Below are 130134 nucleotides of genomic sequence, written 5' to 3'. Positions count from 1 at the left end.
AACAGCAACAGTTCTTTTGAAATATATCATTCTCAACACTTGATATTGTTAGACTTTAAAATTTTTGCCAATTAATATGTGGAAAATAGTATCTTATTTTGGTCTTGATTTGAATTTCCCTGATCATTAATGATATTTAACAGCTTTTCACATGCTAATTGGTCATATGTGTTTTGTCTTCTGTGAAATGTATGTTCTTGCCTGTCTTAGTCCTTTTGGGCTGCTATAACAGATACCATGGACTGGGTGGCTTATAAACAACAGAAATTTATTTCTCACTGATCTGGAGGCAGGAAGTCCAAGATCAAAGCACTGGCCAATTTGGTGTCTGGTGAGAACCCACTTCCACATTCATACATGATCATCTTCTTGTTGTGTCCTCGCATGGGAGCCCTCTGGGGTATCTTTTATAAAGGCACTAACCTCATTTATGAGGGCTCCACCCTCATGACCTAATCACCTCCTAAAAGCTCCACCTCCCAATACCGTCACTTTGAGGGTTAGGATTTCAACATATGGATTTTGGGGGGACACAAACGTTCAGTCCATAACAATGCCTTTTGCCCATTTTTCTATTTGATTGCTTGTGCTTTTCTTATTTATTTGTAGGAGTTCTTTATATATTCTAGTTGTGTGGATTGAAAATATCTTCTCCTAGTTTGTAATTTGGAAGGAGGACTATATCTGGGTTTGATGGTCTATTCTAGGACCATATAGTTGTCCTAATTACTATAGCTTCATAATTAGTTCTGAGATCTGGGGGACCAGGTCTGTTCTACTGTAGAAGTATTCTGGCTATTTTTGGTCCTTTCCCTTTAAAGCTATAAAGCTGTCGTTCTCTTCTGGAAGAGATTTTATCACCCCCACCCCCACCCCTGCCACCGCATTGGCAATGTCTGTAGTCATTTTTTTTTTTTTGCGGTACGCGGGCCTCTCACTGTTGTGGCCTCTCCCATTGCGGAGCACAGGCTCCGGATGCACAGGCTCAGCGGCCATGGCTCATGGACCTAGCTGCTCCATGGCATGTGGGATCTTCCCGGACCGGGGCACGAATCCGTGTCCCCTGCATCGGCAGGTGGACTCTCAACCACTGCACCACCAGGGAAGCCCGTGTAGTCATTTTTGATTGTCACAACTTGCAATGCGGTAGGGGGTAGGTTTCTACTAGTATATAGTAAGTAGAGGCCAGGGATACTACAAAACATCCTGCAATGCACACAGGACAACTTCCCAGGACAAAAGTTATTCAGCCCCAAATGTCAACACTGTCAAGAGTGAGAAAGCTTGATAGAAAGTTTATAATCAGCTTATGGGAATTCTTGAAAAAAACCCATTGGAATTTTGACTGGAATTGCACTGAATCTACAGATTAATCTGGGGAAAACTGATTGACTATATGAATCATTTCTAATGTTGTTGTTGTTGTTTTAAGAACCAAGTTTCAGCTTTGCTAGTCTATTCTTTGTTTTTCATTTCATTGATATTCTCACTTGTTTTTTATTTTTTCTTTCCTTCTACTTTCCTTGGGTTTATTCTTTCTTTTCTTTTTAACTTCTTAAGTTGGACAGTTAACTAATTAAGTCTTTCTTATTTTCTACTCTAGGCATCTAGGGCTATAAAAGTTAAGTTATAAAGCATAATAATAAAATTAATATCTTAGAAACAACAAACTTTTGTTTTCTGACTCTGGACACTTCCCTATCATGTTTTGACACTTCTCTTTTTGCTACCCACTCATATCTTTAGGACTGTTAGTTCTTCATGGGTGGGTAGTCTTTTTTCTGGGGCTTTCTTATCTGCTGCTGTTGCTATTAAAATACTGTGGCTTTGTTTTATCTGGGTCTCATTATCGGTTAATATGAGTCAACAAGTGTATATTTTGTGGTAGGAGTCATAGGCTCCAAAAATTAGAAAATCTTATTTTTATCCTCGAGCTAGTCATTTTATTTAGAAAGCCAAGACATAAAAAAATAGATAAAACATAACAAAACCAAAAAAGTACCATATAGAATTCTGATTATATAACATAGAAATTGGCAAAGTAGCCAAAACTTTATATCAGTGCTTCCTGTTTTAGCTCATGGAATACAGAACAAGCTCTTTAGCTGTGTTTCTAAACTGCATAGACTGTTAAATTTACTTTTTTAAAATTAATTAATTGATTAGTTTTTTGGGGGCTGCGTTAGGTCTTCGTTGCTGCACGTGGTCTTTCTCTAGTTGTGGCTAGCAGGGGCTTCTCATTACGGTAGCTTCTCTTGTTGCGGAGCAAGGGCTCTAGAGCACATGGGCTTGAGTAGTTGTGCCGCATGGGCTTAGTTGCTCCGCGGTATGTGGGATCTTCCTGGACCAGGGATCGAACCCTTGTCCCCTGTATTGGCAGGTGGATTCTTAACCACTGCATCACCAGGGAAGTCCCTATATTTACTTTTTTTTTTTTTTTTTGCGGTACGCGGGGCTCTCACTGCTGTGGTCCCTCCCGCTGTGGAGCACAGGCTCCGGACGCCAGCAGCCATGGCTCACGGGCCCAGCCGCTCCTGCGGCACGTGGGATCTTCCCGCACCGGGGCACGAACCCGGGTCCCCTGCATCAGCAGGCGGACTCTCAACCACCGCGCCACCAGGGAAGCCCCTATATTTACTTTTAATGTCATTTCATTTTTCATCTATTTAAAAATCCAATACCCAATTTTAAGACCGGAAGTAGTTTTGAGATCTAATAATTTATAGCAGTGGTTCTTAACCTGGGCTGCCCATCAGAATCCTGGGGAGTTCTGAAAAAATATCAGTGCCCAATTCCAGAGTAATAAGAATTACTTAGAGTGCTTATTAAACACACAGATTCCCAAGCACCTGTTCTGAAGAGTCAAATTTAGTATATCTAGAGCAAGGCCCTGGACCCTGAATGATTCATGAGTGCACTAGGTGATTCTCATGACCAAGCCAGGTCTGGGAAACACTGATTTAGAACAATGCTCCTCAAACTATGTACACAAATCGCCTGGGCGACTTGTTAAAAATGAAGATTCTTGGGACTTCCCTGGTGGTCCAGTGGTTGACTCTGCACCCCCAGGACTTCCCTGGTGGAGCAGTAGTTAAGAATCTGCCTGCCAATGCAGGGGACAAGGGTTCGATCCCTGGTCCAGGAAGATCCCACATGCTGCGGAGCAACTAAGCAAGTGCGCAACAACTACGGAGCCTGAGCTCTAGAGCCCTCGAGCCACAACTACTGAAGCCCGCGTGCCTAGAGCCTGTGCTCGGCAACAAAAGAAGCCACCACAATGAGAAGCCCACGCAGCACAACGAAGAGTAGCCCCCGCTCACCACAACTAGAGAAAGCCTGCACGCAGCAATGAAGACCCAACGCAACCAAAAATAAATAAATTAATTAAAAAAAATGGAGATTCTGATTCAGTGCATTTGGTGTGGGGCATGGATTCTGTCTGCAACAAGTTCTCAGAATTCCCTGGCTGTCCAGTGGTTAAGACTCCACGCTTCCATTGCAGGGGGCGCTGGTTTGATCCCTGGTTGAGGAACTAAGATCCCACATGCTGCTCGGTGCAGCCAAAAAATTAAAAAAAAGAAAAAGACAAACAAGCTCTCACATGCTGAAGCTGCTGGCCCACCTTTTGAGTCATAAGGATTTAGAACAACTCAGTTCAATAGAATTTTCTTTGAGATGGAAATGTTCTGCACTATCCAGTATGACATCCGCTAGCCACATGTAGTTATACAGCACTTGAAAGGAGGCTAGTGTGACTGAGGGACTGAATTTTTAATTTTATTTCATTTTAATTAGTTTAATTCAAAATAGCTACACGTGATTTGAAAAAGGATACATGTATATGTATAACTGAATCACTTTGCAGTGCACCTGAAACTAACACAACATTGTTAATCGACTATGTTCCAATATAAATTAAAAATTTTTTAAAATAGCTACATGTGGCTAGTGACTACCATATTGGAAACCAGATTTAGAACAAACGTCCTTCAGGATAACTTGCAGAAAGAACTCTAGAATCATTTCAGGTTAGTAAGTTATACTGGTGTGTCAAACCTTTGATTTAGAAATCAGCGTTCTCATGTGGTCAAAACTGTGGGTGTATATTATTTTTGGAAGCCTCAGTAGAATCATGTTCTCTTTAAGTATGCTTTCTAGGAAATTATTATTTATGTCATCCTCTGCAGTTTGGCTACTAAAGTTGGTTTCTCATTTACAAAGTTTCCCAAAGTCACTAATATTTGAGAAAGGGAATTAGGATAACTCATTTATTGAAATATTTGTTGTTGAAAAATATCCCCTTAAAATAATCCTGAATGTCCAATTCAGAAATAGTAAAACATATTTGGGACTGTTGACAACTCTATTTACCAAGGATTTAAAATACTTAAGGTTGTTCACACCAAAAAACATTTGCAGTCATTTCCTTAGAGAGACGGCCAAAAAGCTGGCCCATCCTGCACTGCCAAAATGTTTTATGAAAGTTTTGAGCTTGCCTGTTATTTGTGGAAACTTGCTAGCAAATGGGTAGACGACAAGGACCTGATTGTTCATGATACTAAACCTTTAACGTGTTGTGTCGTGCTTTGGAAGTTCATGGACTTAGGCTTGGTATTTTTTTCCCCCTTTCCTAGCCGACACTATATAATAAAAAAGGTTTGCACACTGTGGGTTTACACAAAGCAACCCACAAAACCACAACTTTCCATCTTCTTTTCTCAAGCACCTGGGTTGAGGTCCCCAGCACTAGAGGGGAGAAGAGAAGCCATTGAGAGTGCTATGCTGTTAGAGGTCTGCAGGACCCTGGGCTTTAAACCGTGTGGTTGACTGGCTCCCTCCCTCCAGATGCCTAGAGGCATGGTTTGGAAAGAGAACTTGCTGGGAATGTGTGAAGGAGAGTTTGGTGGAAATTTCCAAAAGCTAGGAGCTAAGGAACTTCTTTAAGAAAAGGAGGAAAATATTCTCTGAGTGAATTTCATGTTGGCTTGTCTGATTTCACTGTGTCCTATATTCAAAGTTTACAGGATTTTGTATGAAGGGTTATTTTTATTCATTTACATAAACACAGGTAAGAGTCCATTTGCTTAACAAGTGAATAAATACCTGTTGGTGCCTATAATTGGTATGTTAACTTCACTGATAGCTCTTAACGTTAAGATCCTTCTTTACTTGTCTGCAGATTGTATGCATCTAGCACGTGATCTGCATGTAGTAGGCTCAGTAAATACTTCCTTCCTGAATGAGGACTGAATGTCCCCAGGGTATCGTGCAGATGGATTACAATGCCAGATACTGGCTTTAGACCAGCCCGAGAGGGGCTTATGGCCGGCTGGTGGGGTTGTTTTCCATTCACTTTGAGTCTGGTGCACTTTAAATCAGTCCCAGTCCCAGAAAGGAGCAGAGCCAAATTTAACCCACGTCCCCTGACTCCCCATGCTTTCTCTAATACCCTCATGATAGACCCTGTTTGGAAATCATGTACCTTTGGAATAGAGATACTGCTATAAAACCTGTCTAGAATGTTTGAATTGTGGTTATGTCTTTCTGAATTCAAGCCTTTGAATGCCCAAGTGTCCATAGTATTGCTTTTTATTCTTTCCATCAGTTTGCTCATTAACTCAACATTGCTGTTGCTATTGTTCTCCATTTTTAAAAATCCTTCCTAAATCTTGATGAGAGATCGTGTGGATTCCAAAACATTCTTTTTTTTTTTTTTTTTGCGGTATGTGGGCCTCTCACTGTTGTGGCCTCTCCCGTTGCGGAGCACAGGCTCCGGACGCGCAGGCTCAGCGGCCATGGCTCCCGGGCCCAGCCGCTCCGTGGCATGTGGGATCTTCCCGGACCGGGGCACGAACCCGTGTCCCCTGCATCGGCAGGCGGACTCTCAACCACTGCGCCACCAGGAAAGCCCCCCAAAGCATTCTTAACTTACCCTGTTATTTCAAAGGAATAAATTTATATATTCTTAAAGGGTAAGCCTTTGTTTTTGAGTTTCTGTAATGTGTTTTGGGAAGCTAGGATTTTTCTTTTTTTTTTAGTAAGTTTATTTATTTATTTATTTTTGGCTGCATTGGGTCTTCACTGCTGCGTGCAGGCTTTCCCTAGTTGTGGCGAGCAGGGGCCACTCTTCGTTGCAGTGCGTGGGCCTCTCATTGCGGTGGCTTCTCTTGTTGCGGAGCACGGGCTCTAGGAGCACTGGCTTCAGTAGTTGTGGCGCGCGGGCTTAGTTGCTCCGCGGCATGTGGAATCCTCCCGGACCAGGGCTCGAACCCGTGTCCCCTGCATTGGCAGGCGGATTCTCAACCACTGCGCCATCAGGGAGGTACCCAGAATTTTTCAACTATCAAATTGCAAGGGGAAAAAAAATAGAGAGATGGAAAAGCGACCTGTAGATGAAAAGGGACTCCAAAGTCTTACCATCCAAACTTGTGGATCTTACTTGCATCCTTTTTTTTTTTTTTTTCTAAAGCTGTGGAAGAAGTATGATACTTTATGGGATAGTTGGAAATTTGAACAGGGAGTGGATATTTGATGATATTAAGAAACTATTTCTAATTGCTTAGCTCATTGTGTTATTGTGGTAGACAGGATAATGCCTTTCTCCAAAGATGTCCACATCCTAATCCCTGGAGCCTGTGAATGTGTGGCAAAAGGGACTTTGCAGATGTGGTTAAGTTAATGATCTTGTATGGGGAAATTATTTTGGATTATCCGGTGTGCCCAGTGTAATCACAGGGTCCTTATGAAGGAAAGAGGCAGGGCAGGAGAGTCAGAGTCAGAGGAGATGTGACAATGGAAGCAAAGGTCAGAGTGAGAGAGATTTGAAGATGTTGTACTGCTGGCTTTGAAGATGGAGGAAGCAGCTGTAAACCGAAGAATGCAGGTGGTGTCTAGAAGCTGGAAAAGGCAAGGAAACTGATAGTCCTATAGGGCTTCCAAAAGAAACACAGCCCTGCTTACTCATTTTGGACTTAGACCTCCGGAACTGTAAGATAACAAACTTCTGTTGTTTTAAGTTGCTAAGTTTGTGGTAATTTGTTATAGCTGCAATAGAATACTGATGCAGTTATGTTATACAAAGAGTCATCTTTTAGAGATATATAATGAAATGTTTACAAAATAAATATGATGTCTAGAATTTGTTTCAAAATAATAGAGGATGGGGGAGATCGGAGAGGGGTGTGGATGAGGTAGGATTGGCCATAATCATTGGGGCTGAGTGATGGGTGCATAGGGTCCATTACACTATTCTACTTTTGTGTATTTTAAAAATTAAACACATTCACACACACAAGAAAAAAAGTAGTTAAGTGTAAGTGTTATGACCTAAAAGACTTCCAAAGACCTAGGCTGGTGTAATCCAAGCTGGACTTACCTAGGGATGGTAACATAGCCAGAGTAAAAGTATTATCAGGATGGGAAGTCAAAGGGGCCATTCAAGCTGGTGCTGGGACAGGAGGCTGGCCCAGAAAAACAGGGGCTGGAAGGGAAAGAATGGTGGGAGGCCCCAGGGAAGTGGAAGAGTTAAATCCCCAGACATCCATATGCACAAAGGAACAGAAATGCAATTAATTGAACCAGTCAAGGAACAAAGAACATTCCATGCTTCACAGGGCAAAAAATGATACGTGCTATCTCTTAGGCTTCCAGTCACCTTGGCCTTTGAAGGTAGGCAGGTGACCACTTCTATTCACCACGTTCCTGCTTCTCTTGAACCCAGACTCTCCTAATTATACTCTTCCCTTTGTCAGATGCCATTGCCTGCTTTTCCACTATTGCTCATGTTAGTTTGCCTTTCTACTTTTTCAATCAAACTCTCTTGGTAGTTGGCTTTATTTTTTGCTTGTTTGTTTTTGGCCAGGAAGAAGTAAATAGCAAACGAAACCCAGCTGCCCAAATCTATGGACTACATGGAATCCAAAGGGCCTCTTAAGTGTTTGTCTTCCCAACCACTGTGTTGGTTTACAAATCTGTATTTAGACCAGAGGACCCAAAATGGAAGAAGCGTCAATAGTTTACCTACAGAGTACCCATTGCAGGTATGAAGTGAAATCTGCCCTTGACTTTGAATAAGGCAAAGCTTTCACTATCAAGATAACTAAAGTTTAACATAATTGGAGGCCAAACTACTGCCTTAATTAAAGAGAATTCATCATAAGAAGGAGAAGGAGAAAATAATTGGAAGACAAATTACAATAGCTTTAATAAAAAAGAACAGCTTGTGGGAAAGAGGGGGACAGCGAAGTTGTCTGCAACGCTTGCTAAGAATGAGGGTGATGTTTCAACAATACAGATGAATCTTGGGGACAAAACGTTAAGTCAAGAAACTGATCTATAATGATAGTGTGGTGTAACTGAGCAGGCCTTCCTGGGACAGGCCTTCCCCCATATCCTCTGCTTTAGCTCCTCTCTGAAGTACCTAGATAATAGTAGTTGATGCAAATTTCCTGAGTTGTTTTGCAGATGTGAAGACCTCCCCCGCCCCCATCAAATGGAAGAACTACTTGTTGACCATGGGCACAGAGCCCCAGGCCTCCTAGAGCCTAAGGACTGATAATGTGAACCCCTGTGACAAGACCCTGCTGCCTCACCATCAGCCAATCAGGGAATTGTGCACAAGCTGATCACGTACCCTGTGACCCCCGCCCCACCCTCTTCTGGCCTTGAAAAATGCTTTGCCGAAACCCTACGGGGAGCTCGAGGCTTTTCAGGGCATGAGCCACCTTGTCTCCTTGCATTGCCTGGCAATAAACCTTTCTCTTTCTCTGCTCCAAACTCTGATGTTTCAGTTTGTTTGCCCTCACTGTGCGTCGGGCACACGAACTTGCCTTAACAATGGAAGTCAGAATAACGGTTACTTGGAGGCAAGGAAGGGGATATTCTTGACTGGAAGGAGTCATAAGATTTTATGGCATGCTGGAAATCCCTATACCTTGATGTCAGTGTGAGTACATCGGTGCATACACATGTAAAAATTAATCAAGTTGTACATTTATGATATGTGTACTTTATTGAATGTAGCTTAAAGCTCAATTGAAAAAAAGCCAAGAAGGAGAGCACACTTGTTGAAGTGGCCTTGTAAGGTAGTCAGTCTGGCTTGCTGGCCGCCTGCTGTGTTGCTCTGGTCCTCATCCTCCTCCCTGTGACCGTAAAAGCCTAATTGCTCTGACAGTTCCCAGCCTCTGTCCACTCCAGCCCATGCTCTCCGGGGCTGCTGCTGGATGGCCAGTGACGTCCTGCCAGCGCATGCCCATCTCGGCTGCTCTCACAGAGGTCAGGCTTCCATTAGGAGAGGGGAGCAGAGCCCTCAGCACTGTGGCAACAGCTAGAGGGGTTGCAGGGATCTGCAACTCTCTTTCGACAACTACCCTGCTTAATAACCTTCAATAGCTCCCCATCCACCCACTGAATAAGGTTCAAACACCTTAGCATGGCACTCAAAGTCATCTCTAAATTGACCCCTTCTTATTTTGTTCAGCCCAATGAACCTTTTGAACCTTTCCCTCTTCAAAGACCATGCAGTGACTTTTCATTACTTTGCACATATGTTGTTCCCTATGATCTTGTTTGCCTGTTTGGCAAACTCTGTATTCTTCCCCTCTAAGTTCAAATGTCATTTCTTTTACCCTCTTAAGAAATAGGGGGAACACATGGAGTACTATTTGGCAATAAAAAGGAATGAAGTATTGATGTGCAGTAGATGAATCTCAAAATAATTTTACTCAGCGAAAGAAGTTAGAATCATATAGTATGTGCTTTTTTTGTCTATGCAAAATTGTTGAAAATTAACTTATAATGATAGAAAGCAGATAAATGGCTACAGGAACAACTTGTTAGTGGTAAAGGGAGGGAATGGCAATGGTGGATGGTAAGAGAGGCAGAAGAAAGGGATTACCAAAAGAAGGGAGGGGTGACAGATGTGTTATCTTGATTGTGGCAATGTTTTCATAGTAGCAAACATACCAAAACTTATCAAATTGTATCCTTTATATATGTGCAGTTTGTATGTTAATTGTACCTCAACAAAACTTGAAACAATAATAACTGCTTAACTATTAAAAAAAAAAAAAAGAAATAGGGGGGACTTTCCTGGTGGTTCAGTGGTAAAGAATCTGCCTTCCAATGCAGGGGAAGCGGGTTCGATCCTTGGTCGGAGAACTAAGATCCCACATGTTGCGGGGCAACTAAGCCCGCGCACCACAACTGGAGAGAAGCTTGTGCGTCGCAACTATAGAAGCCCGAATGCCACAACAAAAGATCCTGCATGCCGCAATTAAGACCTGACGCAGCCAAAAAAAAAAGAAATAGGCATATGGGGAACTAGTAATTGTGGAATGTTTATTATCAATAAACAGACAGCATTTAGGTGCTTTCCACACATTATCTTCTTTAACCTTCACTCTAAGACAATATCTCCAAGTTGTTTTATCCACAGTATTATAGTGACTTGTTTACAATATAACAGGCTGTAAAATCCTTAGGTGCTATAGACACAGTGCCTCGGGTTCATAAGTTCTCAAAAGGCTTACAGAAATATCTGAAACCCCTACCCTGTCCTCTCAATTGCTCTGCTCGAAATATGAGAATAAAACCATTTCAATAATGGTCCAAGCGGGAACAGAAGGTACAGTCATATATGATTTTGAAGAGCATTGAATGAATTATTTAAAGAAGTGTGGGTAGGTTTAGGGGAACTAACAAGGGATGCTGAGGTTGCCCAGGGATTAGTAAAAACTGGAAGCTGGAAGCTGTACCTGCTCCTCCCCTTCCTGAGGACCCAGTGAGAACCAGCCCTGAAAGGGGAGCCACTGCCACTACCAGACTGCGGTCCCAGGCAGGAAGGGAGTGGGGAAGAACTCCTCCCCGCCTCCGCCACCCGCTTCAGTCACACTTGCCATTGGCCAGACCAGCTGACAAAAGAGCTAGCACTACTGAAGTAACTCCCCAGGGACAAAGAAGGGTGAAAATGCATGGGGGGGTGATGGCTTAAATGGAGAATAACCAGCACAAAAAGTGTAAAATCAGAACGAATAAATGTTTTAATTAAATGTCCAAAGGACATTATGTCAGTTGGTCAGCTGCAATTCCATTCATCTAGTTATACAGGATTATATGGTACATCAAAAAATGTTCTTTTGAAGACGTTGAAACAACCCCCCCGCCCCCCCACCACTTTTTCTGGACTCTGGGTGTAAACTGGAGTGTTCAGTTTGTCATATTCATTTTGGTATCCCCACCTCCATAAAACAAGCACTCAATAAATGTTTGTTTTTGAATGAAGGACAGAGTGAATGTAATAATGGCCAAGTGTAGTGTATAATGTTTATTGAGGTTATGCCACTTTTCACAACATATAAAATATTTGACATGGCCAAAGTCAGCTTAGATCTCATACGTTTTGTTGGTAAAAGATGAATTTATGTTTTTTTAAAAAGTGTGCAGATCCATTAAGGGAAGACCATGTGGTTTTCTGATAGATTTGAGTAGCACTTTCTCATCTGTGGAGTGTGGCAGATAAGTGAGGCATGGAAAGACTCTAAAGAAATCTAGTTAGTGGATGATAGACTAGGAACTCAAGACAAGGGCTCAGACCTCCTGATGCGATTCTGTCCTTTGACAAGACATAGCCTTTCTGTTAGACTGGCTTCTCTCTCTTCATGTCACAGACTTCACCTCTTGATATTTTTCCAAGGAAGTTACTATTTTGAAGTTAGAAAAAGAGGTTTATTTTAACCACCAATAACAATTCTAAAAACAATTTATATCTTACTGATATGTGCTCTTAAATTTATTTATTTATTCATTTATTTATTTATGGCTGTGTTGGGTCTTCGTTGGTGCACGTGGGCTTTCTCTAGTTGCAGCAAGCGGGGGCTACTCTTTGTTGTGGTGTGCGAGCTTCTCATTGTGGTGGTTTCTGGTTTTCTTTTTTGAATTTTTGAATTTTTATTTCTTATACAGCAGGTTCTTATTAGTTATCCATTTTATACATATAGTGTATATATGTCAATCCCAATCTCACAGTTCATCGCACCACCCTCCCTCCCCCCGATGCCGGGCCACTTTCTCCCCTTGGTGTCCATACGTTTGTTCTCTACATCTGTGTCTCTATTTCTGCCCTACAATCTGGTTCATTTGTACCATTTTTCTAGGTTCCACATATATGCGTTAATATACGATACTTGTTTTTCTCTTTCTGACTTACTTCACTCTGTATGACAGTCTCTAGATCCATCCACGTCTCTACAAATGGCCCAATCTCGTTCCTTTTTATGGCTGAGTAATATTCCATTGTATATATGTACCACATCTTCTTATCCATTCGTCTGTTGATGGGCATTTAGGTTGCTTCCGTGACCTGGCTATTATAAATAGTGCTGTAATGGACATTGGGGTGCATGTGTCTTTTTGAATTACGGTTTTCTCTGGGTATATGCCCAGTAGTGGGATTGCTGGGTCATATGGTAATTCTATTTTTAGTTTTTTACGGAACCTCCATACTGTTCTCCATAGTGGCTGTATCAATTTACATTCTAACCAACAGTGCAATAGGGTTCCCTATTCTCTACACCCTCTCCAGCATTTGTTGTTTGTAGATTTTCTGATGATGCCCATTCTAACTGGTGTGAGGTGCGGTGGCTTCTCTTGTTACAGAGCACGGCCTCTAGGTGCACGGGCTTCAGTAGTTGCAGCACGCAGGCTCAGTAGTTGTGGCACGCAGGGTCAGTAGTTGCGGCATGTAAGCTCTAGATCACAGGCTCAGTAGTTGTGGCTCACAGGCTTAGTTGCTCCACAGCATGTGGGATCTTCCCGGACCAGGGCTTGAACCCGTGTCCCCTGCATTGGCAGGCGGATTCCCAACCACTGTGCCACCAGGGAAGCCCAGTCTCCTGATTTTCATGTTATCTAGGCAAAATTAATTAAACATCATAATAGTAGGAATTCATTCATCCATTCATCTATTCACTCATTAAACTTGGTATTTACCAAGTTCCTACTGTGTGCAAGATGCTTCCATGTAATGTAAAAGAAACAGTGATGTTTCAAACTATGCTAACATCATTAAAAAGCAGTCTTGAGTTTATTTTGGCAAAGGGGGAAAAAGCAAGGTATAAGTAAATAAAAGAATTTTTATTGAATGTTTATATACATAATCTATGACGAAAGCATATGATTAATGACAAAGATGGAAGGGATAGTTAGGAGAGTTTCAAGTATATGTTCAGAAGCTGATTCTGCCACTTATTTGCTGTGTGATATTCAATTTCCTCGTCTGTAAAATGGGAATAAGGGTACCTACCTCATAAGAACTCTGTGAAAGAACATTATGAATATTGAAAATTATGTAACTAAAGAGGCTAGCATGATTCTCAGCACATGGTAGGTGCTCAATCAATGGTAGCTCTTATCATTATCAATAACTCATATTTAATATAACAAGGAGACACTTCTATAAATGCTTAGGTGAACAGAGTCATTGAGAAGATGTTCTAATATAGATAATGTGAATTACATTTTTAGAATAAGGGCTTCAGTAATTTCATGGGAAATATGGGAAAGAAATATGGGAAGTAGACAAGGCATCCCTGAGACAGGCAATTTACAATCAGAGTAGTATTTCTACAACTTAAGAAAAGGTCCGTACATGTGAAAGAGGCATAAATGATAACTCAAATCTTTCATAGAATGTAGAGATGACTTTCAAATATTTCCATTGCAACCAGATTAGAAAGACAATGGCCAGTAATGAAAAATTTGACCCCCCCTCCCCCACTGTAGCCCATACTAAGGGCTTGCTAAGATTAAACTTAAACCTGTTTAATTTCTTTCTGTTAAAGGTACCTTTCTGGCTCTTAAAAACATTTTCGAACCTTCATCTTAGACCATTTCAACATTCCCTCCTATGTGATATATGTTATACAACTGATGGACCAAATCTCTCTTTAATATTTGCACATCAATGGGCTAGTTTTTCTATTGTTGCCTTCAAGTTTTCTTGAATTTTGCATTAACATTTACTTATTCTTTTTTTTTTTTAACATCTTTATTGGGGTATAATTGCTTTACAATGGTGTGTTAGTTTCTGCTTTATAACAAAGTGAATCAGTTATACATATACATATGTTCCCATATCTCTTCCCTCTTGCGTCTCTCTCCCTCCCACCCTCTCTATCCCACCCCTCCAGGCGGTCACAAAGCACCAAGCCGATATCCCTGTGCCATGCGGCTGCTTCCCACTAGCTATCTACCTTACGTTTGTTAGTGTGTATATGTCCATGACTCTCTTTCGCCCTGTCACAGCTCACCCTTCCCCCTCCCCATATCCTCAAGTCCGTTCTCCAGTAGGTCTGTGTCTTTATTCCTGTCTTACCCCTGGGGTCTTCATGACATTTTTTTTTCTTCTTAAATTCCATATATATGTGTTAGCATACGGTATTTGTCTTTTTCTTTCTGACTTACTTCACTCTGTATGACAGACTCTAGGTCTATCCACCTCATTACAAATAGCTCAATTTCGTTTCTTTTTATGGCCGAGTAATATTCCATTGTATATATGTGCCACATCTTCTTTATCCATTCATCCGATGATGGGCGCTTAGGTTGTTTCCATCTCCGGGCTATTGTAAATAGAGCTGCAATGAACATTTTGGTACGTGACTCTTTTTGAATTATGGTTTTCTCAGGGTATATGCCCAGTAGTGGGATTGCTGGGTCATATGGTAATTCTATTTGTAGTTTTTTAAGGAACCTCCATACTGTTCTCCATAGTGGCTGAACCAATTCACATTCCCATCAGCAGTGCAAGAGTGTCCCCTTTTCTCCACACCCTCTCCAGCATTTATTGTTTCTAGATTTTTTGATGATGGCCATTCTGACTGGTGTGAGATGATATCTCATTGTAGTTTTGATTTGCATTTCTCTAATGATTAATGATGTTAAGCATTCTTTCATGTGTTTGTTGGCATTCTGTATATCTTCTTTGGAGAAATGTCTATTTAGGTCTTCTGCCCATTTTGGGATTGGATTGTTTGTTTTTTTGTTATTGAGCTGCATGAGCTGCTTGTAAAATCTGGAGATTAATCCTTTGTCAGTTGCTTCATTTGCAAATATTTTCTCCCATTCTGAGGGTTGTCTTTTGGTCTTGTTTATGGTTTCCTTTGCTGTGCAAAAGCTTTGAAGTTTCATTAGGTCCCATTTGTTTATTTTTGTTTTTATTTCCATTACTCTAGGAGGTGGGTCAGAAAGGATCTTGCTGTGATTTATGTCATAGAGTGTTCTGCCTATGTTTTCCTCTAAGAGTTTGATAGTTTCTGGACTTACATTTAGGTCTTTAATCCATTTTGAGCTTATTTTTGTGTATGGTGTTAGGGAGTGATCTAATCTCATACTTTTACATGTATCTGTCCAGTTTTCCCAGCACCACTTATTGAAGAGGCTGTCCTTTCTCCACTGTACATTCCTGCCACCTTTATCAAAGATAAGGTGATCATATGTGCGTGGGTTTATCTCTGGGCTTTCTATCCTGTTCCATTGATCTATCTTTCTGTTTTTGTGCCAGTACCATACTGTCTTGATTACTGTAGCTTTGTAGTATAGTCTGAAGTCAGGGAGCCTGATTCCTCCAGCTCCGTTTTTCGTTCTCAAGATTGCTTTGGCTATTCGGGGTCTTTTGTGTTTCCATACAAATTGTGAAATTTTTTGTTCTAGTTCTGTGAAAAATGCCAGTGGTAGTTTGATAGGGATTGCATTGAATCTATAGATTGCTTTGGGTAGTATAGCCATTTTCACAATGTTGATTCTTCCAATCCAAGAACATGGTATATCTCTCCATCTATTTGTATCATCTTTAATTTCTTTCATCAGTGTCTTATAATTTTCTGCATAGAGGTCTTTTGTCTCCTTAGGTAAGTTTATTCCTAGATATTTTATTATTTTTGTTGCAATGGTAAATGGGAGTGTTTTCTTGATTTCCTACTTATTCATTTTTAAAGGATGCAAGAACAACTAGAGCAATTTGATCTTGTGCCATTCGCCAGGGTTCAGATACAATAGAAAATACTTTAATTTGGCCCTTGTTTAGCATTGCAAAAGTTGTGCCGTATGAAAATAATTTTATTCTGCATTGTAGAAAATGGCTATATTCCGCGGTTATTTTTTTAAATTTTAGGTTCCGATTTCCGAGTTATGATTTAAAAAATACTCATGTCCTATATACTAAGTTAAGCAGATCACGGATGCAAAACCTCCATCCGACTTTTGAAAAGAGTTGTAGAGAGAGAGAAGGCCTGCCAATGGTTTACTTTTGGCTAACACAGCATGTTGTATTATTTTTCAAACAAAAGTTTTAAATCTGCCTATACCCAACCTAACAATGAAGAATGGGATGTTTTTCTCTGGATTTCTGTTTGCCACATTTTGTGCGGAGAGATTTCTTTTGGAGCTATTTTTACGCCCTTCCCCTCCCCCCTGGTGCGACCTCCACCTGCGCAACCGCTCGGTCCGGGGCGAGGGGGATAGGGCAGAGGAGACCCCAAAATGCACTCTCGAAGACGCTCCCGAGCACCCTGAAACCTGTGAGCAAATTATTTTACTCTCCAGGTTAATCTAGTTCCCGTTATCTCAAACCAGGGTTTAGAGGAACAACTAAATCCGGAATGTGGAGCTGGAGGGGAATGCGTGGCAAAAACCCACGGGAAAAAGAGAAAAGCTGTTTCAAGAACTATGCTGCAACCCGCGAAGGAATGGCTTTTCTCAAGCTGCTCTAACGAGCTGCTTTTTCCTTGCTCATCGAACTTGCTTGAGTTCTTAGGGAAGCGCCTGCCTTTTCGGTGCGTGGCGAGGGTGGGCGGTGGCCGAGAGTCGAAGTCGATGGCCAAGGGGAGCGAGTTCCCCTTGGATGAAACTTGACGCGGACCCTGGGTTCCCAACTGGGGGCCCACCACGGTCTTGGGTGCATGGGCTGCGACTGGCTTTTTTTTTTTTTTTTTTTTTTTTTGGCGGGAGGGCAGATTGGGGCGGGGGGAGGATGAGGGAGAACTGCCTAGGGCTTTCCCCGAGCCGCAGAGTCTCATCGCTCGCCACCGCCCGTGCGGGCTTCCGGCTGAGCCGCGGGCTCGAGCCCCGCAAGCGGCCGAGGTCAGAGGGCAAGCTTGCGGCAACCCCAGGGCACGCGGGCAGCGGGGCGGGGGGCGGGGCAGCGGTGGCGGTTGCGGGGCATGCGCGGCTCCGCGCGCGGCTTCTCAAACATGGCGGCGGTGGCGTGAAGACCTGTACCGGCTCGCTGGACCAGTGTGACAGAATTTCCCTCTTTTCGCCGACGAGACTCGAGGTGCGTGGCGACTCCAGGCCCCGTGAGTACCGGAGAGGCGCAGCTGTGGCGTCTGGGCTCTGGCCGTTGTCCGCGGGCGGGTGGGAGTCCTCGGCGGCGCGTCTCCCGCGCGGAACGCCCCCTCACCGCCCCGCGGGGTCCGGCCCGAGCTCGGCCCCGCACTACGGTCACCCACTCTCGGTGGCCTCACCCTCGAGGCCAGAGCTCCCCTGCCCCTCGGCGGCCTCACCCCCAAGGCCGGGGCTCCCCTGCCCCATGTAGCGCTCTCCGCGACGCCCCTCACTCACCCGGGGCCCGGTCGCCGGACACCGGCCCATCCCGCCCGCGGCGTTCGGGTGCCGGACCTCTCTTCCCCAGTCGTCCCCTTACCCGAATCTCGGACAGCACTCTCCAGAGCATCCTCCGGCCGTGGATGGGGCCGGGCTGGGGTCCCGGGACAGCGCGGGTGGGCGGCGGGGCTGAGGAGTAGGGATGACTGCGTGGTCTGGGCTGAAACTCGCCCGGGAACCTTCCGGGGACTTGTGAGATAACTTTTGGAGTTTGGAGGTAAAACGTCAGTGCGGAAGGATGCGCCTGTGGCCAAGCGCGGGCTCGGGTCCCGGTGCCAGGTGTCCGTTGGACTCGCGGCCCGGGACTCCAGGCGGTTGGGTGGGGGGCAGCGCCGGTGGCTCGCCCTCGGGGGAGAAGCGGGGCGGGAAGGCGTGGCCTGCCCTGGGGGTGGGGTGCGAGTGGCAGTGGGGGCCGGAGAGCCGGGCACCAGCTCTCCCCAGGAGCTGAGAGGCGGCCGCCGTGCACTCGCGGCATGAGTGGGTCAAAGGACCACTGTTGCCTTCACTTTGAGATACCGTTCTCGGTTTTTCCACCAGGATATTGGTTGTGCTACACCCTAGTGTGAATCGCCAGGGGAAGAGCGAGTAGACGAATTTAATAGATTTTGCGTCTTGAGGTTATACGTTGCTTTGAGGGCTGAGCTGAAAATTCGCGCCGCCTTCCCCTCGCCCCCCCCCCCCACAAATGTTAGGGCAGCACAGGTATTTAGTTACAGGTTCCCGTTTAAGGTCTTGATTTTTTTTAAAAAAAGGTTTTAATACGTTTGTCGTTCATTATAAAGTGTGATTACAATTTGGTGTTAGCCTCTTCTTTGAAGAATTAGAAGATTAACATTTATGACGTACCTATAAGGTGATTTTAGGACAGACATCTCTAAAAGTGAATGGGTCGGTTTGGAGGGGAAAACTGAGGCAGGGAAAGTGAATACTTCCTTCTGATCATATGATTTGCGAAATTATTGGAGATGGTTTTCTTCCCGAAAACAACTGCAGATGCTGCTGCATTTTTAATGCTCCCAGAGCTATTCATATTTCTAGTTTGGGGAAAGAGTATTATAAGATGTATAACATTTATGGAGTACAACTTCATATGACAAGCAGTTGTATTATAACAATAGTTAATAGACTCATACTTAATTTTTCTCAATTAACACTGCTTGGAAATGTTCTTCCGTAATGACAGTTCTGCCTTTCTTGCCATTCTTTTTTTAAATTACGCGTTAAATAATGTATTTCCAAGGATGAACGTTCTTTCACTATGTTTGTGGTTTTGTATATTTAATAGCAGGAATGTGAAAATAGCTTTTGGAATTGAGTCCACTTGGGATTTTGAGAAAAGTTTGAGTTCTCACCTGATGCCTTGTATTTGTTTGGCTATGTCTTTGTCCATATTCTTCAAAACAGTCGGATAGAATTTTTTATTTTTAATTTATTTTATTTATATATTTTTGGCCGCGTTGGGTCTTCGTTGCTGCGCACAGGCTTTCTCTATTTGCAGCGAGCGGGGGCTACTCTTCGTTGAGGTGCGCGGGCTTCTCATTGCGGTGGCTTCTCGTTGTGGAGCACGGGCTCTAGGCGCGTTGGCTTCAGGAGTTGTGGCTCGTGGGCTTCAGTAGTTGTGGCTCGCCGGCTCTAGAGCGCAGGCTCAGTAGTTGAGGCACATGGGCTTAGTTGCTCCACGGCATGCGGGATCTTCCCGGCCCAGGACTCGAACCTGTGTCCCTTGCATTGGCAGGCAGATTCTTAACCACTGCACCACCAGGGAAGCCCCGGGAAGCCCCTGGAGTCAGTCTTCAAGAGGTGGTGTTTCTCATGAGGCAGTTGGTCAGTCTTTTTGATTTATGCTTCAGGCAACACATTTTTATTAACTATCTGTGCTGCCTGTAGTATGGGGTTCAGTTCAACCTACTGCTATGTGTGCTGGTTTCTGGGGTGTTTAAGGCTTCCCATTAGTAGTTTATTCCTGAAAATTTCAAGGTTATAGTTAAGAAAATCAATACGAATGTAGAACAAGTAGTCCTCTTATTTCAATGGCAAATTCAGGGAGTCAGTGTTTTGGTCATAATTCTCTAAACAAAATTTGAGTGGAACTGTGAATTATTTCTGACTTACGTGATATTAACTTTGTGCCTTTTTTGTTATGATTATGTTGATATAAAGATATATTTTTATGAGAGATTGTTTTCTCGGTCAAACAGGTAACATACTGGTTAGGCTTGAGAGAGAAAATGAATTACTGGTATAAATTGAAATCAGTATGGGCTCTGGATAGTGAGTTTTTAATGCTAAGTAACTTTACTTCTATGACCAAGAAGTTTAGGCTGTAACAAGATATGAACTGATAATTTAGAGCACTTTCTGTTTTCAGAACGTTTCAGAAATCTCTCTGAGCTAAAAAATAACAAGGGTTATGATGGTCAGCTTTAAGCCAGATGTGACTCTCATTTTCTTTTGGGTTTGTTCCTTTTTAGCTGCCTGCCTGTTCCTCCCAGATGCTTCCTATCGCCCCTCTTCCTGCCCCTGTTCCCTTTGCTGTTGGTGTCTGTTTCCGCATCAGTGAAATGGTCAGGGTAATCCTGCACTCTCTCACTGAGAAATAATTGATGATAGTAAAGTGCCTTGAGAAGGCTGAGTAAATGCCAAATTTTTTGAATGAAAATGATGTAGCCCCTTTTTCCACTTAAGGAAGATCCAAATCCCAATTTTAGTTTGAGCTCTTGCAGGGTGGGGAGAGAGGGAGGGAGGAGGAAAACTTCACTTGAATATTTTACTGCCCCTCTTTTTGGGTTAATAGAAATGACTGTTGGAACTTTGGTAACTGGAACACTGGAGGATGCAAAGGATCCTCTGCTATTTGAGTTATTAGTCACCTCTAGTTTTTTTTTTTTTTTTTTTGCCAGGTTACTCTGCTGCTTTTTTTCCCTTTAGGCCAGGGCAATTTTCATTCCAGTTGTGAATGGAAATCTGAGGTCATGTTCTCTATTAGGTCACCTCCCTGGGAGTCTCATTGTCTCCTCCTAGTAATATTCCTGGTTTTTAGGATGTATAAGATATGAACAAAGTGAACTCTGCTAGCCATCAACGTTAGAGCCATGAGGCTATGGTATGAATATTGGTCTGCCATTGCCAGATATTTTGTACTTTGGAGTGAGCAAATCAAGTGCCCCTAAGAATTTAAGGAACATTATTAGTGTCTGAAAATTACTATCTAATATCTTAGAATTTGAAGTGATTGATGATTTCAGGAACCAAAGATGTGGAAATTTTGAAAATGGCAAATGTTGGTCATTTTGAAAGGAAAAGTTTACCCTTCCTTGGCTTGGAGTCTTTTTGTTTTTGGCTGTGTTGGGTCTTAGTTGCTGCGCGCGGGCTTTTTCTAGTTGCTGAGGGCTTCTCATTGCGGTGGCTTCTCTTGTTGTGGAGCATGCGCTGTAGGGTGCGCGGGCTCCAGTAGTTGTGGTGCGTGGGCTCAGTAGTTGTGGCTCATGGGCTTGGTTGCTCCGCGGCATGTGGGATCTTCCCGGACCAGGGCTCGAACCCGTGTCCCCTGCATTGGCAGGCAGATTCTTAACCACTGCGCCACCAGGTAAGTCCCATCTTGGAGTCTTAATCTTTATAATCCTTTCGTCTTGGGGAAATAAATAAGAGAAACCACTGCTCTTAGATTAAAATAGGTTGGTATAATTTAGTGATAAGTTTTCCAGGCTCTAACTAATTTGAGTTTTGGTTACTCTAAGAGTAGAAATGACTTTACTGTAGCGATAACGTCTCATTTTTTAAAAGATAGCAGAGGTGACCATTCTTTTTTTTTTTTTTTGCGGTACACGGGTCTCTCACTGCTGTGGCCTCTCCTGTTGCGGAGCACAGGCTCCGGACGCGCAGGCTCAGCGGCCATGGCTCACGGGCGTAGCTGCTCCGCGGCATGTGGGATCTTCCCGGACCGGGGCATGAACCCGTGTCCCCTGCATCGGCAGGCGGACTCTCAACCACTGCGCCACCAGGGAAGCACGCGGTGACCATTCTTAAAGCATGATAACTTTAGAAAATTTCAGAAACCATCTAAGATTTGAAATATGCATATGTTGTTTGGTTTTCACGAGTAAGGCGTTTTTGCTTATTTTGTCTTTACGTTGTCTAATAAGTAAACCTTGGCTACCTTAGAAATAATAATATTTGTGATTTTTATGCTAAATGATTTCTACTAAACATATATTCCTAAACCTTTCTCTTACTTTCATTTTTTAGGCATGTGATGGAAAGGTTTTAGCTTAAGAAATGAGAATATCTTACTGTGTTAACAGTAAAAGATTTGAGGCTCCTGTAAGCAGTTTATATGATGGTGCTGTTCAAGTGAATTTCATACTCGTCTGACATAGATAAGGTGAATTCATTATTTAACCAAGGAGTTAAAAAAAAAAAGATAAGCTTTGTATGAGTAATGAGCTGGGAAACATTTGAAGGTAGAGAGCATTTGACTACCTACTACTTGTGACCTGTGTTTATGGCTGTGGCTCTGCCCCTTCCTAAGTTTATAGGAGCAAATTATTTTAAGAGCGGAAAGAGAGTACCCACCTTTTGTGGTAACATGCCATTGTAAACTTCTGGAGGGACAGATATATTGCAATTTTAGGGCATATCTTGAGGATGCTTGCTTTTCTCAGGGGAAAGGTGGTGGAACTCTCTTTGCTTTTTAGGTTTAGAATACATATTTGATTTTTCTTGACCTCTGTTTCTCATAAGGATTAACTGGTGTTGAATTCCAGACAAACAGCTCCGTTTGCTTGGTATGTACCTTGTAACCTTGACATAGTCTTTTAAGCAAATGTATTGACAAACTTCTTTTAGTTTTAAATTAAGCAGTGAATTAATCACATGCTTATTTTCTGCAGTTCTCTTGCCTCTCTGAATACAGTTGTAAACTTGTGCCCTTTGCTGTGAAACTGCCTTTTTTTTTTCTTTTAAAAGATGTTAAGTATTATTTGGAGTGTTTTCCAGTATACTTTAAAGTTATTTGGAAAGTAGTGTTCATTATTCTCTTTATTTTTTATTAATTTGGTATAGTTTCATAAATCTGTTCAAATGAACTACATTGTCTTTGATGGTTACTAAAAGAATTAAACTATAGTACTCAATAATTTAAATACCTTTGTATATTGCTTGACTTGAGATTAGAAACTCTGATTTGAGATTTTTTTGTGCTGAGGTTTTGAGAGGTTGTAGAAATGTTTAAATGGGTAATTTACTGACACCTGCCTCATGTTTTAAGCATTGTCAGGGATGTTTAGTTTTCTGGTCACTTCAGATTGTGGTTTATTGCATGCTTTTCTGTAATCTGTTGTCTAGCAGGGATTGTTGTTGTCATCATTTCCATTATTTCTTGTAGGGCCAGTGTTAGAAACTATAAATCTAGACTGCTGTGTTAATAGGAGCAGGCTGTAACCTGACCCAGTTCTTTTGTCAAAATGTCGCACCCGAGAGCTGCCTGTGGTAAATTGACATGCCCTGCTATTAACTTCAGTCCTTTGCAAATGTCGGTGGGCAACAGGTCTTTGGGCAATTAGCCTGTGGCCGTGCTTTAAAACCTTAGGAATTTACAATTATAAACTGGGATTTTGGCAACCCTTGACTTTTTTCATTTATCTGTTTTCTGAATGACTCACTTCTTAACTAAATGCATAGCATTCACATATATTGTTTTAAAATTGTAAGGGATTAATTATTTAACTTGGAGACTATAATTTATTTATTTGGCTGCTTTGGGTCTTCATTGCTGTGCGCAGGGTTTCTCTGGTTGCGGCGAGCGGGGGCTACTCTTTGTTGAGGTGAGCGGGCTTCTTATTGCAGTGGCTTCTTGTTGCAGAGCACGGGCTATAGGCGCGTGGGCTTCAGTAGTTGTGGCACGCGGGCTCAGTAGTTGTGGCATGCGGACTCTAGAGTGCAGGCTCAGTAGTTGTGGTGCATGGGCTTAGTTGCTCCGCGGCATGTGGGATCTTTCTGGGCCAGGGCTCGAACCCGTGTCCCCTGCATTGGCAGGCGGATTCTTAACCACTGAGCCACCAGGGGAGCCCTGGAGACTATAATTTGTTAGATAAATTAAAATGTTTTTAAAATAGTTGTTTTCTTCTTGGGTTTGCTTTAACACAGAAAAAGATTAATTTCTAAGTCGTTGGGGGTAGACTTTACTAAAGCATAAGTAAAGTTGCTCCTCCAGAAGGCTTGATTTGATACATCCTCACTACTAAAAATGTTCATTCTTTTAAAAAAATATTTATATTTATTTATTTGGCTGCACTGGGTCTTAGTTGCGGTGTGCAGGATCTTTTAGTTGCAGCATGTAGGATCTAGTTCCCTGACCAGGGATTGAACCTCGGTCTCCTGCATTAGGAGCGCAGAGTCTTAACCACTGGACCACCAGGGAAGTCCCTAAAAATGTTTATTCTTAATATTGACTACTCACAGTTGAGAGATGGGATCTTATTTTTAAAAGTAATTACAACATTAGAATTTAGATTTTTTTCTGATTATATTTATAAATATATCAGAAAATGGGGAAATTTGAATACTAAGTAAATAGAGTAGATGCTTGTGAAATCTTAAAATGATGAATCATGTCCAATTCAACAAGTTATGTATAGCTGTGCAATGGATATCCTACAGTTGTCCCTCTGTATCTGTGGGGTATTGGTTCCAGGACCCCCTCGGATACCAAAACCTGTGGGTGCTCAAGTCCCTTATATAAAATGGCTTAGCACAATCGGCCCTCTGTATCCGTGGGTTCTACATCCCTGGATACTGAGAGCCAACTGTATACACTTCTGTAAACCTGTTAAGATAATCATCTTACCAGGATCAAATTTTTAGTTAGAAGAGCCAGCTTCTCTTTGTCAAAGGAAAACATATAGCTATAATATATTTCAATTAAGTCAAGTGCTTTTGCATTTATGTATAAATGTGAAGTACTTCTTGAAATGAAAGTAATAAACTATTTTCAAGTCAAAATGAAAAACTTAGCGGTGTTATTTTATGCAGTTAATTTAGACTTCTCTATCATTTTCTTGCATATTGACTGAGCAATAAAGAAGAACTTTTTTGTTTGTTTTTCAAATTTGAAAACAGTGTCTTTATAACAAGATAGACTAAAAAAGAAAAAAAGGTCTACCTGTGCTACTTCATCAATAGTTTGTGGTGAATCGTGTGTGTATAACTTCAGTCACTTCTTTCAACCTTTTCTTTAAAACTACCAGCAGACATATATGTAAACTTCTTTTAGCCTTGAAACTTCTTATACTATTGATTATGCTCAAGGGGATATAATGAAATATTTTTGCAGTTAAATTATTTTGTGTGTAGGGACTGTGTCTTTTCCTTTTTTTGTGAATATTGGTTTAAAACGCATATTTTAGTTCAAACTGCTATGTAGTTGCAATTTATAAACTGAATTCTGGTACAGCATAGTATATCTAGTTCTTCTCCCTGGAAAAATGCCTGTAATAATAACACATTTGTACTGGGGCCTGTCTTTTTGAGACTTCAAACATCCTAGAAATCAAATTCAGAGTAAGAAAAATGAAGGTGTATTAGATGTTGGGAAGGAGGGAGATGTGGGGACTGGGGGACTATCTCATATCTCACAGAACTTTCTCCTTGGCCCACCGATCTAGATTTGTGGGTAAACTAAGACAGCAGAGTAGACATTGCAGAAAAGAATGGAGAACAATGACAGCCAAAGGAAAACCTCACCAAAATTATTAAAAAAACCCACAATGTTCTGGGACTATATGGTTTAGGTATAAGTATACTGTAGCACAACAGATTTACTCATTTTGCAAACATTTTTGGGGCCCTGCTATGTGATAGACATGGTGGATAGACACTGCAGAATACGAAGGTGAACCAGACATGATACTGCCCCCAAAAGCTTATCTAGTAGGGGAGATAAGGCATGCACACAAACACAACAGAAGCAATTTTAGCATAATGGCTTAGCATTCATGGACCTAGGTTTAAATCTAGCTGGGTAATAATTGTACAGGTCTTTGAGCTTCAACATCTTTAACTTTCAAATGGCCATTAATAACAGTATTAACCCTACAGGCTTGTAATAGGCTTTAGATAAGAAAAATGACTATAAAGGCCCTAGTTGGGTACCAGACATTTAGCAAGAGGTCAGTAATTGACAGCTCTTAGTATTTATTATTACCACTGCCAGCACCACCATCAGTAGACCCCAGGGACCATAATCTTTATTTTCTCCTGCCTTCAAGGATCCATTCTGTGCAGGGTGCATGGTGTGTATGTCTCCTTACTTCTCCCTTTCAAAGCGTGAACAGTGTATTGTATCCCTGTCTTTTGGTGTCTGACATACTTAGGTTTGAATCATTTTTCTTTCACTGCCAGCTTTCTGAGCTTCTAGAATCAACAGAACTTGGTAACTGATAAGATATTGGGCAAAGGAGGAGGGGACTCAAAGATGACTTCTTTTTTTTTTTTTTTTTTTTTTTTTTTTTTTCTCGCGGTACACGGGCCTCTCACTGTTGCGGAGCACAGGCTCCGGACGCGCAGGCTCAGCCGCTCCGCGGTATGTGGGATCTTCCCAGACCGGGGCACGAACCCGTGTCCCCAGCATCGGCAGGCAGACTCTCAACCACTGTGCCACCAGGGAAGCCCAAAGATGACTTCTAATTCAGAAAAATTGGGAGTTTGTGATGTCTAGAATAGGAAGCAGAGGAAGAGGAGCTCATTTTGGAGGACAAAAGAGTTTGGTTTTTTTGTTTTTCTGTTTTCTGGCCGTGCTACTCGGCTTGTGGGATCTTAGTTCCCCAACCAGGGATTGAATCCAGGCCCCCTGCGGTGGAAGCGTGGAGTCCTAACCACTGGACCACCACGTAATTCCCGAGTTTGATTTTTAAAAGTATGTAATATTTGAGGAGTTGTGAGGCATTCAGACTGATGTTCATTTGGCTAGAGTAGAAATTTTGGAGAGAGATTGGGACTAGAGGTGCTGATATAGCAGTTATGCACATAGGGATGTTGCATGAACCGTGGAATAGAATGACATTCTAGACTCTAAAAATTTGTAGAATATAGAGGAAGAGACTGAGTGACTACAGAAGATCAATGGCTGGGACAGAAGGAGGAAGTAGACACAAAGAGATAGAGGTAGGACCACCAGGTCCTACCTACATATGAGGCTCAGAGAGGAGCAGTGTCTAAGATGAGAGTTGACGGATCTATCACAGAGAGTTCCTGAAATGTCAAGGGGAAGTAGGACTGAAACACTGTAACTGGGTTTGTTGTCTGGGGGGTAATTGGGGCCTTGGAAAGCAGTTATAGAAGTGGGGAGGTAGAGGCCAGAGTGCAGGAAGTGAGGTAGCCCAGCAACTCTTTGTGTTACGGGTGTTATCATTATATTTATTACCAAAAACCCTGGTTATCAGGAAACGGTTAGTCCGGTAAATGTATAATATAGTTGAGAATTTTTCTACACCGATAAAAAATTCAGTGTTGTCTCAATTTAAGGTCACTTTACTCTTTCAAAAAATGTGGATTTTAATGTCTGTCAAATGGCAGGTTGAGTGAACAAGTGAATAATGAATGCTTAAATTTGGACTTTATTCTCACCTATGGGACTTCTGTCTGGCACATATGGCAGCAAACCTTGCTGTTGGTGAGGGAACAAATTTATTTTTTTTAGTTTAGCATCTGTATTTTGTTTATTTTTATATTCTCTCAGGTTGAGATTCTGTAATTCCATCCATTTTATAACATCTGACTAATGGCCTAAAGTCGAAAAGGGCCCTGGGAAATTTCTTGCTAGTTCCTATCCTTGTCAAAATGTTGCCCCTTATTGACTCTTCAGGTAGTGGTCTCTAATTAGAGACTCAAGGTGTATTAATTACCTCATCTTCAAAACAAAACACAATGGAAAGGCAAAAAGAAAAAAAAAGCAAACAAATAATGGAAGAGCCCTGTAATCTTAGAATTATGGACCCATTAACTTGCTAAATAGTCCTTTAAAACTGTCTTTCTCAAAAAAAAAATTGTAGAATTTTCTCCAGAATCAGATAAGAGCAATAGGAGTTTTAGGTTTAATAATTTCACTTTAATCAGTGTTTTACATTGTTTAATCATACTGAGAAAATGCAAGACTTTCAAAGCATTTGTTGATCTATTATCAGCCCTTAATTCTGTTATAAGATACAATCTGCAAAACAAATGGTTTTGTAAAAGACCCCAGTGTATCTATCCTTGTTCAAAGTCTGCTGGATACAACTACTAGGTTTAGTGTAACTGTGGTCTTGTGGTAAAGGAAATAAATGTCAATGTCAGACGCTATAACCTACTACATTTTTGGGCTTATACTTGAATTTTTGGATTTATTTTTAAAAATATTTTTGAGCACAGTGGATGTGCCAAGAGCTGTTACGTGATTCAAACACACAGTACCAGGTAATCTTTATTATTATTATTTTAAAATATTTATTTATTTATTTGGCTGCATCAGGTCTTCGTTCAGGCGTGTGGGATCTTCGTTGTGGTGTGCCGGGATCTAGTTTCCTGATCTAACCCGGGCTGCCTGCGTTGGGAGCGTGGAGTTTTAACTGCTGGACCACCAGGGAAGTCCCTGGATTTTTTTTTTTTTTTTTAATGCAGTGAAGTTGCTCCTTATATACATTTAGTGAAACAACTTCTCTTAGTGCTGGCAAAAATAAAACAAAGCTTTTAATTTTTCTCTCCCATGTAACATGGAGAACTACTTTGGGGGTCTTATTTGAGTTTTTCTTGAAGTGCTGAGGCAGTTCAAAGTATATTGAGAGCAAAGCTAAGCTTTTCTGTAGTTTCTTCTGCAGACCACCATTGTGGAAATGAGGTACGTCTTTATTTCTAAAAGAAGGTCAGGCTCCTAATATTTTCCAGAAAGGTGATAGCTGTGCTGTCTGTGTATGTGGTATGTAAGTCTTAACTCCACAGTATATCTTTATTTGACGCATTCTGAGGATTCAACTATGAATTGATGCTATCCAGGGTTTACCAACAGATCATGGTGTAGGCCCTTAACTCCTATAATCTCTGTCCTTCTACTGCGACTGAAGGACATAGGTGAATTACATTGTAATGCTGGGGCATTATAACAGGGACAATGCAACTTTTATTTTTTCTCAAATTATAGTCAAAGATACTTCCTATTAAATTAGCCAGTATTCCTTTACATCAGAATCTGTACAAATTTCTCCTAGTATTCAGTCCTAAGAAAATGTCTATCTTTCCCATTCAATTTGTATGTGCTTTTTTTTGGCTGCATTGGGTCTTCATTGCTGCGCGTGGGCTTTCTCTAGTTGCGGCGAGCAGAGGCTACTCTTCGTTGCGGTGTGCGGGCTTCTCATTGCGGTGGCTTCTCTTGTTGTGGATTGCGGGCTCTAGGCACGTGGGCTTCAGTAGTTGTGGCTCGTGGGCGTAGTTGCTCTGTGGCATGTGGGATCTCCCCGGACCAGGGCTCGAACCCGTGTCCCCTGCATTAGCAGGCGGATTCTCAACCACTGTACCACCAGGGAAGCCCACAAAGGCCATTTTAGTTCACAAAGAACCTAAAGCTATTTACAATACTCACCAACCCTAAAGGAAATAATATATTCATGAATAATTATACCTCAGAGTCATCCAACATGGAGTGACATCAAGTTTTTTTTGGCTTTAGCTAGAATATATAGGCTTTCTGATAATGCTGGTTGGGAGATGGTGGCTGCTTTCTTTAGTAATTATATGTCTGGGCATTTTATATATATATATATATATATATATATATATATATTTACTGCTTAATTTAAGAGTGCCTTAAAGTTAGCATTTGTTTCTTTAAACAACACCTTTTTAGTTTATACTTTGGAAGAGAATAAGTAATGCTCAGGAATCAAAGTAGGAATGTAGTTCCACTTTACAATGTAATTAATGTTGTGTTAATGCTAAAACTCACTCACCTTGGGGTGTTGGGATGGGATAGAAAACAGTCTTTGAGCTTCCAGTTGTTCAGGGTACTATGCTAGATGCTGTACCTATACTATCTCGTTTAATTTCATGACTACATTTAATTTCATGACCACACTATGAAGTGTAGATGGTATTAGCCTTAATTTACACATGGGAAAACCCAAGACTCAGGGAGATGAAGTAATTTGTAATGGCTTTAAGCACTAGAAATAATATTTCTGTGTAATTGTTATGGCTGCCAGTAACCATCACAGTGACCATATAATTTGTTTAAACTTATGTGATAAGCCAGGATTGCATATACAGAGCTTCTTAATAATATAACAACATTTAGGGATTATTTTTTAAAAACTGTCAGGGTACATTCCCCCCACAAATGAAAATAACTTTCTCGGATTATTTAATATATACCATTGTAAAGAATTCAAATCATACATAAAAATATAAGGAAGAAAATAAAGGTCACCTGAAATCTCACCACCCTGTAATGCAGAAAAGGAGGATCACCAAAATATTTTTGCATTACTTTATGCAAGCTTGTGCAAAATTTTATACAAATAGAATTATATCACACAAAATATATTTATAATGCCCTCTCCCACACACACCCCATCATCTTTACCCTCCCAGGTAAGCCTTATTAACAGCCTAGTGTGTGTCCTATGTTTCTCTCCATGCTTAAATAATCTTTTACTCATATGATCCTACAGAGACCTATATATACATTTAGAGTGAGATTTTAGTTACTAACAGAACCTTTGAGTACTTTTTTTAAGTGCAAGGCTTTGTGCTAGCTGTGGGAGAGCTACAAGGAAGAGTAATTCTCAGTCACTTTACAGTCTGTGAGGAGAGGTGAGCAGGTAAACAACTCGTATTATATAAGACTTGCTTCCATATCTGCTCCACAGCCTGGGAGCCCTGCCGGGGAGCTCCCAGAGGGCAGAGGCCTTGTCTTGTTGATTGTTATGGGCATAAACCCTTGACACATGGGATTATGCCCACATGTCTGTAAATAAATGTCTGTAATTAAAAGTCATGTGTTCAAGTAAAACAAAAAAGATTATTCTCTTTGCAGGTTTAAATGGATTAGCTTTTGTAGTTTTGAGAGCCCAGTAGAGAGACAGTTGGTATATTTACTTTGTTCCTTTGGAATGGAACTACCCATTTTCCCATCAGAGAGTTTGATTGGGCATTTTTCTAACAAGGAGGATGCTGTAATATTTTGCTGTACAGTTTTGTCTGTATAGTGCATGACACTTCGAAGTTTAAGATAGTTTAAGTAGTGATACTTTTTAAGACAGAACTCTATTTGCTCAAAAGTAAGTTTAAGCATTCACTTTGGTTGTACATTTGGTACATAAATTGAATGAGAATTTACACATTTGCATAGGCCAAATATAGAACTTGGATAGTAGGAATATTGGAGAGAGTAGGAAATAAAATAAGTCTCCAGTGAAGTTTATGAATTTCAAAATATTTGAAAAGAAATAGTTTTATTAAAGGTTGGTGAATATTCACTCAGGTGTTCAGTTTGAATCTACCTGTGCGTAGTGCTGTTCTAGGTGGTGTGGAATATATATAAAGGAAATAAAACAGGGCAGGATCATATTCTCTTAAAGGGAAAACTATTTCATTTTACATTGGAATGATTGGTGCGGTGGAACATGGAAGCTACATGGCTCAAGAGGGAAGACAGTAAAGGCTGTTTATAGTGAAGGAGAGTGTTTAGGGCAAATGATTTTGACTTTATCGTGACCCTGCAAGAACCCTTAAATTACCACAGTGGACACAAGCTCACTTTTGATGATGTCTTCCTAAAAACTCACTGCACTGTAACACCATAATGACTGAAAGGGAAGGCTTATTGAATCACTGACTCATTTCCTAAAGAGTTTGGGTTCTTTTTTTATGTTGAAGTCTTTTTTTTGACATGACTTCGGACTTCATAAGAGTCTATGTCTGCTCAGTGGTGCTGAATGACTATAATAATTGAAGAGGAAACGTTTCCAAACTCTGAAAGAGTTGATTTTATCTAATATGGCTAATCTCAAACTAAAGGGGTCTGGAATTCTTTCTGTTTTTATCTAGGGATAAGTAGAATATTTTATTCTTTGGTCTGTGGTTCTACCTCTAAAGGAAGTGCTTTGGATTCCAAAACACTGGTTTTGAAGTTAAGAATATTTGCTTTGCATTTAACTCTAAGAAGGTTCTATTTTAATAGGAATACTTATTTTACATTGCCATCAACCATGAATGAGAGTTCCAGTTCCTCATCTTCACCAACATTTGGTAGTGTTAGTCTTTTTAATTTTAGCCATTTATGTGGTGGTATATCATTGTGGCTTTAATTTGTGCTTCCCAGAATACTAACGATGTTGAACATCTTTTCACATGCTAGTTGGCCGTTTATGTATCTTTTTTATCGAAGTGATTGTCCAAATCTTTTGCCAATTATGTTTTTATTGGGCTCTGTTTGCCTTTTTAAAATTGAGTTGTCAGAGTAGTTTGTATATTCTGGGTACAGATCTCTTATCAGATATGTGTTTTGCAGATATTTTCTCCAATCCTGTAGCTTATCCTTTTATTTTCTTAACAGTGTCATTTGAAGAGCAGTTGTTAGTTCTGAAGTCCAATTTATCAATTTTTTGTTTTATGTGTTGTGCTTTTTTGTGTCATATCTAAGAAATCATTGCCTAACTCAAAGTCACAAGATCTCTATGTTTTCCTCTAGAAATTTTATAGTTTTAGGCTTTACATTTACATTTATGATCTATCTCAAGGTAGCAGTTTTTGTCTGTTGTGAGGTAAGTGTTTTTTTTTTTTTTTAAATTGAAGTATAGTTGATTTACAATGCTGTGCCAATCTCTGCTGTACAGCAAAGTAACTCAGTTATACACATACAGACATTCTTTTTTTAATATTCTTTTCCATTATGGTTTTTTTAAAAGATTTTTTTGATGTGGACCATTTTTGTTTGTTTATTTAAATTTGGCTGCGTCAGGTCTTAGTTGCGGTGCTCAGGCTTCTCTAGTTGCGGCGTGTGGGCTTAAGTTGCCCCACGGCATGTGGATCTTAGTTCCCCAACCAGGGATCAAACCCTCTTCCCCTGCATTGGAAGGCGGATTCTTAACCACTGGACCACGAGGGAAGTCCGTCCATTATGGTTTACCACAGGATATTGAATATAGTTCCTGTGCTATACAGTAGGACCCTGTTGTTTATCCATCCTATATAAGTAGTTTACATCTGCTCATCCCACACTCCCAGTGCGGCATTTTTTTTCTTTATTGTTTTGGCTGCATCGGGTCTTAGATGTGGCATGTGGGATCTTCGTTGAGGCATGCGGGGTCTTTTGTTGTGGCATGTAGGCACTTTGTTGCAGTGCGTGGACTTCTCTCTGGTTGTGGCGTGCAGGTTTTCTCTCTCTAGTTGTGGCGCGTGGGCTCTGTAGTTTGTGGCATGCAGGCTCACTCGTTGAGGTGGGCGAGCTCAGTAGTTATGGCCACGGGCTTAGTTGCCCCACGGCATGTGGGATCTTAGTTCCCCGACCAGGGATCGAACCCACGTTCCTTGCATTGGAAGGCGGATTCTTTACCACTAGACCACCAGGGAAGTCCCCAGCATTTGTTATTTGAAGACTTTTTAATGATGGCCATTCTTTTTTTTCCCCACCCAGCTTTATTGAGGTATAATTGACTAATAAAATTGTAGTATATTTAAAGTACACAAAGTAATAATTTGATATTCATATATAGTGTGAAAGGATTTCCACAATCAAGTTAATTAACATCTCCATCACCTCACATATTTCCTTTTTTTTTTTTTTTTTTTAAGATTTCACATGTAAATAATACCATGTAGTATTTGTCTTTGGCTCATTTCATTTAGTATAATGCTCTCCAGGTTCATCTGTATTGTCACAAATGGCAAGGTTTCCTTCTTTTATAAGGTTAAATAATATTCCATTGGACATATACACACCACATTTTCTTTATCTGTTTATCTGTCGATGGACACTTAAGTGTTTCGATACCCTCACTATTGCAGATAATGCTGCAGTGAACATGGGAGTACAGTTATTTCCTTGAGATGATTTCATTTCCAGTGATGGCCATTCTGACGGGTGTGAGGTGGTACCTCATTGTAGGTTTTTTTTTTTTTTTTTGTATGTAGATACGTTCTAGCACCATTTGTTGAAAAAATAAGCAAAAAACCAAAACCATCCTTTGTCCACTGAATTACCTTGGCGCTTTGTTGAAAATCTATTGACCGTATATAGGTGGACCTTTCAGGACTCTCTGTTCTGTTCCATTGACCTGTATGTCTGCTCTGATGCCAATACTACTCCATCTTGATTAAACAGTACCTTTGGATAAACAGAAAATTTAATCATGGTTAAATCCAGTTCCTCTTGTGATTAGTGCATTTTTATCCCTATCCAAGAAATCTTCCAACTTGTGAACATGATACATGGATTTCTTTATTTAGGTCTTCAGGAAAAGTGTATAAAAAAGAATGTGTATAGAGTCACTTTGCTGTAGAGCAGAAACTAACACAACATTGTAAATCAACTTCAATTTAAAAAAAGATAAAAAAGATTTGGTTTTAATTATTTCTAAACATATATTTTCACCTTCTAGGATTTACAAAATCACTTACTCAACTAATGGGAGGAATTGATACCAGTTGAGATTCAGAACTCAGTTATGAGTTAGAGATTTTAGAGAAGGACATGGGAACCTGGGTATATCTTCTATGTGTGACCCATCCCTGAGTTTTTTTGAACTGAATCCCTTTGTGTAGTAATGGGACTTAACTTTAATGTAATTCACAGCTTTTTACTTTCTGACTAGAGTTGGTTAAGTGCCTTTGTTCCCTACCTGGATTACAGCTCGTCTCCCTTTACTTTCTGCTTCGATTCAGCACTCTCTATATATTTCACTTTTTCTTTTGCTGCTAGGCTATAGTTCTTAATTGACAGCATCTTCCCAGTGGTATCAAGTAGCCAATCCATTTAATTATTTCAGTCTGACTTTCAGAGAAGTCTGGGAAAGAAAGGTAATGCTTTGCAAGTCATCTGTGTATGGGTGGCTCCTGAGAGACTATAGAGGGAGATGAGAGCCCAGAAGGTACCTGAGCAACTCCAGCATTTCATAATCAAGTAGAGGAGGCAGGCTCTTCTTTAGTGTCCACTCATTTTGTACCTTCAGCCTGAAATTCCTCTCTCATTCTTCTCTGTTCATTGAAATGCTCACCTTTAAAGTACCAGTTTACCTACCATTTCCTCTGAGAAGGCTTCTTATATATTCCCAGTTCACAGTACCTCCTAACTTCCCAAAGAGCCTGTATTTTATCCTGCTTTGTTAGATAATTATTTATTTATCTGATCTGATAATTAAATCTGATCTTTTTTTCTATGAGTTTGTTTCTTTGTTTTTAAAGTGTAATTGACCTACAACACTATGTTAGTTCCTGTTACACAACATAGTGATTTCATATTTCTGTACATTTCAAAATGATTACCACGATAAGTCTAGTTACAATTATGATCTGTTACCATACAAAGATATTACATAATTATTGACTGTATTCCGCACACTGTACATTTCATACCTCTGACTCATTTTTTGCAGCTGAGTTTGAGCCTCTTAATCTCCCTCACCTTTCTTTCTTCCTCCCAACCCCTTCCCCTGTGGCAACCCCTTGTTTGTTTTCTGTATCTATGACTGTTTTTGTTTTGTTATGTTTGTTCATTTGTTTTGTTTTTTTAGATTCCACGTATAAGAAATCATACAGTATTTGTCTTTGTCTGACTTACTTCACTTAGCATACTACCCTCTAGGTCCATCCATGTTGTTTGCAAATGGCAGGATTTTATTTTATTTTTTATGGCTGAGTAATACTTCATTGTGTATATATATCACATCTTCTTTATCTATTCATCTGTTTATGGACGCTTGGGTTGCTTCCATATCTTGGCTGTTGTAAATAATGCTGCAGTGAACGTAGGGGTGCATATATATTTTTGATTAGTGTTTTTGTTTTCTTTAGATAAATACCCAGGAGTGGGGTTGCTGGATCGTACAGTAGTTATATTTTTAATTTTTTGAGGAGTTTCCATACTGTTTTCCATAGTGGCTGCACCAATTTGCATTCTCAACAACAGTGCACGAGGGCTCCCTTTTTTCCACACCCTCACCAACACTTGTTATTTGTTGTCTTTTTTTTTTTTTTTTTTTGCGGTATGTGGGCCTCTCACTGTTGTGGCCTCTCCTGTTGCGGAACACAGGCTCCAGACACGCAGGCTCAGCAGCCATGGCTCACGGGCCCAACCGCTCCGCGGCATGTGGGATCTTCCCGGATTGGGGCACGAACCCGTGTCTCCTGCATCGGCAGGCGGACTCTCAACCACTGCGCCACCAGGGAAGCCCTATTTGTTGTCTTTTGATAATAGCCATTCTGACAGGTGTGAGGTGGTATGTCATTGAAGTTTTGATTTGCATTTCCCTGATGACTAGTGTTGTTGAACATCTTTTCATGTGCCTATTGGCCATTTGTATATCTTCTTTGGAAAAGTGTCTGTTCACATTCTCTGCCCATTTTTAAATCGGGTTGTTTGTTTTTTTGATCTTGAGTTGTATGAGATATTTGTATATTTTGGATATCAACCCCTTATTGGATATATTATTTGCAAATATCTTTCACCATTCAGTAGGTCGCTATTTCATTTTGTTGATAGTTTCCTTCACTGTGCAAAAGCTTTTTAGTTTGATGTAGTCCCATTATAGCTGATTTGTAATAATACCACCATTCAGAAATGTATTACGTTAAAAGGAGGTAGTAATTGATTTTTCACCTTGTAGGAAAGAACACCAGAGAGGGATACCATGGGGCGAACAGTGAATGAAGGTAAGATTTACTTGTCTAAAGATGATAAATATTTTCATTTATTCATTGGGAATGAGTATCTTTTGGTAGATTGAATGTATGGGGGAAAAAAAGCCTTTTTAAAAGTAAAGCTATAGAAGACGTTAGGTGGTTAGAATTGGAATTTTAGAACTGAATAGCTATTAAAGGTAATCTTGTCTTCCCTTCTTAGTTTTATAAATGAGAAAGCTGACACTGAGGGAGTTTAAGTGAACAGGTCATATAACAATCTGTGACAGCCAAGATCACAGTCCAGATTTTCTTACTCTAATATGGGTGATTTAAAAAATGCTTCATCCTGTCCTGCTCTAGTGAGAAGTTTGCTCACTGTCCCATGAATATGCCACACTCATTTGCACTCTCTGTTTTGAGTTGTGTTTTCTTTCCTGTTAATACATTCTTCATACCTTTGTTGTTCTAAATCCTGTTCTTCCTTCAAGACCCAGTTTAAGTCTTCTGTCTCTCATGACTTTTTCTCTGGCTGCATGCTGAATGTTGTGCTCTGCTATTTCCATTTTTGTCAAGTGTATTAGTTTAGTATAGTCTCTGTACCTAGATTCTTAGCTTCCCTAGAGCAGGAACCAGGCCTTTATAATTTCACTTTCTTTCCTATTAGAAAATCTTACTGTAGAACTATTTAGTAAATATAAATGTGTACTGTCTTCATACTAGCCAAATTATTTAAATAGAGAGCAGCCCATACATCCCAGTCGAGTGTTCACGTATCTTGAAGAGTCACTCAGTCATAACCAGAAAGTAGATCTGTTACCTTAAATGGTACACCTGGCATCATTCATACATTCTTTTTTAAGAAGCTTGTCACTTGACAATTCAAGCATCAGTAAGGGTAAAACAGCAATAGATGGAAACACATGAAGTGTGGTTAAATTCGTTAGTTCATAATGATACTAAAAAACAAAACAAAATTTATTTGTCATCTGTGGAGAATGGTAGGGATACGACTCTTTTTTTTTTTTAATTTTTAAAATTTTTTGGCTGCACGGCATGTGGGATCTTAGTTCGCCAACCAGGATCGAATCCATGCCCCCTATATTGGAAGCACAGAGTCTTAACCACTGGACCGCCAGGGAAGTCCCACGGATACAATTCATTATCTTGAAAACTAGAAAATAAAGGAAAAGAACAAAGTGTTGATTGTGACTTCCCTTTGTGAGCTCTACCTCAAGGTAACTGAATGGTTGAAGAGGGGAGGTTTCTCTCTATAGAAGTTTTCTGGCTAATAAAGACAGGACGATAATTAGAATACCTCCATTTTGCAGCCACTAATGAACTAATGGATCTAGGCAATAATCATCCATGGCAGCTCATATCACAAAAAGAGAGAGAACTAGGTATATTAGGAACCCCCTGTGAGAAGTACCTATGAAGTCATCTTCTCTCTTCCTCCCAAAGAAGCCAAACCTGAATCTGGTTAAGCTCTTCTGGCTCGAAATAGCAATACGAATTTAGAGAAAATATAAGGACCAGAAGAACCCAGCATTATGAGGAAGTAGTCAGCAAACTCCAGGCTGGAAAAATCTGAACTGGTATCGGCAAAAAATTGCTAGGGGAAGGGGGAAAGAAGGAGGAGGAGGAGGAGTCTATAGATCAAAAGAGATTTAAGAAATGTATCTGCCATTGCTCTGTATGGACTTTATTTGGGTCCTGATTGAAACAGACACATTTAAAATATTTAGGACAATGGGGAAAATGAGAATACTGACTGCTTATTTGATAATATTAAAGAATTTTGGTTAATTTTTCAGCATAATAATAGTATTATGATTAATTTTTAAATGAGTCATTTAAGAAATATATACTGTAATAAATGTGGATGAAATACATCTTAGACTTGAAGTCCCAAGGTCCAGTACTGTTTGAGTTCCTCAGCCTAGCACAGAGAAAAACTTTGCCTAGTCCATTGAATTACATTGTATTTTAGCTTCCCTTTTTTTTTTTTTTGCGGTACCCGGGCCTCTCACTGTTGTGGCCTCTCCCGTTGCGGAGCACAGGCTCCGGACATGCAGGCTCAGCGGCCATGGCTCATGGGCCCAGCCGCTCCGCGGCATGTGGGATCCTCCCGGACCAGGGCACAAACCCGTGTCCCCTGCATCAGCAGGCGGACTCTCAGCCACTGCGCCACCAGGGAAGCCCCCCTTTTGTTTTAAATTCTCAAAAGCATGCGCTTTATTTCTGAGGCACATTAATCTGAACATTGTAAGGATCAGCTCAGCTCATTTTGGTTCGTTTGTTCATTCATTTAACAAATGCTCAAGGGTGTTCTGTATGCCAGGTCCTTTTCTAGGCACTGAGGATACAGCAGTGAACAAAGGAGACAAAGTAAAATTTAAAAATTCCTGATCTTTTGGAGCTTACATTTGAGTGAAGTGAGACATACAGTCAACAAATAAGCAAATTATAAGGTACATTATGGGCTTCCCTGGTGGCTCAGTGGTTGGGAGTCCGCCTGCCAATGCAGGGGACACGGGTTCGAGCCCAGCTCTGGGAAGATCTCACATGCCGCGGAGCGACAACGCCCGTGTGCCACAGCTGCTGAGCCTGTGCTCTAGAGCCCTCCAGCCACAACTGCTGAGCGCACGTGCCACAACTACTGAGGCCCACACGCCTAGGGCCCATGCTCCGCAGCAGGGGAGGCCCGCGCACTGCAACGAGGAGTGGCCGCCGCTCGCCGCAACTGGAGAGAAGCCTGCACGCAGCAACAAAAGACCCAACTCAGCCAAAAATAAAAATAAATAGATAGATAAATAAATAAATAAAAATTTAAAAAAGGTACATTATATATTGGAAAGTGAAGTCCTATGCAGAAAATGAGGATATTAATTATAAAATTAAAACTGACTTCTATTAGAAAATAGTTTAGTTTATGGTTTTTATAAGTACTCTTTCAAACTGTTTCTCTGGCCTTCTGTTATTTCTCACTATTTTCTTTCTTTTTTTTTAAGAGTCAATGGATGCAAAGAAGGAGAATCAAGAGAAAGCTCCTCAGTCAGGCACATCTTCTGTGCAAGATGGTAGGTTTTAAATTAGTTGAGTACAACATATTTTTCTTCCTCACTCAGTGTTGATATAAACTCTTTTCTTACTGCTTTTGGTATAATCTCTGTTTAGTAAGCTCCTGTAAATATAAAATCTAAGCAATAGGAAAGGTCAAAAAGATAGTGTTTAATTTTGGAAATTTTACTTTGGTTTCACGTAGAGAGGGATTAAGTTAAAAGATAACCCTGTATTTCAGTGCAAATGTTGCCAAATTAAAGATATATAGTTATTAATTACCATGAATTACCAATTTAAAATAATTTGATTATTAATAAAAACTCTTCTAACACTAGAGTCAATGTGAAAGTCCTTTTTTGATGGTCAAAAGACAGTCCAGTGGATTAAAGCTTAGGCATTGAGGGGGTCTGACAGACCTGTTCTAGAATCTTGGCCTCATTCTTTACTGGCCTTGTGACCTTGGGCAAATTACTCAACATTCTTAGTCTCCTTTTTCTCCTGTGTAGCACAGGGATAATACTACTTATATCGTGGAACTATTAGAATTAAAGAAAATGAGTGTAAAGCACCTAATATAATGCCTAGGCTTATAGTAAATGTTCAGTAAATGTTAACTTTATTTATGAAGTCTGAGTTATTAATTCATGTTTTAAGTTTTTTTATTGTGAACAGCATGTATATAGTACTACATCAGAGACTCAGGAGATAGAATCTGACTCATTGCACCTGCTCTTAAGGAAAATGAGAAAATAAGTCATACATAGACAAAAGGCTGAATTTAAAAAATACTACAGCAAACTTACTGTGTTTACCAGAGATTTCCAGGCAGACCCCTTGCCCCTTGTTTTTCTGTTGTACCTGCCCTGCCAGCCCTACTCTTGGAGTAAGTAGTTCACCCATGACTTTCTGTTCCTACAGGAAGATTGCCTATAGAGGTAATCCCCATGGAGTCATTCTTTCTCACTGTAGCTGTGTCCTCAGTGTTTCCTTAGCTCTCTTTCTCATTGGCCTTGTTTTGTTCCTCAGGTCTTCCTTCCAACCCCCAAAACCCTCCAAAGGAAATGGAGGCCATGAGGTTAGAATGTTCTTCCTTATCCCTACAAATTCCTTTCCATTTTTTTTTTTTTTTTTTTTTTTTTTTTTTTTTTGGGGTACGCGGGCCTCTCACTGTTGTGGCCTCTCCCGTTGCGGAGCACAGGCTCCGGACGCGCAGGCTCAGCGGCCATGGCTCACGGGCCCAGCCGCTCCGCGTCATGTGGGATCTTCCCGGACCGGGGCACGAACCCGCGTCCCCTGCATCGGCAGGCGGACTCTCAACCACTGCGCCACCAGGGAAGCCCTCCATTTTTTTAATATAACAGTTTTATTGAGATATAATTCGTATATCATACAATCCACCCATTTCAAATATACAATTCAGTCCTTCTCAGTAGTACATTCCCAGAGTTGTGTAACCATCACCGTAATCAATTTTAGAACATTTTCATCACCCTAAAAAGAAATCCTGTACCCAATTAACAGCCACTCCCCCATTTCCTCCCAGTGCCTCTCCCTAGGCAACCACTTATCTATTTTCTGTCTCTATAGATTTTCCTATTCTGGAAATTGCATGAAAATAAATTTGAAAAAATATATTCTTAAAGGTTGAAACTAGTTAACTTTTCAAAATTCTCAAACTCTCTGAGAAATTCTGATTAAAAATGATATTACTTAATCAAATTGACAGACATCTGCAGATATTTCTCAGGGCTCTCGCTCTAACATCTTATTTTAGAAATCAGTGAGTGACTGCTGGAAGGTAAGCTCCAAGAGAGCCAGGATTTTTGTCTGTTTTATTAACTGCTGCATCTGCAGTACCTAGTACAGTGCCTGACACATACTGGTGACCTTCTATGGGAATCCATTGATGAATAAGACAGACATGATTCTTGCTGTCTTTGAGCTTAAGTAGACATTAAACAAATGCCCAGTTACAGTTGTGATAAATGCTATGAGGTATTGGGTGCTGATCATTCAGCTGAGAAGCTTCAAGCTCTAGATATTTTGCCCATTTTCTTTACATAGCCTCTGAACCCAAACCCGGCACTGGTAGAAGACATTATGATTCTGATTTACTCCGTAGAAGACTGGGGGGCCTCATAGATTATGTTCAGTTTGCTGAAAGGTGTTTGGGTTAATGTATGGACTAGAATAGAGTACAAATCAAACAAGAAGGACCATAAACATGTGCAGGTGACAGATCACAAAGTTATGTATGTACATCTGTCTCATGAACAGGCCTATGAGTTCCCAGGGCTCCTTTCTGAGAAAGGGTAAATCCCCCCCCCCCCCAAATCTGTCAGTGAGGATAAGATGCAGAGGCAGACGGGAACTTCATGCTTGTCTGTGACTTTGACTGTTTTGGCTCCTGGTCAGCAATTCCAGCTGTGATATTGTAGATGTTTCAAATCTAAATTAGTAAAGCCTTTTGCTATGTGTGTTTCCCCCATGTTATTGGCAGACTCTCATCATATGGGCAACCAAGCTGAACGGTCCTGTGGACTAAAAATTTTTGCCTTATGAATAAAGAAAAAAATTAAGGCTCCAAAGGTTAAATTAACTAGCAGTGCAATAGAAAATAATTGTATTATGGAGCACTGGTATAAAGGATTTGCTAGTTCAAATTATAGCCCATTAAGACACAAATAGTAATAGAATATTTTAAAAATTGTGTTGGATAAAGTATTTTCCAATGTCATTGAAAATTTTACAAATGTAACTGGTTTGTGGAAGAGTCTTAATTAAGTTCTTTGAGGTATAATTGTGAAATGGTTTTGATTTCTCAGTCATTATTTTCAACTTATACTCCTTTCTTCCTGGTATGGTGGCTCCTTAATGACATCCTAGTCAGATTTTTTCCCCCATTCATGTTTTGTTTTGTTCTTCTTTTGTAATGCTCTCCAAGGTCATATGGTGGTAGAGCTTCAGTTAGAACCTTGGGTCTCTTGATTGTCAGGTTAGTGCTTAGGAGGTCACTGAAATAACCTGGTCAGTTAAATTTTGGAACCACAGATCTCAGTTTTCACTTTTAATAAAACTATCCAGTATTCTTAAGTTTAGGCACAACTGTGACATTTAGTTTTAGAATAATAACATAAACCATTTATTGAGTTACTTGCATGTGTACTACTTTACTTAGTTCTCAAAATACCTTATACCATATGTATTACTTTCCTCATTTTATAGATGAAGGAACTGAGGCTGAGAAAGTGAAATGACTTGCTCAGGGTCACATAGCTAGTAAGAGGCAGAGTCTGACTGAAAGGCGGCAGGTTCAGCTCCAGAGCTTGTGTTCTTGACATTCTGCTGCATACCTTTCAGCACTGTGGTAGTGCTTGCTTTACATTATCTGGAAGAAGAATTAAACCCAGTAGTTTTTTTTTTAGTGGAAAAATCTCTAAAAGGGTATACAGTGTTACATATGACATGCTTAATACCATATATAATATGTGTACATACACATATAAATGCATACTTTCAGGTAACAGTGGTATTCTGAAGCTGGCTCACATCAGCTTGGGAGAGCCAGTGGTACACATTTCTTCCCAACTTTGTGGTTGGTGACTTTACCTTGGCACCTTGCAATCAATCAGCCATGGTGGTAGTATTTACACCACAGAAATCTGCAAACACTACCAGTCAGGCTTTTTGTTTGTTTGTATTTTATGGAAAGTTGGCTGTTAAGCATTTATTAGCAGTGTGTAAGTGGAACTGTTATATCCTTTGAAGGATATATAAGAGGCTAGTAACACAGATTCCCCTAGGAGGGAACTGTCAAACCCAATATTTTTATAGTGAGGAAATTAGACAAGAGTATAGAAAAAACCTCATGGTTGATGAGAATTAAACTTTGTATGAATTAATAGTACCTTTAATACTGCTATCAAGTCTTTCAGTGTCTTGGCAGTGTGACTGGCACAGTGAATTGAAGTGTCCAGGCAAAGTATACTGCTTTCTGACCTTCTCTTCTAGCATTATAATATATCATGAAGACTGAGTGAGAGAAAGGACAGCAAGAGTTTGTAGAAAATATAGATAATTACAGCAATGCATATCAGTCATTGCACTGACGACTGGTTTCTGCTTTGTTCTGCTACCATATTCTTAACACCCTGGATGGGGATCTAATAGTCAGTTGAGAAACAATGCTGGTTCTCTGAGTTTTTCTTTCCATAAAGTATTGCTTTATTTCTGCTATACCACACATCTAAACACCTTTAGATCCCTGTGAAAAACAAAGAAGCGCCTTCACAGTAATGGGATGAAATGGTAAAAACACGTCTTGAGTAAATTTATATTTGAGACATGAGTAGAATTTGCTATTACTCTATAAAAAGTCCTTTAGTTATTTCTAGAGTTCACATTTTCGGAATCACTGTGCTGCAGTCTTCATTTCATTAAGATGATCTGGATTGTAATTTATATCAGAGCTGTTATTAGGAAGTTGTCTTATTTTTTATTTCCATGCCGGTAGTCAAATGTAGATCAGGAAATTTGGTTCTTTAAGAAGTATTTCTTGGAAGAGATATGGAACTAAAACCCATTTATTCCTGAAAGTTAGTATACATATTATATGTATTAATGGGAATTCCCTGCTGGTCCAGTGGTTAAGACTTGGCACGTTCACTGCTGTGGGCCCAGGTTCGATTCCTGGTCGGGGAACTAAGATCCCACAAGCTGCATGGCATGGCCAAAAAAAGGAAACAACAGAACTATTTTTGCGTGTTTTTTTCCAGATGATTTTAACTGGGAAAATTACTTGAAAGAGACTGGATCTTTAAGTGCTCCTTCAGAGTGTTTCAGACAGGTATGCCAAAATTCTGTAGATGTCATGTTGTATATATTGATGTAAACTATTAACTTGTTGAAGGGTGCCTGTGTGATTGTTAGGTTCTAGTAGTGTGAGGAGATAGTGGGATTGTGGTAGTGCTGCTTAAGAACCAGATGGTCTCTTTGCATCCATTCATTAAGAATTTACTTTATGTCAGATCTGGAGAGAAAGACAGACATGTAAATAATTAATTATGAAAAGTGTGATAACTATACTGGGAGGGCTTACAGAAGAGGTGGCTATCTGAGGTGATTGGGATGAGGGGAGGGATATTCCAGGCAGAGAGAACATCCAAAGGAAAGGCACGTGGGTGTAAAAGAACCTGAGTGTTAAGGGATGGTATGGAGTGGCTGAAGCACAAAGTGGGTAGCAGTGATAGTATGGGAATGAGATTAAGGTGCGGTGGCTTTTAACCTGTACTGAGGATTTGGACTTTATGTTAGGCGGTGGTGAGCTGCCGTTTGGCTTATTTTAAGGGGGATGGCCTAATCATATTCTTATTTTAGAAAGCCACTCAGGATGCATTTTTGAGGCTGTATTTGGGTTGCCTGGAAGTGGGCAGATTAGCAAGACCAGCAGTGGGCAGCCAAGTCAGGCTGCATGTCAAGCCAAGGAGAGGGTTTGGAGATCTTTTTCTTAACCCTTATAGCTCTTACTTTGTTCACCAACTGCTGTGACTGTTACTTAAAACGTACTTAAAAATCAAACTGACCATTTGATTTTCTTATAGTTGATGCGTTTTAACAAAATTTTATTTATATGTGTGTATATATATAGTCCCAGATTCCACCAGCTAATGACTTCAAAGTTGGTATGAAATTGGAAGCCCATGACCCTCGCAATATGATTTCAATATGTATCGCCACAGTCGTTGGAATTACTGGTGCCAGGCTACGTTTAAGACTGGATGGTAGTGACAACAGAAATGATTTTTGGCGGCTTGTTGATTCTCCGGACATACAGCCTGTTGGGACATGTGAAAAGGAGGGGGACTTACTTCGGCCTCCACTGGGTAAGGATAAACAGTTCTTAAAATAACATATTTTTCTTAATGTAATATTCAATAGAAGCAATTTTAACTGGCCTTTTAAAAATCTCTTCTTCTGGGCATTCTTACAAATAGATAGTCAGGTGGTTACTGTGGAGAATGTATGAGAAAGTAACTCAGTACCATATGTTACAGAGTTTCACCTAAGTACATATTTGGCATTTGTGTGCTAAAGGTTCCCCACTCCAGAGCAAGACTCATTCTGCCTTAAAACTTGAAATGTCAGAAGCAGCTCTACTGGATTACACATGCAGATTCAGAAACCCTTCTGGGGGAGAAGTTTGTAGCATTTGATATGAGTCTCTTCCTCCCTCAATATTGTCTAATGAGCCATTCATCATTTTTGGTATGGGGATGAGCACAGCAGAAGGGTATGATTTTACATCGGGACTCCAGTTTCAGACTTGGAAATTTCATTACACCTATGTGGGAAGAAGTCATGGTGAGAGGGGTAGGAGTCAGTACCTATAGATCTTTGAAAAGGAGGAGATGGATGGAACTCTTCAGCAAAGATTTTTAATACAAAGCTCTCAATTTTGACCAGGTTTTTAAAAGGTAAGAAGTGTGTGACACTAATTTTGTGCAAAATTTTTCTCTTTTAATAAGAGTACCATGGTATTCTGTAGAATATAAGGGTTTAGTTTATTACTTCTACATTGTGAGTGAATGGTGGGTATTGGCTTTTGTTTCTTTACAATGCTAAAAATGAAAATTCTCTATTATAAAGCACAGTGAGAGAATGGATTTTTTTTGTCTCCTACTAGTGAAAAATTCCCTGAGAACCAAAAATGTAAGATAATAATAACTACACTTTTAGCAATATCTTTTTATACTGTCCTTGCTGTAATTGTTACTTATTCCTAATTTGGTTTAAAATATTTGAAAAAACTAATCAGAGATGTGTTATTCCAAGAAGATGGTTTAGGGTATATGTGTTTTATGCTTTTCCCCTTTTCTTTCTTCATATCATTCACACTTTTCGTTGTTTATAGTATTTCTTAAATCATACAGAATTCTGTAAGAGACATAATATAAACCTGAGACTTAGTTCTTCCCTGTTTGGATTTTATTTCTCTGTTTACAATATGATACTATGTGTTTGTATTTTGTTTTAAGGAAACATACCTATTGTGATTGTCAGCATTTCAAACACATAACCAAGTTTATAATCATTCTTTTTTCAAATTACTTTTAGAGTTTATTAATTAAAAATATGAAATAAATAGCAGTACATGCTGATGAGTGTGTTTTTTGACAGCACATAATAAAAAAATACAGTTTTTGCCAATTTGCTCATCAGGCGCTTTTGAATAGTTTCCATTTTAATATAACACAACTTATTTCATTTTCCTTTTTAAAAGGTTTATTTATTTAAACCTTAAAGGTTATTATTTAAAAGTGTTTTTTTTGTGTTTTTTTTGGCTGCGTTGGGTCTTTGTTGCTGCTCACAGGCTTTCTCTAGTTGTGGCGAGTGGGGGCTACTCTTCGTTGTGGTGCATGGGCTTCTCATTGCAGTGGCGTCTCTTGTTGTGGAGCATGGGCCCTAGGCACCCAGGCTTCAGTAGTTGCAGCACACAGGCTCAGTAGTTGTGGCACACAGGCCCTAGAGTGCGTGGGCTCAGTAGTTGTGGTGCATGGGCTCTAGGGCACGCGGGCTTCCGTAGTTGTGGCGTGTGGGCTCAGTAGTTGTGGCACACAGGCTTAGTTGCTCTGTGACATGTGGAATCTTCCTGGACCAGGGATCGAACCCATGTCCTCTGCATTGGCAGGTGCATTCTTCACCACTGCGCCACCAGGGAAGTCCCTAAAAGGTGTTTTTTAAAGTTTCAACATACATGGAGAAAAGTGTACAGCTTATAAATGAACACACTTGTATAACCAACACCCAAATCAAGAAATAGAACATTGTCAGCACCCTAGAAGCCCCATTCCTGCTGATCCCCAGTCATATCCTCCTCCTTCCCAAAGGTAACTACTGTCCAGACTTCCTAATATCATGGATTAGTTTTATCTATGTTTGAATTTTTAATGTGCACTTTGATCTTTTTTGACCTTTTAATCTATGTTTGACTTTAGGCAATTAAAGAACTAAAAAAAATGCTAAATTAAAAAAGAAAATCGTGGTACATCATGTAATAGGATAAGATGGGGGTTAAGAGAAAGGCATAAGGACCAGAGGATGATTCTTATGTACTATTCTAACCACAGTGTGGAGAATCCATGCTGTGGATAACTATTTATTAGATATCACTAATAATACTGATTTATTTTAAGAGAGTGTGTAACAACCCTCCCCCATTTTTCCCTAGCAACAATTATTTTCCTAGTCAGATTAAGGGTGTTTTGGTACATGATTATTATAGGATGACTTTCTGTCTGAACTTCCTTGCGTATTTTATCCTATTGATGGACCCATTGCCAATGTGATTCATGTGCCTCCCTATCTTAATGCATGTATTCATCAGGGATGCATGCCAAGTTCTCACCAATTCTGGCATCAAGGGAGGCAAGTGTTGCATGTAACAGATTGCCCCCAGAAAATACTAAAACTAGCAGACCGCTGCTCCCCGCTGCACATGCCAGATGCTGTGATATTCACCATTAATTGATGAGATCTCTAGAGAAGACACCTGTTGAGTCTATTTTGATAGTATCTGATAAAAGTTCTAAGATAAGATCATTTAGTGTGAGCAAAGTTTACTAAAGTGAGAGCTGTCTTTTTTCCCAATATAATGTATGAAAAATTTCAAACCTACAAAAAAGGTGAAAGAATTTTGCAGTGAACCCCCACATACCCACTACCTAGGTTCTACCAGTTATCATTTTACTATACTTGCTTTATCACTTATCTGTCCATCTGTCCTCCTGTCGATTCATCAGTCCATCATATTTTTAAATGCACTTCAGGGTAAGTTATTGACATCAGTGCATTTCTCCTAAATACGTTCACATGCATATCATTAACTAGAGTTCACTGTTTATTTACGTGTTTTTTCCTTTTGAGGCGAAATTTACATATGGTGAAATGCACCATCATAAGTGTACATTTGCTGAGTTTGACAGAAAACTGTCTTTCGGAAAGGAAATAAGGCAGGGGCTCTGAGGAAAAAGAGGGACTGGAAGTCTTTTTTTTTTTTTTTTTAAACATCTTTATTGGGGTTTAATTGCTTTACAATGGTGTGTTAGTTTCTGCTTTATAACAAAGTGAATCAGCTATACATATACAGGGACTGGAAGTCTTTTGCGGCCTTTTTACCCTGCGTGTGTGATTGTTGGTGGGGAATGGAAGCTCTCCTGGGCTCTGGCTTGGATTTCTCCTAGTATTATGGCCCATTCCCAACATATATGTGTATGTTGGTGAACCCTAGCTAGTGGCTTCTTTAAGATGAGAATTTCTACCCCCACTGTAGCATTCTTGTTTAATAGTACAGTGGATACAGTAGCACTGATTGGAGGGTACACCAGCTCCTCTTGCCCATTTTGAGTTCGTCAATAAGAAAGTCATTCTCTGGAGGAGAATGGTAAATGAAACATTTTTTTAAATACCACCTTGCTGTAATATCACAGGGAGGCTTTTTAAAATTGATTTCTGCTTTATTTTATAAAATAGGGTACCAGATGAACACATCATCTTGGCCAATGTTCCTCTTGCGAACACTGAGTGGATCTGAAATGGCACCTGCAACATTCTTTAAGAAGGTGAGAAAGAGTTATGAAAAGCTTCCATCAACTGGGCTGTGGTTTTATTGTTTCAGTGGGTGCTTAAATGCTTTGTCTTCTCTGATATGGAAAGCAAAAATGGTTTTAAAATTACTTGATTGGCAAGTGTATTAGTCTGCTCGGGCTGCTGTAGCAAAGTACCACAGACTGGGTGGCTTAAATAACTGAAATTCACTTTTTTACATTTCTGGAGGCAAGAAGTCCAAGATCGAAGTGTCATCAGGGTTGGTTTCTGGTGAGGCCTCTCTTCTCAGCTTATAGTCTTTTCGCTCTGTCTTCACACGGCCTCTTCTCTGTGCGTGCGTGGAAGAGAGGGATCTCTGGTTTCCCTTTCTCTAGAAAAGACACTAGTCCTATGGGCTTAGGGCCCCACTGTTAGGACCTCACTTAACCTTTATTACCTCCTTAAATGTCCTGTTTCTAAATATAGTCACATTGGGAGTTAGGGCTTCAAATTATGAATTTGGGGAAGATGTAACTCAGTCCATAACAGTGGCTTGAACAGAAATTTATTTTCTCACAGCTCTGGAGGCTAGAAGTTGAGATCAAGGTGTCAGCAGGCTTGGTTTCTTTTGAGGCCCCTCTCCTTGTTTTATAGATAGTCGTCTTCTCCTCTTTGGGAGGAAAAGATACATGAGCTACGTATCTGCATCCTAACTTCCTCCTCTTATGAGGACATTGGTCATATTGGATTAGGCCCTACCATAATGGCCTTATTTTAACTTAATTATCTCTTTAAAGACCCTATCTCCAAATGCAATCACATTCTGAGGTACTGGGGTTAGGACTTAAACATATGAATTTTGGTTGGGTGGGGGGTGAGACACAGAAACACAATTCAGCCCGTAACAGCAAGTCATAAAAAAGGCTCAGTTTTAATCATCCAGTAGTCAAAATGAATTAGTACCTTCCTTCTTGACCTCAGATACAAAAAGGGGTACTCTACCGGAAGCAAATGTTCGTTATTATTTTTTATGTACCTTCAGAAGTGAAGCTTCGCCTCAGTTTGCTATGTTAGTGGTGTCTTTGATATTGGAGAAAATGATGGGACAAAACAACCACTTGAAAGTTACTTGGAGAGATTTGGTTGCAGAAGTAAAAGAATGTTATAAACAGTCATCAGAAAGAATTTGTTACAAGGAAATACTTGTTATATAACAAAGAGGGAAAATTCCAAAAATAGTTTATGCTCTTGAGAAAATGTTGAAAGAGTACACTGTGTTAAGAAACAATGAATGAAAGCCAAGTTTTAGTTAAATTACGGGTCAAAATATTTCTTTCTCACTGTCTGTCCTCATTGTTCTCTCAGTCACTTAAATTTTATTACAACCATTCATATCAGGAATGGTAAACATTGATTGTACGTTTTAAAAACTTTTCAAGAAGATTAAAGATATAAAGATGTGCAGTGTCAATTGACATGATTCCTGCATTGCAAAGAAAAAATCTTGGAGTATAGCTTTGAGCAGCGTGAATGCTGTAAGTGGGCTTGCCCTACCAGCAAGGGGCACAGGTGAATGCAATCCCTTTGGGCATTGTGTAAAGCATACAATGAGGATAGCTAACAACAAAAGAGGTGTTTAGTAGTAGTCTTTATTAAATACTTACTAGCTTAGGCTGTGGCTTTAGAAAAGCCACTGGATCTATTTTACTTATTAAGTTGCTTTATCAGCTAGTCACATGCCGCATGTCACATTATGTTTTTCATTTTTAATATTATAAAAGTAATTTACCTTTGTGTGTGGGGAAAAATCAAACTATATACTTAACTAAAGTGAAAAATGAGTGTCCATTTATCCCGTCCATTCCTCCATTCTACTGTTCTCTCCAAAATGTTCTTCTTGACCTTTATCTGTGCATTCACAAACATATATGGGCTTTTATTTCTTAAACATAAATTGGAATATATTTTGTGATTTAGTTTTTCCCCTAAAATATGGATTTTTTTGAAATTTCCGTTTCGTTTCATATATATTTTAGGTTGTATTGTACTCTTCTGTGATATGGATTACCGTAAGTGATTTAACCTCTCCCTAAGGATTGATGTTTAGATTGTCTCCATATTCTTGTTTAAGTCATCTACAGTGGACATTCTTATAGAATGTTCTATAGTTCATATAGAACTTTTTATATAAGTGTGAATGCCTACATTCTTAGAAGTAGAATTCCTGGTTCAAAGGGAATGTATGCTTTAAGTGTTGAAATATACTGTTAAATTGCACCTTAAAAGGGTGTTCCAAACTATGCTCCAGTATTAGTGTATAGATATATTCATATTCCCACACCTTTACTAGCAATGAATGTTATCTATCTTTTAAAATTTTGTAAATCTTTTTTTGGAGGTGGGAATGGTAATGGTATCCCATTGTAATTTGCCTTGGGAATGGTAATGGTATCCCATTGTAATTTGCCTTGGGAATGGTAATGGTATCCCATTGTAATTTGCCTTGAAGTGATTACCAGTGAAATTGAACTTTTAAAATGTGTTTAATGGCCTTTTATTTTTCTGTGAATCGCCTGATTATAGCCTTTGCCTTTTTTCTACTGGATTTCTTTTCTTACTCTTACTGATTTGTGGGGTGCTCTTTTCAGCCAAGCTTGGAACTTGGCCAGGAGCCATCTTAAATCCTCACTCCTCCTTGACCCTGGCCTCTGGATAGCCAATTAATTAGGAAGGCCCACCTACTTAGCTTGCTAATTATTTCTTTGTTGTGTCTCTTCTTTCTAACCTTAATACCACTGCCCCTTGTGCAGGCTTTCCTCTTGCCTAGACTGTTCAACTAGCCTTATAACTGCCTATAATTGTCACCCTTAAACACAACTGCTAGAAATATCTGATACAGAAGCCATATCACATCATTCCATACTTAAAACTCCTTTGAAGTTCCCATTTGCATTCAGGATGAAGTATAAGTTTGTTAATATGGCCTTTAAGGTGCTCTGTGATCTCTCTGGTTTACAGTTGCCACTTCTTGCTTTGGATTTTATGTTCTGAATTGCTTATAATAGCCTGTCCATACAATATTCCTTTTTTTAGGCTGATTATCTCTGGTTAATTCCTATTTTTATTTTAAGATTCATTTCAGGCATTAAATCCTCCAGGATACCTTCCATATTTTTGCCTCTGTATTCTTATACTTCTGTAGCGCCTTGTGCATATGTCAGTCTTTTTTTAAAATAAATTTATTTATTTATTTATTTTTGGCTGTGTTGGGTCTTCATTGCTGCATGCGGGCCTTTCTCTAGTTGCGTCGAGCAGAGGCTACTCTTCATTGCGGTGCGCGGGCTTCTCATGGCGGTGGCTTCTCTTGTTGTGGAGCACGGGCTCTAGGCGCGCGGGCTTCAGTAGTTGTGGCTCGCGGGCTCTAGAGTGCAGGCTCAGTAGTTGTGGCGCATGGGCTTAGTTGCTCCACGGAATGTGGAGTCTTCCCGGACCAGGGCTTGAACCTGTGTCCCCTGCACTGGCAGGCGGATTCTTAACCACTGCACCACCAGGAAAGTCCCCCATATGTCAGTCTTTGTGGTTATTGGATTATATTATTATTTTCACAGTCTCTTGGTTCCTAGACTGTGAGTTCGTTTATAAAAGTTAACATGGCTTTGTATTTGCAGTGCCTATCATACGTCCTGGTACGTACTTGTTTGTTCGATGAATGAAGAAAGGATGGGGGAGTACAGGAAGATGAATACATAGAGAGGGAGAAGTTAGGTTTAGTTTTTGACATGTTGAAGTGCCTCTGGGAAGTTTGAGGAGGAATGTCTACCACCAGACATTAGACATAAAGTATTTAGAACCTAGAAATAAGGTTTGGCTTGGGTACGTGGATTTGGGAGTTTTCAGCTTAAATGGTAGGGGTGGAAGCCTTGAGCATGAATGAGCTAGTCCAAAGAGAATATATAGAAGGAGAAGAGAAGAGTGTCAAGTTTAGAACCTTGAGAAATACCCACTCACCTTCATGATGTATAAGTACCCATATCAGGTACTTAGTAGAGGTCAGTTAAAAGGAAAGCTGATTCTTGACTATTTGGTAGATAGGAAGTTCATCAGTTACATTAGCAAGAACTGAAGACCAGCTGAAAAGTGTCCCCAGATAGACTTAAATTTGTAATTATGGGGGCAGAATATTGATAGAGTTCATTCCTGATGGCCTCGATTTACTGTGAAATAGGATACTGACAAAGGCTGGAGGGAAGGATTCATACATTGATTGAAAGTCTACTATATTCCAACACCAAGGCAGAGAGCTTACTCTGTGGTTTAGGAGAAAGTCAGTTAACAAATAAATTGATGAATGTATAGTGAGGAAACATTATTGGTCTTAAGGCAAATGATAAAAGTTTGGAATAGGTGCCATGTGGGATGGGAGAGGGATCGACCTAGGGACATATGACAGTATTTTGGAGGGTTCACCTGAGGATGAGGACTAAATATGTGTAGCACTACATGTAATAAGCATGTGGGACTTTTCTCCAGCAGTGCTTGGAAACTGAGAATAAATAGTAAAGTGGATGGTGATATTGAACTAAGGTTTGGAGGTAACAGAACAAGGACAAGGGGATAAGTTGGTTTGGGGTGCTGAGAAGAAAGTGGTGATATGATGCACTGTAACCTGGATGTGAACGGGTGTGATAGAATGTTAGAGTGTTTGGTCCTCTTCTCTTCTTTTTTTTTTTTAAATTTATTTATTTATTTATTTGGCTGTGCCGGGTCCTAGCTGCAGCACGTGGGACCTTTGTTGCTGTGTGCAGGATCTTCATTACGGCATGCGGACTCTTAGTTGCGGCATGCATATGGGATCTAGCTCCCTGACCGGAGATCGAACCTGGGCCCCCTACATTGGGAGCGTGGAGTCTCAACCCCTGGACACCACCAAGGAAGTCCCCTCTTCTCTTCTTTATACAGTGGTTCTCAACAGGGGACGTTTTGGGTTATCACAACTGTGTGTGTATGTGGGTGCTACTTATACCTAGTGAGTAAAGATCAGGGATGCTACTAAACATCCTACACTGCACAGAACAGCCCCTACAACAGAATGTTCTGGTCCCAAATGACAGTAGTGTCATGTTCGAGAAACTCTGATCTGTATTAATTCCTTGGTGATCTCATCTAATTCCTGGCTTTAAATACAGTTTGTATGCAGGTGACTTTCAAATTTATATTTCCGCTCCATATGTTTTGCTCCCAACTCAGACTTGTATATGCAGCCTACCTACTCAGTATCCCTACTTGGATGTCTAACAGACATGTCAAACTGCTCCACCTGCGGCCTTTCCCATTTCAGGGAGTAGCAACTATCCTTCCATTTGCTCCTGCCAAAAACCTTGGTGATTATTTCTGTCACATACTACATCCAGTCCATATGGAAACCCTATTTGCTCTACCTTCAAAATATATTTGAAATTCAACCAGTTCTTGCCATCTCCGTTGCTATCAGGCTGGAACAAGCTGCCTTTAGCTCTTACTTGGATTACTGTGGTAACCTCTTCATAGATCTCTTTATTTATAACCTTACAGTCTGTAGTCAACACAGCAAGCAGAGTATTCCGTTTAAAACATAAGTGAGGGGCTTCCCTGGTGGCGCAGTGGTTGAGAGTCCGCCTGCCGATGCAGGGGACACGGGTTCATGCCCCGGTCCGGGAAGATCCCACATGCCGCGGAGCGGCTGGCCCCGTGAGCCATGGCCGCTGAGCCTGCGCGTCTGGAGCCTGTGCTCCACAGCGGGAGAGGCCACAACAGTGAGAGGCACGCGTACTGCAAAAAAAAAAAAAAAGTGAGATTATATCACTTATCTGCTCAAAACCACCCAGGGGGCTCCCTGTTTTACTCAGAGTAAAAGCCAGAGTTCTTACAGTGGCCTCCACAGCTCTACATGATACGACCCCTCACTCTCTCTCTGACCTCGTTTCCTACTGCCCTCCCACTTGCATACTGCATTTTAGCCACACTCTGCTTCCTTGTTCTTCGAATATTTCAGACACATCTCCTGTTTTAGGGCCTTGGCTCTGCTTAGAACACTCTTCCTCTAGATAACTGCATGGTTAATAATCACCTCCTTCAGGCTTCTGTTCACATGTCACCTTCCAGATGAGGCTTGTCCTGATTACCTTGTTTACAGTTGCACAACCCCTCCCCTACATTGCTCTCTGGATCTCCCTTTACTCTGCTCTTCTCTCTGTCTCTGTCTCTGTCTCTTTGTCTCTCTCTCTCTCTGTTTTTGCAAAGCACTTATCGTATATAACATAGAATATATTTTACTTATTATGTCCTCATCTTTCTCTTTACTAGCATGTGAGCACTGCAAGGTGAGATTTTTATTTTGCTAGCTAATACATATCAAGAACCTTCAGTAGTGTCTGGCATTTAGTAGGCACTCAGTAAATATTTGTAAATGAATAAATGAAGGTTAAAGGACTACAATTCTTGATGAGGTCAAAGAAGTAATTGATTAAAAGTAAGGAAGTAGAAATTAAGGATAGGAGTTTGTGATCACAGGTAGACTCTAGGAATGTAGCTGTAAACAAAGCTATAAAGAACTCCAGGCTTTATGGAGCTTACCTTCTAGCTTGATAAATTTATAGTAAGCCATAATAAATACATGTGTATTATGTTTGATAGTTGTATATGCTAAGGAGAAGGGAGGGTGACATTTTAGATAGGTTGGCCAGGAAGGTCTTGCTGAGAAGTTGCCATTTGAGTGAAGATGTGGAGAAAGGGAGAGAATGAACCTTGAGACTACAAGGGTAAAAATATTCCAGGCAGAAGGGTAATGTAGGTAATGCTGAGACTGGCTTCAGTCACAGGGATATGTGAAAAAGTAGCCTGTAAGGAGAACCATATTGTAGGTAAGCAAGGAGGGAGGTTAAAAGGCCATTCTTTGCTAGCCACCTTCTAGAACAGAATCATTTTCTTACAGTAAAAGAGAATGATCCCTTGTTTATTTTAGCTATTGCTTTTGCAAATTATATCTTTGTGTTTAGGAAGTCATTCAAGAATGGATGATGACAAACTATATATATCTTAATTAATTAATTAATTAATTTTGGGGGCTGCATTGGGTCTTTGTTGCTGCGTGGGCTTTCTTTAGTTGCGGCGAGTGGGGCTACTCTTTGTTGTGGTGCACGGGCTTCTCACTGCGGTGGCTTCTCTTGTTGCAGAGCACGGGCTCTAGGCGTGTGGGCTCTAGAGCGCAGGCTCAGTAGTTGTGGCTCACCAGCTTGGTTGCTCCGCGGCATGTGGGATCTTCCCGGACCAGGGCTCGGACCTGTGTCCCCTGCATTGGCAGGTGGATTCTTAACCACTGCACCACCAGGGAAGCCCACGAACTATATTCTTTAAAAACATATTTTGGGGCTCGAGCCCTGGTCCAGGAAGATCCAGCATGCCGCTGAGCAACTAAGCCTGTGAGCCACAACTACTGAGCCTGCGTACCTAGAGCCCATGCTCTGCAACAAGAGAAGCCACCGGAATGAGAAGCCCGCGCACCACAACGAAGAGTAGCCCCTGCCCGCCACAACTAGAGAAAAACCGCGCACAGCAACGAAGACCCAATGCAGCTAAAAATAAATAAATAAGTAAATAAATTTATTTAAAAAAAACAACACATTTTAAAGCAACTTTGTATCATTACCTTTTGTGGACAGCAGAGGGAACCATTTTGCCAGTTACCTAAATCTGGAAGGAGGTTGTTTTGAGATAAAGTCCTTTCATTTACTGTGTTATTAAAACAGTAGTTCCTTTGATTTTTTTAAAATAAAAATTTGTTTTCTCCTAGAGCTTTATTAATATTTATTTGTATGGCTGTACTTATGTAAGAAAATTTGATAGAATTTTCATGAAATTTAGAAGAATTAATAAACAGCATGAAAATCTTTAGAGAATAAATTGCATTTTGTCTGTAATCATTTTCTGGTTTTTGTTACTTGCCAGCCAATAGTGACATTGATAACATACTGTCATATTGGGATTTCTTTTTAGGTTATACATTTGAATTTTAAAATTAGTTCTGTTTCTCTTGTCATGACTGTCTTAAATCTGTTTTGTAGCAGGAAATGTATATTGCCATTTGATCTAGTTTACTTTGCTATGGAAAGACTTATTCTGTTGAATGACAGTGTAAGGCCCTGTGATCCTTATATGTGTCTTGAATGTTTTTTGCATTCTGTGAATGTCTAGCACAAATATATCAACCTCCATGGTTATACTTTATAAAATCTGCCCCCCCTTCTTTCCATGTGTAATAACTGATAACGGACCTTTGGCCCTTTCATGAAGTGTCAGTATGTGACTCTGCTTCTTACTTACCAACTGTTTATCAAATACTTTGATCCTTGATCAATCTAACTTTTGCCCTGCTGACTTTCCGGGTGGGTTTTTTTTTTTGCGGTACGTGGGCCTCTCACTGTTGTGGCCTCTCCCGTTGCGGAGCACAGGCCCCAGACGCGCAGGCTCAACGGCCATGGCTCCCGGGCCCAGCCGCTCCGCGGCAGGTGGGATCTTCCCGGACTGGGGCACGAACCCGTGTGCCCTGCATCGTCAGGGGGACTCTCAACCACTGCGCCACCAGGGAAGCCCTTCAGGGTGGTTTTAAGAATCATATTAAGAATATGTAATTAAAAGGACTTTGAAGGCTAAGAATTAAGGAATTTTCAGATTGCAAGGCTAAAGGAAACAGAGAAAGCATGGGATGTTGAGATGAGTTTAAAGGAGGCTTCTGTTTTTTTTAACATCTTCATTGGAGTATAATTGCTTTACAATAAAGGAGGCATTTTTAAAAGGAACCAATCTACCAGATAGGTTTTTAAAATTATGTCTTGGTGAAAGAGTTAGTTGAGAGCTCATTTACTGTTCTCCAGGTGATTCCTTGGTTCATTCATTTAAAAAATGCTTACTGTTGGGTACTGTGCTGGAAATAACAATATGTAAAAGATGTGGTACTTGGTTTTAAGAATCCCTTTGTCTCATAGAGGAGTGAGCACATTTTATTTTTTAAGTTTTTGGCCACACCCCACGGCATGTGGTATCTTAGCTCCCCAACCAGGGATTGAACCCACACCTCCTGCATTGGAAGGCAGAGTCTCAACCGCTGGACCGCTGGGGAAGTCCCAGAGGAGTGAACACATTTTAACAATAGTTTCACAGTTGAAGGCAAGAGCACCTCTTTGGTGGGCCTTGGAGTGGGCAGGCATTGGTCAGGGAAAGCTTAAAGAGATCAGGAGAATTGGGCTTCGAAGTGTGGATGAGTTGGAGTTGGCCCAGCAGATGATGGGGTGTAGGGTGTTTCACAAAGTTGGCTATTTAAGTTTAAAATCTAGCTCTGATACTTATGGTATAGTCTTAGGCCACTGTGCATCAGTTTTATCTGTAAAATGGGTATAATAATTGCACTGACTTCATAGGATTGTTGTGAGAATTAAATGAATATGTGGAAAATATTTAAACTGTGCCTGGCATATACTAAACAATTGAAGGTTACCTTTTTTATATATATATAATAAGCACTCCTTAAGGTTAACTTATTTATTTATTTATTTATGGCTGCGTTGGGTCTTCGTTGCTGGGCGTAAGCTTTCTCTAGTTGCGGTGAGCAGGGGCTACTCTTTGTTGCGGTGCACAGGCTTCTCACTGCGGTGGCTTCTCTTGTTGTGGCTCTCGGGCTCTAGAGTGCGGGCTTCAGTAGTTGTGGCACGTGGGCTTAGTTGCTCCGTGGCATGTGGGATCTTCCCGGACCAGGGCTCGAACCCATGTCCCCTGCATTGGCAGGCGGATTCTTAACCACTGCGCCACCAGGGAAGTCCCCTGAAGGTTTAACTTTCAATATCGTTATTCTAAAGATCTAGGGGGTGGAATTGGCAGGTTGTGGTCTTTGATTGTGTTAGGGGGAAAGGATGCATCTAGGGTAGTCGTTCTCAGCCTTGGATCTGGGCAATTAAAACATGCCCTGGGCCCCACCTAGACTGATTTAATCAGTAGCGCTGGCAGTGTGGCTCCAGGTGATTCTAATGTTCAGTCAGGCTGAGAACCGCAGGTCTAGGACCATTTCCACGTTTCTGGCTTGGGTGATTGGATTGCTGATGGTGCCATTTACTAGGATAAAAAGCAAATTGAAAAAAAAAAAAGATGCTGCTTTTAACATAGCACTTGGTCTTTCTAAGAATCCTGTTAGCATTTGCATGCTTTTCTGTAACTAAGGAATACTTTTATTTAACATTTATTTGTTTATTTGGCTGCTGTCAGGTCTTAGTTGTGTCACGTGGGATCTTTCATTGCGGCATGCGGGCTCTTCCTTGTGGCGTGTGGGCTTGTCTCTAATTGTGGCACGTGGACTGTAGAGCAGGGCAAGCCCCGCGGCATGTGGGGTCTTAGTGCCCTGACCAGGGATCGAACCCGTGTCCCTTGCATTGGAAGGTGGATTCTTAACCACTGGACCACCAGGGAAGTTCTTAAGGAATACTTTTAAATATTTGTTTCTGGATTGCTTATCATAAATGACCCCAGACTTGTGTGACTTTCATGTTCTTGTATCTGCATTTTATACTTTGAGGTTTTATTTGGATATTACCTGCTGCTGTTCCTTCTCTTTGGACTTACTATCTTTCAAAATACCCTATAATTTTTATATTTTTAGGTTTGTTTGACTCTCTTTTAAAATTTCTTGTTATTGCTTCCTCCCCTTCATCCTATCTGGCTCCCCTACCCCTGCTACCACCACTACTAGAATATAAGCTCCACCAGAACAGGGATCTTGATATTTTTGTTCACTTACGAATGCTAAATCCCTGGTACATAGTATATAATACATACTTCTTGAGTGAATGAATGAATTACTATCAGGCTGGTTTTGTTTTCTTCTAGGTTCTTGGCTCTGCTCCAGAGTAAGTGAGATATTGTAGAGCAGAGTTTCAGAGGAATCTGTGAGAACTGTTTCTTCCTGTATTTAATTGATAAACATGAAGCTTAATTTTTGGTTGCTGAAGGTTGTAAGAATACAGTTGAGCAAATGCTTCTTAATACATTTTAACAATGAAAACTTTTTTTTATGTTTTGGTAGGAACCACCAAAGCCACCTCTAAATAATTTTAAAGTGGGAATGAAACTTGAAGCTATAGACAGAAAGAACCCTTATCTGATCTGCCCTGCAACTATTGGAAATGTTAAAGGAGATGAAGTTTATATCACATTCGATGGCTGGAGTGGAGCTTTTGATTATTGGTGCAAGTATGATTGTCGAGATATTTTCCCAGTTGGGTGGTGTCGCCTGACAGGAGATGTATTACAACCACCAGGAACTTATGGTAAGATAATAACTAACTAATACCTGTTCTTTTATTTTCTTGAAGTTAGATCTAACTGCTCTTGGCATTGAGGGTAGGATTTCATGTCCAACTGAGGAGCACCAGGCAGAACAGCAAGGGTACTGTCCAGGTTAGAGAACTGGAGGTAAAAGTTTACAATTAGAATTTTTGAGGGCCAACGCAACATCGTGGTCGGAATTGACAGTCCACACTGGGGAATATGGACAAAGCTACAAGTCACACTTAGACTATTGAAGCCTTGCTGCTAGAAACATTTTGGGGTGCTCAGGTACCTTTATAGTTGATATTCTATTTAAAATTACACGTGGCATTCCATTGTTTGTATCTTGAAGATAGTTTTTTAAAGGTTGGGCATAACAAGTGTTATATACATGTTTTACATGATTTTGGTTGTTTTTTCAAGTTAAATTGATACTTTTTTTTTTAAATTAATTCATTTATTTATTTATATTTTTGGCTGTGTAGGGTCTTCGTTTCTGTGCGAGGGCTTTCTCTAGTTGCGGCGAGCGGGGGCCACTCTTCATTGCCGTGCACGGGCCTCTCACTGTCGTGGCCTCTCTTGTTGCGGAGCACAGGCTCCAGACACAGGCTCAGTAGTTGTGGCTCACGGGCCCAGTCACTCCGTGGCATGTGGGATCTTCCCAGACCAGGGCTCGAACCCGTGTCCCCTGCATTGGCAGGCAGATTCTCAACCACTGCGCCACCAGGGAAGCCCTAAATTGATACTTTGATAGTGTTAAGTAAAATCTACATGTCCGTAAAAAGTTTTGACTGTGGAAGCCATCATAGATCAGTATGTTATTTCCGTCATGTGTTTATCAGTTGTAATGCTGCGCTTCCTAAGTTGAATATAGTGTCATCTAGTCTAGATATTTTCTTTCAAAGAAAAGTCATCAAAATATTGAAGCTTCTTGCTTGACTCTTCCAAGGACGTAGACACGCCTAACCTGGTCTTCTGTGATGGAATAACTGCTGAGATTTAAGTGGAGTCTAAGCACAGAACCCAATCATTTGGCCTAAGTTAAATGTAAACTTATAAGTGGAATCAAATGTAAACATACTTAAAATTTACCCCACTAAATTTATTTATTTATACCAGAAAAAAAAGATGGGTGTAGCAAATGAGTAGGTAGTGTGGTGGAGGAGGGCAGTGGCTAGGTATGAGCACATAGCCGTATTATTCTTGTAACTGCTATTAGAATCTTCTGTAATTTGGAACTTTAACACATCCCATTATACTACAATACTACATACCATGATGATCTTTTTGTTAGGTACCTCTTTGGTTCCCTGCTGCCATAATTTTAGGAAAGAGATGTTAATGGTTGATTTTTGTAAAATTTAGTGTGATACAGATTTATGTGCATATGATACTAAAATAAGGCATGGGAATCCCCTCCCGGTCCAGTGACTAGGACTCCATGTTTCCACAGCAGGGGGCACGGGTTCAATCCCTGGTCAGGGAACTAAGATCCCACAATCCCTGTGGTGTGGCCAATAAATAAATAAATAAAGTAAGGCATAGTCTCTGCCCTCAAGAAGTTTACCTTCTAGTGGGAGAGGGATGAATGGAGGGATAGACTTTAAAAAAAAATACAGTACAAAATTAGCAGTGTAAAACTGGAGATGTATGCTAGATATGAAGGTGCCCAAAAGACCTCCGGTCTGTTTAGGCTGGCGGAAAGGTGGTTGGGTAAAGGAAAGCTTCACAAAAAGACACATGATGTGAGTATTAAGAGAGGAGAAGGAGTTTGCCAGGCAGAATGGAGATAAAGGTAGGGTGGACACATCACAAAGGTGTGAAATTGCACAGTGTGTTCTGAAAACTGGTGAGTTCAATTTGGGACATGGTAACGTTGGAATGTGTAGCCCAGAATGATATTGTCCTTGAGTATCTGGTCTCCCTATATTTTTCCTTAATAACGCAGTTTGGCTGCCTGACATAAAGACTAGATTTCCAGCCTTTCTAGCAGTTAGTTACAGCTGTGAGACTTAAGTCCTTGTCAGTGGGATAAAAGCACAGGTAGTGTGTTACAGAGAAGTGAATGTACCATTCTCTCTTCCTTCTTCTTGCTTCTGTCCTGCTGCTAGGAATGCGGTTGTTTTGGATGGAGCTCTATCTTGGATTATGAAATGGGGACCACATTCTAGGCATTTCGAAGTGGAAAGCAGAAAGGAGCCAGAGTCCCTGAGAACTTTGTGGAGCAGAATTTTTATACTAGCCTATTCCAGACTATTATTTGAGAGAGAAAAATTTCTGTGTTATATAAACCACTGTTTTAGGCTTTTCTGTTACTGTTAGCTGAATTTAATCCTAACTGATTCAGGGTAATTTAGGACATCTAGATAGACATGTCCATTGGATGGATGTACATGCAGGTATGAAGCCTAAAAGAGTTAGGTCTTGGTTGACAAAGCAGGTTTGAGAATCATCACGTTCATTCAAATAAATACGCTTTGTGTCAGGTGGGATTATAGGTGCTGGCGGGGGAGTTGGTGTGGAGGTGGGCAGCTTACACATCCTGTTGATAGCAGTGGGTGTGATTTTATTTATACATGTGTAACAGGTGGAGGTGGATCAACCACAGAACCTTGTGCGTCAACATTTAAAACAATAATTCTCACACTGGAATCACCTGGGAGAGCTTGTTAAAAGGCTGATATCCTGGGCTTCCCTGGTGGCGCAGTGGTTGAGAGTCCGCCTGCCGATGCAGGGGACGCGGGTTCGTGCCCCGGTCTGGGAGGATCCCACGTGCCGCGGAGCGGCTGGGCCCGTGAGCCGTGGCCGCTGAGCCTGCGCGTCCGGAGCCTGTCCTCCGCAACGGGAGAGGCCACAACAGTGAGAGGCCTGCGTACCGCAAAAAAAAAAAAAAAAAAAAAGTGACTTCAATACTTTCTGAAATATGCCTCCTCTGTCCTTTACCCCACTAGACAGTTCACCAGTTAATGTGAAATTTAGAACCTTTACCTCAATTATATTCCTTTACCCTCTACCATTTATAGTTGTCTTAAATACTTCCTGTATATTCATTGAGAGTGGCATTATATAGTGTGATAATTTTGGCTTCAGTCATAAAACATAATTTAGAAAACTCAAGAAGAGAAGGAAAATCTTGTATTTATGCACAGTTTTGTCCTTTCAGTTCGTTCTTCTTTCCTGGTTTTCAAAGATTTCTCCTTTTATCATTTTTTTTTTTCTGTTTAGAGAACTTCTTTTAGTCATTCTTTTAGGGTATGTTGGCTGGCAACAAATTTTTAGTTTTCCTTCATCTAAGAATGTCTTTATTTCCCCTTCATTCTTGAAAGGTGGTTGCTGGATATAGAATTCCAGGTTGGCAGTTGTTTTCTTTCAGCACTTTAAAAATGTTGTGCAACTTCCTTCTGGCTTCCATGGTTTCTGATGAGAAGTTTGCTTTTATTCGAATTGTTTTTCCCCTATAGGTTCCATTATGATTATGGGTCTGTTTTTCCTTGTAGTTCTTCTAGTGTTTACATTATGCTCTGTTTTCTGGCTCCATTATCAGGTGTGTACAAATTTGAATTCTCTCATAACTTTCTGGTCCATTGAACCTTCTGTAGTAATCCTCTGTTTTTTTAGCTTAAAGTCAGCTTTTATCTTGTATTAATGTAGCTATACCAGTTTTTTGTTGTTGTTATACCAGCTTTTATTTGGTTGGTGTTCTTATTCTCTCTCTTTCTCTTTCTAATGTTCAGCCTTTATCTATCCTAATCTAAAGAGATGTGTTTCTTGCTAATAGTCAGATTTTTATTTTTTTGCCAGTCAGCCAGTCTGACTGGAGCTTTTAATCTATTTCTATTTATTGTAATCACAGATATATCGGGTTTTCAGTATGCCATCTTATTTTGTGCTTTTTATTTGTCTTGCCTTTTCTATGTTTTGTTTTCCTTATCCTTTTTTGGATTATTTTTTCTTATTCCATTTGTTCTCCTCTTGTTGGGAAGTTATACACTGTATTTTCCGTTCTTTTAATGCTCTAGGAATTTTAACATGCTTTCTTCAAGGAAGTCTGAAATTAATATCTTTCTTCTGCACTAGGACAATAAAAGGAACTTAGAATACTCTACCTATTTACTCCCTTCAAATTCATGTTATTACTGTTGTATATTTTAATTATATATTTTTGTAATCTTATAAACTATTACTATTATTGTTTAAGTAATCAATATTTGTTGATATTCACCAACGTATTCAACATGTTCTTTGCTCTTTATTCCTCCTTAGTAGGAATCCTCCTCAATCCCTTTCATCTGGGATTAATTTTCTGCTGCCTGAGGTAGATCCTTGAGAATTTCCTTTAGTGAATGCCTGCTAGTGGCATGCTTTCTCAGTTTATGTTCATCTGAATATGTCATTATTTCACCTCCTTCCTTGAAAGACATTTTTTCTGGGTGTAGAATTGTAAGTTGACAGCTATTTTCTTTCAGCACATTGAAGGTATCATTATTTTGCCTTTTGATTTTCATTGCTGTTGACAGTTCAGCTGTCATTCTATTTTTCCTCTGACTGTAATGTCATTTTTTTTCTCTAGCTACTTTAATATTTTCATGTCATCTTTGATGTTTTTTATTTTCACTCTGATAATTCTAGGTGTGGGTTTTGTTGAATCTTGGCAAAACCACACAGATACAAATGATAAGTTGTTTACTTTCATTTTGAAAATTTTTAAATGTTGGATATTATAATTTAACTGTTTTATCATTATTAAGGATTTCAAATGCCACAAGTAATTTGACATTGTGAAGCATTTTTTATGACTCCTTTTTTTCATTTTGTTTTTGTACTTTAAAAAAATTGAAGTATAGTTGATATACAATACTGTGTTAGTTTTGGGTGTACAGCAAAGTGATTCAGTTATATATATATATTTTTTCAGATTGTTTTCCATTATAGGTTATTAAAAGATATTGAATATAGTTCCATGTGCTATACAATAAATCTTTGTTGCTTATCTGTTTTATATATAATAGTTTGTATCTCTTAATCCTATACTCCTAATTTATCCCTCCCCCCTTTTCCCCTTTAGTAACCATGAGTTTTCTATGTCTGTGAGTCTGTATTCTGTTTTGTATATAGATGCATTTGTATTATTTTTTAGATTCCACATATGAGGGATAGCATACAATTTTTGTCTTTCTCTGTCTGACTTACTTAGTATGATAATCTCTTGGTCCATCCATGTTGCTGCAAATGGCAGTATTTCATTCTTTTTAATGGCTGAGTAATATTTTATATATATATATATATATATATATATATATATATATATATGCCACATCTTCTTAAGCCAGTTGTCTGTTGGTGGGCACTTGGATTGTTTCCATGTCTTGGCTATTGTACATAGTGCTGCCATTGGGGTGCATGTATCTTTTCGAATTAAGAGTTTTCATCTTTTCCAGAAATATGTCCAGGAGTGGGATTGCTGGATCATATGGTAGCTCTATTTTTAGTTTTTAAAGGAACCTCCATACTATTTTCCATAGTGGCTGCACTAATCTACATTCCCACCAACAGTGTAGGAGGGTTCTCTTTTCTCCACACCCTCTTCAGCATTTATTATTTGTAGACTTTTAAAAATAGATTTTAAAATTAATTAATTAAGTTTTGCCTGTGTTGGGTCTTCGTTGCTGCTCACGGGCTTTCTCTAGTTGCGGCACGTGGGGGCTACTCTTCGTTGCGGTGCGTGGGCTTCTCTTGTTGCAGAGCACGGGCTCTAGAGCACGTGGGCTTCAGTAGTTGTGGCTCACGGGCTCTAGAGCACAGGCTCAGTAGTTGTGGCGCAGGGGTTTACTTGCTCCACAGCATGTGGCAGCCTCCTGGATGTGGGAGACCAGGGATTGAACCCGTGTTCCCTCCATTGGCAGGCGGATTCTTAACCAGCTGCGCCACTAGGGAAGTCCCTATAGACTTTTTGATGATAGCCATTCTGACTGGTGTGAGACAATACCTCATTGTGGTTTTGATTTTCATTTCATTAATAATTAGCAGTGTTCCGCATCTTTTCGTATGCCTGTTGGCCATCTGTATGTCTTCTTTGGAGAAATGTCTATTTAAGTCTTCCGCCCATTTTTTGATTGGGTTGTTTGTTTTTTTGATGTTCAGTGCATGAGTTCTTTGTTTGTTTTGGATCTTAACCCCTTGTCGGTGGCATCATTTGCAAATATTTTCTCCCATTTTGTAGGTTGTCTTTTTGTTTTGTTGACGGTTACATTTGCTGTGCAAAAGCTTTTAAGTTTGATTAGGTCCCATTTGTTTATTTTTCTTTTATTTCTTTTGCTTTGGGAGACTGATCTGAGAAAATATTGCTACAATTAATGTCAGAGAATGTTTGCCCATCTTCTGTTGTAGGAGTTTTGTGGTGTCATGTCTTATATTTAGGTCTTTAAACCATTTTGAGTTTATTTTTGTATATGGTTTGAGGGAGTGTTCTAATTTCATTGATTTACATGTAGATGTCCAGCTTTCCCAGCACCACTTGTTGAAGAGACTTTTCTCCATTGTATGTTCTTGCCTCCTTTGTCATAGATTAATTGACCGTAGGTGTGTAGGTTTATTTCTGGGCTCTCTATTCTGTTCCATTGGTGTGTGTCTGTTTTTGTGCCCTGCCATTGCTGTTTTGGTTACCTTAGCTTTGTAGTATCATTTATGACTACTTTTTGAATACAGATAAATCAACCCATGACAAGGTAGAATTTGGAAACAGTAGAGTAGAAACAAAGATGTGCCCACTGGTGCCACATTCTGATTTGTAAAGATTCACAGAAGTCCCCAGAAGAACCTTAGGATTCTGGGGAAAGTATGGTTAAAGATTGTTAGTTGATACTTAACGTTGCATATATGATTCATTTTGATTTTTTTCAAGCATTGCTTATTAATTGCAGAGAGATTAATAGGGTTAGTACTGTACTTGCTTACACTAGGTGAAATACTCTTTTTGAGTAGAGAAAACATTTACTTTAGCCAATATATCATTCATTAAATGGCAGCTATAATATATAAGTATCATTTCTTAGATATAATGTGATATATTCTTGAAAGCCAAATATTTTAAAATTATTTTTTATTAGTTTTAAATCATTTTACTCTAATAGGAAAAGTAATGTTCAAAGGAAAAAGTTGAGAAAAGCGTTCAGAGATAACCATGGCAAACAGTTTTATCTATATTTGGGTTCATAGTGCCTTTTTTTCTTTTTGTTTTACACATGCACCTTAAGAACACACACACAGCCAAATCAGTAGAAAAATGTTAAGTTATGGTGTATTTATTCTTTAAAATCATATAGAACAGTTTAGAAGAATGAAAGTGTTCCTGTTTACTAAGAAAGAAAACTCTCCAAGATGTATTAATTGAAAAAAACAACCCCCCCATACATACAATATAATACCATTAAGTTAAGAGAAAACAAGTAGTTATGTATTTCTGTATTTAACTGTAGATATATGTATATAAATACACAGAAAGGATCTGAAAGACTATACAGTATATCAAATCTGTGTCATAGTGATAATTTCTGAAAAGGGGTATAGGGTGGTAAAGGAAGTGGTAATGGGGACTTTTGCTTTTATCTGTGGCCTTTTTTTTTAAACAAGAATGTATTGGTATGTTACATTTGTATCTTTAATTAACAGTTTCAGTTTGAAGACAGATTATCCTTCATATTCCACTTTCTTGCCTACTTTTTCATGCTGTCTTGTGACTGTATTCCTATGTGAAATATATCCCTACAAATTCAATTTTTTTTTTACTCCATCATATGACTATACCATAATTTATTTAACCAAACATCTATTTTGTTTGGCATTTAGAATGTTTCAACATTTATGTTATTAAACTAGATGATATGAAGAATATATCTTTGCATACCTTTCTAATTATCTACATAGAATAAGTTTGCTGAGTCAGAGGCTACGTTTCTAAGGCTGACAAATTGTCATTCAGAAAGCTATACTCACTTCCACTCCCCCTCAGTGGTGGGTGAAAATGTTTTTTTCCTTCTCTGGTCAACTTTGGGCATTATCTTCTTATTTTTGCTAATTTAAAAAATGTTATTTAAAAAAATTTTCATTTCTTAGATTACTAGTGAGGTTGAATCTTTTTCTTTCCATGTATTTTGGCCATTAATATTCCTTTATCATTTTCCTAATTGTCTTCTCCCATTTTTTTCTTAGAGTGTTCCTTTCATTGTTGATTTGTTTGAGTGCTTCATTTATTGCACATATCAACCCTTTGTCATAAAAGTAAAAACCTTTTCTTGGTCATTTGCTTTTTAATGTTATATATGGCCTTTTAAGAAAATGTACAGAAATGTTAAATTTTTTGACTTGAATATTAAATAATTCAAGGGCCTTAGAATTAAATAATTTCAAAAGGCACAAATAATATTAAATCAATTGAATTTTATGAATTAAAAAAATCTATTGTTTTCATTTGTTTTGAGTATTTCTTGAACACATTGGAAATGTTTGTTTTTTGACCTTTGTTTAATTGCTTTTCCAATTTTTTTTTTTTTAGACTGCAGCACATAAAACCTTTTCAAATAATTAATGACTAAAGACAATTCACTAGCATAGTTTCTTAAAGAAATGTAGTGAGGCTTCCATGAGTGCTACTTTATTTGACTTTACATTAAAAACCTTATTTAAGCTTTACTGGTTTTCCTTTCAAGAATAGTAATAAGGTTTAATTTACTTTAAAACTTTTTCTAACAGTTTTTCTGCTGGTGTTAACACTTCTATAATCAGAAACAGCTAAGTTCTTATCAGGCCTATCATTGGTATAAAAATCCACTGAGAAACATACCTTCAATAGAAAATAAAGCAAGCTGAGTGGCTTTTTTTCCTCGTTTATTTAGATTTTCCTTTCTTGGCTCTTGTTAATGACTCTACAGTCTTTCAAAGCTCTTTACTTCTGGTTGGTGCTGTCACAGCTCATCAGATTTATTCTAGAGACCTGCACAGGGTGTCTGGTGAGAAAGAGGAAAGAACTACGTATGCTGCTGTGTCCTTGGCAACTTAAGGCTGAGTCAAGTAAACTAAAACAAAGTTCATTGTAGATTTTTTTCTTGCAAAATTTATTTGATCTTGCTGTTCTCTGTTTCGATTTTTCCCCCTCCCTTTGTATCTCATAGTTAGTTCTCTCTAAATAAATGATAGAAATTTAGGAATGCCCAGTAAACTATTGGTTAACTATTGGTTTCTTCTCATATTGCCCTTCTTTTGTCTCTGGCATATACAGTCATAGGGATTTATAGCCAGTCATTTCATTAAAGTCCACATGTTTAATACATGAAGGACAAGACTTGGAATCCAGCAACTTAGCATCAGAACTGGGACACCTGTTATTTTAAAGGCTATGTATGATTTTTTAAAAAAACTTTTCTTTTCCCTGTCTTTATTTGGGAAAGTTTGTAAACAAATAGGTTACTATTTTGTTTTATAAACACAATAAATATAGGTTTTTAGTCTTCTGAGAAATTGGGGAAATTCAGAAGCAGAGGATTCTTTTTAAAAATTTGACCCAATGTTAATTTTTTTCTAATATTGTGGGATATTCAAAGGTTTTTGTTGTGTTTTATAAATATAGCTATATTATAAACCATTCTACCTGGCTTTAAAGGTACTTAAATACTTTTAAAGTTAACTATATAAATTAAACTTTAAATTTATATAATTTCGGAAACATTAATGAATTAGTTTTATTTAATGTAGTTTCAGATTTATGCATCATTGATTACAAATTAATGACCCATACTAGTGTGAAGTGTCATCTTGTAGTCTAATTCTTTAAGCATTTGTGACCATACACACCAAGAAAGAGGGCAGCAAGCTTCCAGATGCTTAGAGTATAAAATTGCAGGATCCCAAGGGTATAGAGGAATTCCTCTGGTCCAAAGGGAAATGCAGAGGAGGGGAAAACCTAGAATCAGAAAGGTGTAGCCAAGCATTCCTGTCTAGTGGCACCATATCCTGGCAGTGATCATTTTAACTCTTCTCTTGATAAAAATCCTTCAATTTATTTGGGTCCCCCACCCCCTGCCTCTCATGGAAACAGCTTTAATTTCCAGGTGGAGCTCAATGGTAACATGACATTTCCTTCACAACTTTGTAAAACATTTCTGATTATGAATAATTGATAGAACTGGCATATTAGATTTTCTTTGTTGGTAATTCAGACATAAATTGTATGAATAGGAACTTTCTTCTTAAGATTAAAGTGAAAAATAGATTTTAAATATAATTATCCTGGGCACTGTTAGCTGCTTCTTTGAATGGTGGTTTATTTTACATCGTGTGTGCGCGCACAAGTGTATGGTTTAGCCTTTAATTAAAATTTTAAGGGAGTGGGTTTTAAAATCTAAACTTTTGATCTTTAAAAAAAATGTAATTAGTCATTTTATATTGTAGTCTTATTTTCTCCTATGTAACATTTTCCTTTGGAACTATTTAAAAGTTAGTCTTTTTAAAGTTTTATTGAAGTATAGTTGATTTATATATATATATTCTGGGGAGAATAAATAATATCTGCTAATACCTTTAAATAAGTTGTGTTTATTTGCTTGCTCTTTTTTTTTTTTTTTTGTTGGGGGTAGGAGTTTATTAATTAATTTATTTATTTTTGCTGTGTTGGGTCTTCGTTTCTGTGCGAGGGCTTTCTCTAGTTGTGGCAAGTGGGGGCCACTCTTCATCGCGGTGCGCGGGCCTCTCACTAGCGCGGCCTCTCTTGATGTGGAGCACAGGCTCCAGATACGCAGGCTCAGCAGTTGTGGCTCACGGGCGTAGTTGCTCCGCGGCATGTGGGATCTTCCCAAACCAGGGCTCGAACCGGTGTCCCCTGCATTAGCAGGCAGATTCTCAACCACTGCGCCACCAGGGAAGCCCTGCTTGCTCTTTTTGATATGCATAGATTATAGAATGGCTTGTCCTTTTATATCCCAAATAAGGCAAAAGGACTTTGTACTTGGATTCTACCATGGACCTAAAATTTCTGTTCACGGTAATCAAGAACCAAATTGCTCACTTGCTTTTCTAAAACTTGATGTGCTGTGGTTATGAACAAGAGTATATATATTCTTTTTCAGAGTTAGTCTTTTGAGAAATATTTCAAAGTTTCCATGTGCAAACAAGAAATAGCTCTGCTCCCCACCGTCATCTCATTCTCATTTTTTTAAAAAACAAAACCAGAAATTATGGTTATTTTTGCTCTTTGTTTGGGTAACCAGAGGAGTATGTGGTTTCTATAACTTGTGCTTCACCTCTTTCTAAATTTTAAAATTAAGATTTTATAGTTTTTCGGACATATCTTTACCAAATTTTTCCCTCTTTTTATATGACTGTGTGTGTTCAGTAAACACCACATAAAGCAGCACTTTTCCTCTCTCTGTGTTATAGTGGGTCAGAAGTAGCAGAGGTACGTAAAATTAAGGCTGTAAAAAGTTCAAGGTGTATCAGTCCCATCCGAAAGGTTCTGAATAAAAATTCGAGTATTTGTTTAGATTTTTGCCCTTAATGTAGCTCAAAATAAAATACAGACTAATAATGCTTAGTATATTTAGTACTTTTCCTGTTTGGTATAAAAGAAATAGGTAGAAATGCTATCAACCCAAATTATTCACTCAAAAGCCAAGAATTTTCAACAGCTGATATTTTCTTTTTCATACATACAGCTTGGAACAAATGTTTTGCTTGTGCAAATGAGACAGCTATTATGATGCAAAGAAGTATCTTGAAGAAAAAAACAAATGTCCTTTTTCTGTTTTCCGCTAAATACTGCAGTAATTGCAAGCAGAGCCTGAAGCTTCTTTCTTGTTTCGGTTCTGTGATATATTTTAACAAGTTCTCTTGAGACTATTAAAGTGTCTTGGTTTTTAGGACATGTGGTCCAGCGGGAATAACTTTGTCTACAGACGCAGTGAGTTGGCAGTTAGATTTTTGCATGTCTTCTCATTTGTTTCCAGATTCTCTGACCCAGGGTAACCTTTGGTTCTTTTCTGAAGGCAGGAGTGAAGGAAGTTTGAGCAGGTGACTGATGATCACTGTCTATACAGCCCACAGACAATATGCGAATTACTTTAGCAGCCCTCTTAATCCCCCCCTCCCCCCCGCAACCAACAAATGCAAATAGCTTCATCCCATTTGCTAGAAATTCAGGCTTGCTCCGGCAACATGGGCTTTGTTGTTAACTCGCTTTCTCCAGAAAGGCAGTTTTATTCCTGGTAGAGGAGAAAGGCTATCAAATGGAACCTAAATCACCCTTGTGGTAAATACAGCAACAGTTTGGTTCTCTGGAATATTTCTAAAGGTAGGAATTACCCCAAAAGTTTCTTTCTATTGCAGTTGAAGTTTGGTTAAAGAAATTCATTGTCTGCTTTGTTAGCTTTTGTATATTAAATATCCCAGTCATTTCTGTTATCTAAAAAAAAAAAATCCTCTATTTTGTTCTAAATATTACGTGCTGAAATTGTTGGCACTATTATTTGATGAGTCACTTCTAAAAACTGTTTTACAGTACAAGGGAAAAGTCAGATTTTGGTTATTTCCACCATAAAAATGGTTTAAAATAAGAAAGGAACAACCCTATTGTAAGTCAAACTTGATCACTTAAATCTCCAGTTTGTAATCAAACGTTGCCAGATGTTTTTCTATAGCTTTGAGGAATACAACATGATTTTTCACTGGTATTACGTGAGACTTATTAAAAGGACTTTTATGATATAGAAATGTGGATAACATATTTTACTAATTATTGTGTCAATACATTTAATGTGCTTTGTGGAAATTATAGTGGTGACTGCTATATTTTTTTTTAGGAGCATAATGGAAGTCACTCTATAGAAGTCATTCCATAAGAAAAAAGACGTTATGGTTTAAAAATTGAGTGACTTTTAAAAGCTCAGTCTTGATAAACCATAATGGAATAGAATATGAAAAAGAATACGTATATATATAACTGAATCACTTTGCTGTATGCCTGAAACTAACACAACATCGTAAATCAACTATACTTCAATAAAATAAAGAAAAAAGAAAAGCTAGTCTTGTTAGGTGAATTGTGAATTGACCTGAAACAACTGAAGTTGCTTCTTTTTGTGTGAACTTTCTTCTCAAAATATTAAAGATTTTGGAAACTGTCATCTTCTTTAGTAATGTCATTTTAACCAAAATCTTGGTTTCTCATGAACTGAGCCAGATATGAGTAGTAATTGTGAAATAAAATGATCTTCACGGGAAGCACCCCCAGTGAAGCTGACAGGAGTGGTTTACAAAGCATCTATGATCCGAAAGTAGAAAACAAGTATATTTTTAAAACAACACTCTTAAAGCCCTTCTAAATTCTAATTGTAATTTGTAGCTTGTTCTTGCATTTTTATGATTTCCTTTCTAGACTAAATACATATGAGAAATAATTATACAACAGGGTAGAAAAATAATGTAAATTCTATACATATGAGAAATAATTATACAACAGGGTAGAAAAATAATGTAAATTCTACTAAATTAGATTCCCCCCCCCGCCCCACGCGGGCCTCTCACTGTTGTGGCCTCTCCTGTTGCGGAGCACAGGCTCCGGACGCGCAGGCTCCGGACGCGCAGGCTCAGCGGCCATGGCTTACGGGCCCAGCCGCTCCACGGCATGTGGGATCTTCCCGGACCGGGACACGAACCCGTGTCCCCTGCATCGGCAGGTGGACTCTCAACCGCTGCGCCACCAGGGAAGCCCCGATTTTCTTGTTTTAATTTTGTATGTATGCCAAGGGCAAAAGACCTTGTCACTTAGGTATGGAGATAAATAACTGGACTTTTGTAATTTGTTTAAGTTAGAGAGCTATCCTTTCAATTTTGTTTGGAAAAATTTTCCCAGTAACATTTTTACAAGTTTTAAATCACCTTAAGATAGAATATTCTATGCAGGTTAACGTATGTTTTATAAGGTATATGTATGAAGAATTTCTTCTCTCTTCTTTAATCTGTTTACCTTAGATCTCCAAGCCCTGTTTTGAAACGGGGGAAGGAGTGACTCAAAGCTGCAGATCCTTTCAGTATATTTGGTTTTGGTTTACTTGTCCAGACATAATTTTTGAAGGCTACTGGAAGAGACATAGCAGCACTTCCCAAATGGAGACGCTCTATCAGACCCCAAAAGCAAGTTCTTTTAAATGAGATCTTTATTTTTCCGAGTGAATGATTTATTTCTTTTTATGTGAAAGTTACCTTCTATTATATGTTTAAGGTGTTTTTAATACTGTAAAACTGTGGTTCTTGGTGTTGAGAGAAACCTACGTGGTTCATGAAGGAGAATCAGGAGGGGCAGTGGAGGAGCTAAGGGTTTGTTCACACTACTGGACTCTCACCATGCCAACCAAACCACCTCTGCTTGGTCAATGAGCAGGGAACTGGGCAGAGCCCTCAGGTCAGAATAGATAACTGGCTGCAAGGCCCAACAAGGGTTAAATTTGAAAAGACAGGTTCTGTCTCCATAAAAGCCAGGATAACTACCACTAAAAATTAGAGATCTTGTTTTCCTTTGTAACTTTTTTTCCCTTGTAGTGTTGAGTGGTAAAACAAATAAACCTTTTAAAGTGAACAAGGGGTGAGGGTCAAAAAAGGACTTCTGTGTTTGTTTTGGGCAAGTAAGAGATAGAGTAAAAAAGTGGTATGGTAGAGAAGTCTTTAAGTAATGATAAAAGGAAGAATGATAAGCAGAGACCTGTGGGAGGCAGGATTGAGGTGTGGGAAGGTATCTGACCAGGACAGAGAGTGCCCCTGCTACTATGAATGGTAGGCCCCATATGTCTCTGATGGTCAACTGCTTGGGCAGTAGAGATGCTTTTATGATTATGTTCTGCTGAGTAAGCTTCTCTGAAAGATTTCTGCCTTGGTAATGAGGGGATCTGCTCTTTAATTCTGAAACTGCTGGAGACTGAGCTATAGATTGTAAAGGTCTCTATAGGTATGCAGTGAACCTGTGTAGGTTTTTCTAATGTTATTTTTAGTGAATACATATATGCTAGTCTAAAAGTTGTATGGCTTTTTATCAAAACAGAATATTATAATGCTTATGTTGAATAATTGTTTTCTCTAGAGACATCTAAATATTTAGAGTGACTGGTTATATTCTTATTCAAAAAGTGGCTAGGTTGTTAATCTTTGTTGGGGCATTTTATATTTTTAATGACAAAAATTGGTATTTATTGTAGAACATTTAGAAAACAAAGATAAGTGATGAGTAAAATCTAAAAATTGTTTATATTCCTGCCATCTGGATATAATCACTGATAATATTTTTGGTGTATAAACATTAGGAAACTTTAATTAAAAAATCAGTAATGTTCATTGCCAAGAGTCATTGAGACCAACTGAGGACAGCATATGTTGTATTCTGTTCCATGTATACAGAATTGTATTGGTTTGGTCCCATCTACTTAAGTAGTCTTACTCTGTTATTCTAGTAATTAATAGATAAATATAAAATGTGTTATGATTGTAAACATTTGAATTAGAGAAAATCCACAAGAAAATTTAAAGAGTAAAGAAAGACTATCAGAAGATGCTCCAATATTTGATGCAGTTTTTTTCCTTAAGGGTTTATATTCAGCCAAGAGAATTGAAAAAACTGAAGCACCTAAAACACTGGATTATTAAGGGCATGTTGATAGTTTGTTTTCAGTATTACTTTAAATATTTTTCTTTGTTGTTTACATGTAAGCTTCCTCAGATTTGAACCTGAAAAAATGTTTAAGCCAACCACTTAATTCTGCATTTTGTTCATTAAGTTTATAGAAAATATTTTAATTAAAAGACCGTGTCTTTTCATTTTTTCCCTCACTAATTAAAAATATTACCCGGTTTAAGCAGAGAGCGTGGGCTTTGGGGTGAGATAGACCTGAATTTGAATCCCATTTCTACCACTTCTAGACTAGATGTGTGATACTGGATTGGATGTTACTTACCTCGCTGAGCCTCTATTTCTTTATATGTAAAATCGAGAGAATAATACTTGCTTTACAAAATTGTAAACACAAATTTTAATAATATATGTGAAGTCTCTGGCTCATTTGAAGTATACAAATTTCTCTTCCCTTTTCTCCCCCAGTGTGTTTTTTTTAAATGAGGTGAAATTCACATAATATAAAATTAGCCATTTAAAAATGCACAAATTCAGAAACACTTATTAGTACATTCACAATGTTGTGCAACTACCACCTTTGTCTAGTTCCAGAACATTTTCATCACCCTAGAAGGAAACCCCGTGCCCATCAAGCAGTTGCTCCCCACTCCCTCTTCCCCCTTGCCCCTGGTTATCACCAATCTCGATTCTGTTCCTATGGATTTACCTGTTCCAGATATTTCATGTAAATAGGATCATATAGTATGTGATTTTGTGTCTGGCTTCTTTCATTTAGCATAATGTCTTCAAAGTTCATCCATGTCATAGCATGTATCGATTATTCCTTTTCATGGCTGAATAGTATTCCATTGTATGTATATACCACACATTTGTTTACCCATTTATCTATTGATGGACATTTGGGCTGTTTCCGCCTTTTGGCTACTTTTAATAGTGCTGCTATGAACGTGCCCATACATGTACTTGTTTGAGTCCTTGTTTAACTTTTTCTTGGACCACCAGACTGTTTTCCACAGAGCTGCACAACTTTACATTCCCACCAGCAGTGTATGAGGGTTTCAATTTCTCCATATCCTTGCCAACACTTGTTATTTTCCTTTTTTTAAAATTATAGCCATCTTAGTGGGTGTGAAGTGGTACCTCACTGTGGTTTTGATTTGCAGTCCTTCCTTCATTTTTGAATGGAATGTATTCTAGAAGTTGATTTTTAAGTTGGTTGATTAGTATTTGAAGCGTATTTTTCCAAGAAATCTGTAATGTGATCAAGCTGTGGTCATCTATTTAATGCATAAACTACCTGAATTGTCTCTATAATAATATAAGATCAGAGACAAAACTTGAATATTAAACATTTATTCATTTAACAAGCATTTATTGGATGCCCATTATGTGGCAGATGTTGGAGATATAACCAGATGTTGGAGATATAACAGTGGAACCCTAGACCAGATGTTGGAGATATAACAATGGAACTTACATGGTTCCTTCCCCTAAAGGAGCTCACAGTGTGTCTAGACAGATAGATGTGTAAATAAAGATAAGATGCTGTAAGATCTGTGCCAGTAGAGATAAATGCCGTATGTGTGGTATATGACCATTAAGATCCTACAGTTTGCCTCGGAGCTTAGTGCTAGAGTTTTACAGAGCTGGTAATTGAGCAGAATTTCAAATAATGCATGGTAGTTTAGCTAGTGACAAGGGAGGGAAGACTTTTCTTGGGTCAGCCTCTGCAAAGGCAGTAAAGGTCAGAATGTTTGGGGATCTGAAGCAGATGATTATGGCTGAATCTATAATGATAGATGGGGAAGAGATGAGATGAGGCTGTGAAGATATCTAGAGGGCCTTGGATACCAGGCCAAGGAGTTCAGATTTTAGCATATGGGTAATGTGGCATCACTGAAGATGTTTAAGTGGGAAAGTGACATACAATTTCTATTTTAGAAAGGTCATGCTGATGTACTACAGAGTGTGTATTGGAAAGGGCAGCCAGGAGTGCCAATTAAGAAGCTAGTATTGTAGCTTATGTGAGAAGTCATGAGGTCTTGGACCAAGTCATTGACAGGCATAAAGAAGAACACAACTAGGAAGTACTTAAAGGAGGTAGGCTTGGTTAGACATGTGAAGGGAGGAAGAGTACAAAGATGACTTCAAGATTTCTGACTTCTGGTAATTTGGTGAAAAAAAGGTAATGGCATTCATCAAGATAGAGCATATAGGATAAGCATGATGATTCTCCTTTTGGACATGTTGAGTTTGAGATGCCTATTTAGATTATCTGTTAGCTATTGAAAACACAGCTCTGGAACTTGAGACAGGCCTGTTGGGGATGTGGTGGGGGGAGGTAGGCACGTGAATGCTTGAATGAGCAAGAGAACTATTTGGGGATCATTATTATGTGTAGGCAGTAGCTGAAATCAAGGGTGTGAACCAAAGTGCTCAAAACTGAGATGAGGGTAGGGAGAAGATAGCTAATCCTGGGGGACACCACAGGAAAAGTGACAGAGGTACAAGGAGAACAAGGAGGGAGTGGCCATGTGAAATCCAAGAAAGAATTTTAAAAAGAAGTGTTTAGTGCTTGCTGGAAGTCAAATAAGATCAGGAAGAAGCATCATTGTCAGTGGCTGTTAGGAGGTTATGGGTGATGTAAGCACACAGATTCCCTAAAAAGAGGTGCCTGAAGTGTGCTTGCAGAGGGTTGAAAAATGAGAAAATGACAATAATAGTGACCATGAGCTAGTCTTTCAGGAAGTTTGGTTATAAAAGAAGTGAAGGTATTAGCTGTAGATAATGTAGATAAATAGGAGTTCCTTCTTTGGAGGAAACTTCTTTCTTCCATTTGTTAGGCATTGACAGCAATGTTTCCCCATTATCCAATCCATTGATGGAAGAAGGCAAGGAGCACCCTTAGAATCTGGGAAGGGAGAGTGAGAATAGAGGCAGGGATGGTGATGGTGTTGATAATAACAGCTAACATTTATTGAGTGTATACCATGTGCCACGTATAGATTTCAGTTAATTTGCCCAAGCTATTATTTCTCATAGATATTATGTGGTAAAGCTGGATTTGAATGTAATTAATCTGGAGCCAGTGTCTCTGCACTAGATAGTAAGAAGCAGGGGAGAGAATAGGTGTAAAGAGTGGCTCGTACCAGAGTTCCATGTCCATCTGATCTCTACCCTGCTTCTGAGAAAATTCATAGTCCTCAGCTAGTTCCTGCCTTCCAAAATGCCCGCTGTGATAAGTGTCAGGAACATGCTTCCTTGTTTCCTTTTCCACTAGTAACTACCCCTTGTGGTTTCCTTCAAGAGTTTTTCCTAGCTTATTTGAGGTTTTCTAAAAGGATTTTTTATTGCAAAAAATAAGGAAATAAGTGCATTTAAAAGACTGTCAGTATGCTTATGAAAAGGTGAAGTCACTCTTATGTGACAATAATAGTCCTTCAAAAAAAGTATTCAAAAAGCTAGTTTCCGAGGTAAAGCAAACTCTGTCCGTTATGAACGTTTGATTCCTAAAGCAAGGTTTCTGGGATAGGATTGTGGCTTCTCTGGTACAGGTGTGGGGAGAGGTGAGAAGAAATAGGGTAGTGTCTGAAGATACCAGTCCAGGAGGCCAGTGCTATGGCGTGGGATGGCAGCAGGAATGAAGGAACGAAGTTCATAGGGTTTACACTTGATTCTGCCTCCCCTTGGCTTTTATTGCTGCCCATGACCCATCAGTTTGTGGCAACATGGGCTCTATGGAACAGGGAGCAAAGTTCCAGGTAGGGGCATTGGGTACCTTGACTGAGTTTCTATGAATACCAGGCCTCCAGGTTGGATAGTTTAGGTGTAACCATCTCTGTTGATATCTCCGTGTTTTTCATAATTGAGGCTTGTGTTGCTTCTTTGGTTTTATAGTTACCAGTATGAAAGATCCTTAGAATAATGACGGTTTCATTGTACGTGCATTTTTAAAATAAGGAAGATGACTTGCAAAGAATTCCTCAGTCTGAAAAAGTTTCCAAAGTCAAATGTTTACAGTGACAGATTTTTTTACTCAATTTTGTTTTTTCTAAACCATATTTTACTTTTCTATTTTTGGCTATCATATTTTAATTTTGTCTACTTCTAGCCTCAGATTCAAGGCATCTGTTTTTACAGTAGTTTCTGCCCTTGTTGTCATATGGTTATATATATAGCATTCAATCTGTTTGAGGAGAAGGAAATCATAAATCTGTCTTCTTAAGGAGATAGGAATTATATATATATATATATATATATATATATATATATATACACACACACACACACAAATATACATATAAAATATGAACTGTATGACTGGGACCATATTTATTTCTTCTGGATTTCCTAAATTGCCTTGATTGGTAAAAAGAACACACTAGGTATTAAGTAATGGTGGATGGAAAAATCTGGAGAACAGTAAGTAGCCATACCTCTATCATGTCTTTTTAGATCAAAAGCAAGATACATATTAATTTATATCTCTAATCCATTTTAGTTCCTCTTCAAGTCAGCCATGTGTAAGCCAAACCAGCACATGTATAACAGTAACTGGAAATAGGGGTTGCTGTTCATTTCTAAGTGTATTTCCTTTTCTATGGTAATTGTATGTGCTACTCTCTTTTCATAGCTCAGGAGAATGCAAGCAGTATCTTTCAATAATAAAGCATCTTCATGTGTCAACAGAAACATACATTTAATGAGTACTGTCTGGCAATAAATATTAAATAAGGTTAAATCTCCAGGCATGAAAAGTTTTACCAGCATGTTTTTGTCTGTACTTGTTAATGTTTTCTCCTTATAAGTATGCCTCCACATCTGATTTTAAAAAAACTCAAGACTTCCTCTGTCAGAGAGCACCTAGCAACTAGTGAATTATCATAGGAGTTCACAGGGTTGTCGTTTGGGCCTTCTTCTTCTTTTTTTAAAACACATGCACTTTGACTCAGAGGAGTGAATTTAATAGGCTTTTTTGTTAGAGGACAGAAAGCAAGGTGGCATATTAGAAAAAGCATGCACTTAGGAGATAAAAGTCTCTTAGCCAAATGGGTGATCTTGGCAGTTACCTAATTGCACAGAGCCTAAGTTTCCTCAGGTATAAAGTGGGGAATAATACCTACCTCATAGGACATTTGGGAGGATTACATGCAATAACAGATATTGAAGCACTTAGCATGTAACGAGTAGCCAGTACATGTTGGCGTCTACCTCCTTTCTTTCTTCAGTTCCCCCTGTTCCAGGCTTCTAGGCCTACTCTTGACTTTATTTCCTGCCTTCTGATTGTTTCCCAAGATTTATTCATTTCTTTTGCATTTTCATAATTGAGTAACTTCATATCTCCTGGACATTTTTCTTACCCAAACATTGTCTGTTCTACCTGAAGATAAACTGAGGAACCAGGTATCTTTTGTGTTAGGTATTCACATAAAACTTTTATTAAAGATGATTAGCACATCCTTCTGTATATTTTACATACTTTTTTCAAAGAGGTTTTTACTCACTTTGTTACCACTATGAACACATGGTTGTAGTGCTATATATAATTTTTACCTTATCTTTTAAACAAATCTATTTTCTTTTTCAATAGTTTAATACTGAATAGAGTTTTAGCATGGTGTGTATATGTTATATGATTGCTCTTTGGAGGAGAGATAAAAATACATGTATAATGTATATAGTTTAATTTTGCTGTTCAGTGTATTGAATGTTTACTCATTTCTCTTTAAAGTAGTTTAAAAAGTATTTTGTTCTAGGTGCTGGGGATATGGCAGTGGATCAAATTGAGTCTTTGCCGTTGAAAAGCTTGCTTTCTAAAGTGAAAAATTTTTAATTTTTTATAATACATTTTTCTTACTTTGGTCATACATATATATATACCATGCATCAAGGAGTTTTATTGTAATAGAATATTATATTTGGGGGGAATATTTGAAGCTATGGCTCAAATATTTTGTGTCCCAAGATTTATTAATATCAAATGTCAAATTTTTTAGATCAAATAGTGATTTCATTACATTTGCCATGTTCCACAAAGTAATATTTTATTACAATTCTTTATATAAAATATACTTGTTTTGGAGGTCTAACATTGGCTTGCAGGTTGAAAATATTTTTCATTCATTTAGTAAATATTTTTTGAGGACCTCCTATACGCCTAGGTTCTGTCTTAAACTAACCTAGTACAGGAATTTAAACTCAGGTCCAGAGCGCAATCTATTTCCTTTTCTTCATGCCATATATTAAAAGGTGGGGACAAGAGAATGAGGATTTATTTGGATTTAGTTACTGGGAAGGGGTCATTACCTTGGAAAGAATTCTTTTTAAATGGTTGGGGGAAGAAAAGCTTATTATAGGAGACTAAGGAAGCCCAGAATAATAAGGAAACTGAATTATGAAGTATAGGCGATTCTTCTTTGTATCTTGGTAGTGAATAGAAGGAAGATTCATGCAAGGGCTTGAAAGTACCAAAAACTGGGGAAGGTGACTTCAAAATAAGGGATATATGAGGGTTGTAAGAGAGAGCAAGGAGTTGGGGATCAAGTGATTAAATACCATGAAGCGAGGAGATAATTGAAACTGTAATGTTCCAGAGGAACCAGAGAAGATAGTTATTAGGACAAAAGTGAAAGGGGATTTGGCTTAGAAGAGTAGGGAGAAAACTTCATTTGATATAACAGGAAGAGATGAGAATGAATGAAAATAAAAGTATTTTAAGATGGAGGAATGGGATGGTTATGATCACTCCTGAAAGATAGCCTTTAATCTTCTCATAAAGTACGGTAGGGTCATTTGCTGAATGGAATAGGGTGAGAGGGAGAGGGGAGCTTAAAAAGGGGAAAATGTTCTGCCATTGAAACATACTTGGAAATCAGTGAGTTGAAGCAGTGACACCCCAGTTGAGGTTAGCATGGATGTTACAGTGATCTACAGTATCCCAATGTTCTGTAGCAGGTGTTGGCAAACTACAACCTGAGGGCCACATTTAGCCCTTGTAGCCTGTGAGCTAGGAATAGTTTTTATATTCATAAAGGGTTTAAAAAGAGAAAGACAAAGAAGATTGTATGACAGAGACCATATGTGACCTTCAAAGCCTAAAATATTTACTCTCTGGTCCCTTAAGGAGAGAACTGACCCTTGCTCAGGACCAGAGAGAGCAAATGATAGTGTGACTCAGTGGTTGGAGCTGACATGTTGGACATGATCGAAGATCAGGGGGTGATAACGTAAGGGATACTAGTTATGAGGGTTTTGGTGGAGGTGGACAGTTGGGTGCAGGTTGATAAGGGGGTAAAGTAAAGCCAGAAGAAAGCTAACAGATTGGATGAAAATGGAGAGGGCTTGTGGCTAGATCTCACAATGAGAATGAAAAGCATGATCAGTTGGTATAAAGTAAAGATGACAGGTAAGGAAGTTGGAGATGGAGAAGGGAAGCACAGTTGGTTATCTTGGAGGTAGAAGAGCTTCACAAATTGTCTATTGATGAGATCGGGATGATGGAGCATCAGAAGTATGATATTTAAATTCCTGAAGATGATAACAGGGAGACTCTGTAAGAAGAAATAATGTGAATTAGGTTACTAGAGTTATTTGAAGAAAGTGGAAGTGGGTATCGAGTATGAGGTAGATGATGGTAAAGAGTTAAACAAAGGCTGGTGTAAGTAGGTAAATTACTATAAATAAGGGGAGGGGGAAAGTGATGGTGGCAGTTAAGTGGTCTTCCATTTGCCCTGGCAGCTGTTCCATTCTCTTGACTAGGTAATTGATAGAGGTAGATAAAAAGGCTGCAGGGAAGATGTGGGAGGTCATAGGAGGTCACATTTACACATAGTCTTTGAGGATGGGAGAAGCAAGGTGGTAGATTCATTTCAAGTTGTAAAATGAAGCCCTCAAAATAAAAGTAGTTGATTTTTTTTTTTGCACAGATGTATAAATGTGTTACTTACACAGCTCTTCCTGTAAAGACTTTTTGACGTTAGTACTATTTACTATGTAAAGTTCATTTTTTTGTACTAATGAAATTATTAAGGGATTAATACTAAAAATATCTCTCTTTACTTAACTATGAATATATACAAGAGTAACCTGGCAGGTAATCTTCATTTGGAATATTAAAACTGTCTTGATTGGGCTACAAATAAACTAATAAATACAAATCACTTGGGCATGATAGTGGTCCTTCCATGACAATGTTAATGTAGAGTCTATATTATAGCTTATGAAGCTTTACTATTAAACATACATATAGGAACATAATGTATTTTAGCCACTAAAAATCTAGTTAGGGGGATTCCCCTGGCGTTTAAACGATGAAGCAGGAGCCGTTGGTAGTTGCTTTGTTATGTTTTTCTATATTGGTGGGCAAAATGATTCCTGTATTTATGGCATAATTTTCTGAAGGAAAAACTCTTCTGTGCCAAGGACTAAAAATATGAGAAGCAGACAAAAGGTAAATTGACAGAAATTTTCACTGTGCTAATTAAGTGGGAAGTTACTGGTTCTTATTATAAAAGCCTCTTTATTTTTTCTGGAGAATCAGACTATTTCCTGATAATCTGAACTCTTAAATACTGAAAACGTCATTTTAAATGGTACCTTTATTTTAAGTGGTTTTCAATGAATGACCTTTGGAATATTTTTAAAGATTGAGTTAAATTTCTTTTGAATCATAAGAAGAAAATACCTTAATTATGTCATTTATTTTAATTGTATTTTTGTGTTGTGTTTTTTCCCTCAGTTCCTGTTACAAAGAATATAGCAAAAACACAGCCTTCTCCTTCCAAAGCAACCCAGCGTTCAATGCAGTCTCTACAGAAAACTGCTGTAATATTACCAACACAGCAGATCAGGAAATCAGGTCGGACTAAACCACCAGCACATACTTCAGTCCCCAAGAAGGGGAGTTCTGTTAAAAATATCACACCAAGGAAAAAAGGCCCAAACTCAGGAAGAAAGGTTAGTTGTATCTCCTACTAATTTGCATTACAGGTCTCTGTAGTGCCTTATTATTAAACACACAGTTTAGGACTTACTAAGAGTGTTATGATGCCTTTTAGGAATGTACCAAGAGTATATAAGGCTTTTTACAAGGTGGAGCGGGGAGGGGAACGGAAGGATTGGGAGTTTGGGACTAGCAGATGTAAACTATATATAGGATGGATAAACAACAAGGACCTACTATATAGCACAGGGAGCTATATTTAATATCCTGTGATAAACCATAATGGAAAGAAATATGAAAAAGGATATATAGCTGAGTCACTTTGCTATACAGCAGAAATTAAACACAACATTGTCAATCAACTATACCTAATTAAAATTAAAAAATAAGTATATAAGGCTTTTTAAGGCCTGTGTAACAATCAAGATTGTTACTTCTTTTCTTGGATAAATTTAAAACTGAATAGTGTTCGACCTCTTCAAAACCACATTGAAAATACTGCATGGGTGTATTTATGTTCGAGCCAGTTTATTTAAAACTCAGTATACTTTAAAAATCAATGTGAAGTGAATTTTACTGTACATAGATTATACCTCAGTAAAATGGGGGTGAGGGAGAAATCAGTGTGATAAATTCAGTGATGCTAAAGTCACATCCTACCTAACTGACTCTCCCCCAAAGAAAACAACTCTAAAACCTGGAAGTAATAGAAAAAGCAGCTACCCGAAGACACTGGAGAATGAATGGAAGCAGACAGACTGTGGTTGGGGGAAATACACATAGGAGGAGGGGTGTTATACGAAATGCTATATTCAGCAAACATACTCTTCAAGAATGAAGAACTAAGGACATTTTCAGGTAAAAGCATACAAAAAATTCATCACTGGCAGACAAACACTATAAGAAATGCTGAAGGAAGTTATCTCTAGGTAAAAATATTAATGACTTTCTTTTTTCCTCTTAATTTCCTTATAAAAATAGGACTATTTAAAGCAATAATTATTATACAGTCTTGTGGGGTTTATAACACACATAGATATAATACATAAAAAATTATAGTATAAAGGCTTAGGGGTTGGGGATATGGATTTGTAGCATTGCAAGGTTTCAACATTTTCTGTTAAGTAGTACAATATTAACTTTGTGTGGATTGTACATTGAAACTCCCAGAGCATATTGTAAAAATACAAATGCAAAGAAATATAGCTAAAAAGCCAATAGGAAAATTAAAATAGAATTCTAAGGACTATTCAGGTAATCAACAACAACAAAAAAGAGGAAAGTAAGACAGAGGAACAAAACACAGAGGAAACAAGCAGAAAACAAATAATAAATGGTAGACCCAGACCCAAACTTATTAATAATTACTTTAAAAATTAGTAAACTAAACTTTTCAATTAGAAGACAGAGATTATCAAAATGGATTTTTTAAAAGATCCAAATACATCCTGTCTACAAGAAATATACTCTAAATATAAAGACATAGAATCTCTCTAGATCTGTTAGAACTGAGTTAAATTTCAGCAGTATTACCTTAAACATTTCTGAGTTCAGCCACCTGATATCAATATATATAACGTTTCTATTTTGTTACAACTAATGTTTGCAGTATGGAGCAATATGACAGTACCATTTTGATTTTAAAAACTTACATTGGTATTTTATTTTAAAAGGCATTCAAATTTTATAAAATAAAAACCAAAAGTCAGGGCTTCCCTGCTGGCGCAGTGGTGGCCTGCCGATGCAGGGGACATGGGTTCGTGCCCCGGTCCGGGAAGATCCCACATGCTGCGGAGCGGCTGGGCCCGTGAGCCATGGCCGCTGAGCCTGTGCATCTGGAGCCTGTGCTCCGCAACGGGAGAGGCCACAACAGTGAGAGGCCCGCGTACCGCAGAAAAGAAAAAAAAAGAAGTCAAAAGTCAATAAAACGGAATATTTTTCAAATATAAAATCATAAATATTGAAAAAATCAAATAAGCAGATTATTCTAATGTAAATTCTTAGCAGATGAAATTTTTTAAATTAAAAATAAATTATAAGGGGACTTCCCTGGTGGCACAGTGGTTAAGTCTCCACACTCCCAGGGCAGGGGGCCTGGGTTCAATCCCTGGTCAGGGAACTAGATCCCACACACATGCCGCAACTAAGAGTTCGCATGCCACAACTAAGGAGCCCTCGAGCCGCAACTAAAGGAGTCCACCTGCTGCAACTAAGGAGCTGGAAAGCCACAACTAAGGAGCCTTCCTGCCACAACTAAGACCCAGTGCAACCAAATAAATAAATAAATATTAAAAAAAAAATAAATTGTATAAACTTAAGGAAAGTTAATGAAATGTAAAGGCAAATCATTTATTTTAAATGCATTTTAAAAATTAAAATGTATCAAGGGTGTCATTGATGCATATATTTAGTACATATTTTCCAGTTGCTGAAAAAAGTCTTTGTGATTAGCTGGTATATGGTCAAGATATGATAACTCCCAAAAATTTCTCTTCATTCTTTTACTTTCAAATAATTCCAGTGCTGGTTTGACAATTTTGAAGAGATCTTTTTGAAAATATTGTTGTATGGCGGTGAGGAGGGGCAAGGGAAAGATAATGTAATTTTTTTGATAATAAACTTTTTTGTTGCAAAGGAAGCATTTCAATCCACCTTCATCTTTTTTAGCTTCATTATTTCATCATAAAAAGATGAAGATTCAACTCTTTGAACTAGAGTAAGAATTGTTCTTGCTGTACTCTCCTTTGTCAATTATTTTCTTCCCTTCCTTAAGCATTCTAGAAGTATGGAAGTGTGGAAGCACATTTTCCAAATAAATGTATTCAATTTACATTGTTAGTGCAAACACACTATTTTGGTATGTCTTAAGTCAAAGGATTTAGATTTTAGATTTTTAAAATACTGAAAGAACGAGAATATATTGACACAATAATTGTAATTTAGTATTTTCAAAATAATTTACTAAGATACTGTGAACCCAAATGACAGTCACTAATTTAAACAAATAAAGAAAAATCCAACAACACTGTTTGTGTTTTTCTCCTTTTTCCCTGCCTTTTAAATATCTTCTATTATTACCTTTTCTAGGCACAAGATCCCCTTCTCTGATACTGAAGAGTTGTGTTAGAAGATAGCTCCTAGAAAACCCCAAGAGTTGATATAAAATAAACAAAACACTAGTGATGTTAATAATACCCATGAGACATTTGGTTCTTACATACAATAGGCATAATTTTGTATGGACTTTAGCAAGCCACTGACAATTTTGTCATAATTATCGTATGTAATATGGAGAATTGCAGGCTAGATATGGTAAAAACCTAGATGAGTGACTGCTTTCTGAAGACAAACTTTGTCCTCTGCCTTGTTGAGGTCCTCCACCCTCATCTGATGAATTGCTGGATTAGATTTCCAAACTACTTCAGCAGTGTAAAAAACTTACTGGGAACCTCGAAAATAAAACAAGTTTTACAGAGTGAATTATTTTGGCTGAAGTGTGACTAGTTGGAACAGGGGATAGCATTGGGAATCCCAGCCTCTTGGTCTCTTCCTCTCCTACCTGACCAGCTTATGGGCCCCTCTTAGGAGCACAGTTTGAAAAGTACTGCAGTTTGTGACACAGGGATTTCCAACCCAGAGGACTTCAGACAACTGATCATTTGTGAACCAGTGATGCCAATAATTTTATGACCTCCTTATCTAGGAATATTTTTTTTTAATAGGAAAAACGTATTCCTGTTGTATGTTCCACATCTTCAGCTTCTGTCAGTATGCTGGCCAGAGGACGTGGTGGTGTTTTATATGATAAGGATGCTGTTCCTGGGTCATCTAAAATAGTGATGTCTACAGGTAAATTAATATTTTTAAAAGAGTGTAAAATTAGTTATCTTTTGTTGTATTATTTTCAGTGTCTTTGAAGTCCTGGAAATAAAATAAGAGGGAAAAAAGATGATAGTAAACATTTCTTTTAGCATTTTTCATATTAAAATATTTTGAAATTCTGATTGTTCATTTTGATGTCAAGGAAAAACAGTCTGTTTAAATACATAAGTCACTTGAAAATTCAACACCCTTAAGATATCCCTCTTGGTAAGATTTATAAAATTTACATTATTGTCAAATCTATTCTTGTTTTCCCATTATCTCATTTCACAATTTGTCTTTTTTGTCTTGTGTGTATTTTTAAGGTACCTCAAACCTTATTTTAATGCCTTATAAAATTTTCAAAGATCCTTGCCTGTCAGGGGGCATGATGACTTTAAATTGTTTTTTGCTATGTGAAGAGTGTGAAATGACAGACACCCAAACTAATCAGTCCCTTTTATTTGTCATTTCCTGCAAATTTCCTTATTCCTTTCCTGCTTCTTAAAGCAAGTTTTTTTGCTCCCTCTCCTAGATCCTTAATTATCTCTCTTACATTCTTCTGTTCCTTGGACTTTTCCCCTCAATTTTTCTTTTCTTATTAAAAAGAAATTATAATTTAATTTTTTGAAATAGAAATCACTTTAAAAATGATTATTGTAACATACCCTCCCCTTTTTTTTTGGCTGTGTTGGGTCTTTGTTGTTGCGCATGGGTTTTCTCTAGTTTTGGTGAGCGGGGGCTACTCTTCGTTGTGGTGCACAGACTTCTCGTTGCAGTGGTTTCTTCTCTTGTTGTGGAGCATGGGCTCTAGAGTGGAGGCTCAGTAGTTGTGGTGCACGGGCTTAGTTGCTTCGTGGCATGTGGGATCTTCCCAGACCAGGGCTCGAACCCGTGTCCCCTGCATTGGCAGGTGGATTCTTAACCACTGCGCCACCAGGGAACCCCGTTACATACCTCATTTTGTCTCTTTATTATTTCTGATTTTTAGTCCATTAGGAGGGGAGCCTAGCTAAATGAGTATAAACATTGAAATCCTTGTTTAGCTCACTTATGCTCAGTAGAACTTTGTCCATGCCATCAGCATCTTAGGTTAAGTTTTTAATAGGTGTTTCATTTCTGTGACAGAGTCCATCCTTCCTCTGGCTATTGCCACAAAGCTTAAGTATCATATATTTCAACATAGTGAAAGTGAGATTAATGTTTTTTTGTGTTTTTTTTGCGGTACGCGGGCCTCTCACTGTTGTGGTCTCTCCCGTTGCGGAGCACAGGCTCCGGACGCACAGGCTCAGCGGCCATGACTCATGGGCGTAGCTGCTCCGCGGCATGTGGGATCTTCCCGGACCGGGGCACGAACCCGTGTCCCTTGCATTAGCAGGCGGACTCTCAACCACTGCGCCACCAGGGAAGCCCTTAATGGGTTTTTATTGTACTAAATATAGACTGTATACATGAAAATTTTGCAATAAATTGAGTAGTGGATAAAAATAATGTGCCTCTTGATTTAGGGGGACAATATATTTTCTGTTTGTTAATGATCATATTATGTTGTGTGTTAATTTGTATTTGTTGATTCTCAGTGAAGAAAAATTATAGAAACTTGACTGATTGTGATTATAGATTATTTGTTTCTAAATTCTAAATGCTTTTATTATACGAAGGAAAGCATTTAATTTAAAAATTTTCTTCCATGAACCTCGGCATGTATATAAAGAACATTTTTATTTTCTTAAAAATTAATGAAAAGGGCTTCCCTGGTGGCGCAGTGGTTGAGAGTCCGCCTGCCGATGCAGGCGGACACAGGTTCGTGCCCCAGTCCAGGAAGATTCCACATGCCGTGGAGCAGCTAGGCCCATGGGCCATGGCCGCCGAGCCTGTGCGTCTGGAGCCTGTGCTCTGCAACGGGAGAGGCCACAACAGTGAGAGGCGTGTGTACCGCAAAAAAAAAAAATTAATGAAAAAAATTTCTCTAGGTCATTAGAACTTACTGTGACACATATCTGAAATGATTTGGTTACTTTAGAAAATACTATATAATGAGAGTGCAATATTGTTGATTTAAAATAAATTCAGTTCCTTCGATAGCTCAGCTGGTAGAGCGGAGGACTGTAGTTAAAATAAATTCAGTCCAAAAGGAGTGTGCTGATATGACCAGTTTTGAAAGAAAATTCTTATACTGTGATTACTGTTAAAAAGTGAAAATATTCTTGACTTTAAGCCATTTTATATAATCTGAGAATGTGTGAAGAATTGTTTTATGATGTTACTAAAACTTGTATTGTTTTTATTATGATCAGTTTGGGCAGAATTCTAGAAAATTGAATAAGCATTTGGATTATTTATTTCTAGATTTCATATATTTACAAAATGTGAAAATATATTTACATACATATTTTTAGGTAGCAGAAATGATCACCGATAGTAACTATGTTTAGGTTATCTTTAAGTGAAGCATGGCTAATGGGATATATGGTGATTGATTATGTAGTGTTTATGTTCCTTCTAACCAATCTCATTGTTTGTTATATCTATATACACATTTTTAATCAAGTCTGTGTCTATGTAAACAAATATGGAAGCTCTGGCCCTTACCTGGATCAGAAGAAAATCCAGCAGCTGCCCGATCACTTTGGCCCAGGCCCTGTCAATGTGGTGCTCCGGCGGACGGTGCAGGCCTGTGTGGATTGTGCCATTCAAAGTAAGACTGTTTTTGGATTCCTTAAGCCAGATGATCGTGGAGGAGAAGTGATAACCGGTATGCTCATCTAATCCTTTATGAACTTTTATTCCCTAATTTGTTTTTAGGTTTCAAGAAGGCAAGGATTTTATAATACATAGATTATTTTATAAATTTATATTCTGTTAACTATAATATTTGAATACTATATTAATGTAATAGAATATGTATAATAATTATATGTTTATAGACTTTTAACCCTGGTTTGGAAATTTTAACTTTCAAAATAGACAAATAATGTCAGAGTAATACTGTATATTGAGGTAAGAGGTACAGATTTTTCTTTTTACCTGCTGTATTAAGCTCACTATAGATAAAGTGAGCTTAATATATTTTAATTTTTTTAGAAAACAGACTAATCTGTAAGAATCTCTAAGTAAAAAATGTGATTCAAGAAGTGAGTAAGAGGTAAGATACACATGGCTTTCATGATTGTATGATCAGATACTGCATTTGTACCCATGGAATGTTTGGAAGAGCAGAAACTATTGTACATCAGTAGGTTTCTGTTGTTGTTGTTTACTTTATGAATATTTTTAAATGAGAATGCTTTTATTAGTTCAGACTATTGTGTTTGAATGAGAGGAACTTTTATAACTTAAGATTATTCCTTTATAAATTACAAAAACCACACGTTAGATTTATAATACATTTCCTAAATTGATGACTTTCATTTTTGTTGATGTGGTTCTCATCTTTCTGTGATGTAACTGACATCTTTTCTTCCCTATAATAGCCTCCTTTGATGGGGAAACTCATTCCATCCAGCTCCCTCCAGTGAACAGTGCATCATTTGCTCTTCGCTTTCTTGAGAAATTGTGCCACAGCCTGCAGTGTGATAACCTTTTGAGTAGCCAGCCTTTTAGCTCTTATAGAGGTAATGGTCATAGTCCTGCAGAGCATGATCAAAATAATTCAGGTAAGAGAAAATGTAAAATTTTATACTGTGCTTCTATTTTATATTAGATTCTACATTAACTTGAGAATCTTACATAATTCAGTTTTTCCTGTGTCTTCCTCAAAGTAAACCTTTTAGCCACAGTGAACTAATTAGACATGTATAATATATAGTTTTTGTTCATTCAAAGTGGAAAAGTAATTTCTTATTGTACTCATAATTAACTTGAGAATCAAAACCTGAAAGGTGTATCATTGTGGGGTCTTTTTGTTTTTTAAAATTTATTTATTTATTTTTGGCGGCGTTGGATCTTCGTTGCTACGCATGGGCTTTCTCTAGTTGTGGGGAGCGGGGGCTACTCTTCGTTGTGGTGCGTGGGCTTCTCACTGCGGTGGCTTCTCTTGTTGCGGAGCACGGGCTCTAGACATGCAGGCTTCAGTAGTTGTGGCTTGCGGGCTCCAGAGCACAGGCTCAGTAGTTGTGGTGCATGGGCTTAGTTTCTCTGTGGCATGTGGGATCTTCCTGGACCAGGACTCGAGCCCGTGTCCCGTGCGTTGGCAGGCGGATTCTTAACCACTGCACCACCAGGGGAGCTCCCCCAGTCCTCTTTTAAGTACTGTCTGTATGGTATATTTTTTCCCATCCTTGTACTTTCAATCTATTTGTGTGTTTGAATTTAAAGTGTAGTAAGTTTGTAATACAACTTTAAAAAAAAATCCATTCTGCCAATCTGATTTTTTACTGGAGTGTTTATTTCATGTACATTTAATTTAATTACTGATAAGGTAAGATTTACATCTACCATTCTGTATGTCTCTCTTTTTTTCGGCGGGGGGGGTAGTCTTTTCCTCCATTACTGCCTTCTTTTGTTTTAAGTAGATGTATTCTTGTATACCATTTTATTTTCCTTGTTCTTTTTACTATTTTTTTGAGTTATTTTCTTAGTTAGTTGCCTTGGGGATTACAATTAACATCTTAGTTTAAAACAGTCTAGTTTGGATTAATACCAACTTAATTTTAATATTATGCCAAAACTTTGCTCCAGCATATCTTTATTTTCTGCCCACTTCTTTGTGCTATTATTGTCATACAAATTATATTTTATACATTATAAGCTCCCAAATACAGTTTTATAACTATTGCTTTTTTAAAAAAATTTATTTATTTTATTTATTATTTTTGGCTGTGTCAGGTCTTTGTTGCTGCATGTGGGCTTTCTCTAGTTGTGGCGAGCGGGGTCTATTCTTAGTTGTGGTGCACGGACTTCTCATTGCAGTGTCTTCTCTTGTTGTGGAGCACGGGCTCTAGGCGCGTGGGCTTCAGTAGTTGTGGCTTGCGGGCTCCAGTAGTTGTGGCTTGCGGGCTCTAGAGCACAGGTTCAGTAGTTGTGCCTTGCGGGCTCTGGAGCACAGGCTCAGTAGTTGTGGCGCACAGGCTTAGCTGCTCCGTGGCATGTGGGATCTTCCTGAACCAGGGCTTGAACCTGTGTCCCCTGCATTGGCAGGGGGATTCTTAACCACTGCGCCACCAGGGAAGTCCTATAATTATTGCTTTATGTAGTTGTCTTTTAAATGAGAAAGGAGAAGAAAAGAGTTATAAACACAAATATATTTACTGGTACTGTTTTTTTTTTAATGTGGATTTAAGTTATTCTCTATTTTCATTTCAACTTGAAGGCGTCTCTCTAGTATCTCTTATAGGGTAGCTCTCTACAAGTGAGGAATTCTCTCAGTTTTTCTTTATGGAGAATTTCCTATTTTCTCCTTCAGTTTTTAAAGTTTAGTTTTGCTAGATATAGAATTCTTGGTTGACCGTCTTTTTGTTTCAGTGCTTTGAATGTCATCCCACTTCCTTCTAGCCTCTGTAGTTTCTGATGAGAAGTCAGTTGCTAATCTTATTGAGGATCCTTTGTATGTGATGATTTGCTTTTCTCTTGCTGATTTCAAGATTCTCTTTGTCTTTTGCTTTTGGTGGTTTGACTGTTTTTTCTAGGTGTGGATATCTTTGCATTTATCATAATTGGAGATCCTTGTGCTTTTTGGATTATGCAGATTAATGTTTTGCATTAAAGTTGGGAAGCTTTTAGACATTATTTCTTCAAATAGTCTTTTTGCTCCTTACTCTCTCTGTCCTCTCCTTCCAGGACTCTCCCATTATGTTTATTGTGGCATGCTTGATGGTGTCCCACAGGTCTCTGAAGTCTGTTCATTTTTTCTCTCTCTCTCTCTTTTTTTTTTCTGTTCCTCAGACTATATAATCTCAATTGACCTCTAACAAAATTTGGTGATTCTTTCTTCTGCTAATTCACATCTGCTGTTGAGCCCCTCTAGGGTTTTGTTTTTTAAATTTCATTTATTATACTTTTCAAGTCGTGAATTTCTATTTGGTTCTTTTTATAATTTTTATCACTTTATCGATAGCGTGAGACATTGTTCTTATACTTTCCTTTAGTTCTTTAGACATGATTTTTTTTTAAGTTCTTTAAACATATATAAAATAACTGACTTGATATCTTTGCTTAGTAAGTCCAGTGTCTGGGCTTCCTCAGAGGCAGTTTCTGTTGACTTTTTTTCCCCCTGTGTATGGGTCATACTTTCCTCTTCCTTGCATGTCTCCTAATTTTTTAATTGAAATTTAAAAGTAATATAATGCAGCAACTCTGAAAATTAGGTTCCTTCCCCCTTCCTAGGCTCTGTTGTTGTTGCTGGTGCTGTTTGGATTTTTAGTGACTCTCCTGGACTAATTTAATGACTTTTCCAGGTCTAATTTTGTTATATGTGGCTACTGAAGTCTGTTCACTTAGGTTAGTGGTCAGCTAATGATTGGACAGGGATTTTCTTAAGTGCCTGGAACCAGTATGTCTCCCAGCCTTTGCCAAGGGGTTCTTAGTGTGTGTTGGGACTTACCTTGAACATTCCAGGAGGCAGTTTACAAATCTGCTTTGTGCAGAGCTTCAAGGTCAGCAAAAAATGAAAGATTAGGGCCTTCTAAAGTCTTCCTGAGCATTCATACAACCATGTACATACATATGGCCTTCTAGATTCCCAGGAATATCTCAGTGCTTTTCAGAGTCCCCTAATGGACATCTCATTCTCCAGTTTTTCCTTTTAAGCTTCTTGATCAGCGTCTTGTCAGCCCCAACTGGTAATACTACCTCTGGAAGCTGCAATGTTAAACAATTGCCATTGTTGTGGGTTTTTTGGTTTGGTTTTTGACCAGTGCTTTGGATAGGGCTGTTCACACAGAGCAGGCTCTGATTTAGGTCAAATAAAACAAGCCCAGAGATCAGAGGTGTTCAGTGAGCTGCAAGATTGATCAAATAGTGACACTTCTCTGTGGGTGGAGCTTTTGGAGAGTTCCAAATCCTTTGTGCCCCCTTCAGTGCTAGGCTGGCTGCTGGCTTTCACAGCTACTGTAGTTGCAAAGCTGTTGGTTTGCAAGGCTGCTGCAAAACTGGGGTGAATGGGATTATATTAGGGAAGGTAAATGCCACAGAATTTGTTGTTCTTTCTGAGATTCAGCCATTTTTCTTGAATAAAATGCTTTTTGGGTTGTTGTAATCCTTTAGTTAACATCCACAATTTTGAAAAAGTTAATTTTGCCAGCGCTGTCACTATTTTTATGAAGGAGTGGATTTTCTGAAGTCCTTAATCAGTCATCCTGGAAGTGCTTCTCTGTGATGACTTCTGAAGTACTTTGTAAATTATCTGGCCTTTTCTAGTTATCTCTGCAGGAACAGTTTCATGCCTGAGCTCACTACGATACCCAGAAGCAGAAGTCAAGAATCAGTTTTATGTTTGTATCAACCTCAGATAGTAGACCATATACCAGCTTCATAAACTTTTCATAAAGAATGTATTATAATATTACAAGTAAAAGATAAGTAAAGACTTTTTCTGATCTTCCTGTGATTCTGAGGTAAATATCTATAGAAAACTATAGAAACTGTATATTTTAGTACTCCAATTTTCTGTGTCATTAAATGGGTATGAAAAAAGTCAATTATTTCTCTTCATAGAATTTAACTGTCCTAATTGTAGAAATATCTCTCATTCACTGAAGTATGTTTTGCCTGTTAGTTTTATAGTTGATGATTAAAAATAAAATCAAATGGTGAGAGCTCTCTTAGACTCATTAGTAATCAGTCAGTAAATGGATGGCTAAAGATTGCTCATCAGACGATTTTGAGAGGCATGCCTGGCCCCCAGCCATTTTGAACTAGATGAAGTTTGACTTTGGTACTTTCTCATTGCAGTCTTTCTTCTCTCTGGAGGTCTGTTATCCTACTTTATAGATTTCTATTGCACTTTGTTTTTCCTTTTAGTTGGAGATTAAATCAAAATATTGATCGATAATGTAGTGTAACGTAGTCTAATGTAGTGTAATAGTGTAATTAATAAATTGAAATGTCTTTATTTTCAGGATTATGCCTTAAAGTGTGGTCCTTTAGGAAGAAATGCATTTGGTTGAATGATAAGTAACCAGTAGGATTGTTGTAAGTGTACCCCTAGGCCAGGATTGTTGCCTATAAAATGGAGTGTTCATTGTACCCTATCTTATCTTTAACTTCTCTGAATTCTTAACTTTTCTTGCTCATGGGAGCAATTTTCCCAGGTCTTTTTAGACACATTACAGTTGGTTGCCTAACTGTTGGCCTGAGAGAGTTAGAAAGATGTGATGACCCTAGAATAAATGAAGCCTAGACACAGTGCCTTTAACCCTTGAGTATAATATCACTGAAATATTTAACAGGATGAAATGAACACATCTTGTTCATAAATAATTGATAAATTATTGATGAAGTTATAGTAGGCAAATGATTTAGAAACAAAAGTGTTTTATGCTGATGATATGAAAACGCTTGAGTATATTAATTAGTTATAACAGATATTTCTTTTTTTGAAAACAGTAAAAGAAGATACAACAGAAAAGAAAAGCACCAAACGACCTTCTCAGGAACCTCTGCCTTATGTTGCTCCTCTCTCTCCTAAGCTCCCCAAAACAGAAGTGCATGCCTCTGAAGGTAAATAGTATTTACATGTTGCAAGACTGGGGAGAAAAGTCACTCTTCTATCACTTATATGCTCTTGAGTGTTGATGCTGGAAGTAGGGGAGTATATTCCCCCAAATCAGTTTGGCAGTTAGGCTACTACTTTGGCAGCTTTGTTGAGCACTTCATTCCCTTCAGAAGTGCACAGTTGTCATTTCTTCTTAGATTAAAGAAAAACAGTTATAGCCATATTTTCCATTCAGCTTTGTATTGCTAAAAGCTGATAGAAAGAGGAATAGAAAAACCTAGTACATTTCTCCAGTGCAAGTTTTAAGTGCCCAAGGAGTAAGCAAATATTAGAAACCAACTCTGTGATCATATTGTAACAAAGAGTTGTGAAGAACTGCATTCCTAAAAATAAATGCTTTAGTGAGGTGTTCATAGTCTTGGTGGCAAGACTGGCAAGGGTTAGTTGCCGTGAGAAAAATAGATGATATCATTAGAATCAATTTGAATTTCAGGACAGTGTCCATTACTATAAACACCAAGAAGGGGATGGCCATGTGCTTTGTGTTAGAGGTTAGTGGTTCAGTAGAGTATGGCTTAAGTGAACTGTTGTTGGCAGTTAAGGGATTTTTGACCTTTTAATAGTATTCGAGCTGTAAGTCTGTTGAAGATAATTGCCTTTGTCTTTTTTCTTATTGCCTTTGTCTTTTTTTTTCTTGTAGAAGAAGTATTATCTTCTGAGGGAAATGGCATGCCCAAAGGGGAAATGCTTTCTGAAGAGTCCAAAAACTCACCACTAAATCCAGCAAGTTCTTTGAATCCTGCCAGCACAAGTCCTATAAGCACTCATACTCCGGTCTCCAGTAGTGTTTCTCAAAGTGTGCCATGCACCTCGAGTTCAACACTGGTAGGGACCGAATCACCTCCCAAGAGCAGTCACCATGAAGTTACATTCCAGATGCAGAGGAAAAGTGAAGGTATATTCAAAAACAGTGATTCTCAGCCAGTGTGTTTGTCTTTCCCCTTAAGGTTTCCATGCCCCACAACATCCCCTGAGAGTTTATCGCATTGGAGAAAGTGCCAAAAGTGAGGAGGTCGAGTCCTCCCCTTCACATCATTTTCAGGGCCAAACTGCTACACATGCTCTAATCCTCATGGCATTACAGAACTATTTCTGGGAATCTGGATCACCAACCATGTTTCTGATGGAGACTTCTCAGTTTAGTGCTTTTCTATCCATTGTAATTTATCATTTCCTTGGGTACTGCCTGGACTCACAACCCTCACATGACTCTGAGGCCTGGAAGGATGCACTCCCTCTTCTTTCTGACGTACTCTCTTCCTTGTCCCTATTGAGACCTTTCCTGGCCCCAGCCTGTGTGTGGTTCCCAGATCTAGGCTCTGGCATTCTGTTGCTGCAGGCGTTTCCCCATTTTCCACACTCCCAGTCATTCCCTCAGACCCCGCAGGAGAACATGATATGTATAAACAGGACAGCATCCTACTCTTCATTTGGAAAGAGCCAGAGCAGCCTTCCATGTGCAAAGATAGCTACTATCCTGTACCCTTTTAAGGGTTAAGGGTGCTGTGGTGAGAGGAATAAGTGTTTTGTCTTTTGTCACCAGATAGGCATCTAGGCAAGGTTGAGGAGTAAAGGAAGTAGGAATCAACTAATTCCCCTGCCTTTCATAATGGATATTATCTATGGGCAACTGCACTGTACACATGCTGTGATACATTTAATATCGTCACCCCCATCTCCTACTCTGTGTAGATTGTCTCTGGTTTTGGAGTGATTTTTGTAGAGAGACTGAAGATAGATGTTCATTTTATAAAGGGGTAACGTACCCTGAATTTTTAGATACTTTCACAATATATGAGTTCATGAAGACAGGCCTTCTGATCTCCTAGTGTATATAAGACAGAGCCATTAAGGAGAAGAGCATGACTGGACTTTGATTATTTTTCACATAATTATTTATTTCATGTAATTATTTGAATAACACTAATGTTCATAACTTTCTCTGATTATTTTGAAGATGTGGGCCCAGTTAAATTATTTTCCATGATAGATTAGAAATAGATGAGCTCACAGTTTTATTTTTTAAATTTTTTATTTTTTAAAATTTTTAAATAAATTTATTTTATTCATTTTATTTTTAGCTGTGTTGGGTCTTCGTTGCTGCACGCGGGCTTTCTCTGGTTGTGGCGAGCGGGGGCTACTCTTTGTTGCAGCGCGCGGGCTTCTCATTGCAGTGGCTTCTCTTGTTGCGGAGCATGGGCTCTAGGCATGTAAGCTCAGTAGTTGTGGCTCGCGGGCTCTAGAGCACAGGCTCAATAGTTGTGGTGCAAGAGCTTAGTTGCTCCGGGGCATGTGGGATCTTTCTGAACCAGGGCTCAAACCCATGTCCCCTGCACTGGCAGGCGGATTCTTAACCACTGCGCCACCAGGGAAGCCCCTGTTTTATTTTTAATATAAAATTATAGTTTTATACCAGAAGTCATATCTTTACATATAGTTTATTTGTAGTAATCCGTAAAAGTAGTTATATGTTATTCAAAACATAACTATACCAGATTCTGATGACAGAAACCAAAAATCCCACACAAATATAAGTAAGTTAATTTAGAGGTATGGTTAGCCTTGCCAGTAATTTTTTTTTTTTTTTTTTGCGGTACGCAGGCCTCTCACTGTTGTGGCCTCTCCCGTTGCGGAGCACAGGCTCCGGACGCACAGGCTTAGCGGCCATGGCTCATGGGGCCTAGCCGCTCCGCGGCATGTGGGATCTTCCCGGACCAGGGTACGAACTCGTGTCCCCTGCATCGGCAGGCGGACTGTCAACCACTGTGCCACCAGGGAAGCCCCACCAGTAATTTTTTAAGTATTAAATTGAGTCTGTTTTGAGTTAAAGGAGAAGACTTTTCTGTCTGGATTGTTAGAATGCCTTAGGCAATGCCTCCATGGTCTATACCATCATCGTTTTTACTTGGGTTGATACAGCCCAGCAGCATTTCTTGGTAGACCAACATTTTTATCTCTGACAAGTAGAAAGTAGGATAGATTTTACTAAAGAGTTTTTATTTCATATCAAAGTTACGCTATTTAAAAAGAAAATAAATAAGATTTACCATTGTGAGTTCTTTTATCTTCTGTTTTTCTTTGCCCTTTCCCTGGGTGAGTACTCAAAATACTCATAAAATGGCCAGAGCTCAGAGGATAGGAAAGAAAAGGTGCACTTTTGGCTAATTCACACATACAAAAATACTAAATTTGTATTGACGGTCCTTGTTTAGAGAAACAAATCCTCCTAGCAAACTACAAAACCCACTTCTCTTATCATACACTAACTTTAGAGAGTCAAGCACTCTGGTTGAGTAAATGAATGCGTGTCTGGACACAAAGAAATTTCAATACAGTGTAGTGAACGGCACAGATATAACTTTTTTGAGGTATGAGCACTTAAATTGTTTCATGTCTTAGTTACTTCTTTTTTAAACATATAAACCTTCAACCAAAATATCTATTACTATGCAGTGAAACTTGAAAGAGGCATTCAGTATAATGTTAAAGTTACTTCTGACCTAGCTAAGCACAAAATAATCTTGTTTTCTTCAAAATTCAGATAAGCATGTAAGGCTTGAGAAACAGGAATTTAAAGAATAAAGTGATGCTAAAAACCATCCATATTGAATACATTAAAGTGAATAAATTTAAGCAATTATCAAACTGTAAATTCTGGGGATTTCCACTGCAATTAGCTAGTAAAATAAACCTAATCTGGAGATATCAAGAGGAGAAAGATTGAGAGAACTTCTTGGAAATATTTAAAGTAAGAAAGCAATAAGTTAGCTTAGATTAGCCTAATTTAACCCAAGTAACAGATCTTTTGCTGTATTTTCCTGTGGCCAAAGTGGCCTCGGATTGCTCAGTCTCTTTTATGATCTTTGGAACTGTAAGGTGTCTTCCGAAGCTGCTTTTGTTGTTTGGGGGAGGTCAGGTGGGACATTCTTGAGTAGCCATCCTCAGGTCATCTTTGTCTAGGCTTTCCCTGGATTTTACCTTGGAGTCCTGGGTCCATGCCGGGGTACTTCACACAAGGTTCCAGGAATGAGACAATTACTCCCTACCTAACATCTCTTCTTTCAGGATAATGATCAGGTCAAGTATGATTTGTCTTTTTTCCCCCCATTGAAGCTCCAAGTTATATAGCTGTACCTGACCCCAGTGTCCTGAAACAAGGCTTCTCTAAGGACCCTTCAACCTGGTCTGTGGATGAAGTGATACAGTTTATGAAACATAAAGATCCTCAGATATCAGGCCCCCTCGTCGACCTCTTCATGCAACATGTAATGTATCTTTTGATCCGGTTTTCCTGCCGTAATGACTTTGAATGACCTCTGTGCAGGCCCTTCAGTTGGATACTGATTAGTGTGGATGGTGGGGGAACCCTATCAACTGATTATTCCATATGCGAGAAAGTTTACTTTGCCCAAAGTTAAAGCCTTAAAGGGTGGAGGCTGGATCTGTGCTTTAAATGGGTACCCGGGTACCTAAAATACTACAAGTCTTCAAGTTCTCAAGAGAAGATGATTCGGCATGGCCACTCTCAGGTTTCTTCTCCTTTCTAACAACAGCTACAAGGATCCTCCTCCCCACCTGCTCCCTGCTCGGCCCGAGGACCGTGAGTAGGAGGGGTGACCACAGCTGTGACAGGGTGTCCTCCTTTTTATGACGCCTGATGAATCCAGTAACTGTAGAAGATTAAGTGCAGCTTTATTTTAAATAGGAACTCATGAAAACCAAATAATATGCTTCCACGACATAAATTGCTTAATTAAGGAAATAAAGAATTTTAGGAGGATGCCTTGTGTCTGTTAAATAATGTTTATAGTCTTTTCTAACAATTTCATGACCAAATATCTATGTATCCTTTTTGACGTTGTAAGAAAATCAGTAATAAGTTTTCGTATCTAATTAGCTTCACACAACTAACTGAATAGCTTTCAACATAATGACAACACTGTATAGCACATTTACAGTTTGCGTTAATACTGATATACTCATATTCCCAGCCTTTCTAAGAAAGTTAATGACTGTCTGAAATTCATTTCTACAGTTCACAGGTTTCTACCCTTTGTCATAAATACATGGTACTTGATTCAACATATAGTATTTAAAATCAGAGTTTGATGCTAAGGCCATTTTTCAAAGATACTGGGTTAAATTTCCTTTTTCTTAAAATTTGAAGTGAATTTAGACATTTTCAAATGATGCTTTCACATATAAGTTATATTTTTAATAGTTTTCAGGAAATAAATGCATATTCAAAGAATATATGTTGAGAATGTACAGCTGCTCCCTGTTTTACATGTTCTTATGTGTACGTAACGTGACAAAACATGAAATCAGTATTAGTAATTATAATTTCTTTCTCTCTGTAGGAGATTGATGGGAAGGCTCTGCTACTACTCAAAAGTGATGTGATGATGAAGTATTTGGGGCTGAAGTTGGGGCCAGCCTTAAAGTTATGTTATTATATTGAAAAACTTAAAGAAGGAAAATATAATTGAAAAAAAATGTGTAAGTTTAGACATAATTTTCAATTGTCTTGATAACTTTTTAATTTAAAAGTATTTTTATTCTCGTAGCAGTTTTTGTTCTATAGACAGTTCCTCTAAAACTACGTTATATCCAGAATTGCAGAACTACATTACAAGTCCAGTCTACTTCTTTAAAACACATTAACATGTTAGTCTTAGCATATTCAACTTGGCAGTCCTTTATTATTTTACACTTTACAGTTTATTATTTAACTGTACAGTTTACAAATATACTTAATGCAGGAAACAGAGAAACACCATTGATTTTGATTAATGTTTATATATAAAACCAAAACAGCTACATCCCAAAGGGGGGAAAGTATCAGGGACTGACAGGCTCTCTAGTGAAATCCATGAGAAATTTTCCTTAGAAAAGAATTTAAAGATGCAACTGTAGATATCATCTCTTTTTCAAATATTTTATGTCTGTTACTGCAATGTTCTGTTTGTGTTCTCCCAATTTCCGGAAAGGGAATAGCCATATAAATTATTTTCCTTTCGTTATTATTTCTCTGTATGTTGTGTTTGTTCATATTTAAAGAAAAAAACAAGCTTATAAACTTTCATAAAGTGTTCTTATCAGTTTTTGATAAATTTCAAACAATTGTAAGATAGAATGGTTGTTTTATGCAGGAGATATTATACTACAAGGGTGGTTTGGATGGAGTCTGATTAAAATTTTTCAGTGAAATACCCATTATTTCAAAACTTTACATATTTTCTCTAAGCTTAGACATTTAACTAGGCATTCATTTCTCATATCTCTATATGAGGACACCTGTGCCCAAATTTTTAAAAAATATATATTTTATTGTCTGTTTATTCTTCATACAGATACTATACCATATTTATATATTATTCTATACCTGTAGGTATTCAGACAAATAAATCTGTTGTTTTTGAATTTAATATGGCACTTTGCACTGCCACAGAGGTAATGGTGAACTGTTTATATAGTTGGATGTTTTTATTCTGAAAAATATACGTGCATCATTTGCTATCACTAGTACCTCTCAGCTTAGTCTTCAGGGGATAAGAAACAATCCATAGATTGGTTTCCATACAGGGAAGTTCTCTGTCCTATGCAATGTTGCTAGTTAATTTGCTTAGTTCTGAGCCATTTATTCTGCTAAATTTTGGAAGATGCATTAATTCAGCCTTATCATTTTGGGCTTTATTTTTAAAGTTAGAACTTTCAAGGGGAAATGGTGCTATATGTTTATTGTTAATTACTTTGTATAAGTTTGGTGTAATGTTAATAAGCTATGAGAATCTGTGCTAAAAGTATTAGCCATTTGTTATAAATGCCAATAAAATGTACACCAGGGGCAAGAATGTACATTTTCTTTTTTAGAAAACCAAATGTACTTTATATGAGAATGCTTCTATTTAAAGGGTGGTTTCATCTATGTTATTCATTTTGTGTTATAAGACAAAATTCTAATTTCAACTTGGTCTTCTCTCAAATTGTTTGTGTGAAGATGCTGTGCCCAGTTAAACAGTCCTCAGGTGTTTGTATAAATATACTGTTTTACAGTTTTCAGATTTTAAAATATAATAAAGTTTAATAACCACAGCCATTAATGTCAAAGCCTCAGATTTGATTTTACTTGCTTTCACCACATTATATTAATGTATGAATCAGCTATAGTTGAAAAAGCAGCACTCTAGTAAGTTTGTGGCTTTATATGTCCAAATACTTGGTTTTAACACTTGCCATTCCTAGGAGCAAAGGGCTGATCTTTTGCAGGGGCCTTAAATGAGACCCCAGGGAAGCAGTAAGAAGTTAAATCAATGAGTTTTATCTGTACTCAAGCTAGTTGGCAGTGATGCAAGTGTGCTAGAAAATGCCAGTGCCCCCATATATCTCATCCCACCTGAGTTCATGTATCTGGCTGGCAGTTCTGGCTGCTCTTTTACCACTGGGGGCCAGAAGCCATACTGCTACTCAGCCGTCAGCTCTCCCAGCTTACCTGGTGGAAAAGCCCTAGAGGCTCAGGGTTGTGGTTGAATCACCTTCAAGATCCGACCCCTCAGCCCACCCGCACCAGAAGCTGCTGCCTTGGAACCCAGAAACTGTTACTGCTGTTAATTGGAGACAACCGGGCCCTGACTGAGGCTCCAGGGATGATGATCTCAAGTAACTGGAATGGAGGTGTCGATTTTCACTATCTGGTTTGTAAATTTTTGTCCAGAGACTGTCATGCCGTGTTAGCGCGGGTTACCTGTGAACTTAATTATCTTTGCTCTAGTTTTCCCCCCTCAGTCCATTCTTCAACTTTCTGTAGGCAGCAGGATTCTGCAACTTGAGCTCTAAAGCCCTCTGGGTACATTGAGCATGTGCTTTTCTGTCTTCTGTCTACGTGATTTCTAATTGTTGGAGAGTCTTATGGTACATGGTTCAGAATAGAATTTCCCAGACTTTTAAATTGGTATTCCCTCTGTAAACATGAAAAAACCATGCCCTTCTGTAATATTAGAAATTAAAAATTAAACATCATGACTAGCAACAGTGATTCTGGGAGGAAAAGTGCTGCTTTTTCAAGCTACATAAGGGACTGTACTCACAGTTGGTTGAGTGAATGAAGTATGTTTAAATTTCTGGGGCTGTTTCTACAGTGTGATGCGAGGACTTGCTTATATTTTTAAGTGCTCTGACGTTGATCCAGGAAATGGAGAGAGCTCTTAGGGAGGACATGTAAGCCAGGGCCCACCTTCAGAACGCATGGTGGACAGTTTGTGTCTGATCCCTCCTGACGTTTCTTCTGTTTTGTCCAGCATTTTGATGAAATTGAACCTTGAAAGCAGCTCTCCACAATGATCGCATACTAAGACCAAGCTTGCCCACTCTCCCTGCTGTACAAGAGGCAACAGCAAAAAGACTTTATTGTATCATTCAGTCTTTGACATAAGGAAGCAAAATTAAAGGGCAGATACTGGTATAATTAAAAAGGCATTATTGATAGACATTAGATTCAAAGAGAAAATTCACTGTTAAGAATCCATGGAGCTTTCACAAAATTGAGTACATACTAAGCTACATAGAACACTCTGAATCACAGGAAACAAAGTTAGTACAGGCTACAGTCTGGGACATAAAATTCAGAAGTTAATGAGATACTCTGAAATGCTAACAAGAAAAACAATAAGCACCCCTACCTTTGTAAGAAGCCACAGCTTCTTTCCTGAACTTTCTCCTTGAGTTCTAGGCCTGGGTATGTCACTGTCTACTGATGTCTCCACCTGCAAGCCCACAGCATCTCCTCCTCATCACACCTGAATCTTTCCCCACCTTCCTTTGCTGATGTGCCCCTCTCCAGTCCCTGCCTTAACAGCGCCTCACCCACTGATGCATCCGGGCACCTGACAGAGTGCCTGCCAGTGTTGGCCTCAACTCCTCATCGTCCACAGCCCACCGCAGCCCTGACGTCACCTGGTCCCAGGCATCCTACCTCTCACAGCTCTCTCTCGTCTGGGCCCCCCAGTCTGTTGTTTCCCGAGTTTGCTGCCAGATGCCACTTCAGAAATGCTAAGTTTCTTTCCTATGAGCACTTCCAGGGCTGATACTTTTATTTATTATTGTATTCCCAGGATTTAGCATACTACCTCCTGCATAATAGATACTTAGATGTTGGTTGACGGAAAAAAACACAAAAGCAAATTTTCTTCTTAAAAACACGGCCGTTTCCAGTAGCTCTCCCAGTTTACAAGAAAATCATTTTTATTGATGCTTGTACTTCATTAATGCAGTGTGGCTCCCCGCCACCACCATGGAGCAGCTCAGATGTGTCTGAACGGTCATGGGAGATGGCCGATCCAGAGGACTCTCAGGGCAAAGGCAGTTAGGCCCAGAGATTTGGGGCTTGTTGTAGGAGAACTGAAAAAATCCCTCATCTTTATGAATATACTGAAAGATTTGTCAGAGACACAAACGAAGTGCTTTCAATAAATCTGTTGGTGTTTTGCATGCGCGCGCGCGCGCGTGTGTGTGTGTTTAGCTAGGATTTGAAGATGTAACTGTGAGCTGTAAACCCTTAAGTTTAACAAAGCTGTCCCACGTCCTACTGACAATTTATATCTTATGTCTGCAAACCAGTTGCTGGGTGGTTCCATTTTGATTGAGCCAGGCTAATATTTTTCTTTCCTATTTAGGAGCCACCTTTTGCATGCTTTGGAGTTGGAATTTAAAAATATAAATATAGAAGGTCAAAGTTGTGCTCGCTGTTGATAGCTCCTGTAAAACACCTGACTCAATGAGCAAATATTAGCTCTATCAGCTACTTTTAAAAAAAGCTTCATTGTAGTACATTTCAAGTACATGTGAAAATAAGGATAGTGAAGGGACACCACCCAGCTCCAATAATTATCAGCTCATAACCCATCTTGTTTCATCCACACTCCCACTCACATCTCCCATTTCCACGTTGTTTCGAAGCAAATCTGATAGATCATTTAATGTATAAATAGGTCAGTATGTATATCTAAAAGATAAACTTTTTAAAAAGTGACCATACCATTATCATACTTTAAAAATTAATAATTCATTTCTAACACCATGCTGTAATGAGAGGAACCAGGGCTCCTTGGAGAAATGACCGATTCCAGGACTGGGGCGGGGAATGTACAAGTTGAGCCTGGAGCATCTTGTAAGTGTCAAAGGGTGTGCTCCAAGAAAGCACAACAATGAGGAATGTCAAAGGGACACAGGAGCGAACTGAAAGAGCTTCCAGTGGCCAGGCAGTCTGGAAATGGTTTGAGCAACAAAATAAAGCAGTATTGGATTATAATCCAAAGTATAACAAATCCAAAGTATAACAAAACCCTGAGTCCATACTGCTGTAAATCAACGATTGAATCAGTAAATAGGGGAGAAGAGAGAAATCTGTGCAGAAGAATCCCAAATTATGTAGACACTCACCCTCAAGGAGGTGGAGCATTACTCCCCACTCCTTAAGTGTGTGCTGTGCAGAGAAGTATGTGCTTCCTTCCAAAGAGGGCAGTATGGAAAGGGGGGGAAAGAGGAACTCTCCAGGGGAGAGACCTGACAAACACCCTCAGCCAGGTGGTCAAGGTCAACATCAACAGCGAGAAGTCCTGTTCATAGCATGTACCCTTGATATGATAGCATGAGAATGGCCCCTTATCGCTGAGGTTTTCCTCCCCAAAACCCATGACACCAGTTTCATCACGAAGAAAATCATCAGACAAATCCCAATTGGGGAACATTCTGCAACATACCTAACCAGTCCTCCTCCAAACTGTCTAGGTCATCAAAAACAAGGAAAGTCTGAGGATCTGTCACAGTCTAGAGGAGCCCAAGGAGACATGATGAGTAAACATAATATGGGATCCTGGAACAGAGAAAGTGAAAGGGAAATGTGAATACGGTGTAGGCTTTAGTTAATAATTACAAATATTGATTCATTAGTTGTGGTAAATGTACCACAATATAAAATAGTAGTAATGTATGAAAATGTGTGTGGGTACTGTCTCCACTATCTTAATAACTTTTCTGTAAGTTAAAACTGTTCTAAAATTAAAAGTTTATTAAAAAAATTAGCAATTCCCTTCTATCATCCTACATTCATACAGTATTCAAATTCCTAATCATCCCCAATATTTCTTTTTTACCATCTGACATCTCCCTGTAATTGTCTGTTAGAACGCTGTCGAATAGAAATGTAATGCCAGAAGATGGTTGTTGGAGACATTAGTCTGCCATCTTCTCAGTCTGCTGGCTTTCCAAATAAAGTTGTATTCCTTGCCTCAAAAAAAAAGAAAAAAGAAATGGTAATGCCAGCAGCATATGTAATTTTAAATTTCCCAATACCCACATAAAATGTAGGAATAATCAGGTAAAATCAATTTAATAGTTTATTTAATCTATGCAAACTATGATCATTTCAACAAGTAATTAACATGAAATTATTAAAGAGATAGTTTACATTCTTTTTGTTTGTGTGCCATCTTTAAAGCCGGATGTGTATTTTGCACTCAGAGCACATCTCATTTCACCCTGGCCCCATTCACGTGCTCAATAGCCAAGTGTGGCCACAGTATTGAAAGATCAAATGTGGGTCTCTAAGTGCCGTCCTGGACCAGTAGCATCAGCTCCACCTGGGAACTTGTTAGAAAGAAGCATCAGACATGCTGAATCAGAAACTAGGCGCGGAACCCTGCAATCTGTGTTTTAACAAGCCCTCCAGGTAGTTCTGGTACATTCAAGTTTGAGAAGCGTTGCTGGGTATTAGAAGACAATTTAAATGCTGGTCTGACGCAACCAATGAGTTACTAGAAATAAAAGGATATGTTTCTGTCTTCTAGGACAAGAGCCACATGGAATTTAGAGACAGGATGTTTGTTTGCTTTTCTTAAAAAAGGTTTATTCTTTTTATGGGGAATTAATAGCTGCCAACAATATCTAATACTATTTATAATGGCAATTTTTAGCTAAGAAGTTCTCCTTCGCTTTGAAATTTTAACTGAATTTTGGTTGAACCTTAAGAAATGTTAACCATAAATGTGTAATAACTGCCCTACTACAAAATTTACAAGTCACATTTCCAATGTTCCTCTTGCCTTGATGAAAATTACTGAAGGTCTTCCTTTATCATCAAAGCTCAAAGACATTTATGCCATGGCATATGGTAAGTAGATTTGAAAACTTTGTCATCACTTACTAAGTTACACAAGATTCCTGTTCAAGCTGATAGACGAAACATAAACTAGATTTAAAGTACTGTATTAAAAACAAAAACAGAGTTTGCATTTTGGAGTAACTAAAATGTAGAGATCTAACACAAAAAAAGTGAAAAACACATATAAGATTACCATTATGTAATTGTTCTGTTTAGCTCTTTTTACTCTAAGCATATAGTCTTATTTAGAGAATGACTGTTAGCTGGTCAAATTTATGCTTAAGACATCCATACTTAATCAGAGGTTTCAGAGACGATAACACCAATCAAGTATTCTGAATTCTTTTATGTTAAATAGGAACATCTTCTCAATCGTACTCTTAAGTCACATCTCATTTATCTTCCTCCTTAAGAACTGCATAGGCTTGTTTTAAATAGTTTAAACACCTGTAATAAACTACAGTTTGCTAAGAATAGAGGTACTCTGGTTAATGCTCAAAATAGTGTGACCAGAGGAAAAGCAGGCATTATTAAATATGAATGCAGTCCTTACCAACACAAATTGGACCTTTTTTTTAAATAAAAAAGCTAGTCCAAAAAGAAGTCTTATTCTGTAAAGGTTTATCGTTTCCAAATCACAGTGAAAGGAACTTGAGTAATTTACCAATTTTGTTTTCTACTATGTGCCTTAAAGATACCTCACTAAGAACTGGTATCTGACACAACAGAATGACATATGCAGAATGTAATATGTAGTGACAGTACTGAGGTTGACTGTTACAGACATATTGAAAGTCTGAGTATTAAATGGTTACATCCTAATTATATAGAACATTGGTCCAATAACAAAAATAGAGAACAGCCGCTGGAACTTTATCTCATTCAATGTTCAGAGATAACAGGGTTAACCATTCTTTCCATTATCTTCAGCAGATAAGTCCTTTTTTAAATATTTAAATCTGATGGTAACTGAATTCTGGCATTTTTCCAAGCTCCTTTACGAAGAGGATGCTGAAGGCCATCATAGTACAGCATGCTGCCACATAAGGACTCTTCCGTTCACCAATTCTAGCACACTTCCAAAATATACCCAAGAATCCAGCTTTATTTCTGTCCAGGAGGCTGGGTGCCAAGGATCGGATATAAGCACAGGTACATAGAAGCAGCAAGATTACAGTCAACAGACTCTGAAAAATTGAAAATGGCAAACATAGGCCGGCGAAGCCCCAGCCACATCCAGAGAGGATTTTTTTTTTTTAAAACATCTTTATTGGGGTATAATTGCTTTACAATGGTGTGTTAGTTTCTGCTTTATAACAAAGTGAATCAGTTATACATATACATATGTTCCCATATGTCTTCCCTCTTGCGTCTCCCTCCCTCCCACTCTCTCTATCCCACCCCTCCAGGCTGTCCCAAAGCCCCGAGCTAATATCCCTGTGCCTTGCGGCTGCTTCCCCCTAGCTATCTACCTTACTACGTTTGTTAGTGTGTATATGTCCATGACTCTCTCTCGCCCTGTCAAAGCTCACCCTTCCCCCTCCCCATATCCTCAAGTCTGTTCTCCAGTAGGTCTGCGTCTTTATTCCTGTCTTACCCCCAGGTTCTTCATGACATTTTTTTTCCCTTAAATTCCATATATATGTGTTAGCATACGGTATTTGTCTTTTTCTTTCTGACTTACTTCACTCTGTGAGAGGATGTTTTTTAATGGAGGAAGTAGGGTTTGGTGGGGATGGGAGAGGGCTTTGTAATCATGAAGAGAAAGAACGTGAAAGAGAAAGGAAGAGGGAGCTACACGAGGAGTGGCATAGTTAGAGGAAGATCCATTCGCCCCTGGCCTTTTGCCTGTAGGAGCATGAGGAAAAGCTGGTTAGCCCAGAGCTGCGGAGCAGCTTGCACGGCCCTTTGGGGAGCTGCATGGAAGCCAGGTCCTTCTGTGGGAGAAGTCTTCTCAGGATGTGGATTTTCCATCCTCTGCTGCCCCTGTTCCAAGAATGATAAAAAAAAAAAATCCCTGGAGGGATGGGCGTTGCAAGGAAAGGAAAGCACAGAGGAGTAAAAATGCCTCCTCCTCTCTCCTTCAGTTATTGCATTAGTTAGGATATCGGTTTGGGTACTTTAACAGAGAGACCCCAAATCTCAGGACTTCCAAAAAGATACAAACGTACTCCTGTCTTGTTTCATGTTGGTAGTAGGAGGTGTTCCACATATTATCAGGGATCCACACTCCTCTCATCTTGTTCTGCTTTCCTCAGCATGTGGCTTCCATCTCCTGGCCCAGTATGGTGGTTCTAACTCTTGCCATCACATCCATGTTCACATTCAGCCACTCCTAGGCTCTGGGGAGTCTTTTAACTAGGCGGCTGCATGCCCAGTCAAAAGGCTCTTAATCTAAGAAAAGGAGAACTGATTTTGTAGACAACCAGCATTCTTGGTCTCACATATTTGATCATCATGCATGTAAAGATGATAGTTGAAGCTTAAGGCATGGGATGAAAAGTATAAGGTAGAGAACGTGACAAGGACACGTTATATCAGTGGCTTCATAGCATGAGAGGCTGGGAGTGGGCAGACGTGAGGGCTGAGAGCTGTGAAGGACAGGGGAATTTTAGAGGAGTTAGGAGCAGTTTATGATTTGTGGCCCCTTCAATGAATATGTAAAAACAAGTAAATATTAGAATTTGTTTTCAATTATCTTTGGTTACTGACCTGTTTCTTTGAAAGCCTCCCCAGGTTAGACTGGACATAATTTTTCATTTCAAAGTTAGAATGGGAACTGTAGAGTAACAGCAAGCGAATCTCAGGGGCATTCTGATATTTCAGGAGTGACTCTAGCAGAAGTGTGAGTGGGGTACAGAAGGGATGAGAAATGCCTCAGAATCACACTGTCACATCTTTCCTCCAGCAACTGGAGTAATTGGGTAGCCAAAGACGATCAAAGGTACCTAAAGCGGTGAAGTAAGCCTTTGGCCAGGGGTGGTTGTTTTCCTTTGGGGTAGGTTGGCTGTGCTCTGGCATTCCAGACAGGGAAAAGGGCCTGGGGTTTCTGGTGTGTAGACAGAGGGCTTGCCCTCAGACACAAGGAGCCCTTCTCTTGATACAGACACGAAGGAAGGGGAGGGGTGGTGTCTGGAGGAGAACTGGCCCAGAGGGAGAGCTAGGGGCGGGAGGACTGGCTGGGGTGGAATGTACGTGTGAGGACCTCAGGCTCAGAAAAAGGAGGAGGGCTTGAGCTGCTCCCGGTGGGATTCTAGAGATCAGTAAAAATGGAGACTATTAGAAATTGCCATTGGGCCGGCTAGGGGGAGGGTCCAGTTGTCGTCAGCCTCTCTTTGCTGTGGTGTGGGATAGTTCATGGAGCTTGAAGAGATGGTTCAGAGGCTTATGAAGCAATCCTCACAGCCTGCAGTGTAATGGGGCAGCAGCCAGTGAGGGCTCAGCCCTGGGAAGCCACGAGAGTCCAGGATGGGGCTGCCCCTCAGGGAAAGGTCAATACACGTACTCCTGTGCACGTTATAAAATAGTACAAGATCTGAAACTTAACAGAAGAGGATTACATTAAATAGCAGATAGTCTTCTATAGTGTTCCCCTGAGCCCCAGTGGAGAATCTCCAGTGCTCCATTGTGGGGAGCCCTGATGCGGGGGTCTCTGCAGGCCGCTGGGTGTGCTGGGGCCTAACATCCTCAGGGCAGGCTCCTCCTGGCTTTACCCTGTCCACAAAGGACCCCTTGGTGTTTTCCTGGTCTCTGCTTTTGAAGCACTATCTTGGTCCCAAAGCATCAGTTTCTTTCCAGGTATGTTACAGAGAGGTCAGAGAGAGAAAGATGTACCCAAGGGACTCAGGGTTAGATTCCCCTCCTCTACTGATTTCTGTCTGTGGGACTTTGCTAAACTCTCAGAGGCGAGGATCACTACTTCCTTCCAGGGGTGTGAGAAGTCAGGGAGTTGGAGGATGGGAAGCAGCTTGACACAATGGGTGCAGGAACTGTCCCTTTATTCCAGCATCGCCTCTCCCTCCACTGCTGCTCCCTCTTCCATATCCTGTTCACAGCTCACTCCTGATATACTGGAGCCCCAGGAAAGCAGCCATGTGGCCTTGATATTAAAGAAGATTTTAATTCATTCTTAAAATGAATTTCAACATGGGTTCTGGAGAGCTGAGCGAGCCTTGGAACAGGAAGGCCCTTGGGTCAGCTTTGGATGGCTCTCAAGGGCTGTGCTTTGGAAGTTATACATTATAAACTGGGGGGTGGCGTGGGGTCACACAAGCAGACCTGGATTCTGGATGGATCATTCTGGCAGCTATCGGGGGCAGGGAGGAGAGCTCTCAGCAAAGGGAACTGATCGTCCACGGTGCGCCTTGTCATCCCATCCACGTATTGTCCTTGGGGGCGACTCCAGCGATTTCATTCCACCTTTTCTGAGCTCTTCTCAGAGGCGTAGGCGTCCCTCTGAGGGCGGCCCAAGTGGTTTGTTGGGTTCAGCACGGCCCGCAGACGGTCCAGCACAACCACCTTTTCCTTTCAAATGATACTAGCGGTTACTTTCCAGATCGCCCGAGGTCTGGGAAGGCCAGCTTGTAGCAGGGGTCTTAGGTGAGCTTTTGGGCCGGGGAAGAACCCAGGAAGGCAACCAGAAGCCTCGACTGCCGGCCAGCTGGGTTCCACGCTGCCGACCCGGACGCACCGCCCTCAGGAGCAGAAAGTTCCGGGCCCGACGGGGAGGGCGGCGGGCGCTGCGGCCGTTTCTTGGCACGAAAGTGTGATGGGGTGTGGACGGGCCTCCCCACCCCACCCAGGCGCCCAGGAGCCACGCACTGCGGCCAGGAAGCCACGTGGGGCTCGAGTCGCCACCAGAAAGAAGGCAAGTGAGGAGAGGTCCCGAGTCCTGTGCCACCACCTGGGGCGGGGGGGGGGGGGGGTCGCCGCACTGCTGCCCGGAGCCGGGGTCCCAGACCCAGGCTCAGCCTGGGAGGCACACAAGCTGTTGTCACACTTTCCTCGCCCGACGCCACCACCTCTTTGTAGGTCACACAGCAGTGGAGAGGCGTTGGCTCTTATTTACCCCTGTGTCCTCCCTCGAGAGTCTTTCCTATTCTCAGCCCCCATCGTAGCCCCATCTTCCCCGCAATCTCTCTCACGCACATCCCCCCCGACGTGCACGTATACGCATGCGCACACACACACATCTCGGCGTTAATGACCCAATGGGATGCAGTTTCACAACCGCTGGGATGCAGGCTGTGCTCTGTGCCTCTCCTGGGCCTTTCCCTGTCTCTACAAAGAGAATGTAAGTTGGTCAAACTTGTTCCTGTGTTGTTGCCACCCCTCCCCCACCCCCCACACTGGGAAGTGTTCTTAAGGCCTTGGATCCAACAGCCCCGTCGTGGCCCCGTGGGGTGGGAGTTGGGAGGGGGCAGCAAGGGCGCAGGGACAGAGGTCTTGGTCAAGTGTGAGGTTCCACACCTGGGCTCTGCAGCCCCCAGCGTTTCAGGTTGACAGGCAGCCTTCAGTACTGCCTTGTGAAATCCGTCCCCGGGTTGCGTTGGTTTTTGTTGTTGTTGTTTTTTGCTGGATCAATAATTTTAAAATTTATTTATTTAAAATTGAATAATTTGAATTGAATATAATCAATTATTTCATTTTGGGTGTTTGGTTTTTTAATTTTAATTTTTTATTGAGGTATAGTTGATGTACATTATGTAAGTTACAGGTGTACAATATAGTGATGCCCAATTTTTAAAGGTTACCTTCCATGTATAGTTATTGTAAAATATTGGTTATATTCCTTGTGTTGTACAACATATCCTTGTAGCTTATTTTATACATAATAGTTTGTACCCATTAATTCCCTGCTCCTCTATTGCCCCTCCATCCTTCCCTCTCTCCACTGGTAACCACTAGTTTGTTCTCTATTTCTGTGAGTCTGCTTCTTTTTTGTTATATTCACTAGTTTGTTGTATATTTAGATTCCACATATAAGTGACATCGTACAGTATTTGTCTTTCTCTGTCTGACTTATTTCACTTAGCATAATACCCTCCAAGTCCATCTATATTGTTCCAAATGGCAAAATTTCATTCTTTCTTATGGCTGAAGAGTATTCATCTATATCTGTCTATCTATCTATCTCTCTATCTATCTATATCCCACATCTTCTTTATCCATTCATGCATCGATGGACACTTAGGTTGCTTCCATATCTTGGCAATTGTAAATAATGCTGCTATGAACATTGGGGTGCATGTATCTTTTCGAATTAGTGTTTTTGTTTCTTTCGGGTATATACCCAGGAGTGGAATTGCTGGGTCATATGGTGGTTCTATTTCTAGTTTTTTAAGAAACCTCCATACTGTTTTCCACAGTGGCTGCACCAATTTTCATTCCCACCAACAGTGTTCGAGGGTTCTCTTTTCTCCACATTCTTGCCAACATTTGTTATTTGTGTTCTTTTTGATGATAGCTGTTCTGACAGGTGTGAGGTGATATCTCATTGTGGTTTTGATTTGCATTTCCCTGATGCTTAGTCATGTTGAGCATCTTTTCATGTGCCTGGTTGGTCATCAGGGTTGCAGTAGTTTATTTATTTATTTAGGCTGCACTGAGTCTTAGTTGCAGCACGTGGGATCTTCGTTGTGGCAAGTTTAGTAGCGGCATTGGAACTCTTAGTTGCAGCATGCACGTGGAATCTAGTTCCCAGACCAGGTATCGAACCATCCATCAAAACTCCATCCAGCCAACTCCATCAAAACTACTGCAACCTGGTGACTTCACTGGTGGTCCAGTGGGTATGACTCCACACTCCCAATGCAGGGGGCCCAGGTTCAATCCCTGGTCTGGGAATTAGATCCCACATGCATGCTGCAGCTAAGAGTTTGCGTGCTGCAACTAAGAAATCTGCATGCCGCAACTAAAGATCCCACATGCCGCAATGAAGATGCTGTGTGCCGCAACTAAGGCCTGGCACAGCCAAAATAAAAGAAAGAAAGAGAAAGAAAGAAAGAAAGAAAGAAAGAAAGACATCCTCTTCTGTAGGGACGGTGGCTCAGCTCATACCTAAGCCTAGGTTGATGGCACTACCAGCGTCTCCTCCCACTTCTCCCATATCTGCAAGGTCTCCTGGGCACTATGTTCCACCCTACTCATTCAGGCTGATGCAGCTTAGGTAGACTAGGAGAAGAAAGCTGGCCTTAGGAGAGAACCACAGTTAAGAAAGCGTTTCCACCTTCCATTCTGTGCCCCTTCATGGAGAAGAGGGGTCAAGTGAAAGAAGGGAGAGGTCTAGAAATGAAAGTGAAGGGGTTGTCGAGCATCTGCTGGATGTTCAGTTACATTCCAGGAACAGACATTGGGTACACTGGGTGAGTGGATCAGTCTGTGTGTACGATGAAGAGAAAAAAGTCACACAATAATTGGAACAGAGAACGTTTAACACAAAGACGTATTAAGTATAACAGCGGATTGGAGTAATGAGGGATTGGCTAGTAAGAAAAAAAGAAAACTCTAAAGAATATGGGAGTAACAGCTGTGAGGAACAGTTACTACCTCTAGGGCTGATAGAGGGCACAACTATGACTGAATGATACAAATCACTGTGCTGCTGTACTGGTGGAACTTGCTGTAAATCGACCCTCTGGAACTTGCCGGCAATATGCCCCGTAGGATAAAACTTGTTCCCTCTACAATCTTTCTCCAGCACCTCACCTCCTACTGAAAGAAGCTTAAACTGTGCTACTGGCAAAGGGAAAAATTAAGGGTCCATATCCATTTCCACAGAGCAGGCTAAAGGGTGAATGTGAAGTTGAAAGAGAGTACCAGTGTCAAAAGTTCAGAAAAAAAAAAAAGTGAAACCGATGAATCAGTGAAGCAGTAATTAGTAGAAAATTTATTTTGCACACACCAAAAGAACAGTTTGCAAACCAGGCGCACTGAAACTAAAACATGGGATGAGACTCAGAAGTATATTGTTATAAAGCAGCTTATATAGTGTGGACGCAGTGATTTTCTTCACAGTGATTGGTTATAATATTAGAATTTTCTTAAATGAAAGGGAATTGGTTGGTGGTCACCTCATCAGTTTTGGGGAATAACTTAAGTTTCACCTGTGATTTTCAGAGGCATAAGCAAGAAGTGACCCAGGTTAAGTTAGCCTCACTTGCTTTGCAAAATAAACCAAATTAAACTTTGCTTGTGTGACTAAACTGGTTTTGTATGCTCAGGGAATTTTCAAGACTGGTTTCTGTTTGTGTTTGATTTTAACACCAGCATAGTGCATCCTTTCTATTACTTAGCTTCCCTGTGCACCCTCTTACACATATTTACACTCCCATACCCCAGTGAAGCAACTCTACATTTCTACCCAAGGAGTGGGTAGAAACTTACGAGGGAAGAAACTCTCTCTCACTTTTCCTCCCAAATGAGGAGATGCACAGTGCCAAGAGTCACTGTATAACTGCCACAGTGAAACGGAACCAAAATTCCAGGCACTGTGGTGGGTGCTCTATATTTTATAATATTTAATTCTTAGAACCTTGTGAAGAAAGTGCCATTTAGATATAAATAAGATGTGGTGCTTCTCTCCAGGAACTTAGGCGAGAAGACTGTCTACAAAGATTTCTAATAACAGGCAAAGTGACTTAAGTGCTAAGAGGAGGCGACGGGAACCCACTGTGGAATCCTAGAGAAGGAGCTACTCATTCCTTACCAGGGGACTGTAGGAAAGTGTCTTGGTGTAGGTTTTATTAGAACAGATGTCCTACTGGAACAGGCTTCAAGGGATGTGAGAAAGTTCCGGAAGCAATTGAGCAGGAGGTAGAATAACAGGGGATGTGAGCATGTGCTATGGGGTGGGGGTAATACGTGTGTTCAAATGATAACTCTGCCACTAGTCTTGTGGCTTTGAGCAAGTTAATGAAACTCTCTAAGCCTCAGTTTTCTCATCTTTAATATGGGACAGTAATACTGACTTCTTACAGTGGAGAGTGGCAAATACAGAGTGGTGCAGCTGAAGGGCAGGGTGGCACAGATTTAGTGGGCCTTATTAAGGGCACATTTCGAAAGTTGGATTATTCCGGATTTGTTCCCAAAGCTGGTGTTGGATATGAGCACAAACCCTGGAAAACCTTAGACAAAGTCTGAACTCAAATCTCTTACATTCTACACTTTTTCTATGATGTGTTGTATGTGAAGAACATTTTGTAAGGGGTGGGATTACCCTGGTGGCTACCAGTTCATATTGCTTTTTGTATGTGTGGAAAAAAGTACAGTTAAAAACATCTGCATATAGGTATAAAGTGAAGGAGGCAAGGCGCCACACTTCCCGTCGCGCATTCGGCCTCCCCTCCCTTGCAGGCGACTGCCCACGCCCCGCGCTACTGCGCAGCCGCAGAAACCTGGGAGGGTTTTGCGCCTTCTGTTAGCGCCTCAGTCTGTTAACAGTCTGTCTTCCGGTGTGCACAGTCGTGACCCGGATGCAGTGCCGACGCCGAGCCTGAGGCAGTCAGAGCTTGGCTCCCTGCCTCACGATGTCTGAGGAAAAGGGTAAGGGGCCCTCCCCGAAGCTTTCCCAGTAGTTTCTGCCTCTCTTCACCCCGCCTGGGGAAAGGCTCTAACAGGTTTTGACCCCAGCCCACCTAGAGGGCTGCACTGGTGACCGTGGGATTGGCTGTTAATTGGCCACAGCGTGTCAGGTGGTGGCCTCTCGGCTGCGGTCCCAGCTTGGTCAGGGCGCGCGTGGGAACCCGGGTATTGCGGGCAGAGTCTGGCCCTGGGTCCAGGGCGTCCCTGAGGCTCAAGGCATCCCAGGAACTCAGGGTGTACCTGAGGTTCATGGCGTTCCAGAGGCTGAAGCTAGTCCTGGGGCTTTTGGGGTCAAGGGTTCATGGTGTCCCAGGGACTGAAAGCTCTGGGACTTTCGAGGTCCCAGGGTTCATAGCTTCCAGGGGCTGGTGGCGATTTGGGGCTTGGGTGGTCCCAGGGTTCATGGCATCCCCGAGGCTTGAGGTAATCTGGGGCTTCTGGGGTCCCCGGGGTTCGTGGCGTCCCTGAGACCTGAGGTGATTTGGGGCTTCAGGGGTCCTGGGATTCATGGTCTCCAGGGGCTGAGGTAATCTGGGGCTTCTGGGGTCCCCAGGGTTCCTGGTGTCCCTGAGGCTTGAGGCGATCTGGAGCTTCCGGGTCCCAGGGTTCGTGGCATCCCAGGCGCACGAGGGGCTCTGGGACTTCCGGGATCCCACGGTTCATGGCGTCCCAGGGGCTTGAGAGGATCTTGGGGCTCGAGGTGTCTGCAGAGTTCATGGTGTCCTGAGGGAGGGATCCTGGGGCTTTCAGGTCTCCAGGGTTCATGGCGTCCCTGGGACTTGAGGTGACCCATAGCTGTTTCCGCCCCCGGGGTTCTCGTGGTGCCAGCATGTGGTGAGGCCCGGCCTCGTTTCCTGCATGAGGGCGGTGTTTCCTTACAGGACCTCTAGCGGCCGTAGAACAGCCGTCCTCACGCGAGAGGGCGGGCCACCGCGGTTGTTTCCTGCGCCCTACAGGGGGCAGCGTGCCACGCTTTAGCTGCAGAACAGTTCTGCGCAGCAGCGGTTTTTCCTTTGAACTTTTTTTCAAGGCCTCATGCGCATGCACCGCAAGCAGCTGCTGAGCACTGCTTGTTGCTCCAGGAAAGCGATTTGGCTTAGCGGCTGGGACACTCTTTGGAGGAGAGGATTTGCTTTGCTGAAAGAGCGAGTCTGCCTTTGGCAACCTCAAATTGCAGCAGCGCTGCGGGGGGTGGGGTGTGTTTCCCACCGTCTCTCCCAGGATGCCAGAACGTGTGAGCTTTTGAGATTTGGCTACTTACTTTTTAAGTACTTGTTGCTGACTTTCTGGGACAAGTTGATCCATTATCCTTTCTCTTTCCCTGTCGGAGGAGGTAGGGGTCCAGGAAGGACCAAGACTCTCCGACGTTATATAGAATTTTTTTTTAATGTTAACAACTTTATTTTTATTTCTTTTTGGGTTTGCTTTTCATTGAGATAACATTGGTTTATAAGATTATACGTTTCATGTGTACAACATTATATTTCTACTTCTGTATACCCTACAGCATACTCACCACCAAAATTTTATATAGAATTTTGAGTTTAAGGAATTGATAAACTAGCAAGTTGATTCATTATAACATCTTTTGAGATTGAGACGTTGATTTTGAGGCTTAGATCGTAACTGCATTTGACCAAAGACAGATTGGGCAGCCTCGTTGTTTTATAGTAAATATGCAAATGAGGAGAAAGAAAATAGAGATGTGTGTGTGGAGAAATTCCCGCGCATAGAGCCTGTTCTTTGCTTCAGAGGGCAGATGCGGGAGTCAGAACACTGCAAAATGTGAGGACCGCGGTAAAGCAGGGGAGTGCTTCGGTGCAAGCTCCAGGACCCATCCCGCCGGCAGTATGGTTGAGCATGGTAGTTCGGTAGAAAAGATCCTAATTTAGTCTGCTGGGGATCGCTTCCCTCCCTCTTCTACCCGGTTCTCCCCGAATTAGGACTGCTCTGGGGTTTTATGACACGAAGTGGTCAACTGGTTCAATGTTTACAAGTAGAGATTTTACAAGCAACTTTTCTACGCACTGTTTTTATAAAGCAGGGCATGGGCTCGATTCAGTTTCAAGCCTGCCTGCAGCAAGTGCTGGGCGATGGGACACATTTTGGTGGTATTATCCCCCAACGGGCCGACTTTGTAGTCTCTAAAGTTTGACTAGGAGAGTAGAAGGGCTGGTTTTTAGAGTCCTGGGCAGAAGATTTAGAAAGTGATTGTTCAGTGTACTGACGCACAGTTTTGCTAAAAACATCGGAATGATCTGGCCATTGTAATCTGCACTGTTTTGCTGTGTATATTCTTTGCACTAGTTGTCATGTGAAACGCAGGTTTCAGCCCTCACCATTGTGAACTAATGCCTTATCTGGTAAGTTCATGGCAACTTAGTTCCTGGCACCTTGGGACCATAATCTTCAAAAACTTCTAAATATTATAATGTCTTAAAAACTGCCTCTGAAGGCTATGCATATACCTAAAGGAATTAATTAGAATTTTGCCAATTAACTGAGAAATCTTAGTGGAGTTGTCAGTAGCTTTACTCATACTAGTTTGAAAGATCAGTTGATATACAAAAACTTGTCTTAAAAATAAAATTTCAGTTGCCTTTGTTATTTTCTTTTGATTATAAAGTCTAAGCTTTATTGTAGAGAATCTTAACAAATACAGGGAAGTCTAATGAAGATAATTTTGCCACCCAGAGATAGTGACACAGAGATAACCATTGGTATGTTTCCTTCTGCTCTCAAAGTTAAGATTATGCTGTATTTTTCTGCTTTGAATCTTACCCCCGTTTAAGAAGCAAGCATTTCACAAGCATTTCTAATATTAATAAATGTTCTTTGAGAATGTGCTTCTCATTGGCAATATACCATTCCATCATATGAAAATACCATAATTTATTTAACCAGTTTCCTTTTGTTTGGATAACTAGGTAGTTTCTAATGTTCTATTTTTTTTCCATGAAGACTATTAAGTCTTGGTACTTAATAGTTGGGACTCTCCAAACTCAACCCCAAAGTTTTATGGATGAGAAAACAGAGGCAAAAGAGTAGATGTATCTGGCCCAAAGTTAATACCCCTGGATAGCTAGAGAGCCTGAATTGGAGCCTACACCATGTGATTCCTAATTTAGTACCATTTTCACACCACCTTATACTAGCTAGTTACTTTATTCTGATACTTTGGTCTATTGCAAATAAATGTACTGAATCCAAGATATGCAATGTAAATGTGATCTACGAGTTAATACTTCAAGCTTAAACATGTTCTTTTTCAGATCAACTTTAAGAAATAAAAAAACCCATTTAGAGACCATACATTTGGCATATTGTGCTATTTTTCATATTCATTAAAATGGTTTACCAAGTTGATATTTCACATCTAGTTTACCTGTAGTCATCTGTTTCACATTTTGTGAGATTCAATTTGAATTTAATTTGTTTGATAACAACATTTACTTTTGTACATTATTTCTGCATTATTTATTATCATAAGGATTGATAATTGATTTTTATTTTTTTATTTTTAAATGTCACCTTTAAAAAAAATTATTTATTTATTTATTTTTGGCTACATTGGGTCTTCGTTGCTGCGCGAGGGCTTTCTCTAGTTGCAGCGAGCGGGGGATACTCTTCCTTGTGGTGTGCAGTCTTCTCATTGCGGTGGCTTCTCTTGTTGTGGAGCATGGATTCTAGGTGTGTGGGCTCCAGTAGTTGTAGCACGCGGGCTCAGCAGTTGTGGCTCTTGGGCTCTAGAGCGCAGGCTCAGTAGTTGTGGCACATGGGCTTAGTTGCTCCGCGGCATGTGGGATATTCCCGGACCAGGGCTGGAACCCGTGTCCCCTTCATTGGCAGGCGGATTCTTAACCACTACACCACCAGGGAAGCACGATATTGATTTTTAAAGAACAAGTTTGGGAATTCATGGTCACCACAAAGTGTGGTTGTGTAATACCAGTTGTATCCTTTAAAAGTTAAAAGCGTATCATTGAACACATAGTACATGGGCCAGGTGGTCCAGTTTCTTTTTTTTTTTTTGAATTTTATTTTATTTATTTTTTTTAAACAGCAGGTTCTTATTAGTTATCCATTTTATACATATTAGTGGCTATATATGACAATCCCAATCTCCCAATTCATCACACCACCACCACCCCCGTCCCTGGCCACTTTCCCCCCTTGGTGTCCATATGTTTGTTCTGTACATCTGTGTCCCAATTTCTGCCCTGCAAACCGGTTCATCTGTAGGTTCCACATATATGCATTAATATACGTTATTTGTTTTTCTCTTTCTGACTTACTTCACTCTGTATGACAGTCTCTAGATCCATCCACGCCTCTACAAATGACCCAATTTCGTTCCTTTTTAAGGCTGAGTAATATTCCATTGTATATATGTACCACAATTTCTTTATCCATTCATCTGTCGATGGGCATTTAGGTTGCTTCCATGTCCTGGCTATTGTAAATAGTGCTGCAATGAACATTGTGGTGCATGTGTCTTTTTGAATTATGGTTTTCTCTGGGTATGTGCCCAGTAGTGGGATTGCTGGGTCATATGGTAATTCTATTTTTAGTTTTTTAAAGAACCTCCATACTGTTCTCCATAGCGGCTGTATCAATTTACACTCTCACCAACAGTGCACGAGGGTTCCCTTTTCTCCACACCCTCTCCAGCATTTGTTGTTTGTAGATTTTCTGATGCTGCCCATTCTAACTGGTGTGATGTGATACCTCATTGTAGTTTTGATTTGCATTTCTCTAATAATTAGTGATGTTGAGCAGCTTTTCATGTGCTTCTTGGCCATCTGTATGTCTTCTTTGGAGAAATGTCTATTTAGGTCTTCTGCCCATTTTTGGATTGGATTGTTATTTTAATATTGAGCTGCATGAGCTGTTTATATATTTTGGAGATTAATCCTTTGTCCGTTGATTCATTTGCAAATATTTTCTCCCATTCTGAGGGTTATCTTTTCATCTTGTTCGTAGTTTCCTTTGCTTTGCAAAAACTTTGAAGGTTCATTAGGTCCCATTTGTTAATTTTTGTTTTTATTTCCATTACTCTAGGAGGTGGATCAAAAAAGATCTTGCTGTGATTTATGTCAAAGAGTGTTCTTCCTATGTTTTCCTCTAAGAGTTTTATAGTGTCTGGTTGTACATTTAGGTCTCGAATCCATTTTAAGTTTATTTTTGTATATGGTGTTAGGGAGTGTTCTAATTTCATTCCTTTACATGTAGCTGTCCAGTTTTCCCAGCACCACTTATTGAAGAGACTGTCTTTTCTCCGTTGTATATCCTTGTCTCCTTTGTCATAGATTAGTTGACCATAGGTGCGTGGGTTTATCTCTGGGCTTTCTATCCTGTTCCATTGATCTGTATTTCTGATTTTGTGTCAGTACCATGTTGTGTTGATTACTGTACCTTTGTAGTATAGTCTGAACTCAGGCAGTCTGATTCCTGCAGCTCTGTTTTTTTTTTCCCTTCAGGACCGCTTTGGCTATTCGGGGTCTTTTGTGTCTCCATACAAATTTTAAGATTTTTTGTTCTAGTTCTGTAAAAAATGCCAATGGTAATTTGATAGGTATTGCATTGAATCTGTAGATAGCTTTGGGTACTATAGTCATTTTCACAATATTGATTCTTCCAATCCAAGAACATGGTATATCTCTCCATCTGTTGGTATCATCTTTAATTTCTTTCAGCAGTGTATTATAGTTTTCTGCATACAGGTCTTTTGTCTCCCTAGGTAGGTTTATTCCTTGGTATTTTATTCTTCTTGTTGCAGTGGTAAATGGGAGTGTTTCCTTAATTTCTCTTTCAGATTTTTCATCATTAGCATATAGGAATGCAAGAGATTTCTGTGCATTAATTTTGTATCCTGCAGCTTTACCAAATTCATTGATTAGCTCTAGTTTTCTGGTGGCATCTTTAGGATTCTCTATGTATAGTATCATGTCATCTGCAAACAGTGACAATTTTACTTCTTCTTTTCCAATTTGTATTCCTTTTATTTATTTTTCTTCTCTGATTGCCATGGCTAGGACTTCCAAAACTATGTTGAATAATAGTTGTGTGAGTGGACATCCTTGTCTTGTTCCTGGTCTTAGAGGAAATGCTTTCAGTTTTTCACCATTGAGAATGATGTTTGCTGTGGGTTTGTCACATATGACCTTTATTATGTTGAGGTAGGTTCCCTCTATGCTCACTTTCTGGAGGGCTTTTATCATAAATGGGTGTTGAATTTTGTCAAAAGCTTTTTCTGCATCTATTGAGATGGTCATATGGTTTTCCTCTTTCAATTTGTTAAAATGGTGTATCACATTGATTGATTTGCATATATTGAAGAATCCTTGCATCCATGGGATAAATCCCACTTGATCATGGTGTATGATCCTTTTAATGTGTTGTTGGATTCTGTTTGCTAGTATTTTGTTGAGGATTTTTGCATCTATATTCCTCAGTGATATTGGTCTGTAATTTTCTTTTTTTGTAGTACCTTTGTCTGGTTGTGGTGTCAGGGTGATCATGGCCTCATAGAATGAGTTTGGGAGTGTTCCTTCCTCTGCAATTTTTTGGAAGAGTTTGAGAAGGATCTGTGTTAGCTCTTCTCTAAATGTTTGATGGAATTCATCTGTGAAGCCCTCTGGTCCTGGACTTTTGTTTGTTGGAACATTTTTAATTACAGTTTCAATTTCATTATTTGTCATTGGTCTGTTCATATTTTCTATTTCTTCCTGGTTCAGTTTTGAAAGATTATACCTTTCTAAGAAATTGTCCATTTCTTCCAGGCTGTCCATTTTATTGGCATAGAGTTGCTTATAGTAGTCTCTTAGGATGCTTTGTATTTGTGCGGTGTCTGTTGTAAGTTCTCCTTTTTCATTTTAAATTTTATTGATCTGAGTCCTGTTTCTCTCTCTCTTTTTTTTTTTTTGCACTATGCGGGTCTCTCACTGTTGTGGCCTCTCCCGTTGCAGAGCACAGGCTCCGGACGCGCAGGCTTAGCGGCCATGGCTCGCGGGCCTAGCCACTCTGTGGCATATGGGATCTTCCCGGACCGGGGCACGAACCCGTGTCCCCTGCATCGGCAGGCAGACTCTCAACCACTGCGCCACCAGGGAAGCCCCCTCTCTCTCTTTTTTTCTTGATGAGTCTGGCTAATGGTTTATCAATTTTGTTTATCTTCTCAAAGAACCAGCTTTTAGTATTATTGATTTTTGCTATTGTCTTGTTTGTTTCTATTTCGTTTATTTCTGCTCTGATTTTTATGATTTCTTTCCTTCTACTAACTTTGGGTTTTGTTTGTTCTTCTTTCTCTAGTTCCTTTAGATGTAAGGTTCGATTGTTTATTTGAGATGTTTGTTGTTTCTTGAGGTAGGATTGTATTGCTATAAACTTTCCTCTTAGAACTGCTTTTGCTGCATCCCATAGGTTTTGGACTGTCGTGTTTTCATTGTCATTTGTCTCTAGGTGGTTTTTGATTTCCTCTTTGATTTCTCCAGTGATCTCTTCGTTATTTAGTAACATATTGTTTAACCTCCATGTGTTTGTGTTTTTTACGATTTTTTCCCTGTAATTGATTTCTAATCTCATAGCGTTGTGGTCAGAAAAGATGCTTGATATGATTTCAATTTTCTTAAATTTACTGAGGCTTGATTTGTGACCCACAATATGATCTATCCTAGAGAATGTTCCTTGTGCACTTGTGAAGAAATTGTAATCTGCTGTTTTTGGATGGAATGGCCTTTAAATATCAATTAAATCTATCTGGTATTGTGTCACTTAAAGCTTCTGTTTCCTTATTAATTTTCTCTTTGGATGATCTGTTCATTGGTGTCAGTGAGGTGTTAAAGTCCCCCATTATTACTGTGTTACTGTCGATTTCCTCTTTTACAGCTGTTAGCAGTTACCTTATGTATTGAGGTGCTCCTATGTTGGGTGCATATATAGTTTTAATTGTTATATCTTCTTCTTGGATTGATCCCTTGATCATGATGTAGTGTCCTTCCTTGTCTCTTGTAACATTCTTTATTTTAAAGTCAGTTTTATCTGATATGAGTATTGCTACTCCAGCTTTCTTTTGATTTCCATTTGCATGGAACATCTTTTTCCATCCCTTCAGTTTCAGTCTGTATGTGTCCCTAGGTCTGAAGTGGGTCTCTTGTAGACAGCATATATATGGGTCTTGTTTTTGTATCCATTCAGCAAGCCTGTGTCTTTTGGTTGGAGCATTTAATCCATTCACGTTTAAGGTAATTGTCAATAGGTATGTTCCTATTACCATTTTCTTAAGGTTTTGGGTTTGTTTTTGTAGGTCCTTTTCTTCTCTTGTGTTTCCCACTTAGAGAAGTTCCTTTAGCATTTGTTGTAGAGCTGTTTTGGTGGTACTGAATTCTCTTAGCTTTTGCTTGTCTGTAAAGCTTTTGATTTCTCCATCGAATCTGAATGAGATCCTTGCTGGGTAGAGTAATCTGGGTTGTAGGTTCTTCCCTTTCATCACTTTAAATACGTCATGCCACTCCCTTCTGGCTTGTAGCACTTCTGCTGAGAAATCAGCTGTTAACCTTATGGGAGTTCCCTTGTATGTTATTTGTCATTTTTCCCTTGCTACTTTCAATAATTTTTCTTTGTCTTTAATTTTTGCCAATTTGATTACTATGTGTCTCGGTGTGTTTCTCCTTGGGTTTATCCTGTATGGGACTCTCTGCACTTCCTGGACTTGGGTGGCTATTTCCTTTCCCATGTTAGGGAAGTTTTCGACTATAATCTCTTCAAATATTTTCTCGGGTTCTTTCCCTCTCTCTTCTCCTTCTGGGACCCCTCTAATGCGAATGTTGTTGCGTTTAATGTTGTCCCAGAGGACTCTTAGGCTGTCTTCATTTCTTTTCATTCTTTTTTCTTTATTCTGTTCCGCAGCAGTAAATTCCACCATTCTGTCTTCCGGGTCAGTTATCCATTCTTCTGCCTCAGTTATTCTGCTATTGATTCCTTGTAGTGTTTTTTTTCATTTCATTTATTGTACTGTTCATCTCTGTTTGTTTGTTCTTTAATTCTTCTAGGTCTTTGTTAAACATTTCTTACATCTTCTCGATCTTTGCCTGCATTCGTTTTCTGCGGTCCTGGATCATCTTCACTATCATTATTCTGAATTCTTTTTCTGGAAGGTTGCCTCTCTCCACTTCATTTAGTTGTTTTTCTGGGGTTTTGTCTTGTTCCTTCATCTGGTACATAGCCCTCTGCCTTTTCATCTTTCTGTGGTCCAGTTCCTTAAAGGAGAAGAAATTTATTGCTCTATAGTATTGGAAGTCCTAGAAATAATACTATTTGTGTGTGTGTACGTACACATATATCTCAAAGCTTCATACTAAGCAGTTGATTTCTTAGCTAACTTGAAATTAGAGATATGCAAATACTTCATGTAATTTTTTTCAGCTAAAATGTTTTTTAAACACTTCGTAACTTTATAAGGTAGTTTCCTCTAGAAACCTTTAATTTAATTTGGTATCTAATCTACCCTTTCTCTTTGCTTCTTCTTAGCTTATATTACTATAGCTCTTGAAGAGGACAGTGATGCCAATGATGATGCTGATCTTGTGATGGTAGAAGATTCTGATACAGAGGTTACTGAGAACATAGTTTCCAGTGATGAAGTGTTGACTATACAACCAGATTTTGAAGGCGACAATGATACCTCTGAGGAACCATCCCAGTTGTCATATGGTAATTTTGTTAAGTTTCCTCCTGTGTGAAATTTTGCTCCCTGGTCCTCATTTCCAGTAAATTGCTTAAATATTCCTCTAATTTTTACATTAATTAGTTATTATCAGAGGGCGAAGCTTTGTGTTAATAGCACAGTGTTTACTTGTGCTTTCATTTTCCCTTCATTTAAGCTTTGTCATGTCTCCTTTTCTATTTTTGTTCTACGGGGAGTGGGGAGGTAGCCTTGGAAAGTGTTGGGGAGAATATATTTTGTTTCTGAAAAATTATTTATACCTGGCAACTAAAATTATAACTATTTGGGGGCAAAGCAAAAACTGAACTTATGGGAGAAACATCTTGGGCCAAGAGTCCGTGGAACAGATGAGATGATTGTCTTTGTTGAAGATCTCAAAGAATCAACAAAAAACTCCCAAGCAATTATAGCAAGATTCTCAGGATACAAGGTTAATATGCAAAAGTCAATCCCTTTCCTATATACAAGCAGTAAACAAATGAAACTTGAAATTAAAAACACAGCATCATTTACATTAGCACCCAAAAAAGAGTCCCTGGAAAGTAGAATCCTGCAACCAGAACTCTAGCTACTTGTCCTTTCAGTGGTTGCTTCTCAACCACAAATAGAAGGAAATGGGAGGCCATTCACCTCCTCACTTATACACAGAGCCAAGAGACGTTAACCCCTTGGGAACATTCCTTCAGTAACTATATGACAGTATGCTCTTTGCCATTTGCTTAGAGACTTGAGTTTCCTACTCTTTAAAACATTGAAGTATTGTTGCTTAGATTAGAGGTCAGCAAACTTTTTCTGTAAAGGACCGGATAGTAAATATTTTAGGATTTGCAGTTGTAAGGGCTCTGTTGCAACTACTCAGCTCTGCTGTTGAATTGTGAAAACAACATTATATTAGCAGACGAGTATGGCTGTGTTCCAGTAAAACTTTATGGACAGTGAAATTTGAATTTCCTATAATTTTTCCATTTCATGAAAT

The 130134-nt window shown here is 39.4% G+C and overlaps 2 protein-coding genes across 5 annotated transcripts; one reads left to right on the top strand and one right to left on the bottom strand.

The window, feature by feature from the left end:
- The first annotated feature begins 17240 nt into the window (after nucleotides 1–17240).
- On the top strand, nucleotides 17241–104793 carry SCML2 (Scm polycomb group protein like 2). 4 transcript variants are annotated; one of them, XM_032620799.1, is made up of 15 exons: nucleotides 17241–17329; nucleotides 36507–36552; nucleotides 39534–39602; nucleotides 44361–44431; nucleotides 45233–45467; nucleotides 49114–49202; nucleotides 60272–60515; nucleotides 84918–85135; nucleotides 88844–88970; nucleotides 91534–91737; nucleotides 92456–92638; nucleotides 97527–97640; nucleotides 98336–98590; nucleotides 101809–101960; nucleotides 103056–104793. In XM_032620799.1, the coding sequence occupies exons 2-15, from the start codon at nucleotides 36531–36533 to the stop codon at nucleotides 103182–103184; spliced, it is 2112 nt and encodes a 703-aa protein (XP_032476690.1). In that variant the 5' UTR covers nucleotides 17241–17329; nucleotides 36507–36530; the 3' UTR covers nucleotides 103185–104793. The 4 variants fall into 4 exon arrangements, with proteins under 4 accessions (XP_032476690.1, XP_032476691.1, XP_032476692.1 ...); XM_032620800.1 differs by having other exon boundaries at nucleotides 17272–17351; nucleotides 103056–104783; XM_032620801.1 differs by lacking the exon at nucleotides 101809–101960 and having other exon boundaries at nucleotides 17272–17351; nucleotides 103056–103192.
- A 6012-nt stretch (nucleotides 104794–110805) lies between these two features.
- LOC116747782 (protein kish-A-like) lies at nucleotides 110806–111075 on the bottom strand (the record flags this gene model as incomplete). Its single annotated transcript, XM_032620316.1, has 1 exon — nucleotides 110806–111075. A coding segment is annotated over one exon (270 nt), but the record flags the coding sequence as incomplete, so codon positions are not given.
- Nucleotides 111076–130134: the final 19059 nt, after the last annotated feature.

The sequence above is a fragment of the Phocoena sinus genome, chromosome X, assembly GCF_008692025.1.
Source record: "Phocoena sinus isolate mPhoSin1 chromosome X, mPhoSin1.pri, whole genome shotgun sequence".
In the NCBI taxonomy this organism is placed as follows: Eukaryota; Metazoa; Chordata; class Mammalia; order Artiodactyla; family Phocoenidae; genus Phocoena; species Phocoena sinus.
The sequence above is the reverse complement of the archived record's forward strand: the minus strand, read 5'-3'. Positions and strand labels throughout refer to the sequence as shown.

Coding starts and splice junctions, on each gene's coding strand:
- SCML2 (XM_032620799.1), top strand. CDS start 36,531: ATGGGGCGAACAGTGAATGAAG. Junction 39,603..44,360: donor CACATCTTCTGTGCAAGATG/GTAGGTTTTAAA, acceptor GTTTTTTTCCAG/ATGATTTTAACTGGGAAAAT. Junction 101,961..103,055: donor TCGACCTCTTCATGCAACAT/GTAATGTATCTT, acceptor TTCTCTCTGTAG/GAGATTGATGGGAAGGCTCT.